This window comes from Dendropsophus ebraccatus, chromosome 7 (genome assembly GCF_027789765.1).
Source record: "Dendropsophus ebraccatus isolate aDenEbr1 chromosome 7, aDenEbr1.pat, whole genome shotgun sequence".
Lineage (NCBI taxonomy): Eukaryota > Metazoa > Chordata > Amphibia > Anura > Hylidae > Dendropsophus > Dendropsophus ebraccatus.
The window spans coordinates 42,360,082-42,504,260 of record NC_091460.1 but is presented as its reverse complement, the minus strand read 5'-3'; the positions used below and the strand labels follow the sequence as shown (position 1 = coordinate 42,504,260).

Genomic DNA, 144,179 nt, shown 5'->3' with positions numbered 1-144,179 from the left:
CTGAAGAGAACTTGGCTTCAATATGAAACGCAACCTATGTACAAGCATGACACTGTTCATGGAAGAAACAGAACCTATTTTCCTAATCCTTAACAACCTCTTTAGGGTGCATTCTTATGTACAGGATGCACAGCAGATTTGATCTAAATAACTGAACACAGCCTCAAATCTGCACCATCAAATCTGCTGCGGATCCTGTATGTGTGAATGCACTTGTGGTGTCCCACCACAGATGTTTTGTGTTGCACACCTGTCCCAAAAGCCTCTCACTCAAAGCTAAGTGGTGATGAAGGTAGTTTGTAAGTTTCACTACTAGATGTCAGTGTTTGTTTTATGTGCTCTTATGGATTGCATAGCTGAAGCTAACAAAGGGTTACTGTTTCTTATGTATTATGTACTTTTATTGTTCAATAGAGGTGCTTCTTTTCTTCTCTCCTTCTTTCTCTTTGCACACCTTCCTTTCCACCACTCACAGGGGCTCTTACACATCCCTGTAGGAAGTAGTCACTTGGTGGGAGAAAGTGTAGCGTCAGTGCTACCCAGATTCTTGTGGGAAGAGGACACACAGAGTAGACACTCCTGCTGTAGCCAAGCCAGGGCCTGGCTCTGCCAGGACCCTTGTCCGTGACGAAGTCTAGTCTAGACAGTGTGTTTAGTCAAGACACGTATATGAAGCAGCCAGAGACACTCAGTCCTTTAGGCTACCTCTTACGTCTACTATGCAGTGCTAGACACTAAAAGAGGGAGAAAGTCGGAGATAAACCCAGCCCACGCTGAAAACCACTCTACAAAGTGCAGGGCAGTATCCTGTTACACAGAGGAACTAGCTTGTATAGAACAAAGATACCAAAAGGTCTTTGTATTCTATCTCGCAGTGCAGATGACACCGGGACACCCTTGGACACTTAGCTTCACCCAAGTAACTACGGCTGGGGCTTGTAGCACCCTATTAGGACGGGAAACTCGACACTATGGCACAGAAGGTGGTCATACATTGGTCTTAATACGGGTACAAGTAAACTTTACACTCTCAAGTCTCAAGCATTTATCTCAAGTCCCGGCAGAGCACAATACTACCTTGGGTTGGGACCCTCTTGACAAACTCCTCTCTTGTACCCTGCTCCACTCTGTTCTCTACTATACAAACACCACTACAACTACCTCTACCTCAGCACAAATCCAGTTAGGCACCAAAGTCTGTATCCAGATTATCTATTTGCTGCTAAAGTGTTTTATATTATTCAGAGACTGCACAGTAAAGCTGTTCTATTTTTATCATCTTTCCATCTGCACCAGCACCTATACATATGTGCCACACACCTTGGATAATTTTTCCCCTTTCTGTGGGTGATGGTACCGACAGTCTAGGTGGGTCAATTGCCACTACCGTGACAAGAGCCCAAGGGACCCATCACAACCCGGCAGGTCACCGACCTTTTTGGGGAACAGTACAAACCGGCCATATCTAAAGCAGGTACCAATATCACACCTGTGTGCTGCACTAGCACTGGCGTCACCAGCCGTGACAATTACCATCACCAGCCGTGTATGGTAGCATAAAAGCCACACACCCTTTAATGATTCTATATGGAACTCTTCTTTTTATGTTGCCCTGATAATAGATATAGTGTTATAGCATTCTTGTTGAATACCTTTTGCCCTTCATTGGTCCTACTATGTGTTGACTCTATACTGGTAGAGTAACGTGATGCTCAAAGTTATGATTCTATCTTAAATTAAATTACATTCTTCTAAACTAATCACGTCGTACTATGTATACTTGTCGTGCTCTGAATAGCATTCAATTTTGGCTAACCTTCAATCCCATTATCTGCAAATCGCATTTCCTTCATCAAGCTATGATTAATTTAACAGACCCATAAAAAATGCATCAGATGCGCAAAGCAGCTTACAAAAGATAATCTTGAGTCTTCGGTGAATATATCCTTCTGTGTACTTAATAAAAATGAGATAATTCACTAATAACCCATCTCTTCTTCCTTTAGAGCATACGACAAGGGTCAGAAGGCAGTAAGCAAATGCATGATGTTAACGAACAAACAGATTATCTTCTCATCAAGAATTAAATTAGGAAATTAAAGGGGTACTCTTGAGAGTAAAGTTTTTTTTTGTTTTTTTGTTTTTTGCATTTTTTTTATTAACACGTTCTTTTAATAAAATTATATTACTTTACCCCTCTCTGCCTAATGCCCCTATTACACGAGTCGTTTAGAGGAGCAAACGAGCGCTATTAGCGCTCGTTTGCTCCTCGTTCCCCGCTCGCTGCCGCCGCTATTCAACGCGGCGTCAGCGAGCGGGTGAGTGCGGGAGGGGCGGCGGGGAGCTGCTGGGGGGGCTGCCCGGGGGATCGCTGATCGTCCGGGCAGCCCATAGGATACAGCAGCGCCTGCTGCCGATGCTCCTATTCAACGGAGCGACGGCAGCAGATCGCTGCTATATCAGTCGCTTGTTTTTCAACATGTTGAAAAACAAGCGACTGCAACGATCAGCCGACATGAACGATGTTGGCTGATCGTTGCACTCTATTCCACGGGACGAATATCGTTCGTAGCGGCCGATATCGGCCGAATACGAACGATATTGCTCCTCTAAACGACCCGTGGAATAGGGCCTTTAGTATCTGCCACTAATCTTTCACAGTTAGGTGCCGTTGGAAACATTTTTGATACTCTTAAAGGGAAGCTGTCAGCTAGAAAAGACATCCCAAACTGCTACGGCTAGGTTCACATGAAGATTTTGCAATGCGTCTCACTGTATCTGTTTTGAATAACGTACAGAAAAACATGGTCAACCACTTTTTTGTGTACGTTTCCAAATGTAAAAAAAAAAATCAGTTTCTGTTCTGATCCATTTTTTTATAAATGGAAAAATATAGTGGAAAACTGATCAAAACGGATGGCATACATAAGCATCTGTTTTTACCATTCGTTTTGCATCCGTTTTCATTCATAGAAAGGATACGTTAAACAGATAGTAAACTCGTGATGTGAACCTAGCCTTACATGTTTCCATAGTTATTGGAGTAGTGAGACTATCCATACCGTTACTGTAATGGCCCTATTACACGGGACGATTTTTGTGCAAAAAATCATTATATCGTCCGAATTTAAACTATAATCGTCCTGTGTAATTGCAGGCAAAAATCGTTTGTGTGTCATTGATCATTAATTTAGGGTCCATTTACACAGAAAGATTATCTGACAGATTATTTGCCAAAGATTCGAAGCCAAAGCCAGAAACAGACTATAAACAGGGATCATGTCATAAAGGAAAGCCTGAGATTTCTCCTCTTTTCAAATCCATTCCTGGCTTTGGATTCAAATCTTTGGCAGATAATCTGTCAGATAATCTTTCTGTGTAAATGGACCCTTAGATCTGACCCTAAAATTATCATGAATCGCTCAGTGTTATTGCATATTGTTCATTCATTTGCTTGGATTAGATGGAGTAAGCGATCGTTGTAACAATTGGAACTAACGACTATCGCTCTGTGTAATATGGTGAACAATTTGAGGTTACTGATAAACAATGTCGTTTGCGATCATTTATCGTTAGTCGTTAATTGTTAAAAATCTTTGTCTAATAGGACAATAGGGGCAGTCACCAAAAAATGCCTTTAAAGGGAATCAATCAGCAACCACTAACGGGTCTCTTTGCCTGTCAATCACCCCTGCAGAGTGTGCTAACAGGCAGAGAGCCGTGACTAGTCACAGCCCGGGCATCTCCCAGATGGCTAATTAACGACTCTCCCCGTCTTGTGCACCAAAATAAAACATCTTTTTCGGCTAACTACACTTACGGATGAATACACCACACATACAGCAGGGCAGCTATGTAGGAGCGCTGTTTGCTGCATCCGAGAGCTATATCAGCACAATCATGCTGATTGGTTCCCTTTAATTGCTGCTCTGAAGTGTCATTGAGGCGTGGCCAGAGAACTTCACACCACTTCTCTGCCTCAGCTACACCTCTATGACCCTTTAGAAGCTTTTTCTCTTTAGGTAATTGCAGCCTTTGAAAACTATTTTAAAGGGATGGATAGACTCACTGGTTACATAGCTCTATAGATAAAAAAGTAATTTGGAAAAACAGTTTCCCTTTCAGCCTTATTATAATAATAGAGCAATCATGTACTAGAGTAGGCTATTGTTCTATATATTACATTTAAAGTGTACCTGTCGTTATAACTTTCAAAATCTAAACCAAAAGTAGATGTGATATAAAGCAAGTTTGCAATTTACATTCATTATTATTTTTTTAGTTATCATGAAGAATACAGCACTTCCTGTCTTCTGGCTCTTTTTTTCTTTAAGAGTCAGAAAACAGGAAGTCCTGTGTATCCCAGGCCATCTGAGCGCTCACAGAGAGAAGGCAATCATGTGATTGATGGACACATTGAGCTGTGACTCTCTGTACTGGCCGGAATTCCTGGGTTTACCCTGTCTGCCTTTAGGAGACTGGACCTGGATTTCTGGTAAGTTCAGCTTTCTTATACAGCATAATAACAACAACAAAAATAATGGGTGTATATTGCAAACTTGCTTTATTTCACATCTACTATTGATTTAGATTTTAAAAGTTATAATGACAGGTACACTTTAAACTAGGTATATTTGCTATTACAATGATGTATTTATTTCTGCTGTATATTGCGGTTGTATATCCTATATCAATAAATAAATAAATTCTATTAGTCGTATAAACCTCGTATTGTATCTAACTCTATTCTAACCTCAAAAACAACCAAATAGTAAAGGGAAGGTGTTTTCCTCTACATGATCATACATGTGTTCACCTGTAATAAGAGCGCAACTCGTCGGGATTTAGAAGGGATAAAAGATACAGATAAGATTTAGTAACAACTTAACCAGCTCAGAGGAAATGTTCCCTGCTACAATGTCACAGGACCCGCAGAAGTTTAGAATGTCGTATAAGGTGAACTTCCATGTAAGCACTAATGGGAAACACTATACTCTCTTCTTGACTGGCAGAGCAGAAAAAAGAACTTAAGGGGACTTATTCTTGTAATTTCTTGAATGCTTAATTGGGAGAAGCAAGGGAGAAATGTTGAATATATTGATTGTGAGATCTGGTAACCTGCAGGTAGCGCTCAATGTATGGAACAATATGCCTTCTTTGCTTATCTTGCACTAAGTTTAATATTTGATCTCTAATTTCCTTTGTAGGGGAAGAGTGTTTCAGCTCAACAAGAGTCTGAATGAAATGATGCATTGCCGCTCTCCATTCACTGGTCATGGGATCCCGTCCCCCAGACATGTTGGGGTTTAAACTCATTGTCCTGATGCTATGGGACTACAACTCCAGGTTACAGGATCATTTTCCTCGCAAGACAAAGAGTTAGAGTGTGACATCGTTTTCACAGAGTTCTCAGAAGTAAAATAAATTCAGGAACAAGAAATTGTTGTATGAGACTGAGTTTGAGGGGGGAGAGTGCGGCCGGGAGAAGGAAGAAGAAGGAGAAGAAGAAGAGAGCTACGGAAAGAAGGCGACAGAAGGAATGAAAGGATATCAGAGAAAACCTTTATGCTGGCCAGTTAAACCCTGTGAGGCTGCGACCTATCACAAGCATGGCATAAACAAAGAAAGGCTAACAGGTCCCCCAAAGGAGGGACATAACATCAACTTGTACATTCTACATAATCAGGTAGTTTTGCAGTGGTAATTCAAAAACAATAATAAAGGTATATTCCAGGATTTCTTTTTTCCGTTTAACATCTGTGTAATTAAGTTATATAACTTTTTATGTATATATTTCTTTACATTAAAGGGAATCTGTCACTAGGTTTATGCCGCCTTAAATGAGGACAACCTTAACTAGTGACAGAAACGCTAAACAGATCGGTATATTACTTACATCATTCTGTTCAGCCGTTCTCCTAATATGTGGGAGATTCTTGCCACACCCTTCCCCGCCCTCCAGCTGCTGAATGACAGTTCACTACCTATACACAGCATGGATGGATAACTGCCAATCAGCAGCTGGTGGGCGGAGTTTGAATAATGAGGACTACTTATTTTCCATGTTGTTCAGGAGGATCTCTCTGGATCAGCTGCACAGAACAATGTAAGTGATACTTTATTCTGTTCAGTATTTCTGTCACTAGTTTATGCTACCTTAAAGGTGTTGTTTAGCGAAAAAATGTTTTCTTTCAAATCAACTGATGTCAGAAAGTTAGATTTGTAATTTACTTCTATTTCAAAATCTTAAGTCTTCCCATACTTATCAGCTGATGTATGTCCAGAAGTGTTGTTTTATTTACATTCAGAAACAGTGCTCTCTGCTGCCACCTCTGTCTGAGACAGGAAATGTCCAGAGCAGCAGAAAATCCCCATAGAAAACCTCTCCTGCTCTGGACAGTTCCTGTCTTGGCCATAGATGTCAGCAGAGAGCACTGTGTCTGAACGTAAATAAAAACACTTCCTGCATGACATATAGTAGCTTAACCCTTTGAGGACCAGGCCCCAAATGACCCAGTGGACCGCGCAAATTTTGATCTTAGTGTTTTCGTTTTTCCCTCCTCCCCTTCTAAGAGCTCCAGCACTCTCAGTTTTCTATCTACAAGCCATGTAAGGGCTTGTTTGTTACAGGAATAGTTGTACTTTGTAATGGCGTCATTCATTTTACCATAACATGTATGACGAAATCCCAAATATATTATTTATGAAGATATAAATAGGTGAAATCGTAAAAAAGAATGCAATATGGTAACGTTTGGGGGGTTCCTGTGTCTACGTAATGCACTATATGGTAACAGCGACATGACACTATTATTCTATAGGTCAGTCCGAACACAACCATATGCAGGTTTACACAGATTCTCTAATGTTATATATATATTTTTTTATTAAATCCTTTTTTTTGGCAATTAAATATTAATAAAATGGCCCTATTGTGACACTTATAACGGTTTTATTTTTTCACCTACGGGGCTGTATGGGGTGTAATTTTTTCCGCCATGATCTCTAGTTTTTATTAATACCATATTTGTGAAGATCAAACGTTTTGATCACTTTTTATTGATTTTTTTAAAATATATAATGTAACATAAAATCGGTAATCCGCGCACTTTTTCCCCTCTTTTCGTGTACGCTGTTCACCGATCACAATAACGCTTGTTATATTTTAATAGATCGGACAATTACGCACGCTACGGTATATTATGTTTATCTATTTATTTATTTTTATATGTTTTATTTATATAATGGGATGGGGGGGTTATTTCAACTTTTATTGGGGGAGGGGTTTTGGGGTAGTGTAATAGTGTTTTGAACTTTCTTTTATTTACACATTTGAAGTCCCTTTGGGGGACTTGTACATACACTAGTTTGATTTCTACACTGATGATTGCTATGCCATAGGCATAGCATTGATCAGTGTTATCGGCGATCTGCTCATTGAGCCTGCCTGTGCAGGCTTAGTGCAGCAGATCGCCGATCAGACCGCACGGAGGCAGGTGAGAGACCTCCAGCGGTCCGTTTCAACGATCGGGACCCCCGCAGTCACACTGCACGGGTCCCGATCGGTGACAGGGGACTCCCCCTGTCATTTACACTTAAACGCTGCGGATCGCGGCGTTTAAGGGGTTAATGGCACGCGGCAGCGCGATCGCTGCAGCGTGTTATTACCGGTGAGGTCCCGGCTGCTCACTGCAGCTGGCCCCCACCTCCTATGAAGCGCGCTACGCTCCGGAGCGCGCTTCATAGCGGGAGAACCACCCAGGACGTACAGTTACGCCCAGGGTCGTCTGGTGACAGACTTCCATGACGTAACTCTACGTCCTGGGTCGTCTAGGGGTTAAAAGGATGGGAAGACATGAGATTTTTAAATAGTAGTAAATAACAAATCTATATAACTTTCTGAAACAAATTGATTTGAAAGAATTTTTTTTCCTGCTGGATAACCCCCTTATTGGTGTGTTTACACAGAAAGATTTATCTGACAGAGTCTTGAAGCCAAAGCCAGAAACAGACTATAAACAGGGAACAGATCATAAAGGAAAGACTTAGATTTCTCCTCCTCTCAAATCCATTCCTGGCTTTGACTTCAAACATCTGTCAGATAATCTCTCCATTAGATAGGAAAGAGTCTCTGTAAGAGGCAGTAGTAAGGGGTGGCATGGTTGTTTCAGGAACTGCAGGGCTGCTCAAGCCCTTGGCCCTGTACAATTACATATTACTAGTGTCCGTTTTAATGCATGTTAGCATTAGAATAGACATCAAAGTTGCTGTAAGTGCGGCAGCCAGTATAGACAGTTATCCTTGTTCCCTCTGCTAAAAAATAAAATGCATAAAAATTGACATTAGGGAAGGTTTAGTATCACTAGTTGTATATGCAGCAGCGCTAGTGATAAGTAGCTATGCCAGGACCAAGGCTTTTGCAGCCCTGCAGTTCCCGACACAGTCATTGGTGGCAGCAGAGGGGACTGTGTCGCCCCTTACTGCTGCATTTCATTGTAAAAATATTAAATAAATATATATATTTTTTTTTTTAATAACGTTATACTATGTCTATATATATATCTGTTTAAAGAAATATATATATATATATATATATATATATATATATATATATATATATATATATAGAAACAGATGGAAGAAAAAAACAACTGTATTTTGCAAAAGCCCAATGAGTTCAATGGAGCACATTATTATTTTATGGTGTGTGATGGTGTTAAATAAATGTTTAAAAAAACACAAAATTATGTGAAACGGGAAGAAACAAACAAGACCTCACACAGGAGTCACGGATCATGGAATCCACTCCATATGTTTTATGTTAACGGCTACAACTCCCGATTGTTTCCTTCCACTTGTATGGAATAATATCTGTTGAAATCTCTTTTTTTCTTTGGGTCATTCTGTAGTTGTTACCATTGTCTTTGTGAAGGATATCGCAAGTAGAATGACATCATTCTCCCACAGTGATCATGGGAATAGGTGGAGGTCATTTCCTCAAAAAACGCTGGTCAATGGTGAAATCCTATGCCTAATCTCACTTTATTGTCCAGAGCTGAGGCCGACACACAGGTGCATCTATACACTATGTCCATTCCCATCCCAATCAGCTACCCATATTCACAATATATTGGACAGATCTATTACTATGCCATTTATGCTGCTTCTTACAGCTTTTAAAGGGGTTTTCCAATTGTAAGTACACCATTTCTACGGCTGCCATTGAGAATAAATAGAGCGCTGGAGCCCATGCGTGACCTACCACTCCATACTAATAGGAGTCATGAGTCCCTGTTATCCAGATAAGGGGGTGCCCAGCGGTTGGACCCCCTGCAATCAGATACCTATCCCCTACCCTGTGTATAACATGGCACTCTATCAATAAAGGAATTATTATGCTTTTTATTATTCACAGTCACCCCACCCTCAGTGTCCTCACACCGGTACACATAATCCTAGTTATAGTCATCATTAGCAAATTCAGCCTGAGAATAATAGGTTCAGCCTGATGGATTATATATTGCTTATTTTATTGCGCACTTCCTTTCGTACCACTTTCACGGTGACAGCCGTACCTAAAAGATACAGGAACTAAAAGGATTAGCGTGTAATCCACCTGTAACCTATTGGCGGATTAAGTGATAGACAACTATTTACAGAGCGGCAATGTAATAATGCAGTATAACCGCCTACAGGTGCTCAATTATGATGATTATATATATATACTGTGTATAAAGGGCTGTGTAACAATACACATGGTAATGTGTTTATACCGGAGTTTTGGTAATACTCTGTTGACAAACATCCCACTTATGGTTAGACATCATATTGACTTTACTAGTCTTAATTTGATTGTATCTGATATCACATCTTATTACCTGGCATGCTGAGTTATTATAATGTAGCAGAGCTGGATTGATCTTATTTGACTTGTGATAATTTATTGTGAGTTATGATGGTACAGAAAACTTTACCAAATGCCTCCTGTTATAAGACAACAAACCCGCCAATACCCCCCATCCTCCCCGGACACAATCTTTTGGTCCCGGCTGTGCTTCCCTCCTGCTGCCAAGTACAGAGCTGACCAGGGGTAGTAAAGGGGAACTCCAGGTAGAGGTTAAAAAAATATGAAACTTCTGCAGAAGCATAACATATTACTTACCTATATATCCCAGTTTTGAAACGACAAAAATCGATTTGTTTGGGGGGGATTTTGTTCTGTATTGTTTCTGTACTTCCTGGTTGAGCAGTTCCAAGAATGCAATGCTTTCCCTCAGCTGTTTATCACAGTCCTTGCAGCAGCTGCTTCTGGCCAGTCAGAGATGGTGAATCCCTCAGGGGATTAGGGGATCCCCCCAGCCCTCCTGTGACATCACGCCCTGCCCCCTGTCTGCATCCTCAGCCTATGCTCAGCAAACACACACAATGTGAGAAAGAAGCATGAAAGATTTGTCTCCTAAGGTGGGAGAGCAGTGGGAGCAGAAGACAATGTGAATTGGCCATTTTTCTTCACTTCCTGGATTTCTATCAGCTACCAGTGTAGTAGAACGGTAAGTGTACAGGTACGGTAATACATTGTATAAACACATCTATATAATTTTTAATGTACTTTTAATAGAAAACAAATTTTCTTTATGTGGAGTTCCCCTTTAAATTCAGGACCCTCTTATCTGTTAGGCATAGTCTACAAAGCGCGTCCTCTACTCTGGAGGACTTGACCTAACAGTACATTACATTGACAGCTCACTGATTTTAGATTACCTTGTGCATTGCTAAATTTCACCTGTGGTGGTGCTACAGAGAAACTGATTTTTTTTTTACTTTTCAATCTCTAACAATTTAGTATTAAAAAATAGACAACTCCCTTTACATAATATGCTTTTTTTTTTTTTTTTTTAAACTATGACTGTAGACAGATATTCCTTTCACTGATTATTCTTGGATTATTGTATGACTTCATCATTGCTAATCCTTTCTTAAGTGATACAGCCTGTTTATAATATTACATAGCTCAGAGATTATGAGCAATTTACAATGTTCCTGTATCAAATTTAATTTGAAGATTACCATATCTTAATAATAAAATCCTCCAGACAATGGCCCTCCTTAGGTTGAAATCACATTCACTACCCAGGTTGTATGGTAGAGCTATTATATTAGCATTCTAAAGAACTGTACCTGCCAACTAGCAAGCTGGGGGATTACTATATGTATAACAGGGCACAACTATGTTAGCAAGAAATGTACAGCCACAGGTTGGCGAACACTGTCATATGCAATCTGTATCATGCTTCCCACAGCTGTTGGGCTGTATGTGGAAAAAGGATCTATAGAGCGAACATAACTTAGCTGGTCCTACTGATACTCAATTGGATTCAAGTCTTGGGAATTACTGGGCAGGTAAAGGCCCTATTCCACAGAACGATTATTGGCCGTATTCAGAATAGAAGGCAACGATCAGCCGATATGGTTCATGTCGGCTGATCGTTGCAGTTGTTTGTCTTTCAACCATGTTGAAAAACAAATGACTGTGATAGCAGCGATCTGCTGCTTCATCAGGGATAGGTGTCCGTGTACACTGAAGTGCATAGGATAACTTCTGACTTGCACTAGGATCCATACCTAAGCTAAGCGACGTCACTTAGAATTACACTTTTGCCACGGAATTGGACTGTGTGAACTTGTGTGTAGTGCTCCCGGCCGGAGCATCTGCCTAGTTCAGAAGATTTCTCCCTGTTGATCAACTTCTCTAAACTGCATAAAAGCTGGATGTGGACTTCGGCTGAACTCCATTGATATCGGCATCCATACAAGTGTTATATTCACCTCTCCAGCTGGACTTCTATACAGGTATTTGTCACCTATACAATCTTGACCCTGCTTATTATGACTGACCCACTAATAGTCTGCGCTGGGTGTATCTATAGGTGTATGAATGTATTCATAGCCAAAGGGGGGGGGGGGGGAAGCACTTTCCATATGGATGATGGCCCAAAGAATGTCATGAAAACATGTACCAAACGATAACTAATTATTCTAATAAACTCCCCCTTTTATCCATGACAGCAATGAGGGATGTGTGCAGACATTCTACCACCTTATACACCCACATCACATGACTTCCTCCATGAACTACATGTGGCTGATGTGAAAAGTAGAAAGTGGTTATAATAATGCGACTTGACTGTGTACTTTCCTAAGTGCAAATGCCTTAGAACCTGGGCTGAGCTGCAGCGTGCATGCCCTCTTCCTCCCCACTCTGCATGATTGATCTACTGGATTTGGCTTGCAGCACTGATGCCTGTGCATTAGTCATTCAGGGTAGAGGGGTGGAGTAGTGAGGAAGCATGCACGCTGCAGCTCAGCATGGCCTCGACAAGTCATGATTTTATAACTTTGCAATATATTTTTTCTCTGTATCGGCTGTCTAGAGTCTAGATCTATGTCTAGAGCCCTGGGCATTAAAGATATAGCTGACAGATTGCAGCTATATGTCTTGGAAGATGCCAGAATGAGTCAGCACAGTGGTGCTAACCACCACCTGTATAGTGCAGCCCACACATGGTGTGTTTATGTGCTATTAGAGGTTGACAGAAAACTTAAACGTGAGAAACCTGGAAATGTTTCTGGTATCAGATATCCAAAGCAATGTTTTTATGATGTTACCTGGCATGATCTACTGCCATTATATATGGCAACCTTTTTGGAACTGGCTCCTGTAAATTGTATGCTTGGGCACTTGTGTTGGGGTGCTCTGTAATAGAAGCATTTCTTACTTTAGAATGAGGCTTTTCTATTAGGTTGCCTTTACAAAGAGAGATTTATCTGACAGATCTTTGAAGCCGAAGCCAGGAACAGACTATAAACAGGGAACAGGTCATAAAGGAAAAATTGTTTTCAAATCCATTCCTGGCTTTGGCTTAAAAAATCTGTCAGATAAATCTCTGTGTAAATGCACCATTAGGTAACCTGAAAAACAAAAACCTTGGGAGTTTTGTAGATGCATGCTGAAACCAACACATCTGATACTGACCATCAAGTCTCATATAAAGTCAGTCAAATGAAGTGGCTTAAATATCTTCCCTATGGATGCATAATTTACATGGCCTGTGTATATAGATTTATAATTAACTTTTATTTTAAAAATCTCCAGTCGTCCGGTACTTATCAGCTGCTGTATGTCCTGCAAGAAGTAGTGTATTTTTTCCACTCTGACACAGTGCACTCTGCTGCCACCTCTGTCAAGGTCAGGAAATGCCAAGAGCAGGAGCAAATCCCCAGGGAAATACCTTTAACCTTCTTTTCTGGACAGTTCCCAACATGGGCAGCGGTGGTATCAGCGAGCTCTGTGTCACATTGGAAGCAACTATATGACTATATGATGATAGGACACTAAGTAAACCAGCCTCCATGGTTTCACACATCTTACTTACTACTACTGTAGTAAAGTGACCAGTGAGTGTACATAGTAATGCAATCCAATATACACAATAAATGTGAAGGAAAGTGATTTTCTCACCAAGTAGCTGCAATCTTCGGGTAATGAAACCCACTGTACTCCAACACTATGGAGCACTATACTCACAGAGTCGACTTGACTTCAGAATTCTTTTTTATTATGTTGTATAGATAGATGCAGCATACAAAATGTAACATGCTCACAGCCCTCGCGGATGTTTCAGAGGATAAGGAAGGAGGAGTCTGTATCCTCCGAAACGTCCGCGAGGAGGACGTACTTGGGCGTCCGGATGTGAGAGTCACATTAGCTGTGAGCATGTTATGTTTTGTATGCTGCATCTATCTATACAACATAATAAAAAAGAATTCAGAAGTCAGGTCGACTCTGTGAGTATAGTGCTCCATAGTGTTGGAGTACAGTGGGTTTCATTACCCGAAGATTGCGGCTACTTGGTGAGAAAATCACTTTCCTTCACATTTATTGTGTATATTGGATTGCTTTACCGGACTGGTGGAGTTCGGGAGTGTGGAGGGTGCTCATAAGTATTGCAGTGCGTGGCTACCTGGTTGAACTACATAGTAATGCAAAGCATAACAATATACTAAAACAAAATCATTTAACTTTTTTTTATTTAAAAAACAGTTTGGTACACATGTACAACCATGTAAACCTTGAGAGGTTTACCAATTCTTTAAAACTGATGGCCTATTGGTAATCTCAGAACTGAGGTGGTCTGAACTCTTGCCACCCCCCACTGATCAGTTATTAAAAGGTTTATTCAAGCATATAAAAAATATGGCCGCTTTCCTCAAGAAACAGCACCACTCTTTTTTTTAGTTCGGGTGTGGTTTCTGCCTCTCAGTTTTATTAAAGTGAATGAAGTTAAATTGTCATACTACACACAACCTGGGGCAGGGGTGGTGCTGTTTTTGCTAGAAAGCAGCTGTGTTATTTGTAATTCTTGATAACCCCCTTTAAGTGTTGTATCCCTCTTTATTGTTTAGATGTATTTCTTAAGGTATGTTCACACTGAGTAAATGTGGCGAAATTGAATCCCGCCTGTCTCAGTGTGCCATAGTCTGTCTATGGGAGGGCCTCTGCTCCAGCCGCACTCCACACAAGGAATTGACAAGTCAATTCTTTGTGCGGAGAGCAGCGGGAGAGGAGGCGCACTAGCCCTCTAATAGACAGGCTATGGCACACTGAGACAGGCGGGATTCAATTTCGCCACATTTACTCAGTGTGAACATACCCTTATAGTGGCTAGGCCATGTACCACAATACAGCTGACTTTTATAAACAATAACTCACTAGACTGCCAGTCTGACCTATTCCAATCTACTATTAGGATAATCCAAAACATAAGCCATCAATTTTAAAGAACTGGACAAACCTTTTAATCCTGAATGATCACATTTGAAAGTGTGCAAACATCATTGCAAAGAATGTAAAGCTTCAATAAAACTTTAAGTTAGGATCACACACAGTAAAAAAAATATATATATCAAAACATTATCAGAATTTGAAGTGAAAATGAAACAATGTGTGATCAGATGAAGAAAAAAAACTGCCGTATTTTGGAAAAGCAGGTAGTAAATAATGAGCATGTTCTTTAGGACAGTTGTATTTGATTCCAGCCATTATTCCATACGGTGTGTGCACTGCCGGTCAAATTTCCCTTGACTTCAATGGAGCACATTGGAAAATTAAAAATACGGCTGTTCATCTTTTAATCTTTAAAGGGGTAGTGTGGCATTTAAATTATTCACTAAATAACACACATTACAAAGTTATACAACTTTGTAATGTGTGGTATGTAAGTGAATGGCCCCCTTCCCCGTGTCCCCCCCCCCCCCCCACCCCGGAAGTGTGATGCATTATACTTACGTATTCGCTGTTGATGTAATCTTCGGGAGTTATGCTCAACCAATCGCGGCTGAGCAGCTGAAGACGCGGCAGAGGGGGCCGCCATGAGGGACGTCTGGAGCGGTTTGGCCGGCCTCCCGAAGATGACATCGTTTGACCCAAGATGGCGGCTGGGGTAGACAGTAATCTGGTGAGTATACTGCACCACACTTCCAGAGTGGGGGGACACGGGGAAGGGGGCCATTCACTTACATAACACACATTACAAAGTTGTATAACTTTGTAATGTGTGTTATTTAGTGAATAATTTTTAAACGCCGCACTACCCCTTTAATTTACTAGCGTATTTTTATCTTATCTTATGGTGTATGAACATAGCATTAAAGTAACCCAACAAACAAACTATAAACTCTCAAGGGTTAAACAATACACTGGATCAGAACATTACCTTAGTAGTACAAAACACCATAAAACTGTTCATGTCTTTGAGATACAGTGGCTGCCAGCAGATACAGGTGCATCTCAAATTAGAATATCATCAAAAAAATGTATAATTCAAAAAGTGAAACACCTATAATATATAGAGCAGGGATGGGGAACCTTCGGCCCTCCAGCTGTTGCAAAACTACATTTCCCAACATGCCTGGACAGTCATTACAAACAGGGTGAACTTTTTTTAGTCTTTATTTTTGATGATGTTGATGATTATGGATTACAGCTAAGGAAAACCCAAAATTCATGATCTCAGAAAATTAGAATAATTAACCCAAACCACCTGCAAAGGCTACCTAAGCGATTAAAAAGGTCCCTAAGTCTGGTTTGGTAGGCAACCCAATCATGGTGAAGACTGCTGACCTGACAGATGTGCAGAAGGCAGTCATTCACACACTCCACAAGGAGAGGACTGCTGCGCAGTCAGTGCAACACACAGACATATCCAGGACAGGGGCTACAAGTGTCACATCCCATGTGTCAGGCCACTCATGACCAATAGACAATGGCGTCAATGAGAAAAAGATCTGGACTGTTCCTCAGTGGTCACAGGTGATTTCAGATTAGTTATTTTTGCAATTCATTTGGAAACAAGGTCCCAGAGTCTGAAGGAAGAGTAGACAGGCACAATCCAAGCTGCTTGAGGTCTAGTGTGATGTTTGGGGAGCCATGTCCTCTGCTGGGGTAGCTTCACTGTGTTATATCAAGACCAAAGTTAGTACAGCCGTCTACCAGGAAATATTAGAGCTCTTCACGCTTCTCTCTGCTCACAAGCTTTTTGGAGATGGAATTTTCCCGCAGGACCTGGCACCTGTTCGCACTGCCAATAGTACCAATACCTGGTTTACTTACAACAGTATGACGGTGCTTGACTGGCCAGCAAACTCACCAGACCTTAACCCCATAGAGAACCTATAAAGAAAGATGAGACACCAGACCCAACAATGGTGAAGGCTGATATCAAAGCAACCTGGGCCTCCATAACACCTCTGCAGTGCCACTGGGTGATCACCTCTATGCCCGCCGCATTGATGCCGTCATTCATGGAAAAGTAACCCGACCAAGTATTGACTGCATTTACTGTACATACTTTTCATTCGGCCAACATTTCTGTGTTAAAATGTTATATTTTACAGTTGGTTTTATAGAATATTCTAATTTTCTGAGATAATGAACTTTGGGTTTTCCTTGGCTATATAAGCCATTATCATCAACATTAACAGAAACACTAAAAATTCCCTCTGCCTTTAATGACTTTATATAGGGGTTTCACTTTTTGAATTGAATTATTGAAAAAAAACCTTTTTAATGATATTCTTATTTATTGAGATGCACTTGTATGCCCTGCTACCAAAATGTAGATAGGCAAAGAGATTGTTTTTTATTCTTAAGGCAGATTTAACAGTATAGTAGATTTCTCTCTCTCTCTCTCTATATATATATATATATATATATATATATATATATATATATATATATATATATATATTATATTATATATATATATATATATATATATATATATATATACACACACATATATATTTCTCCCTTCTTTTAAATTAAGGGAGGGGGCAATGTAAAAACGGAAACTTGGCTAACTTTTTTTTTGAGCTCACTTAGCATAGTATACGATAAGATTAGGATAAACAAGTTTTAATGGACAAATACTTTTGTACTCATTTGACTAGTTTTACTTTTTCTTTTAATACTCTAAATTTTGGATTGTTCTTTATTTTCTTGTTGAAGGTGGCAAGGAGCTCCTCCTCAGACTTGTGCTGCTCAGAGGACACCGCGTAATACTGGGAAATGACCTGAAAGACAATGGCCAGAAGAGGAGAATGTTACAATAAACCCTTACTATGTATGACAGATAAAGCAGCCAAGGAATATCAGTGTTGTAAAATGGTAATTGCCTTTTGTAGTAATAAGCCACAATTATTAAATTTAAATTATTAAACTTCCACTCATATAATACATACATAATACAATATAATAACATACTACTGTAAAACTGTGTATAATACTCATTGGTATCAGGCTAACAGGCAATCAACTGCTGTAGAACTGTGTATAATAATTAGGCAATCAATTCAGCTATGTATTTCTACACACACCCCAGCTGCCACAGAAACCCATTGGGACTCAGGAATTGTGTCATTAGGGTCACTAATACAGTGACAGATCCCCAGAAACCCAGAAAGTGCCAGAGATTTGTAATTTACTTTTATTAAAAAATCTCCAGTCTTCCGTACTTATCAGCTGCTGTATGTCCTGCAGGAAGTGTTGTATTCTTTCCCCTCTGACACAGTGCTCTCTGCTGCCACCTCTTTCCATGTCAGGAACTGTCCAGAGCAGCAGCAAATTCTCATAGAAATGGACAGAGGTGGCAGTATAGAACACTGTCATACTGGAAAGAATACACCAATTCCTGCAGAACATAAAGCAGCTAATAAGTACTGGAAGACTTGAGATTTTTTAAAAGAAGTTACAAAAGTTATATAACTTTTTAAAACCAGTTGATTTCAAAGAATTTTTTTTGTGAACTACCCCTTTAAGCAAAAGAGCTTCCTTCTGAACTCAAAAAGCTGTTTTGCAGCCTACCCACACTTCAGAAGAAGCAGGTTTTCTGTGTCCACTATGGTCTATGGAGAGGGGGGGCAAGGGGGATGAGTGAGCACAGTGGAATAAGATTGCAGAATGTAGTATTTTGCAGGGCTGCCTTTTTGCCTTTCCAAGTTCCCAGATCAGCAACTGAGTTTTTTGGCCTGTGAATCCATTGTTTTATGTGCCCAGTCTCCAAACTGCAGGGTTGCTTGCCTCCTTTTCCTGCTCACTCATCCCCCTCTGCCCCTGCCCCCTCCATAGGTTATAATGGATTCAGCAAACCTGTCTTCACTTTGCTCCTCTGTATTGTAGATGACTTTGCCTGATGACAAAGAGGTAAGTAGTGAGAGGGGGAGGCTGCACAAACAGCTTTTCGAGTACAGAAAGAGGCTTTTTTGCCTAATAAAACCTATTACACAATGTCTTAAATTGTCACTGTTTTATAACTTTCAAAATTTAAATCAACAGTAGATGTGATATAAAGCAAGTTTGCAATTTACATTAATTATTTATTTGTTTTTTAGTTATCATGGAAAACACAGCACTTCCTGTGTTGTTGTTTTTGTTCTTCTTCAAAGAGTCAGAAAACAGGAAGTCCTGTGTACCCTAGTCCATCTGAGTGCTCACAGAGAAGGCAGTCATGTGATGGACACATTGAGCCGTGACACTGTACTGGTCAGACTTGTGTTTAGTCTATTTTTTTTTTTTAACCAGCATAAGTCAGAAAATCTGCCTTCAGGAGACTGGACCTGGATTTCTGGTAAGTTCAGCTTTGTTTTACAGCAGGATAACAACAAAAAATAATAAATGTATATAGCAAACACTATAAAATTGTTTGTACCATTGATTTCTGCAAAAATATTTTAAATGACCGCTATAAGAAGGCACAGAAGATTATCTGGAGGTTTACATTAAACGGAATAAATAAAAATACAAGTCTAGAGAGCACAGGTTACCTTCTTCCTGAGCTTCTTGATGGGCAGCTCATTGTCAGGAGCCTGTCTCAGCAACGCCTTGATTGTTCCCTTCCAATTAAATTTACCTGTAAACATAAGGAGAGAAAACAGATGCAGGTAAAAATATTACACTGTTCCCTAAAAGACAAAAAAAAAAAAAAAATTGACAGTAAAGCAGTTCTGAATGTTCTATTCAGCTGTTTCTTAGGGCGTAGAAGAGCCATTGATCAGTCTTTTGTTCGGGCAATAAAATCATCATTAAAAAATCTCAAGTCTTCCAGTAATTATCAGCTGCTGTATGTCCTGCAGGAAGTGGTATCTTTTTTTCCAGTCTGACACAGTGCTCTCTGCTGCCACCTCTGTCCATGACAGGAACTGTGCAGAGCAGCAGTGAATCCCTACAGAAAATCTCTCCTGCTCTCTGGAAAAAATACACTACTTTTTGCAGGACGTACAGCAGCTGATAAGTACTGGAAGACTTGAGATCTTATAATAGAAGTAAATTACATACCTCTGACCCCAACTGATTTGAAAAAAACATTTTTGGGTGACCATCATAAAGTAAATAGAGCACACAAACTATCTTGCAACCTGGCCGCACAAGTTATTGAGCAATGTACGGGTTCCAGCAATCGCACTGGAGCACTCTCATTTGGTTAAATAGTCAGGTCATAGTTCAGCTGGCAAAGTTGGGCCCCTGGCTGTATATATGTTTTTCCAGACTCCCTAGGGCTGCATACAACTTGAGCAGCCACAGCTACCCGACTTCTGCACGTTCGGATTTGGAGAATCCCAAGTGCGATTCAAGTTTGCTCAACTCTAGTGATGACCAATGTTGCTGCAATTACAGCTCCCATTGCGATTGTTCCCCCGAAACTTCTACAGTACTGAATAGCATAGCTTAGTTCTATGCTGATGCAGCACTGGGAGGATGCAGCACTGGGAGGATGCATTATGTCACAACTACCCATACTGTCAAGAGTCAAGAAAAGCTGAATGACAATGGCAGCCATACTGGTGGTCAGACAGGCTTTCAAAAACAGAATCGGAGTGATGCAAGAGAAACGCTCTGCTAGTTGCTGTCCTACCAGAACAACACAGTGACCACACACTATAGATAGCTATTGACCAAACACTCTTTCACAGTCATTCTTCCTGACACCCTATCCCCCCTGTACACATGACCACTCAGCTCAGCTGAACATAGCTGCACATGTTTTCAATAAGGAAAGGGAAGTAAAGGCCCTATTACACGGAACAATAATCGTTCTGTGTAATAGGAGGCAACGATTAGCCGACATGAACGATGGCAAACGACTCATATAGCAGCGATCTGTGGACGTTGCTCCGTGGAATAGGAAATGCGGCAGCAGACCTCTGCTATCTGCTATGGGCTGTCCGGATGATCTAGCGATCACCTGGGCAGCTCCCACGCACCTCCCCGTGGCCCCCCCTGTACTCACCAGCTCACCACCACTGCATGTAAGAGCGGCAGCAAGTGGGGAACGAGGAGCAACGAGCGCTAACAGCGCTCGTTGCTCCTCATAGTCGCCCCATGTAATAGGGGCTTAAGCTTTCTTTGGGGGCAGCTTATCTATTGCCAGTAGAAAGATAGGATATCCCCTTTTATGCAGATACAGCCAAAACTCTCCCCAAATGTGGACGGCCACCCTTATACCAGAGATGGTGGTTCAGAGTTAGAGCTAACTTACCCTTTTTATCGCTTTCTTCTTCACCATTTTCATCTTCCTCTATCTCTCCTTGAAATAAAATAAATATGGATTTTTAATACTGGAAACAGAAACTGCATTGGTGCTTCCTAAGTTTTAATATAAGGTTCTTTAAAGGGGTACTCTGGCAAAAATCTTTTTCTTTCAAATAAAGTGGTTTTAGAAAGTTATATAGATTTGTAATTTACTTCTATTTAAAAATCTCAAGTCTTCCCAGACTTATCAGCTGCTGTCTGTCCTGCATAAGATGTTGTTTTCTTTCCAGTCTGACAGTACTCTCTGCTGACATCTTTGTCCGTGTCAGGAACTGTCCAGAGCAGTAGCAAATACCCATGGGAAACCTCTCCTGCTCTGGACAGTTCCTGACATGGACAGAGGTGGTACAGCACTGTGTCAGACTGGAAAGAATACACAACTTCCCGCAGGACATACAGCAGCTGATAAGGACTGGAGGACTAGAGATTTTAAAATTGAAGTAAATGACAAATCTATGTCCCTTTCTGAAACCACTTGATTTAAAAGAAAAAGATTTTTGCTGGAGTACCCCTTTAAATATATGAGGTTTCAAATTTAAACTTATGCCGTTTCCAGCACTTGCTCCAATGAAGCCAAGAGCGTGCCCACTCAGAGGGAATAGAGGAGTTGACCAATATGTAAAGTGAAGACATATTGCTAGGATGCTGGGATCAAAGGGGCAGTAGCATTCAGTGCTGCATACTCTTTAAAGTGTTCCTTCTAGAGCAGCGCTCATGGTCACTGTTTGTAAAGGGAAAACTGTAAAAAGTACAGTGGCCCTTCAGTCTCAGGATTACTGGTGAACGGACCTTTTGATAATAAAGTGATGGCACATCCTACTATGTCATGACTCTAATAGATGGGAATAACCCATCATCAAACTCTACAGCTTACAGCCAAGAAGAAGGAGACGCAGCTGCAGACTGACGTCCTGTCATGCAGCGGTGGACAATATCATCCATCAGGGATAATATGGGGCTCTTGTGAGGCAGGAACTTGTGATCTCCATCTTGTGCTGTAATTATAGGATTACTGTAACCAGCAAGCAGAGAAGAACAGAGCACACAGCTGTAGGGAGAGGCAGTGGGACTGTAAAAGCTGGTCGTATTTCCAATTTTAGCCAATGACTAAGGGCCCTATTCCACCGGACGATTATCGTTTGTATAATTGTTAACGATTAACTATCTCAAACGACCGCTATTGCGAAAGACCTGAAACCGTTCACTCATTTCCATGGAACGATAATTGTTACTTATGATGGTAATTGCGATAGTTTTTTCTTCGCTATTGCGTTCGTATCTATTGCAAACGACCGAACGATGTCTTATTCAATGCAAAAGATTTGCGAGCGTTTTGCGAACGAGCAACGATAAAAATAGGTCCAGGTCTTATAAAGCGATCAACGATTTCTCGTTCGATCGTTAATCGTTAACGGCATTTCAACCGAACGATTATCGTTTAGATTGGATCGATTTAACGATAATCTGAACGATAATCGTCCGGTGGAATGGGGCCCTTAAAGTGTATGGAGCCCTGTGACTGTTCACTAGCAAAACATCTGCTGTTTTAGGAAAAGAAAGATCAGGCAGGTCTGATTTTAGCATGGGATATAATATCACAATCCCCACTGAAAATCTATGGCGCTCATCTCCTGCAGTGAGATGGAGGTCACAGTCAGCCAGGTTCAGACACCCTGGTCTCCCAGAGGATTCTAATCATCAATGAGGGTCTGAACACCCAAACCCTGTCCAATCTTATTGACACGTTTATAGGTTTTGTAAATGTCAGGGACACGGACGCAAAAGGAAACCAGACAATATTATTAGTTTAAAAGAAATAAAATCAAGACAACCCTTGTTTAAAAGGGAGTTTGCCAGGAGTAAAACACAGCTGATGTTTAAAAAAAGGCCATCATTGTCCTACACCCAGAAAACTCTCACATCCCAGTGCATGTACCTTCCGAACCATTCTGCCTCTTCTGTGGAGCGTCTTCCTCACAATTATTGGATTCATCTTCCTCCAGTTCTTGCTGTTTCTTTTTTTTCTTCTTCCTCTTCCCTGTGGCCTCCTCATCATTGGCTCCATCATCACCGCTCTCAGGAATCTCATCCTCTTCCATTTTCCGCTTCTTTCCCTTCTTTTTTGTACCGTTCTGTGGCTGCTCCTCTGAATTTAGATCTTTTTTCTCTTTCTTATTCTTTTTCTGCCTTTCCTCCTTCCGTTCACGCTTACTCTTCTTCTTCTCACTTTCCTCTGCGGCTGCAGACGGCTCAGATTTGCTCTCGGGTGCAGGAGTGTTAGACGGCTTTGGTTCATTGTTATTAGTGTTGTCTTTTTGCTGCAAGAAAAAGTCACAAAGGATTAGAATGAGTAGGTATAGTAAGAGCATGTTCACGTGCGTCTTCAACAAAATTCACATGCAAATTGCTTTTATTGATTTCAATGGCAATCTGCACTGTAGTTAATGCTGCTGCTTTGCATCTGACACCCTTATGAAAAAGTATGACTTCTTGATGCAGAATCTGTGAAGGGTAACTATACGAAATTAGCCCAAATCTCAAAGCAGTGAATGTAGTCATAGTCAGGTACATGCACTGCTGCTCCGAACACAAGTGGCAAAGAGGTTAGCTCTTACACTATAGGGACAAATGTACTGGAACACCTACACAGTGAAAGTACAGGAGGTGTTCAGACATGCAAGCCATAGGCACTAATATGGAGTTGGTCTAAGAGATTCCAATCTTCTGTGAAGACTTTCAATGAGATTTTTGGAGATATCGGATATATTTTGCCCATTTATCTAGAAGATTATTAGTGAGGTCAGACACTGATGTTGGATAAGGAGTCCTGGTTCACAAGTCCAATTCTTGGACATCCCAAGAGTGTTTGGATGGGTTTCTTTTAAACTCCCCCTTCCATACCTTATGACCCTTGCTTTGTGCTAAGGGGTACAATAACGCAGGAACAGAAAAGGGCTGAACCCAAACTGTTTCCACAAAATTGGAAGCAACAAATGTCCAAAATCTTTTGATATGCTGAAGAAGATTTCCCTTTATTAGACCTTCAGAGACTAGGTCAACTCCTGGAAAACCCCCCACAGCATTATCTCTCCTCCACCAAACCTTACAGCCGGAACAATGCAGTCAGGCAGGTGACATTCTCCTGGTATTTACCAAACCTGGACTCGTCTATTAGATGACAGTTAGAGAAGTTTGGTTTGTCACCCCACAGAAAATCCAGGCATTGTGCTTGGCGCTATAAGACTTGCATGCAGCTGCTCAGATATGGAAACTCATGCCATGAAGTTCCTAGTGAGGTGCATTTTTGTGCCGATTTTAATGCCAGATGAGTTTTGGCCTCTGGGTCAGCAGAAGGTTGGAGACCCTGCTCCCTGAGTTATTGTGGTTGTTTTTTTTTTTTCACTCACAGCTGATGGTGGAAGAAGATTCCGGATGTGACTCATATTACAGTGGTCTTCTGTTACAGGACCACACTGAAGATCAGGAAGCTCTTTACAATGACCCATTCTTTTATAAATGTCCGTAACTGCAGACTGCATTGGTAGGGAGCAGATACTATACTCTTGTGGTAATGGGACTGAACGACACACCAGAACTCAGGGATTACAGTCCAGGAACCAATACAAAGGTCTATATAGTGCATGTCGGCTGTCTGAAGACCTAGTGCCGACACTTTTCATACGTTAACCCTTTATGCAGGGGAAACAAAAAAAAATCCTGATATTACACACGGCCCTGACATCAGTCCTGATACTACTTACATTACTTGTGGCTTCTGCGAAAATCTCCCACACTTTATCCTGCACGGCTTGATTATAGATTTTGAGACTGTTCTTTATCCAGTTCTAGATGTAAAAAAAAGAAAAAACACATTACAGAAATGAAAATGAAGAAATCTCCATTAGATTAAGATTTATTTGATGGAGGCTAGCTGCTATATCGTCGCTTATATACTATGCGCACACAAAAAAAAGAGAGCATTCTCCTCCCCAATATCTCTTATAGCACACTTAAGAAGCAGCAGTGTGGAGGACATTATAGAGAGGTACTAAGAAGTGCAAGCTGTAAATCCAGCACTAAGGTGTTCCATAACACTTAGCAGCCTCTCTGTAATCTCATTCTACAGCTCTATACCTTCACCTTTCCATAGACTTTTATTGGCAACATGTAACCCGATCCTCCAGTGATCTGACACTGTTCTATGACATGACTGGTATGACAGAATGACAACATACCTGGAATTTCGCCTTCTTTCTAGGAACATTATCATATGTACTAATTTGCTTTAGTACGTTCCTTATATTGTCGCTAATGTCCGGCTTCTTCATTAGTTCTTGAATCCTCTGTGAAAGAACCAAAGTTAGTAAGGTATTAGGAAGACAAAGCTAAAACAATGTGGGTTCTATATAAAAGAGAGACACCTCCCCCCTCCTCAATTCCCCTGCAGCAGGGAGCAGTACACACTCCATGCACTGTTTATGGAAGCGCTGGATATACACAAGTACAGGCGCTCCCATCGACAATGTCTGCACCACTCCATGCAGTGGGGAATGTTGGAGACCCAGTTTATAGGGGCTGTTAATATACATGTCCAGATTTACCATCAGACCAAAAGCCTGACCACTCACCTGAATCCACTGCTGCTGCTTCACATCCCCTTTAAACCCTTTTGCTTCAAAGGCTTTGCCGCCATATTTCTCATCCTCCGTTATACATTTCAGATGGGTTTTATAATTGTCCCCCCTGCAACAGTCACGAAGAAAGAAATGACCACAATGGTTAGCACATCTATTCTCAAGAAGTTAGGATACCTACCTGCCAACTAAATAACAGCATTTCTAAAGTGACAGGGTAACATAAAAGACTGTCAGCAGCCTGCCGCCCTGTCATGGTTGGAATGGATGGGAATAGGACCCGGAGTGCAGCATAAAATAAAGTGAAATTAACCTAACTCATCTACTGCTCTTTCAGTTAAATATATTCTAACAATGCTTCTGATTCCCCCTCCCCCCAAAAAAACCTTCTATTTTGTCCCCCTTGTTCTTAACACCTTCTTAGCAAAGCATAATTCAGAGAGCTCTCAGTATGTACCCGAAGCAATAGTGCCAACCAAGGGATCGGCTAATAAAACATCCGACTACTGGATGTTCCCATATGTCCAACGACAACAAAATAATCATCCACAAAACATGAACACTTCTCTATGGACGTACCAGAAGTCTTTACCGCAATCAATACAAGAAAGACATTGACAGTTCCGGCACATGGAGACATGTTTCTCTACTTGTGCTTTCTTCAGGGATTCCCCACAGGCGTTGCAGGTGAAAAATACCATGATGACCCTTACACACGTAGCACAGCCCCTCACCTAGAGAGAACATTGTTAGTCATTGAGAAAACGTGTTTACCGCAGGTAAATTTACACTTTATGTAGAGATATAGTAATAATATATATGTAAACAGTGTCCCTGGACGGCTGTTTCTGCTCTCTGTGAGGCTTAACCACTGTGAGGTCACAAGTCGCTTGACCTTCGTTTAACACTCCCGCTTAAAGCGAATGGATCATCAAGTACATTCGCTTTAACATGGCCCTTGGATAGATCGGCGCCGATGTCCATTTTTTAAACTGCGGCCCAGTTCCCGTGTACGGCGAAGTTCTATTCACGGGTACCGGGCCGGGCCACCACCAGTGGGAGGGAATTCCCCCCACTGGGGGTGGCCCGCCTCCAGTGCTTCGGCCCCGGCCAGGTATCCGTGGATAGAACTGCGCCGTATACTGGAACCGGGCCGCGGTTCAAAAAAATGGACCGCGGCACCGGCTTTCCTGCGTCAGCGCCCATCTATCCATGGGTCATGTTAAAGTGAATGTACCTAGTAGTAGATATCTGGAACAAACTTCCAGCAGAGGTGGTTGGTAAATCCACAATAACAGAATTTAAACACGCCTGGGATAAACATACATCTATCCTAAGATAATAAGAAAGAAAATACTAAGGGCAGACTAGATGAACCCAGTGGTCTTTTTCTGCCGACAATCTTCTAGGTTTCTACCTGATGGTACATTCGCTTTAAAGGGAACCAATCACTGGAAAAAAGCATATAGAGCTTTTGAAATGTGGTGTTAGAGCACACAGCACACTTGCCACACATGTTTTCATAGCCTCCGTGCCTTCCCGGTGTAAGCCGCAAAGTAACTTTATAAAACTGGCGCCCTGTATGCTAATTACCTGAGGTAGTCAGTCTGGGCGGTGTGTGGCTAGCAGGTAGTCACGGTCCCCTGGGCGTTATTCCGCTGTAATCACGCCCCTCTGGGCGTGATTCAAATGGTAGAGTAGCTGTGGCGTCACTCAGGAGCGCACCATGCCCGAGGTCGGCACGCTCACGTACTTATGGCGGACGCCGCCGCGCATGCGCAGTGCAGCCGCTTCCATTCCGGCTGGACTGCGCCTGTGCAGAATAGCCTCGAAATCCGGCTCACACTGAGTTCAAGGCTATTCTGCACAGGCGCAGTACAGCCGGAATGGAAGCGGCTGTACTGTGCATGCGCGGCGGCAGCAGGCATCAGAATGTCACAGCTACTCGGCCATTTGAATCACGCCCAGATGGCCGTGATTACAGCAGAAGACCGCCCAGGGGACCGTGACTACCTGCTAGCCGCACACCGCCAAGATGACTACCTCAGGTAATTAGCATACGGGGCACCAGTTTTATAAAGTTACTTTGCGGCTTACACCAGGAAGGCTCGGAGGCTATGAAAACATGTGTGGCAAGTGTGCTGTGTGCTCTAACAGCACATTTCAAAAGCTCTTCATGCGTTTTTCCGTTGATTGGTTCCCTTTAAGTGTATCTTCACACTGAGGAATAGACGAGTATTCAGTGAGGAATTGAAGAGGAAAGTTTTCTGCTTGAAATTCCTCTTCTATTCTGCTTTGGCAGAATAGGAGCAGAATTCAAGCCCCCATTGACTTCTATAAGATTCCTCTAGCAGAATCCGCCCAAAGAATTGACATGTTACTTCTTTGAGAGGAAAGCAGATCTGCGGCAGAAAATTCTGCTTGAAAATTCTGCAGTGTGAACAACAAAGCAGAAATTCTATTAAACACAATGGGACATTGCTCTGTTCATATTTTACGGGAGGAATTTAAAGCGGAAATTAGGAGCGAATGGCGCTTCAATTCCTTGCCTATTTCTCAGTGTGAACATACCCTTACAGAGTGCAGAAACAGCAGGCCAGGGACACTGTTTACATCAGCTGTCTTGGAGTCAACACAGATTTTACTTAAAGTGACACTGTCACCCCCTTTTTGCATTCTGACTTCTCTACACAGGTGTAAAGGGTAAATTTAGCAGATTTCATACCTTATATTATATCATACAGCATGGTGCTTGTGTCAGTAAAAAGTGATCTTTTATCATCTGCGTTTTGGGATACCTGGGTGGGGCTTCACGCTGAAGCGGCACTTAGCTCCGCCTCTCTGTGAAGTCATCTGCACATAGGCCCCGCCCCTTAGCGGCCATTGAAAGAGCCACCCTTAAGGTCTAGGCCCTACCCCACACCAATGGCTGCTGAGGGGATGGGGCCTTTGCGGTGATGACGTCACAGAGAGGGCTAGTTGGCGCTCGGGGCGGGGCTAAGTGGCACTTCGGGCATGAAGCCCCACCCAGGTATCCCAATCCGCAGATGATAAAAGATCACTTTTTACTGGAACAAGCACCATGACGTATGATATAATATAAAGGTATGAAAACTACTAAATTTACCCATTACACCTGTGTACAGATGTCAGAATGCAAAAAGGGGGTGACAGGGTCACTTTAAAGTGAATTTAACATTAGGTACATCACTTTTTTTTTTTTTTTTTTTTTTTTTACAGCAGATTGCCCCCAGTGTGACAATATACCCTCTCCTCTCCAATGCGGCTTCATTGATTCTAATAGAGCCAGTTAAAATAAAAAAATAAATAAAAAAGGGCGAGCAGATATCATCAAACTGGGGGTGTGCATAGAACGTTTCAAAGAGAGGACTGTGCTACCAGGATCCCCATGCCAGCACCGATCTGCTACTGTCTAATGTACTGGTACATTTGGTTTAACTGGAGTTATATAAAAAGCATAGTGTGAGGTGCTATGAGGTTTATACAGCTTTTATTAAAGGGAACCTGTCACCCCCCGTGCCGGGGTGACAGGCTCCCGACCCCCCGTTAGAGCCCCCTATACTCACCTAATCCCGCCGGGTCCCGCTTCTGGAGGTGGTCGGGTGATGAAGATCTCAGCCGCTGCAGCCCGGCGCCCGCGCTGAGAGATGAGTCCAACACTCATAGAGAATGACGGAGCGCTGGACTCTCCTGTCATTCTCTATGGGTGTTGGACTCATCTCTCAGCGCGCGCGCCGGGCTGCAGCGGCTGATATCTCCGTGACCCGACCACCTCCAGAAGCGGGACCCGGCGGGATTAGGTGAGTATAGGGGGCTCTAACGGGGGGTCGGGAGCCTGTCACCCCGGCACGGGGGGGTGACAGGTTCCCTTTAATGTTACTGGTAGTAATATACACTATATAAAACTCCTGCTCAGTTGTATTCAGAATCCCAGTCATCTCCGGCAAATGCAGCTGGGGTGGGAGTATAGGGACATAGATGCAGGTCCCACCTCTAGGACGTGCACACATCAGACAGTTATAACGTCCTGTGAATTAGCTGTAAACGGGTGAGAGTGAGGTGAATACATGGAACCAGTGTGGCCATTACTCAATGTACAGAGCCGCCTGCTTCTAGGTGTATGTGGGCACCTCTGCTCAGGCAGGGGGCTGGCACTTGACCATTCTGATATATTGAGAGTGGACAACCCCTTTAAGGCAGTCACACATTTCCCGAGTAGGGGCCGTATTACACGGGACAGTTATTGTTCAAAAAATTGTTAGAGCATTCGGATTTAAAGGATAATCGTGTAATAGCAGACAACTATTAAACGACCAACAAGAAATCGTTGGTCGTTTGATAGAATTCAGACCTATTTTTATCGATCGCTGTAATAAGAAGTCATAGCTGTATGTACACAATGGCGACGACGAAACGAGCGCAACAACAATCATAAGTAACCATCATCGTTCCGTGTAATTGGGCGAACCATTTCGGGTCGTTTGCCATTGCGGTCGCTTGAGATCGTTTATCGTTAGTCATCAAAATAATCGCTTGGTGTAAAAGAGCTACGACCACATACCCGCCCTAGTGCAGTGCTGCAGGGCATGCAGCAGATGCAGCATGCAATGTCATATAATATACTTTCTAGATACTATCCTTATGTGTGCACAGGAAGCATGCAGCGATGTAATACAGAGCAGGTAGAGGCGCCCATCATTATACTGGCACTGTAGGAAGCTGCGCCCATCACACACGGGTCACCCCTGTACCCACACTCTGTATGCCCCCCTCTACAGCCCCGGTCTCCACACTCACCTCCAGCAAACCACGTGCTCCCCCTCTACACCGGCCACTGTTTACTGAATGGCGTCACTTCCGGTAAGCATAAGCAGAATCGAAACCGGCTTCGCGCTGGGGGCGGAAGTGACGTTGCCGTCGCTCTGCATTGACGTCATCATGGGCAGAATTTGGTGACAGAAGACAGAGAGTAGCTGGTAAGCCGGCGGTGCTGACCTGGTCAGTAGTGCTGTGTATTGTAGTGTCACCCACTCCCTTTAGTGATGTATACTAATGTGTATTGTTAGGATGTAGGAAGCTTCCCTTTAACTACTGCAGCCATTGTAGTATGCCAGGCTGGATGTGTTATACCTATACCTGGATATATGCTGGAACAAATAAAACTATATCCACATCCCACAGACACAGGGAACAACATTAGAGCCAATGGCAGGGCGGTCACATGACAGCAACCTGACTGTGACACGGGGGATAACCAGTGCTAGTTATAGGGGATATCCAGGATAAGGCTAACACAGCGCCTCACCTGTCCTCAGGGGGTATGTGGTATTACATCGAGGCTCCATTCACGTCAATAGAACTTATCTGCAGTACCGCACACAGACAGAGGACAGGAGTGGCGCTGTTTCTGGAGCAGCTTTTTTCCCCCTAATCCTGGGTGTCTGCTTTTTCTAATCTTGGATAACCCCTTTAAATACTCTGGGGGAGATTTATTATACAGTTTTAAAATAAAAATGATACAGCTCAGCTCCATAGAGAATGAGTGACGATTGTGTTTTTGGGATGGTGGGGGGTCTGGACAGTCTGATGGATACGGAATACCGAGCTTAGATGGGAATACCACCTTTAATATTTAAAAGCTTGGCAATGATTGGTTGCTATGGGCATGAAAGAACACTTACTGTAAGATGGCACAATAAATCTCCCCCTATATATATATATATATATATATATATATATATATATATATATATATATGGTGTCCACTGGACATTCATGGAAGTACTGTATTACTGTCACATGACATCACGCTCAGCAGCCATGTGATTGCATTCTGCAATGGCTCTTGTCACCAACTCAAGGAATTCCCCTTGAAAGGCTTGTGCAGACTTACAAAAACATGGCTGCGTTCTCCTAGAGACAGCACAAACTGAGCACATTTGTCCTCAGTTTGGGTGCGGTATTGCAGCTTAGTTACATTGAAGTGAATAGAGCTTAAAGTGTCCCTGTTGTTTAATTTTTTTTTTTTTTTTTTTTGCAGAAATCAATAGTCCAGGCAATTTTAAGAAACTTTATAATTGGATTTATTAGCCAAAAAATGAATTTTTAGCATGAAAAAGCAGTTTAAAGCTCTCAACCCGGGCTTCATGGTTTTCTGTGGAGAGGGGAGGAGGGGAGGGGGATGAGGCACCAAAACAGGACAACAAAGAGTGAATTTACAACTATATCACTGGGCTATCTTCTCTGACAGTCAACACGGACTTCTCTGACCTCTGAATAGCGGCTTTCACGCCGTTCCAGCTGTGTCATCCTTTGTTCTCTGCTGCCGACTAATTCCCTCCTCCCCCCTCTCCTCTCCATAGAACAGACAGGGCCCGACTGATGTAAAAGAGTCGTGATTTCCTGATAATGAGCAGTGAATGAGAGAGAGAGGAGGGGGGCACCTGGGGAAAGGCTTTTTGAATGCAGATAATGGCATATTTGCCTATTAAACCAAATTACAAAGTTTCTTAAAATCGCCGGTACTATTGATTTCTGCAAAAAAAAAACAAAAAAAAAAACACATTGACACTTTAACTGTAATACCATGCACAACCTGAGATCATGGGTGGTGCTGTTTTTGTAAGAAAGTAGCCGTGTTTTTTCAAATCCTGTGTAACCCCTTTAAAATATGCAAAGGGGCACATTGTATGTTTAGTGAACTACCTGTTTAATTTTTTTGCTCTGAGCTGGGGTGTGTTTCACCGTGTGCGCACACAAAGAGGCTCCACTGCTCAGAAGATTTATGTAGAGGAATTGCGGCATATCCAGCAAGCCTCTGCTGGACTTAATAGATGTTCCCCTATGTCTTATAGAGGGCCCCCTCTAATAGGGTGTGTGTCCTAAAGTGACCCTTTTTTGAGCCGTAAAACAACAGTTTTATGGCCCTAAAATAGGCAAAGAGCTTGTGTGAACACTGCCATATACCTGTGACTGAATTTCTTGCTGATCTAGAACCATAGGAGCTGAACTGCAGTTCCAGACACAACCTATAGACAGCTGGAGCAATTGTGGTGTTCTAATTTATGGAAGAAATCAATTGGGTTGGTCAAATTTAAAGGGATACTCCGGCAAAAAAATATTTATATATATTTTTTTAAATTAACAGGTAACAGAAATTACTTCTGTCTAAAAATCTCAGGTCTTCCAGTATTTATAAGCTACTGTATGGACAGTTCCTGACATGGACAGAGATGGCAGCAGAGAGCACGGTGTCAGACTGGATAGAATACACCACTTCCTGCAGGACATACAGCAGCTGATAAGTACTGCAAGACTTGAGATTTTTAAATTGAAGTAATTTACAAATCTATATAACTTTTTGGTACCAATTGCTTTATAAAAAAAATTGCTGGAGTACTCCTTTAACTTTGAAGTGGAGAAAAGAGATGACTCCTTTGGGAATAGAAGCTGATGCCAGTTCAGCTTCTCTTGTATCCCAGCATCATTCTGGATCTTTCTGCAGCTTGAAGATGAAGCATTGCTGTGCATGGCAATTGCAGGATTATAGATGTGGTGAATCTGTTCCTGGGTCCTGCCTGCTGACTGTATCCTCCATACTGGTGCTGTTACCTGCAGATGGGTGGGTATCGTCCATATCCCGTGATGGCTTGGGTCTGTTATTTCCTATGTGGAGATCAGCTGACTCTCTAGTACCTGAAGCCATTCATTACAGGCCGGATTATGGTGATTTCTGTCTATGTAATTGCAGCAGTCGTTCCCTTCTCCTGCAGCACAGTCGCTCCTATTCTTCCAGTCCAGCTCCGTCACACCACACAGCCGCTCTCTGTATTCTGGGTGTGAGGTGTCTTTACCCTTCGTAGTAGCTGGCTCAGATTTACGTCAATGTGTATACTGTATTATTATATTTATCACAACGTACCTCTGTGTTCTTCAGTCACACCACCTGTGATGGTTGTCATAGTACAATAATAAGTCATGGACATCTTCTGTATATGTCTAGTCGATCATAGGGGATGTTCTTGATCAGAAATCATGGGTGCTTAGATGAGGTGCACTATAGGATAAGAAGGGGCACCATTCCACATTGTATCTCAGGCAGCCCTATGGCGGGTAGGATTACACCTAAGAAATTCTCTGGTTGTATGTTATCATACTGATCCTACTGAGTTTGAAGGGGTTGTCCAGCAAAAATGTTTTTCTTACAAATCGACTGGTTTCACAAAGTTGTATAGATTTGTAATTTACTTCTATTTGAAAATCTCAAGTCTTCCAATACTTAACAGCTGCTGTATGTCCTGCAGGCAGAAGTGTTTTCTTTTCAGTCTGACACAGTGCTCTCTGCCGCCACCTCTGTCCATGACAGGAACTGTCCAGAGCAGGAGAAGTTTTCTATGGGGATTTGCTCTGGACAGTTCCTGTCATGAACAGAGGTGGCAGCAGAGAGCACTGTGTCAGACTTAAAAGAATACAACATACATACAGCAGCTGATAAGTATGGGAAGACTTGAGATTTTTAAAGAGGACCTGTCACCCCCCCCCCCCCCCCCCCCGTGCCAGGGTGACAGGCTCCTGACCCCCAGCTAGATCCCCTTATACAGATCTCATCTGGCCGAGTCCCGGAGCCAGTCCCTGGATGGAGATATCCCGGTAAGAAGCCGGCGCGCGCGCTGTGGGGAGAGGTCTGGCAGCCATTGAGAATGAATGGAGGCGGACTCATCTCTGCAATGCGCCAACGGCTCCATTTATTCTCTATGGACGTCGGACCTCTCCCCACAGCGCGCACGCCGGCTTCTGGCCAGGATAGTCTCCGGGAGCGGGACTCGGCCAGATGAGGTCTGCACAAGGGGATCTAGCTGGGGGTCGGGTGCCTGTCACCCCGGCACGGGGGGTGACAGGTCTCCTTTATATAGTAGTAAATTACAAATCTATATAACTTTCTGACACTAGTTGATTTGAAAGTAAAAAATTTCACTGGACAACCCCTTTAATTCATTGGCGTCTAACCTGCAGCCTTCCAGTTGTAACAAAACTACAATTCTCAGCATGCCTGGATAGCCAAAGCTTTAGCTGTCAAGGCATAATGGGAATTGTAGTTTTGCAACAGCTGGGAGAGGTACAGGTTGGACACCATGGTGGTAGTCATGTCTAAATTGATGATTGACGTGATTATGTTATTTCCTATTCTACAGGTAAGGGTTACACTAGTGATGACCTGGAAATAATGACATTTTCTTTTCTGATTTCTAGGTCACTGAGATGGTAGTACAGAATGGACCCGGCTGCCAGTCACAGTTGTCACCTTCTCCAGCAGCTTCATGAGCAGCGTATCCAAGGACTGCTGTGTGACTGCATGCTGGTGGTGAAAGGCGTCTGCTTCAAAGCTCACAAGAATGTGCTTGCTGCCTTCAGTCAGTATTTTCGGTAAGATATATTATAGAAAAGGGGTTTTGCTGCAGCAAGAATGGTTGTAGTACTATGTCTGTGCATGTACTCTATTTTTTGCTTTATAAAGCTATGTTCACATATAGTATTTCCGTCAGTCTTTTTTCAACAAAAACCAGGAGTGGAAATGACAGGGCAAAGTTATAATTGAAAGATTTGCCCAGTTTCTGTCTTTTCAACTTATTATCTGTTTTGGTTGAAGAAAGACTGGCGGAAATACTATGTGTGAACATAGCCTAAGATGCACCTGACTGTAAATTGCACCTCTGGTTTAGAGAACAGACAACAGGAAAAAAAAGTTTCCTGCTAATTAAACTTCCCCAGTGTTCTAAGGCAGTGAAGGGGTCAAATACTACTGAAATGGCAGTACATCATACCCCCACATACACAGCTCTGCTGCCTGCACAATACATAGTCAGCTTTGCTGCATCATACACTTATCTCTACTGCATCAAAATACCTACACACAGCTCTGCTACATAAACATACCCACAGACTCACACAGTGTTACTATATCAATATACAGACACAGACTTCTGCTACATCACCAGATCCAAACAGCTCTGCTACATACAGAGACACACACACAGCTCTGCTTCATAAACATACCCACAGACACACATAATACATCACCATACCCAAACAGCTTTGCTACATAGAGAGAGACACACACAGCTCTGCTTCATAAACATACCCACAGACACACATAATACATCACCATACCCAAAAAGCTTTGCTACATAGAGACACTAACACAGCTCTGCTTCATAAACATACCCACAGACACACATAGTACATAACCATACCCTAACAGCTCTGCTACATACAGAGACACACACAGCTCTGCTTCAGAAACAGACACACATAATACATCACCATACCCAAACAGCTTTTCTACATACATACAGACACACACACACACACACACACACACACACACACACACAGCTCTGCTTCATAAACAGACACACATAATACATCACCATACCAAAAAAAACAGCTTTTCTACATACATACAGACACACACACACACACACACAGCTCTGCTTCATAAACAGACACACATAGTACATCACCATACCCAAACAGCTTTTCTACATACATACATACAGACACACACACACACACAGCTCTGCTTCATAAACAGACACACATAGTACATCACCATACCCAAACAGCTTTGCTGCATAGAGACACTAACACAGTTCTGCTTCATAAACATACCCACGGACACTTACACTCACACAGTCATCGACCTGATTATCTTGTGAGATTTATTGATACCCTTCATATGTTTCCATGATATCTGTTGATCTTACTTCAGACCTTGGCTTCTCACTCTCCTTCTCTTCTCTCCTCTGACAGATCCCTCTTTCAGAACGCTTCAAACCAGAAAAATGACGTCTTTCATTTGGACATTAAGAACATTGGTGGCATAGGTCAGATATTGGACTTCATGTATACCTCTCACCTGGACCTGAACAATGATAACATACAGGTTATGTTGGACATTGCACAATGTCTTCAGGTCCAAAACGTCCTAAACATGTGTTACAGCTTCTTAAAGCTGACTACCAACATGGATCCGGTCACTTCCATGCCATGCAACAGTTCTCTACCTCTCCAGGGCACTTATACCACGTTTAATAATCCGATATCTAGTGAGCACCTCCCCACGCCGCTCCTAGAGGAGCCGATATCCGATGAGAGACAACCCCAGGCCGATAAGGGGAACGCCCCTTCTGGTGATGTATCCAAGAGCACACCTGCCTCCTTGAACCCCAATAACAAGGAGAGTCACTTGAAGCAGTTCGGACAACCTTATAAATTACGGGATTTTTACAGTAAACTGTTTTATAAGGAGACGGCGGACAAGGCGGCCGAGCAGCTGACATCATCCAGTGTCTGTACAGAGCCCAGCATTGAACCGCAGCCATGGACCTTGAATAACTCGGAGTCCATCTTGGCTCCTTCTGACTCCTTACCCCTTGAACCCTTACCAGCTTTCTCACAAACCTTTGTTACCTCCCAGGATCCAGAGACGTCTCCATTACAATTCCCTCAAGAGATGCGTCTTAAGAAAGCTATTCACTTAAAGAAGTTAAACTTTCTCAGGTCTCAGAAGGCGGCAGAAGAGTCTTCTGAGCCCATAGGAGTCTTGCAAAAAGCTGTAGAGGAGACCAACTTTCCCACAGTGGAGCTGGAGAGCCCGGAGAAGAACTTTCTGGAAAAAGAAGTGGACGGGCAAATGCTGGAGACCGCAGAAATGCTGGAGACCACAGAACAAATTATTGAGGGTGAAAGAGATGAGAATCCTAACCTGGAAGATCCCAGCCCCCTTATCCCCAAGCATTGCTCATGTGATGTGTGCGGAAAGAGGTTCAAGCACCCCAGTAATCTCGAGCTGCACAAACGTTCTCATACAGGTATAGTGAGGTAATGGTTGCTTAGATCACTCCCTTATTGAGTGTTACTCATGAAGTGTCCTGGATCTTTCATATATATGCAATTTACAGGGTATTTAATCCATAAAGCCATCATTGTATGACAGGACCACTGCAGCGGCAATGCCTGGGTGACTGCAGCTTGTCTTGTAAAATCAGCTGTTTGGTGCCAAGAATGGGACCCGCAGTAATCGGCTGTTTCCTATGGCACCTGCATTGTCTGCATTGTCTCTGATTTGACAATATGATATGATACATAGGATAGGTCATCAGTTTTATAAAGATGAATAACCCCTTTAATTGCTAAAGGCCCTATTCCACGGAACGATTATCGGCCGATATCGGCCGCTACGGACGATAATCGTCCCGTGGAATAGAGTGCAACGATCAGCCGACATCGTTCATGTCGGCTGGTCGTTGCAGTCGCTTGTTTTTCAACATGTTGAAAAACAAGCGACTGATATAGCAGCGATCTGCTGCCGTCGCTCCATTGAATAGGAGCATCGGCAGCAGACGCTGCTATATCCTATGGGCTGCCCAGGCGATCAGCGATTCCCCGGGCAGCCCCCCCCGCAGCTCCCCGATGCCCCTCCCGCACTCACCCGCTCGCTGCAGCCGCGATGAATAGCAGTGGCAGCGAGTGGGGAACGAGGAGCAAACGAGCGCTGAGAGCGCTCGTTTGCTCCTCTTTAAAGACCCGTGGAATAGGCCCTTAAGACTTAAAGGGAATGTACCATCAGGCCTGGGCTGAAGCACTGGAGGCGGGCTGACCCACTTTATTCTAATGGAGCCATGTCATAGAGGGGCGGGGGTCTCCTCCCACTGGGGGTTGGTCGGCCCGCCTCCAGGGCTTCAGCCCAGGCCTAATGGTACATTCCTTTTAACATATACTTATGTGGGTCAAAGGGGTAATGACTCTCCTTAAGGATATAAGTGTTTATAAGTGTTTTTTCAAACAACACCACACCTGTCCATGGGTCGTGTCTGGTATTGCAGCTCAGTTTGAACTGAATGAGGCTGGACTGCAATGCCACCTACAACCTGTGGATAGGTGTGGTGCTGTTAATAGGAAAAAATAAGCATCTAACCTGCTGATATTTCCCAATAGCATACAGGGCACTGAAGATGAAGGTAGGTTTCTTACTTTCATTTTCTGCACCTTTTCCATGATATTAGGAGTTTATTCTTCATGCTAATGAGGTGTTTTGGCGCACTGGACCGGGACTACCCCCCAGTGCACCCATCTGCCTTGTCTGCTGCCCTGCTGACTCTCCATTCCCCCGAAGCAGGTTATCAAGGAACAGATGCTCAAGTGGAGGTCCACAGGTAGAATACCTTCGGCTCTGCAGGTGCTGGCACAGCAGTGTTGTACTGGTGCAGTACAAATTATGGGAGAAGTAGTGCGATTAAAAAATCCACATTTATTCAGCACAACACGTTTCTAGGTATTACCTCTTTATCAAGTCCAACTTGCATGCAGCCCGAACTTATTCTACCCGTGGACCTCCACTCATTCTGTTCCACTGTGGTCTTATTGAAACTTGACGCTGATCCGGCAGCGGCCAGCCTGATAGGTAAACTTTCAGACCTGTTATTAGGAGATACTTTGTATGAGTTGTCAAGCACATTTTCCTTACATTATTTTTTGTTCTCAGAAACAGTAACTTATCAATACTGCCCCCTATGGACAAGAATATAGATCTGCACGAAGAGAGAACTCTAGCTGCAGTTCTTTACTTAGTATACCAACAATGGGGGAGATTTATCAAACATGGTGTAAAGTGAAACTGGCTCAGTTGCCCCTCGCAACCAATCAGATTCCATCTTTCATTTTCCAAAGAGTCTGTGAGGAATGAAAGGTGGAATCTGATTGGTTGCTAGGGGCAACTGAGCCAGTTTCACTTTACACCATGTTTGATAAATCTCCCCCAATGAGTTATAGGGCACATAAAAGCTTCTTCCTCTCCATCCCAGACATTAGAGAAGACAGCCATGCCTTATATCTAATAATGCACCTCTTACTTTATAGGTGAGAAGCCCTTTGAATGTAGTGTTTGTGGGAAGCACTTCTCGCAGGTGAGACATTCACATGTGTTTATCCAGAAAATCAGAATAATAGGTTCAGGCTGTGACTAACAATGTCCATCTTTAGCCCTTGTGTGTGGCAAAGGGGACATATGAGACATGTAAGGCCTCCTAAAATAAGGCTATGTTCACACACAGTAAAATAAAAGCCAAATACCTTTGGGACGAACTAGAATAGACTGGAGATTGCTTTATATACGTACTTAAAATAGATTGCGTTTAAGTACATACGTGCTTAAAAGAAATGTATATTATGTTTTGTATGTATAGCTGGTGGATCTGTTTAATGGCATTGTATCAGGTTTAATATATGTATGTATAAAAAATGTGTGTATAAATAATGTGTATCAACCTATGTCCAGTCCGGTTGTACCGTCCTATGCAATTTGATGAGCATGATGTCATTCTGCTGATGCACTCTGTGTCCACCAGGGGGAGGGCTTCATCCACTTATAATGTCACTTCTCAGGAATATGACTTCTTACACTGTCTTCCCTCTTAGGCTGGCAACCTTCAGACTCACCTGCGACGACACTCTGGTGAAAAGCCTTATATATGTGAGATTTGTGGTAAGAGGTATGTTATCATTATATGTATACAAACAAAAAAACAGAAGTTGCAACAGCAACCCACAGGTGCAAGGGCTTACCGTATATACTCCTCCCAGCGTACACACGGTAAACACCTGCTCTGTAGATATTAAAAAGTGAGCATCTTAGCAAACTATTTGATCAAACAGAGTGTACCATGCCACCATGTTAAGGTGTCCTCAGAGACATGGTCCTACTCTAGCATTCCCACACTAGCAATGGCCTCTCCTGGGCTGAATAAGCATACAACTGGGCTCAGCAAAATTATCTCTTTTTATAGCAGCCTTGGGACATGGGTGGAGTGCAGGCCAACAGGAGGCAACCATACTCCCCCACATTTAGGTGTTTATCATGTGCACACTGGGAGAAGTATATATGGTAAGCCCTTGCACCTGTAGGATGCTGTTGCACCTTCTGTTTTTTTCCTGTACTTTAGCCACAAGCAGCGTGCAACCTGCAGTGTGAACAGTCATAGATGTGCTGCCAATTTTTCCTTTTTTTCTATTATATGTTTATATATATTTTTTCCCTCTTTGAATTTTTAGTATGGACAGCGATAAAATACACATTCAGCAAATGTAATGTTTGCAAAGACTTTAGAAATAATCTGCAATATTATTACTTAAAGAGGGAATTTTTTTTAAAAAAAGAATTCTTTAATAAAATAATATAACTAGAGATGAGCAAACCTGGAGCATGCTCGAGTCGATCTGAACCCGATCTTTCGGCATTTGATTAGCGGTGGCTGCTGAACTTGGATAAAGCCCTAAGACTATGTGGAAAACATGGATATAGTCATTGGCTGTATCCATGTTTTCCAGACAACGTTAGGGCTTTATCCAAGTTCAGCAGCCCCTGCTAATCAAATGCCGATTGTTTGGGTTCGGATCAACTCAAACCCGGTTCGCTTATCTCTAAATATAAGAAAATTAAATTTTTTTCCTTTTTTTTTTCTTTACGTATTTACTGGCAGCAGTAAGCGGTGACACAGCCCCTCCGCTGCGACCAGTGGCTGTGTCAGGAACTGCAGGCCTTGGTCCCAGCACAGTTTGGTATCACTTACACAGCATTGCCTACTGTAATGCACTACTATTGTGTATTCTAGATTTGCCGTTTCTGGTGACGTCCAGCGTCACATTGTCATTCACACAGGAGAGAAGCCTCACTTGTGCGACATCTGTGGTCGAGGTAAAAAAAATTATTTTCTTTTAAAAGACTCAGTTGTGTATCAAACAAGTTCTGCATTGTGTATTATGTTCCAACCAGGGTTTAGTAACATCAGCAACTTGAAGGAACACGAGAAGACGCACGCAGCTGACAAATTCTACACCTGCGATGACTGCGGGAAATCCTTCAACATGCCGCGGAAGCTGATAAAGCACAGGAACCGGCACACTGGAGAGAGACCATACAGCTGCCTGACTTGTGGTAAATTTTTTTATTTTTTTTGATGGTGGAAAAAAGCCAGTGACCTTCCGCTAGTGGCCAAAGTAGAGATTGTGTGACGGAAAGAGGAGGATGTCTCACTGTACTCCTGTCTCTGTTGATAAGGAGGACACTGCTGGGAAATGATCTGTACAAAACTGGAAGTCTTAGTTTTAAAGGAGAAGTCCGACATGGGGGCAAAAAAATAATTATGGGCAGGGGGTGGGGGGGAATTAAAAAAGACAAATGCTCACCTGTCCCCGTGCCTGCTCTGCATCACCTGGCTCCTGTACTCTGCCAGGTGTCCTTTTCTTCCGGTTTCTGGGTACGTCACAAGCGGGTGGGATTTAGCGCACTCAGTCAATCACGGACTGCAGAGGTGTCCTGCCCCAGTCACCGGGTATCTGTCAACCGGGTCCTGATGTAGCCAGAGGGGAGCTAAGAAGACAGTTGGCTGGGGTCCAGGAGTGGGATGCTGCACGGGCATCGGGAAAGGTGAATATAACTTCTTTTTTTATGTTTCCCCACCCCGTAATAATTTTTTGACCTAGTGCAAGACATCCCCTTTAAGCCTAGTGGTGAGAATGAAAACTGCAAGATTTTAGGATTATTTGAAAAAATAACCAAAACAATACCAACAATTATAAAAAAAAATAAGTAAATAATAAAAACTTGATTTCGTCTGCTTTCACATACTCTGTAGGTCTGTCCTCAATTACAGACAGACTTCGAATTGCCCTGTTCATGCATCCATGTGGAATGGCACCTTTCTTCTGTGAATTGGTCCCTGCATTGCGGACTACTACAGAATGTGTGAATGTAGCCTTAAACAGTAGATCCTTTTCTGATAACACATTCCCTTTAAGCTATCAGTATGTTTTAGTGTGTGGGAACAAACTGGAGAACCTGGAGGAAACCCACACAAACACAAGTAGAACATACAAGCTCTGTGTAGAGGTTATCTTTGAAGGGGTTCTGAACCCACCATACTGCAGGTGTGAACCCAGCTATAGATTTGGTTCCCTATTGTGACCATGTTTGTTCCGCATTGTTATAAGTTGCCCTTTTTTAATTAAAAAATGTACACCAAAAAGAACAGAAAGGCTGGGTTCACACTATGTTTTTGCAATCTGTTTTTTGCAAAAAAAAAAAAAAACAAAACTGATGAAACAAACGGATGCAACTGTGTGCATGCGTTTTGATCTGTTTTTCCATTGACTTCCATTATAAAAAAAATGGAACGGACACAAAAACGAGGTCAACCACGGCACACAGTTGCATCTGTTTTTTTTAATCAGTTTTTCATCCATTTTTTGCAAAAAACGGATTGCAAAAATGTAGTGTGAACCCAGCCTAACATGCATTTATAGAACACAGAAATTGGTGTGTTAACATGTACAGTTATAAAGCACAATAAGTATAGTTACAAAAAGCAGACTAAGAAAACTTTCATCCATCATTTGCAAACTGCACAGGGCACTATATGGAAGTTCTTGGCAAACCAGGAAACCTGTGACTGATTTTGATAACAGGAGGGACTCACACCCTTTGTCATCCAGACCAGGAATCGGCATCTTCCAGTGGTCTAATGGTGCGTTTACACAAAATAATTTATCTGACAGATTTTTGAAGCCAAAGCCAGGAATAGACTATAAACAGAGAACAGGTCATAAAGGAAGGAAAGATTGAGAGTTTTCCTCTTATTTAATCCATTCCTGGCTTTGGCTTCAATAATCTGTCAGATAAATCTCTCTGTGTAAACCCACCATAAGACAGGCAATGGTTTCTTAGCTTTTAAGGCTCTAATTAGATGAGAATACAAAATGGACACAAGTCTACCTGGGCTTTGGGATCTGGTAACCCCTCTAAGAGGAAAGAGGAAATTAGAATAGATGGATTGGGGAACTGTGATAAGAAAGCATGCCGCAGCTGCAAGAATCTATAGAAATATGTCCTGGGAACCGCAAAAGAGTCTCTAAGTATAGAAAACTCCACCACACTATCCTCCACATATATCAGAAATATAATGGACCCCCTGCTGATGCCGATAACTTGTGTCTTCTACCCCATTAAGATGAGGAAGGGTCTGATTGAACCAGATGGGTGATTCCAGTTGGATTTGGCTGTAGTCCAGTATCTGTTAAGACACCACTCAGGGTACAAACACACATGGCATAAACGCTGCGTATTTACTGCTGCGATACGCAGCAGATACGCAGCAGATTAGATCTAAATAACTGAACACAGTATCAAATCTGCTGCGTATCTGCTGCATATCTGCTGTGTGTGTTTGTACCCTCAGACTTTCCGAGCAACTTTATGGGCTGGGAGCACAGGAATTTGTGGCTGGGTAGGGGATTCAAGAAATGACCATAAGGACAATGGTTCAATATAATCAGCCAAGTGTATATCAGGGGAACAAGGAGATTGAGCCATAGTCCATGGACCCAAATAGATATCAGGCAGGGCCATCACAGCACTATCCTTTGTAGTTTAGCAAGTTGTAGCTTCCCTAACCCTACCCCCCCTCAATAAATCTAATTGTTTAAGAATCCAGAAAAATTGTGTGGGAATGGGTACAAACACACGTTGAAGAACATACAATCACCTCTTCTGTACCACCATCTTTATATATGAGATTTATACAGCCAGCTACTGATACCGGTAATGAGGACCACAGTCTCGTTGTCTATTTTTTAACTGTATTTGATCAGTTTTTTGTTATCTATATTTTGTTGTTTTTATGATATGGATGAAATACAGAAGTAAAAAATAGAATAAAACTAAAATGTGAGAAAATGTATTTTGAAAAAGTGCCACTGTCATTTAAAAAACAACTTTGGACATGTCACATTTTGATAGGTGGGGGTCTGGGTGCTGAGGCCCATCCTAGGCTGAGCTGAGCACATCTCTCCCAATCTGTCACATCAATTTTATAGAAAATGTATGGAGCCCATCTTCTGTAGTGAGGAGAGAGAGACGCCTCAGTTGTTTGGAAGGAACCAGCACAAGGCAGTAAGCTATTCCACTGACGCTTCATGCACATGCACAGCTTTTACTGTCAGTAAGTCTTTCAGGAGCAAAAAATAAAAGAACATAGTCATGTGCTGCACAGCTGCCACGCTGCTCTCCTCCAGCGGCTCTTCTCCTTACCTGCTCTGTTGAGTTCCGGAGCGCTGGGGGAGAGAGTAGCCTCTTGTGGTCAGAGACTTAAAGCTGCCTCCGGCCACAAGAATGATTGACAAGGGGGAGAGAGAATGGTTCCACGCCTTGTCGAACACATCGCTGCACCATGGACAACACATTGAACACCTCAAATAGCTGTGCATTACATGGAACATCCTGATTATTGTTGCAGCTTTCTGTGTTGATAACTTTTAAACCACAAGATTAGAGATGAGTGAACCTGGAGCATGCTTGAGTCCATCCGAACCCGAACGTTCGGCATTTGATTAGCGGTGGCTGCTGAAGTTGGATAAAGCCCTAAGGCTATGTGGAAAACATGGATATAGTCATTGGCTGTATCCATGTTTTCCAGACAACCTTAGAGCTTTATACAACTTGAGCAGCCCCAGCTAATTAAATGCCGAATGATTGGGTTCAGTTGGACTCGAACCCCAACCCGGTTCGCTCATCTCTACACAAGATACATTGCGCATTTGATTGCAGAAATTGATTTCTGCTACAATTCTGGTCTTTGATATACTACATGACCATCTTCCTTTTGAAAAAACTAACCCTTGATCCAATATGGCATCTTTCAAGAAGGTGGCCATGTTCCAGACATAGCCTAAAAGGCTCCACAGCTATTTCTTGCTGGGGTATTCAGATATGTCTAATTTTTGAAATAAAAGGGTGTCCTGAGACTTTTGATGCACCCTGTGTATATAGCTACTTGTATAGAAATGATGGTCACCCAGTAGGTAAGTGGTTACTATGCAGCCGTAATGGATCTATATGGGTTTATATAAAACACCACCACACCTATCCTCAGATTGTGTTTGGTTTTGTAGCTTATCCATTCTATGAGTGTTGAAAATGTATGGTACATTTTGAATATGATATATTTGCTTCTCTACACATTTTGTCACGTAGCAGCTGATGTACTGTTCACTCTATGATTAAGTCCTATCCATTCTTTACCAGGGAAAAAGTTTGCTGGCTCGGGAGATCTGCGCAGGCATGTGAGATCCCATACGGGGGAGAAGCCGTACACCTGCGATGTGTGTAACAAAAGTTTCTCTCGCTCTGCCGTCCTGAGACGGCATAAGAATATGCACTGCAAGCCTACAGAGGACGGACAGATCACTCCGGAGGAGTTCCCAAACACTGTGGAATCAGCGGGAAAAGCACAGAATTCTGATCCATTAACTCCTAACATCCCAGCTGCCTTTATGCAAGAACAAGGACATTCAGTGGAAAACGCACAGAGCGACTATGAAGGAAATGATGATAACTCCTACTGCAAACTGCAGACTGTGATTCAGCAGGATGACCTTACAGCCCAGGAGAAGAGAACAGCCGAGTGCACGAAAGTGCCTAAACCTCACTTAGCGGAATCGGCCAGCGCTTATACGTTTACAGAGGTGGAAGTGGCGGTCACAGAAGAGAGTTTACACTCGGATATATCGATGATTCGCTCCTCTTTAGTCACGTTGGAGAATACCTGTAATGAACCTTTGAATAACAGAGTACCTTCTAATGGATACAGAGGCTCCGATGGCCCGTTCTTCTCTAGTATGAGCCTTTGGGGACTCGCCATGAAGACTCTTCAAAATGAAAATGACATGGATCAGTGATTTCTACCATTTATTTCTGTTACAGACTACTTCACCTTATATGACTTTTTAAGTTATTAAATAATAATACAGATATTAAGGACTGAGATGGATACACACCCCCAGCTCCCCACTATGTCCTTAACATTGTTTTAGACTAGTTATTCAGTTGTCATTGCCCCTCCCAAGCAACCTTCTCACGAATGTGCTACAAGCATTACATTGGTCACGTGTGCCCATATAATATGCAGATAGGTCTCACTTCAAGTGGGAATCCCAGTGGTCAGATGTACAGTATATCCAGCACAAATTGATATATCATCCTTCTCTAATTTAGGAGGCTTATGGGAATAGAAATTGTTCCATATTTGACTGAGCACTTTCAACATAAAAAATAAGTCATACTCACCCCGATGCCTCCCAGACGCCATTTCAATGTTTCCTGGTCCTATTCCTCACTGCTGCTTCCTTTGACCTATGGAATCTACAGGAACTGTTCACTGTCTAATTACTGTCTAAGGTAGCTCAGATTAGCTGAGTGGGCTGTCCTGGTGAGGTCAACCTGCCACAAGACAAAAGACAGTGTAATAACAGTTGTGAGGGATTGGGGTAGGTGAGTATGAAGTTTTTTTAAGGGAATATCCAGACTAAAAAAAATTGCTGCTTTCCTCCATAAACAGCACCACTTTAGTCCTCAGTGTGAATTTGGCATTGCAGCTCATTTCCATTGAAGTGAATTGAGCTAAATTGCAATACCACACAGAATCTGAGGACAGGGGGTGGTGCTGTTTTTGCGAGAATGTAACTGGTTTTTCTAATCCTGGATAATCCCTTTAGCATGCCCACAGCCAAGTATGGAAATTTTTCTGTACCTTGGCAACTCCTTTAAGACTGTTTTAAGATACTCGTAGATCTAGCAAGCAGTACATCAATGCACTTTTATATTCACACACTGATCTCTGTTTACAAGTTGTAGTTATTGTAAACCCAAAATATAACAGTTTAATGACGGCAATATTTTTCTATTTTTAATAAATGTACAATATGTTTTTTTTTTTAGTTATTTGTTTGTAGGATAATTCCAACAAACATATATATATTATTGTGGAGAGTCTTCCTGTTGTTGCTGCGGATCTTCTTGTGCTGCTGAGGTGTTGTGTGGAACCCCACTAAGTAGTAAGGTCTGAGAAGCACCTGCTCTTAAAGTGACACGGTCACCCCCTTTTGTGCATTCTGACATCTCTACACAGGTGTAAAGGGTAAATTTAGCAGTTTTCACACCTTATATCATACGTCATGGTGCTTGTTCAAGTAAAAAGTGATCTTTTATGAACTGCAGATTGTGTTAAGTGGGCGGGGCCTCGCTGCATTAGCGCCGCCCACAATGTTACCGTTGGCCCCACCTCCTTGGCGGCCTTTGGTGGACCGACCTAGAGGGGGTGGGGCCTAGACCTTTAGGCCAGCTTGTTCCAATGGCTGGTGAGGGGGCTGGGCCAATGGTGGTGTTGTGGGCGGGGCTAAGTGGCATTAATGCTGCAAGGCCCCGCCCACTTAACATAATCTGCAATTGATAAGATGACTTTTTACTTGAACAAGCACCGTGACGTATGATATAAAATAAGGTATAAAAACCGCTAAATTTACCCTTTGTAGAGATGTCAGAATGCACAAAGGGGGTGACAGTGTCACTTTAAGTAATTCTATGGAGAGAAAAAAGACAAGGTAGCACATCCATAAATTTATGACTGACCATCTGCTTCTCAGCACTATATACTACTAACATCCAGAGTTACTTACAGTTTGATCAAAGTGTATAAGCCCACAGACCACTTCAAGGTTTTTGATTTGTGTAGGCCCCTAACTTAAAAATGGCACAGCCCCATGCAGCGACCACCACCCCAGCAACAATAATGCAACAGGATAGAGTGACTCAGATGTCCAGCAATCCCAATGCTGTCAGACGTAGCGCCCCCCCTGGGTTCTGGGCCATACCACTTGCAGACACAGTGCCGCCACAGCACTGTCCACTGCATGGATCCAACACCACACAAGCAAAAGCAGATGGAAAAAGAATCCTTACCCTGTGGTATCAGTCACAAAAGTGAGGAAAGTCGGACTCTGTACACTTACTAATTAAACTATGTGGATGAGGGAGGAGTGCTAAACCAAGACAAAAAACAAACATTTACCTCTACAAGAGGACAAGGTAAGTATGTCACATGGCAGGTAAGTATATCATACATGACCAAAACCTGCATTCTCTACATAGCACATGACCAAACATCAAAATATGGAAAATAATATTTATTAAAGGGCTGTCCAGCTTAACATGTTGTAAATAAAATGTTGTCCTACTTATTGCTCCAGTTTAGATGCTTCCTGGTTCCCCCGCCAGTCTCTACTTTCTGTTTCCGCTACCGCTGTTGATTGGCTGTAGTGATCACATGTCCTATGTGGAAAAGGACTTGGGACGTGTTGGCATGGGAGTGGTGGAGTTTGATTTTTTTATTACGCTGTTCTAATCTGCTTATCATTTTAGATTATATACACAGAAACATTTTTGCTTCTTTAATAGTTTTCTACCATTTTGTAGCTGTAGAGGTTGTGTAACTCCTTCATATAGCTGACTGTCCTGTTACTTCTGACACAGATTCTGAACAGTACATTGCTCATGGCTCTTTGCTTCTCCCTGTTAAGCATTCCTTGAGATCTAGAGAGCTGCTAGGAAGTGGGTGGAGGTCACAGAGCAGATCAACGTGTAAAGGTCACCATAGGTGTATGGGGCTCTCCCGACAGCCCACCAACAAAGGATGTCAGTGGCGATAGGGGTCGTGTGTGTTGGAAAATTACTGCCTTACTTCCTTGTTTTAAGAGAGATATTTTTAATGTTGCTAGGTTCTCTGGCGGGAGAAGAGGAAGCCATCAACATTGAAAGCACCCTTTGAAGGCACAACTTCTGTCCAGGTTAGGAAATGTCCAGAGAAGGAAATAGAACATTCTGGCACCAGTTGAAGGGGTTATCCAGTGCTACAAAACATGGCCACTTTCTTTCAGAGACAACATGACTCTTGTCTCCAGTTCAGGTGCGTTTTGCAATTAAGCTCCATTCACTTAAATGGAACTGAGCAGCAAAAACCCGCCCAAGCTGGAGACAAGAGTGGGGCTGTCTCTGGAAGAAAGTGGCCATGTTTTTGTAGCGCTGGATAACCCCTTTAATGTTTTACCTCCCCTTTAACAATTGATCCACCATCAGTTTCTAAGATGTTCTAAAATGCAACTATGCCAAGAGGGAAATTATTAAGGTGGCCACATTAGTTTGGCCAGTGGCTAGCTCTTCTGATCTCTCCGCACACATGAATGTTTGGCACAGCCAAACATTCAGGTATTGCCTACGATGAGTATTTAGTGAACTCAGTTTTGTAATTTCTTTACCCTTGTATGAAATATTCAGTGATTCTTTGGTGTCTGGTATTGTGCCGGAGGACTGGCATAAAGCAAATGAAGTGCCAGTCTTCAAGAAGAGCTCCAGGACTCCAGGTAACTATAGACCGGTAAGCTTAACATCTATAGTGTGAAAAGTATTTGAGGGGCTTATAAGTGACTACATACAGGAATATGCAGGGGGGTAATAGTATCGTAAGTGATAACCAGGACAGTTTTACTTAGAACAGAAGTTGTAAAACCAATCTAATATGTTTTTATGAAGAGGTGAATAGAAGCCTGGATAAGAAGGTGGTTGTGGATATAGTGTACCTGGATTTTGCAAAAGTGTTTGATACAGTCCTTCATGGGTGTCTGATGGGTAAATTAAGGTCTATGGGGGAGATTTATTAAAGGGTGTAAAATTTAGACTGGTGCAAACTGCCCACAGCAACCAATCACAGCTCAGCTTTCCTTTCACCAGAGCTGGAAACTGAGTTGTGATTGGTTGCTGTGGGCAGTTTGCACCAGTCTAAATTTTACACCCTTTGATAAATCTCCCCCTATTGGTTTAGAAAGTTTAGTCTGTAACTGGATTGAAAACTCATATGTCCAAGGGGGAGTTACACTAGGAGAGTCGCTGGTAGAAAAGGATCTGGGTGTACTAGATAATAGACTACAGAACAGCACACAATGTCAGTCAGCTGCTTCTAAAGCCAGCAGGATATTGTCATGCATTATAACATGCATGGACTCTCGGGACAGGGATATAATATTACCGCTTTATAAAGCTTTGGTGCGGCCTCATCTGGAGTATGCTGCTCAGTTTTGTAACCCGATTCATAGACAAGATGTCCTAGAGCTTTAAAAGGTACAAAGGTGGGCAACTAAACTAATAAGAATCATCGCTTCCCAGACCCATCCTTAGGTGACCAGCAATATTCCGCATGACCCATAGACAGGTGTGGTGCCATCACCATGTTTCTGTAATTTCGTACAACCCCTTTAAATGCTTTCAGATGTGTAGGCTGAACATGTATAATAAACACTGCTAAGCATCCGGCACTACACAGGGACGAGGGATTCAGTATAAAGGCCTCCATTGTAATTACTGCAGACATTTTAGATAACGTATTAGTTAATTAATGCAACCAGGTGTTCTCGATAAAATGAGCTACCCATCGCTTCACATAGCGAATTTCTCCTTGAGCCGTTTGACATGGACATTCATTAAACATTCCCATCAGGCGCAGCCAGAAATTAAGCATATATCATTGCCTCATTTACAAGCAATTTAGATACTGAGGATTTTGTGCTTTTTTTTCCTACGTGTACCTGAAGGAAGAAAAATGATTGATAAGTTTAGTGCCGAAAGTGGAAAGCTTTGTCTAGCGGCGCTCTTCTGTGTGTAGAACAGCTTTTTGGCTCATCATCTAAAGCGTTCACTTTCCAATAGCCTCCCAGCTTGTATCACATCCATGAATGTCACCCGTTTATGCTTGTATCACATCCATGAATGTCACCAATGATGTCACATGTTCTTTGTCTTCCCTGCGCCGTTCCAAAAAGCTCTGAAAATTAATGCCATGTATCAGAATCAGTTCCCGTAAGGCAATTGTGGTGTTTTTTTGTAATATAATGGAATACAAATGATATATACAAAACTATATTAATGGGGAGGGAGGTAAATTAACGTAGGGGACTTAATGTAGCAGACTGCTCATTGGCTAAACTCAGAGATGTGATGTTAAAGTGAATGTACCAGTGGTACATCGCTATTTTGTTTTTACCATGAATAGACTGGTGACGCGTTCCTTTTTTTGAACCGCGCCCTGTTTCCCGCCCATGGTGCCCGTCTATTGATTCTAATAAAGCCGTGTCATAAAGTGGAGGGGGCTTCTTCCCACTGGGCCCGTCTCCAGTGCTTCAGGCTTGGCCGATGCCCGTCAATAAACCAGCGCCGCGCGCAGGAAGTGGACCATGGTTCAAAGAAAGGACCACAACACCAGCATGTGCCGGCGCTAGGCTATTCATGGTAAAAACAAAATCGATGTACCGCTGGTACATTCACTTTAATTGCAAGTTAATTTTTGCAAAATCAATTTCAATATGGCTGGCAATTAATTTTAGATCTTTGAGTGTCTGATTCCTAGCTCCGCTACTGGACGACCATGCTTGTGAGGTTGCTTCAGCCTCCTCATCTCAAGACAGCGCTGTACATTTATAGTGGCGGTAAATTTTTATGAAGTTAAGTCATCGGCAGGTAGGGAAAGCAGTGCACTGGGACCATCTCCAGTGAATGGAGCAAGCTAATTTCCATGTATCCAGAAGATGGTGAGCAGACCTTATAGCTGGGTAAAGACCCTACTATCATTATTCTCCCACCTATACTCCACTTTACTTCAAACTTGGCTCGCTTCCCATTTTAATTTTTGGCTATAGACCCACGGATATGTAGTGATGGTCTGGATCAATCTAACTGATCAATCTTAATAACACTTTTACCTCCATAAATTCCTATCTTTTTCTGCTGCAAAGAAGGGCCATTGCGTTACTCACTGTGGTCTCTTAAGCTTTGCAGAGGGTGCACATACTTCTTTGGGGAGCAGGCCTACTAGCACAGAGAAGCTGTGACCCATCTCTAAGGAAGGAGGATGAACTGATGGCTGAGTAGCTGGGAGCTGAGGTGGAAGCACAATACAAGCCAAAGCAATTAGCAGGGAATCACATGCCAGCCATGCCTTCAGCTGGCACAAGGGCTTTGTTTTCACACTCTGTTGTCCATGATTGGTGTGGCGTGCCCGCTTGTAATTTACTCCTGTGTCTGGTAGCTTAGCACTGTCTATGTACACATCCATCACACTGTCCAGAAATACAATACTGTAAAATGAATGAGTGTATTATCATAGCACAACTATATTTTTGATTGTAAGTATCCACTACATACCTATAGTGGGGACAGGTCCTTATTCACCGCTTGTGACTATCAGTGTGTCTTTTTATGCCACCAAGCCGTGATCACATCAAGCCACACTATTTGTAATAGAGACTGTACATGGTGAAGCATGGTTGTAACACACGTATCACTGAGTAAACAGGTCAAAAAATAAAATTACATGTACATGAACAATTCACTGCAGCAGGTAAATAAAAAAATGGAGATACTTTATTAGGTATGCATTAAAATTATATAGTCCAGCAAAAATTCTCAGGATATGGATACAAGTGTGAGATCACTTCTTACAGTGCACCAGAGCAATAAGCTTGTGCAGTAACAGGAGGCAACAAAGTTGACCCACCAATGTAATTAATTGTTAAATGCTAAATAACCATACTGGCGGCAGCCAGCATTCCGCCGTGGAATTCCACCAGTTTTGCACTGTGTGAACAGAGCCCTAGGGTAGGTTTACACTACGGAACCCGAGTGGAGAATTTCCACCAGACACCGTAGCTCGTACCCGTTCACGACCGTGCGCCTTTCCACCGGCTCTATAGACACCATTCTATGGGCGGCCCGATTTCGATATCCACCGAAAGAATTGACATGTCAATTCAATTGGTTTTCTGCTCTCTTGTTCACACTGCAGATTTTCCGAGCGGAATTTTCTGCCGCTGATCCGCTTTCTGCCCAAAGAATTGACATGTTAATTCTTTGGGCGGATTCTGCTAGAGGAATCCTATAGAAGTCAATGGGGGCTTAAATTCTGCTTGCATTCTGCTTGAATTGTGCTCAAATTCTGCCCCTATTCTGCCAGAGCTGAATAGACGAGGAATTTCAAGCAGAAAACTTTCCTCTACAATTCCTCGAGAATTCATCAGTGTGAACCTACCCTAAGTGTAGGTTCATACTACAGAACCCACGCTGAGAATTTCCGATGGATTCCGTAGCTCGTACCCGTTCGTAGCCACGCGCCTCTCTGCCCGTGCCATAGACACTATTCCATGCATGGGTGGATTCCGCCCAAAGAATTGACATGTCAATTCTTTTGGTGGATAGCGAAATCGGGCCGCCCATAGAATGGTGTCTATGGAGCCAGGTGAAAGGCATGCGGCCGTGAACGGGTCAGGCTAAAGAATCCGTCGGAAATTCTCTGCGCGGATTCCATAGTGTGAACCTACTGTTAAAACAGAGAGATTTATCAGACAGATTTTTTAAGCCAAAGCCAGGAACAGACTCTAAACAGAGATCAGGTCATAAAGGAAAGATTGAAATTACTCCTCTTCTCAAATCCATTCCTGGCTTTGGTTTAAAAAATCTGTCAGATAAATCTCTCTGTGTAAAGGCACCCTAAGTTATGTCCAATTTTTGCCCCCGGTGAGCTAATAGGTCGTGTATATATGTTTTGGTTTTCTGATAAACCTGGATTGGGGGAAAATGCAACAAGACCCCAATGACAGATTTGTGTCGGTCACCTGTAGCGTTCTTTAACATTTAAAGCGAATGTACCATCAAGTACTTCACTTTTTTTTTTACATTACCCATTTGTCGCGGGGATCCCATTGGCGTGGTCCTTTCTTCAAAACGCCACCATTCTCTTCCCATCCATAATGCCTCCATTCTCTTCCCGTGCACCGGCCCGCCAGCCCCCAGTGTGGCGATATCCCCCCCCCCCTTGGTGACGTGCCTCCATTGGATTGAACAGGGCTGCGTCACAGAGCAGATATCGTCACACTGGGGGACGCCGGGCCTGCCTCCAGTACATAGAGATGGGCAGGTGCGTTTAGGCACTTCCCAATTTTTTTTTATTTTTTTTTTAATATATCGGGCCGGTGCATGAAAAGAGAACAGTGCAAAGGACCATACCACCGGGAACCCTGTGCTGGCGCCAACCGGGTGATGTAAAAAAAAAAAAAAAAAAAAAAAATATATATATATATATATATATATATATATATATATATATACCTAGAGGTTCATTCGCTTTAACAGTTGATTATATTGGTGGATCAATTTTGTTGCCTCACAAGTATTTGGCTCTGGTGCATTGTAATATGTGATATCACACTTGTATCCATATACTGATTTTTTTTTCTGGACTATATATTTTTAATGCATACCTAATAAAGGACCTTCATTTTTTTTAATTTACATGCCGCAGTGGAGCATGGTCTAAGATAGCCATTGGAGGGCATCTGGGTGGACTGCAGACAGTATGTCAGTCTTTACAGTAGTTCTGACATTCTATTCATGACGCCATAGGCTATTACTATATAGGTCAGTGGTTGCAACTGTGCGGCAGAACATAGACTTGTGGGACGACAGATACATAGGGGATTTCACGATAAACTGGCTATATTCCTTTAATACACTGAAGCTAGAGGGAAATAAAGTGCTTTAAATCACAGAATTGAACTTTTCAGCTAGATCAGAATGACATTTCTAAAGACAAGTTAAAGCACAGAAGATATGGAGTCTCCACAAGTCTATTAGAAAGTGGCGCGGGTTGTTTTCGTGTTTGGTACGGATCACTGGGAAGATCAGCCTTTGCAGCGTACACTCATTGTAAGACTCTGATGAAATGTATCACTACAGACATTGGCGCTACCACTGGAGGTGTCAAAGCAGAAAGAAGCCGCAATTACCATTTGTCACCGCAGACTCATGAGTTTTTCACTTCTGCTTTATTTTTCTCGGCCTGTTCAGCCGTCTCTAGATAAAACAGAATCCAGGATGCAGACTAGTAACAAGCTAATGGTGCAGAGCTTTATGCAACATGAAATACTTGGAGATATTCTCGGCGTTCTCAGCTTTAATCACAAAGGAATTTTGTCATGGGGACCAAAGCACACGGATCTCTCTGGGGGAGGAAATGCAAATAGCTGCTGCTTCAGTGCTGCATCCCCAGCAGCCAATGGCGTATATATCACCTACATTGTAAGCTGCAGAACGCAGAAGGTCCTACTCACATTGTAGCTAAAAGCGAATGAGATAAAATAAAACCAAAGCTTTTAAAACCAAGCATCATATACAGGCTATTGTTAAAGGGGCCCAATTTAATTTAATAGGAGCATAGGTCAGAATGGAAAGAGAGAGCGAGAATCCCGTGAGGGATATAAAGACCACCTTTGACTGTCTGACCGATTTTGGCAGATGCTCAGGATTTAGCGTTAACACTACTAAGAGCACCTTGTTGGATCTGTCATTGGGCCTAATTCAGCGATCCTCTGACTCTCTGGGGGCTCTGGTTGTGATCTCGTGCTCTACCATTCAGGACCCGGGGGTCAGTCTCCAGGTTTATTATACAGGCTTAAATATACCTTCCTCATCCAGTCTATACTGAAGGACATTGACTGATGGCGCTTCCTTCCCCTCTCAATCATGGTTAGATGCCACCTTCTTAAAATTCTATCCTTTTCAAGCTTATTATATCCTCTGCAAACTATACTAATTTTAAAGAAACACTCGACCATTGTGAAATTAAATACAGCCTTTCTTAAATTCATATGAGGGAGCAGACGGCCTTGCATCGCAATGACAAAGCTGGTGCTGTTTTGCAATCAGGTGGGGGTGGGGCCCTTATTCTAACATCCGGATAGATACGGTCTCTGCAGGCTATTTCATATTCAAAATTCCCAGCCATTCCATCATATGTAAAACAGAGCTTGCTTCTCAGGAATACTATTATGGCCTGGAAGACATGCTTGAAGGAGGTGGGTCTACCCTTTTTGATAGGGAAATATTTGCCACTATGGACACACCCTGAATTAAAACCAGGGAATTTGGACAGATTACACCTAACTTGGAAGGAGAAGAGGATTATGCCTGTACAACATGTTCTCACCTATCAAAAGGAAAGACAGCCTTCACTTACAGAAGTAAAAGATAGATTTGACCTAGAGGCAGGTCACTTCCTGTTGTATTGAAGCATTCTTAAAGCTACGCTAGAGGGATTTAAAATCCTTTCACCAATCCATCTTATTAAATATATATATATATATATATATATATATTGGCCACTTTGTAGACAAGCTTGAAAGTCTTCGGCCCTAAGTTTTTACATACTGGGAGGCAAAGCTAGATCTCACTAAACCCATTCTAGATGGGTGGTCCTCACTCCATAAAGCTGTGGTAAGAGCGATCCAGTTTAAAATAATCCATCATGACACTGATGGTTTTACACTTCCCAAAACCTCCTGAACTCCCAGATCGTATCGAGCCATGCCCTAACTGTAACCACATAGGAGCTGATCTGCTGCATAAGCTGGTGCATAAGCTGCCCTTTAACAAGGCACTTTTGGGTCAAACTAAGGGACCTTTTGGCCGACAAATTGCATATCCACATTTAGCCCAAACCATTTTATTCCGCAGTCTGATGAGTAAAGTAATCAGTAGTAGTCTGATGACTTTACTCATTCATGTTTTCATTTTGGTGGCCAAGAAGTGCCATTTGGCAAATTGGTTAGTGCCCCACATGCCCACACCCGAAGGTGACCAATTCTCTTGGAAGTCTGAGGTGGTAGTATTAACCACCATGTTGTTTTTTTAAATTGAGAAGAAGCAGCTTCTGCTCTGTGGGACCCAGCCTTTTTATGTTTTACATTTCACGTGAATAGACAGCATGTAATACTATATTTAGCCCAAATGGAAAATGTATGGCTGAATACAATCCCTCCTGGTCAGATCAGCTGATCTCTGGGGTGTCTGTCTTAAGAGAAGGGTTTGACCTCAAAGTATGACCCTTTTAAGGATTGTAGACACCTACCATGCAGAAATGTTTCAATGGGAGGGAAAGGCCTTGAAGCATAAAATTAAATACATTTTTGTTTTTCACTAAGATGGAAGGGGATGTTACTATATAGCATCAGTCCTGGAGCGTGACACTGCATCAAGCTGCAGCTGAGGGGTTTCTGATTTATGGCAGAAAGCTGTATTCTCTCGCCCCTCAGGAGCCTTATATGGCAACTGTGTGGTTTACCATAGCAGTCCTGAGTAATAACCATATTGGCTGACATTATTGGAGACATATTCTAACCATAGAACAATGGCAATATTGATGGTATAATACTCATGTTTAGGGATGGTCCGAACCGAGTTTGGTTCGGGTTCATACGAACCCAAACTCTCGGTAATGATTCCCGCTGTCTGCCCGCTCCGTGCAGCGGGCGGATCCAGTGGGAAGACCGCCTGGAAAACTGGGATACAGCCATAGCCATAGGCTGTATCCCAGTTTTCCAGGCGGTCCTCCCTGCCACGGAGCAGGCAGACAGCAGGAATCTGATGCCGAGCGTTCGGGTTCATATGAACCCGAACTTCGGAGGGTTCGGACCATCCCTACTCATGTTATCAATGAAAAATTTGTCAACATGCAATTTTTTTATACCATATCATAGCCTCAGGTGCTGTTTTGTTTCTATGTCCCCCTGTTGCTTAGATTTTTATTTTTTTAGGCATTTCACTCTTTGGTTGACTATCTGCCGTTTCTCCAAAAATAGTCAGGTGGATGTGAATCTTATTTTTTAAAAAGGGAGTGAATATGAGGCTGCGGGGTTAATAAATCAGGCTCAGGGGTGTGTAAATATAAGACAGAGGGATGTGAATATGAGGCTGAGGGTTAGTGGATCAGGCTCAGAGGGGTGTTGAATTAGGCTCAAAGGCAATGAATAGGTGGCTGAAGGGGAGTAAGGGTGGTATTACATGGGCCGAGCAGGGCCCGATAATACCTGTAAACGAGCGCCGATCTGCTAGATCGTCGCTCGTTTACTGGGCCTATTACACAGCCCGATAATCGTTTAGCAAGAGCTGCAAGGACATTGTTACCGATGTCCTTGCAGCCCTTGCTAAACTGGCATACATTACCCATCCACGTTCCAGGGCTGCTCCTGCCGTCCGTTTCTCCCGTGGTCCCGCGCGCGCTCTAGCTTCACATCAGCCTGTCAGCTGATAGGCCGCTCAGCCAATCACAGGCCGGGACCGCCGCGGCCTGTGATTGGCTGAGCGGCCTATCAGCTGACAGGCCGATGTGAAGTTAGAGCGCGCGCGGGACCCCGGGAGAAGCGGACGGCAGGAGCAGCCCTGGAACGTGGATGGGTAATGTATATCATTAGTCGCCGCTCGTGCACCGCCATTACACGCAGCGGTGCGCGGTTGGCGCCCGACAAAAATAGGTTCTAACCTATATCAAAGATCAGCCGATGATCGTTGTCATCGGCTGATCGTTGCATTTATTACACGGAGCGAAATTTGGCAGATTATCGTTCCGTGTAATAGGGCCCTAAATCAGGCTCAGTGGGTGTAAATATGAGGCATGGGGGTGTGTATCAGACAGATTGTGTGAGTATGAGGTGTGTTAATATAGTGCTAAGCGTGAATGTGAGTCTGAGAGGATGTGAATCAGACATGAGGTAAATATAATTTAAACCGAAAAACGTTTGCTTAATCGCCGCCAAGGAGTTAAAAACACTCTCTATGCTCAAGGATATATAATACATACAGCACCCCAAAAAAAACTCCTCACACAGAAAAGTCATCCGAGCCAAACCACAAATTTTAGAAATGATTAATAAAGTTTATTTTGTCTAGTCATTTTGAAAACATGATTTTCACACAAAAATCCATAAAATATTCTTTATTTTATTTATTTATTTTTTTAACAGGATATTTATTTATTTTTTTATTTTTTTTATAACATGGGAAAAAGGGGGTGATTTGGACTTTTATTAGGGGAGGGGTTATTTATTTAACTTTTTTTTTTATTATAAATTTTTCTTTATTTTCCATACCATCTTAAAAACAAAATATGACTCATAATCAGCCATACAGAAGAAAGCGACAGGCACAGAGGGGCGAACCAGGCAGCAGCCTTAACTCATCAAATAACATTATAAACCTTTCCATAGACATCTCCCGAGACAGGATTCAAGGGACAACACGGGTTCCAATCAGTTAGTGTTTTAATTCCCAAGGGCCCAACCCCCGGGCACCCGAATTCCACTATCTATGGCGATTGTATCCGTTCTATCATTGCCCTTTTCTCATCCCCACCCCTAGGAATAAATCTACAGCATTGGCTCCACGACAGCCCGGTCGCACTCCGAAGGGCGGGGCACAGCTTTCCCACAACTTAGTCTTTATTTCCTAATTCATGATCTTTTCCATCAACTATAGTTATTGGGACATCGACTGGAAGCCAGCACTATCAAAACATCCAGACTAGCAAAACTTTTGGCCTTCATACACCTTATCCGGGAGCCTCAACACTTTAAAGTCTGCTATTCATTCCACTTCATTCCTGGTGCCCGCGACACAGCTCTAGCCGGGCCACTCACACCACCCCGATCCTCCCCCGGCGAACTCCCCCAGCCATCTATAATGACCAGACGGACCGCCCGGAGAGGTCAGGTCATAACACACACTTCTCTGGCTCCAAAACTGGAACAAAATGTCCCATTTCCAGACTCTGTATACGTATATATATTAAACAAATTTCCCTGTTTCACTCTCTACGATTTCAATCCTTATATACTATCTAGTGTAGTGCCCCCTCCCCCCATTGCGCCACAAAGGAGGACAACATAAGACCGACAACACAACACAAGGAAAGGGATGAGGTAAATATAAGCCTGGAATATGAGACTTAGAGGGTAAAGATCAGGCCAGAGGGTGAGGCTATAAGGCTGATGGCGAGTGGATCAAGCTTGGTGGGGTGAAGGGCATGAATCAGACATTTACACCCCTTTTGGTAAAAAAGTTCACACCGACTTGACTATTCAGGAAAAAATGCAGATGGTCAACAAAATGGTAAAATTCCTATACTATAGGAATGGGGGATGTAGCAAGAAAATTAATTGAAAAAAAGCTATGGAATCAGGGCTACAACATTTTTGAGTTTAATGAGGCTCCCAACCATTATTTAATGTTGAATGTGGCTGACAAGGTTGGGGACCACTCCTCTAGATGCTGAATCAACCCCCACACCCTATGGTTGGAGAGCACTGCAAGCTAAAGTGTATGCATACTTTTAACTTCTAACCTGCTGGTATGTCCCTTTAGTGCACGGTCGCTGAGGATGAAGGTAAGTTTCTTACCTTCATCCTAAGCACCATTTTCCCATTTTCGTGGTATCAGCAGTTTATTCTCTATGCTTAGGGATTAGCCATTTTGGTGCCCTGGGGGCAGGACTACACCCGGCCGGCCCACTCTGCTGATATTCATTAACAAGGGCAAACAGGGCAGGGAGAGTCCCGTCCCCAGTGAACCAAATGTAAAGTAACTGTACCACCAGGCCCAGGAAGAAGCACTGGAGGCGGGCCGACCCACCCTTAGTGTGAAGAAACCCCAGCCCCTCCTTGACGTGACTCCATTAGAATCAATGGAACTCTATCATAGAGGGGCTAGGGTTTCCTCCCACTAAGGGTGGGTCGGCCGCCTCCAGTGCTTCAGTCTGGGCCTAGTGGTATAGTCACTTTAAACACAATTACATTATTTCTTATAGAAAAACACTGCTCGATTCTCAAACTGACTTCCAGAACAGATTAAGTTGGACAACAGAGGTGGCACTGTCTATACAGTAAATCCTCTGATGAGCCGAGGGTTAATCACATACCAATATAGCTGGCCAGATTCTGCTCTCAGTTACCACCCGTGGTGCATAGATGGTAGAATCTTCTTTATGGTAGAAAACATGTAAACATGACACCAACAAGGATATAAGCTTTAGAAGTCATGGAGAGAAGCTTCAGAAGTCGACGTCTGAAGCTTTTATCTATGTCCATGTCATGTTTGCATGTTTTCTACAATGAAGGAGATCAATACCCAATGTAACCCTGAAGGGTTGTACTTTACTTTGCTGCTTTGCATCATGTACTATATCGTTTGGTCTGTTCTTAGTGTGAGAAGTATATGGCCTTGGCTATATTTTGGCCTGAGGCCCAGGTTATTATAAGATATTCACTGCAGGAGTATCCCTGCATTATTATATCTCATAGAGGTTAAAAAGGGGCAAAAGAGCCCACCATGAAGTGGATTAAACTGATTACAATACATGACACACTTACATGGTAAAATATAAATATATGAACTTCCTAACAAGCGCCTTATATGTTGTAATATTTGTTATACATGTATTCATTAGTTCTTCTTTTTACCAAAATAATTTGTACAAGGTCATATTATATTGCATTGTAATCACCTAATGACCCATAGGCATGTGCACTACACGCTAGGACATTAAAGCGACTCTGTACCAACAATCTGACTCCCCCAAACCCCTTGTACCTTTGGATAGCTGCTTTTAATCCAAGATCTGTCCTGCAGTCCATTCGGCAGGTGATGCAGTTATTGTCCTAAAAAAAATACTTTTAAACTTGAAGCCCTGTGCCAAACGGGAGTATCTGTGCCCTAACTTTGCACACCCTCTCTGTCCCTCCTCCCCACCCTCTTCATCATTAGGAATGCTCCAGGCAGATTGCCTCCTATTCCCCACCTGTGTCAGCCCGGAACATGGACTGGATCGTTAAAGACCTGTGCAATGTTCAGCATGGAGAAAATGTTTCAGTGACATTACTAGTGATGAAGAGGCCGGGGAGGAGGGACGGAGGGGTGGTGCAAAGTTAGGGAACAGATACTCCTGTTTGGCTCGGGCTTCAAGTTTAAAAGTAGTTTTTAGGACAATAACTGCATCACCTGCCGAACGGACTACAGGACAGATCTTGGATTAAAAGCAGCTATCTAAAGGTAAAAGTGGTTTGGGCGGGGGGGTCAGATTGTGGGTACAGAGTCGCTTTAAGCTTTGTGTCTTGCTGTTCCATAGAGATAAATAAAACTTCGGAAATATAAAAATTTACCCCTAAGCTACTCTGTTTAAGGGTTAAGGGTATTGCTTGTTGCTTTATTTCTGTTTACTTCTCTGTATCCTGTTGCTTTATTATGTTTCATATATGTTATTTCTCTTAAAGGGGTTAAAGGAATATTCTTGAAATCAAAAGCCCTATACTTACCCTCCTCACTCCCCCCATCGGTTTCATGGAACCCCAGGCCCCACTGTGTAGCACTTTCATGTTTGGGGTCAGCACACGGTACTGGCCATTGAGCCAATCAGTAGCTGAGATGGGACACCACTACAGACATTGATCAGCTGAGCAACCAATACCACATGCCAACTACAAACCTAGTAGTATGTGCAGCAGGGACCAGAGCTCTGTGATACCGGTGGTTAGAGATGAGCAAACTTGCCAAAAGTTAGGGATCGCACAAGCCCAAACGATTGGCATTTGAATCCTGCTACCTGGAGCAGGTGGGTGCAAATGCTGATCGTTCGTGCCATCCCGAACTTCTGGCAAGTTTACTTATCTCTAATGCTGGTTTTACACATGGCAATTTTTTGGAAAACTGCCACTGCGGTTTTTGAGCAAAATTCAGCTGTGGATTTAAAGTAATGGGAAAAATAAGGAAGCCCTTCTATGTTTCCTGCCTACCGGATACATTTCTGGCTTTAGCTCAAAAACTGCAGTGACAGTTTTCCCCCAAAAAACTGCCATGTGTGAAATTGATCACAAGTACGCACTTACCTTTCCCCGTGCCCGCCCGTGGTAAGCGGCCGGATCAGCCACGGGACACGTCCCCCCCCCCCCCCGGAAGTCATTTCCCCCCGAATTGTGATGACGTCACGACTCGTGGGGAAAATATCTGTCCCGGCTGATGGACTCTTCTCTGCGAATCAGTGACTGGAGTGATGTCCCGCTCCAGTCACTGACTGTCTGAGCGGCCGGTCCATCAGCCGGGTCATGATGTGGACACCCCAGAGCCTGGGGGGGGGTCCTGCGGCCGCTCCCGCCTCTCACTGTGGGCGCGGAGAAAGGTAAGTGCGTACTTGTCATCAATGTAATCATTCAACTACCGTCCAGCCGTCCTTCATTGTATTCTCATAATCTGTAAACCACTGGTTAGAGGACATATTTTTCGCCACTTGTCATGTTTTGAATGCCTGGAACAAAACATTTTAACTGTGATCCATCATGGTCATCATCCTCATCCTCCTCATCAGATAAAAATGAGTAATCACTACTGATGGCACAATGAGCATCACTCGCGTCAGATCAGTAATAGCTTCCAGATGACCGTATTGTTTGTATGGCCATTTACTAAAAGCATTACCAGCCTTGACTCATCCAGTGATTCAGTATCATAGCTTTATAGACTGAATGGTTGTATATCACCCAATGCTGTTTGCCTAGCCCCCAATATTCTGCTCACCCTTGTTTGCCGGTGTGGAGGGCTATTTGGTGGTATAGGCCATTTTTATCAGGGCTCTATTTAGTATAGGCCATTTTTATCAGAGGGCTATTTAGTATAGGCCATTTTTATCAGAGGGCTATTTAGTATAGGCCATTTTTGAGAGGGGCACGGGGGGGGGGGGGAGCTGTTTGGTGGTATAGGCCATTACTGTATTTTTCTATTTTTTTTCTTTTCTTTTTTTTTGGGGGGGGGGGAGGGCAACTAATACAAGCCAATCAATTTAATTTTGGACAACTGGTTCTAGAGGGGGCACTATTGCCATATCATGAGACACTAGTCTTATTAATATAGAATGGGGAATAAATGGTCGTGTGAAAAGTCACGTGAAGGGTTTTGCATTGTGGTCTGGATATATAATCTTGCCCATTTTGTTCTGCCTAGCTAGTCTTAAAGCAAATGTACCATCAGGCTTTTTTTTTACCTTAATCGATCGGCGCCATAGTGGTGGCAAGGACGCACAGCGTCGGTCTACCGGTACGCCCTGGAGCACTGGGGGGGAAGACTCGCTGGCCCAAAGTGTTATGACGCAGCTCCATTGACTCTAATGGAGCCATGTCATAGAGGAAAGGGGAGATTGTCACACTGGAGGCTGGCGGGTCTGCAATCAATGCTCTGGGGCGTGACGGTGCTCGGAAATAGACTGGTGCCATGCAGATGAACTGGGTATTGGTTCAAAAAAAGGACCTCGTCACCCGCATCCCCACGCAGCCCCAGTCTGTTAAGGTAAAAAAACCAAAGTGTTGTACCTCATGGTAAATTTGCTTTAACTGGAAATTACACTAACAGAGAGAAAGCTATGACTATGAAATCAGATATTTTTCAAAATTGCTAAATATTAGGATAAGTCCCTTGTCATCTACTATCCCATTTTGTGGGTATTTAGTGTGTACTGTGTGGATATATCCAGGCTCGGACTGGCCCCCAGGGGAACAGGGGAATCCCCCAGTGGGCCCTACCCCTTGGTGGGCCCCTGAGCAGGAGGTGGGCCCCCCTGTCTAGCAGTTCCAGGATGACATATCCAGCACATGCCTTTCACCCAGTCACTCATTGCCTCTATGAAGTAATCTGGGGTTACATCATATTATATAGGGGAGTAACTAGGGTGTGACTAGGGAGTGAATATGGTGACACTCAGCAGCATGTAGCGTGCAGATTTAGCGCAGCCCCTCTCTTCTCCCTTGGGACCCTTCACCACCTCCTCCTCTCAGGCTGCCCCATCTGCTCTATATGCTGCTGCTGGTAGTTGGGACACGGGAGGAGAGGAGGGAGAGGGACTGCAGCCTGCACAGTGGAGCTGCAAATCTGACAGCATGTGAGCTGTATATGTGTGTGTGTGGACATGAAGTATGTATATTATGTAAGTCTGTGTGTATGCATATATGTAATGTGCATTTGTTTAGATGTGCGTATAGTGCGCATACTATGTATGCATATAGGTAATGTGCATTTCTTTCTCTGTGTATGAGGTGTGTATGTATTGTGCATATTTGTATGTAATATGTATGTACACGTTATGTGCATGCACCTATAACTCCCCCTCCCGTACCTAAACCAGCAGGTGTCAATTAAGCAGGGAGGGAGGAGAGGGGAGACTTTCTAGCTTTTTGCTATTAAGGAGCTTGGAGAAGCCTCTTTGTACCAGAGAATAAAAACATTTTCTATACTATAGAAGCACAGACAAATATTTTTAAGGTACAATGTGTCTTCTTGACCTAACAGCAATTAACAGTGTCAGCAGATTCCTTTAAAGGGGTTATCCAGCGCTACAAAAACATGGCCACTTTTCCCCCACTCTTGTCTTCAGATTAGGTGGGGTTTCAAACTCAGTTCCATTGAAGTAAATGGAGCTTAATTGCAAACCGCACCTGAACTGGAGACAAAAGAGAGGGGAAAAGTGTCCATGTTTTTGTAGCACTGGATAACCCCTTTAAAGGAAAAGTCTCCTGAAACTAACAAATGACAGGCAGGCAGGGGGGTGCGGGAATATAATAAAGAAACTATACTCACCAGTCCCCGTGCCCCTGCACCACTCTCTCGCACAGCCGCTGGAAGTCATTCTCAATCATTTCCGCCCGGGTTCCGTGTATGTCACTGCCCTAGCTCCTTTAGCTGCAATGTCACATATTTGGCTGATGGATTGCCTGCTTAGTGATTGGGCGATCCATATGGGTGAGGATGTGATGTTGCAGATGGAGTAGTTGCAGGAGGTCGGTGGCTCTAATTATCAGAATATTAAGTCAAAACTACTGGGGCACAGGGATAGGTAAGTATACTTTCTTTATTATGTTCCTGCACCCCCCTGCCGACCTGAGATCTGTTATTTTCATGGGACAACTTCTTTCAAGAAACTTAAAGGGGTACTCTGGGCTTTTTGTATTTTCCCTGTATGGCTAGGGAGGGGGTGGATATAGAGGCCGCCGGTTACTTACCTCCCCGGTTCCAGCTCCTGGTCCTGGATGGCGCCGTGCCGTTCTCCCGTCCTGCAGCCGCTTTCTGGTCTGAGCTGTGGCTTGAGACGTGGCGTCTCAAGGCCGCTCAGCGATTTAGCGGCCAAGGAGGGACTCCGCTATGACCACTGATTGGCTGAGCTGCCTTGAGACGTGGCACTTTATGCTGTTTGCATAGAGTGACTGACAAGTTACTAGCAGTGAGCTAGCATCGTCGGTCACATACACAGCTCTGTGCAGAGTTACTATAGTAATGTGAAAGGTTTAGTGCTTGTTATATCTGTAAGTAGAGTGAGACCAAGAGTCAAATTCCCAGGTGGGTCAATGGTACCCCAGTCTGACACTGGCTCGGCCTGTGCTCCCCCTAAAAATTATTTCAAATCAACTGGTGCCAGAAAATTATATATATTTGTAATTTATTTCTATTTAAAACCCTCAAGCCGTCCAGTACTTATGAGCTGCTGCATGTCCTGCACAGTGCTCTATGCTGCTACCTCTGTCCATGTCAGGAACTTATAGAAGTAAATTACAAATTATTGAAACATTATTTTTGCTGGAGTACCCCTTTAATACTATTAACTACTACTATACTTTAAAACTATTTTACTTTTAAACAACCCCTTTTGTACAGTCAGTGCAGTTTCTCCAGTGATCAACTAATCGGGTGATCACCAATATCCTATGACAGCCTGGGAAATGTAGTGTTACATGCCCCCCATACTGCTTGTCTATACTCTGGAGGATTTCCAGGTAGGGATCCCCTCCTTCCCTATTCATCTCAACAGCTTTATTTATAATACTCTTTGGCCGCCATTTAAACATCTAATTACATCAGATTGTCAGCAGTCTCCTTTATGTTAACAAATATGCTGTAATATGCTGTACTGGTAGATTCAAAACTAAGTGACCGGAAATGCTGGGAATTGTAGTGTATAGAAATGTCTGTGAACCACAAGTGTCCCTCCAAAAAGTTGGGAGTAGGGACGGTCCGAACCTGGTTCGGTTTGGGTTCGTACAAACCCGAACTCTTGGAAATGATTCCCGCTGCCTGCCCGCTCCGTGGAGAGGATGGATACAGCGGGAGGACCGCCTGGAAAACTGGGATACAGCCTATGGCTATGGCTGTATCCCAGTTTTCCAGGCGGTCCTCCTGCTGTATCCACCCGCTGCACGGAGCGGTCAGACAGCGGGAATCTGATGCCGAGCGTTCGACAGGTTCGGACCATCCCTAGTTGGGAGGTATGGAGAAGGGCTGACTGCAAAGCATTATGGGGAAGCTTGATGTCATGTGTTTTCAGTCATCACCACCATAAGCTTTACAGCAATGGAGCAGCTTTACCAACCTGACAGAGACAAAACATGGTCTGATTTGCCCATAGCAGCCAATCACAGCTCACCTTTCATATCTTAACAAGCTCTTATAAAATTATAGCTGAAATTTGATTGGTTGCTATGGGCAAGTTAGATTGTCTAAGATGCACATGGCAACCAATCACAGATCAGCTTTTATTTTACCAGAGTAATTTGAGAAACGAAAGCTGAGCTGTGATTGGTTGCTATGGGCCACATCAAACCATATTATTTAGTGTTGTTAGTGTGGCCTAACCATAAGCTGTTTGCTTGGTAACAAGTGTGTTTAGTGACCTCTGCAGTAAAGCACATCGCCAGTCATTAATGGGTTAATGCTTCAGAGGTGTTTACATGCAGTAACCATGGCAACCGTGCTTTGTGATGACAAGCGCTTATGTCATAAAGGAGGTTTCATAAAGCAATGCACCGCGCCCTGATCAGTGCCATCTTGGATGTGCCAGAGGACCTTGAGCTTGACTACTGTACTGCCCCTACCCTTGATGAAATTTGGAGGTTCTAGCACGGGAAAAGGGGTGGTCTGCTTTAGACTACCCCTTCATCGAGTGGACCTGGATCTGTGAGGGAGAAGATCTACAGCCGCCTAGCCATCAATGAGGTGACATTGCAGCCAGATTTCTCTCCCATCCAGTTCATTATATTTATAGTATGGTATAACCCTCTAAGCCCAGGGGAGGGGCAACTCTCCAGCCATGGCTCCCTCAAGGTTTCCCCCACAGGGGGTTTTTCCTCGCCTGAGTGCTGGAGGGTGACTCTTTGTGAGTCGGGGGTCTGCCATTTTCAGTGTCATGTAATTTTAAATAAAATTGGGCCCCTTTGACACCTGATTTCAATGTGTTGTGTATTTATTTTGCGTTCTTTGGTGTAACTTATTATGCTTTGGAGTTGGGGATCCATCACATATGCAGAGTCATAAAGCTGGATATCTGCCTGGTACACAGATCTATCAATTGCACAATGAGAGCAAGTAGGATGGAGCGGTGGCTGGTAGAACTCAAGCTGATTGGTAGGGGTACGAGTGGTCACGAGAATGTGGGAAAGTGTCCCCCTTAAATAAACAGTGGGGACGGTGCTCCAATAATTCTCTATGGGTCTTGTTATCCCTTATCCTGTGAATAACTTTGGGAGAGGGGTATGTTCTCATGTACTATATGGCAGGACTCAGACTAGGCATTTTTCAGAAGATGAAAGTGGAACCAGCCAAAAATATCAAATAAAAACGCACGTATGCCGCTGAATGGGATTAGGACATAAACATGCACGGCATTAAAATGTATTTAATAAAAAACAATTGCAAGCGCTATGGCCTTTTAATAATATCTTTGTGAAGAGGATTAAAGATGAGGCACTCACCCCTCCATAAGCAGATGGTTACTTTATTGACGACTCTTCATAAGCACATAGGACGCGCTATAGCCTTTTAAACATGAGTAGTAAAAAAACTAAGCACAAAAATTGGCTCAGTCTTTAAGGGGTTAAGAAAGCGCTAGGAGGGCACGGGGTCCGTTATTATATGCCCAAACACCCCTGCCTGCCTGAGATTTGTTACTTTCATGGGACTTCTCCTGTTCGCGGAGTGACTGACAAGTTACTAGCAGTGAGCTAGCATTAATGGTCATATACACAATGCCGTGCAAACTCGCTATAGTAAAGTCAAAGTTTGGCACTGGGTATATCTGGTATATGAAGGGTGGGCTCCTAGAATTAAATTCCCTGGTGGGCCCAAGGTACCCCAGTCCGACGCTGGATATACCATCATGATTATTAAACAACACTGATAGTAATTTTACAACTATTTGCTATTCCGAGATACCAAACCAAATGTGCGATCAATAAAAGTAGTTTCCTAAACCTCCAATTAAAAGTTACGCAGGAATGAAACATATCCACAAATTATAACCCCACCAATCCAGCAGGTGCCAGGCGCACCTGCTGGGGGTACTAGTCACCTGCCTCTGTGATTGTATAATATACATTGATTATTGTCCCTCATCCCACTATAAATGGTGATGACACCTTCCCCCGTATAAAGCTACGGTACATGACTAAAACAATGATCTCATCAATCTATAACTTTTTACGGGTCAGGGCTGAATTTTTTACATATAAAATAAACCCCAGGACCAGTAATTTCTGCTAATTGTGTATACGTCTATTGAACTCAATTGAAGAAAAAAATGTAAAATATGTTGTCCACATCCGAGGGCATACACTTTTTATATGGGTTTTTACTAATCCTTTTTGTGTAGCGTATTTCAGGCCTCCAAAAAAATGCCAGAAAAACTGCAAGTGCATTTTTTTGTGTGTTTTTTTTAAAGTGTCACTGTCGTGAAATTTTTTTTTGCAGAAATCAATAGTCCGGGCGATTTTAAGAAACTTTGTAATTAGGTTTATTAGCTCTCCCCCCGTCTTCATTGTTCTCATATGGAGAGAGCTAAATAAAAGACCAAAACAGGACAACAAAGAGTTAATCTACAAATACCTCACCCTTTATCTCTTCTGACAGTCACCACTGACCTCTCTGAGCTCTAATTACAGCTGTCACCCAGCTCTGTACCTGTAATCCTCTGTTCTCTGCTTTCTGCTGTCGGCTAACTCCCTCCTTCCCCCTCCCCCCTCCCCTCTCCCTAGAACAGACTGGGTATGTCACAATTTCCTGATTTTTTGCAGTGGATGGAAAAGAGGAGGGGGGGGGACCTGGGAAAAGGCTTTTTAAATGCAGATAATGGCATATTTGGCTAATAAACCCAATTACAAAGTTTCTTAAAATCGCCTGGACTACTGATATCTGCAAAAAAAAATATATATATATACGACAGTGACTCTAAGCATTTTTGACTTTATGTGTGAAGGATCTTTTTTGTGGTTGAGGCATTTTTGTGTGCTGAACTTTTTTTTCCCCTTTGCCATCACATGACCTAGATGCTGGACCAAAAAAGGTGACAAAAACGCCAGGAAAAAAAACGCCATACGGACAGCAATGGCGTTTTTGAGACGACCAGAGTAATCTCATTGAAGTCTATGGGAGAAAAAACGCCACAGTTTGCCGAAAAAAAGCCTCACCCTCAGCATGCTGCCAAAGAGCCCAAAAAACGACAAAGAGGAGAGAAAAACGCCACCCAAAATGCCACGTGTGTAAGGCACATCATAAGCTTCCATTGAGCTCCACCTAACATCTGGTTGCGTTTTTGCAATAAAAAAAATTCATGGCGCTTTTATTGGCTTTTTTTCAAGATTTTAAGGCAGTGTAAAGCCAGCCTTCAGGTGATGCCGTGGGGGCAGGGCAGTGCTCCTAAGGGTGCTCCCGAATGAAGATTACCCTGATTAACAGCATGGGACCGGCGCCAAGAAGGAAGTTAAGACACATACCTTCCTTCTCAGCGTCCTTTAGGGGGCTATCAGTAGGTTAGATTCTGCATTGTAAACCAACATGTTAACTGTAGCTGAAATCTGTAGAGCACTGCAGAAAAAAACATCTTGGGAAGCACATAAGGGCTGGGATGGTTCCATAGCAGTAGCAGGGTCCATCTTTGTGGTTTTTAGTATATGTAAATATAGTCATTTACTCTGGCAATACAGTGTTATCATAGGGACCTTGGGCCTCATAGCGATCATTAGGACCTCTCTGCACATTTACATCTTTAGTAGTAAAACAAAAGCACGGCGGCGCAGCAGTAGCGCTAGTCTAATTTTGAACCTGTATTCACACCTATATATTACCTCTGGATGACAACCTAAACAGCCAGAAAGGTGATAATTAGTGCTGAGCGGACCTGCCAAAATGTTCAGGTTCGGTGTGTCGCCCTAGTACTGCCAGGAAAACCTGGATACAGCAAACTGCTGTATCTCTATGGGCATCATCCGATTTTTCCGGCCGCCGGGAGTGAAATGGCGAGGGTTCGGATAACGTTTCCCAACCTGAACATTCTGACACTAGTCATAACACAACCACAGGCATGGGACACTGCAATCTTTGGCCAGGTCATGTGTCGTGCTCAATGTCTCCATGTAGCCCTAACCCAGGGATGGGGAACCTTTGGCCCTCCAGCTGTTGCAAAACTACAATTCTCATCATGCTAAAGCTTTGGCTGTCCAGGCATGATGGGAATTGTAGTTTTGCAACAGCCGGGGGCCTTTCCCCATCCCTGCCCTAACCTAAAGGCATTGTCTGGATTCTGAATATTCTGGCTATATTGCACATACAATATCATACAAAAGCTAAACCTCAGAAATAACCTGGCACAACCCGTCTTGAGTATGTTATGTTATTTTCCCCCCCGGCTGCCCGCATGATTGCCTTACACTGAATGACTGGGTAAGCCAGTCTACTTATATTGTTAGTTGCTTTCTGCTGCCATCAATATAGTATGTTGTGAGTGGTGGATGATGGGGGGAGGGTGCATACAAATGCATTTGACGTCTCCACAATGCCAGCTGAATGCACAAGTAGCTTACAGGTCTCCAATGCCGCACACTGCTGGTGTTATGTGGATTTAACACCTGACGTGCTGGGGGCCTCCGAGGCATCTCCCCCTCCTCCTGTTCCTCAACACTGGCTGATCTGCTTCAGTTCAGAAATTACATGGTGTATGTGAGAAAATGTTTTTTTTTTTCCAGCACGTTACAGAATGGAAGTGACATGTTCAGTGTGGTAACATGACAGCACCATATGAATACAGCATATGTGCTGTTTAGTGTTATAGAAGCTGCCCTGCTAAGACAGTCATGGATGCACAATACTCTCACAGTGCAGACACTCAGTATGAGATGTGCACCATCTATGGCAGGGATATGAAACCTTCGTCTCTCCAGCGGTTGCAAAACTACAATTCCCATCATGCCTGGACAGTCCATCCTATGCAATTAAAATGTGGTCTTTCGAGAGAGGACACTCAGTTCTGGTGGGTCCCATCACTTTTGCAGTGGAGAATCTCTGCTATAGGAAAAACAACATTGAATGCAACCAAGAAAGTTGGTAACTGGATCGAATAGTGATGGAGATGGTGTTAGCACTATAATTGGGCTTTTGTATGAGGTGTATTACTTGCACCACTGGACACAAGCACTTAATATTGTGTATTTAATATGCAGTGTGCTGCTGTGAGTTTGCAGGTGTTACGCCAAGGGCCAGATGGGATCTGTAGGGTCACAGAAGCTAGAATAGAGTCTCTGACCATGGGACAACCCTCTGGCACATGCAGCAGGTAACAGTGGGGCTGTACAGGTGTTGCGGTTAATGCTCCTCTTTTGGTATTCCCTCTCAAAATCAGTGCCCAAACAATGGTACCTTGTGATGCCCTTGATGTTAAACTGGTGCAGATGAATCACCAGGGACAGGAAAACGTGACCAGAGAGAAGTACTAGACACCAATTTTACTAGAAAGCCTCTCTTGACTTTAATAAGGTCCATTGGGGATTTTGCCATGGTGTCCTGCACAAGATAGCCTACCTCAAGCACTCATGAACAAAGAAAAAAACTCAGCTCACCATAGGTGGTTTGTTGTGTGATGGTGCACATACAGGCAGGAGCAAGTGGAGTAGTAGCCGGCCGCACACGGTAGTCTGCCATGATCAAGGGGGTGTGCTTCCCCGAAACATGTAGGCCTACGTTTTTATCTTTTGTAACTTTTTATATGCCTCATAATAAGGACAACAAACCTTTTTTTGGACGCTGTGGATCTTCTCCTCCTTTTCACCTCAAGCACTACCAATGTAACAAAAAAAATCCTTGTAATAGGTAGTGACATCTAGTCGACAAAATTTACCACCATCCCAGTCTTTGGCAAAATTGTCTATTTAGGATATTATAAAGGCAACAGGACCTTTGTTAGATTCCAAATCCGCAGATATTACACAATCAGGCTTCACTATGTTATAACCCTTCTGATCAAATGGGGCTGATTGCAGTTACCTCCACCACCATTTGCCCAGGAGAGTCATCAAATATTGAAAGATCAGACCCCCTACTGATCAGAAATTGATGTCATATCCTAAAGATAGGATCCATCACTTTAATAGGTTAGACTACCCCTTATCACAAGCTTGTCCTATGCATTAATGCTGATCCATGTCCTTAATAGAGATGAATAGTTTACATACGTTGAGTAGACGCTTGGGAGAGCTACCTGTTCAGCCTGTACACAGCGGGTTATAAATTGGGGTGTGTGCCTATACATCAATATCCATCTATATCCTTGCTAATAGATATGGACTGTCACTATCTAATTCAGATTCAAAGGTTGCGTCCCCCAGTTCAATCAGCAATTGGGTGTCGGTAGCGCAAATAGAGAAGGGAGTATAGTTAACAGTGGGAACAAACCAGGAATAGGCTGACCATTTAAAGGGGTTATCCAGCCAATGAGGACGGGAGCAAAGTATCTGAATGCCAGACATAGCCTATGACTCTTGCATAGAGACTTCATGTTGATCCAGATTTGCTTATGGAGTCCCTATTACTATAATTGTGCTAAAATTGATTCACAAGTGCTGATATAAAACTTGGTGGTTATTCCCCAATGGCAAAAAATTGAGCAAAACAATACAGACAAAAATTTTTCTCTCTCCCTTGAAGCTTTTATTGCATTAACAGCTTTGACAGCCAGACAGAAAATGTATGAGGATTTTAGACTGACAGATTGGTATCAAACAACAATTGGCAGGAACGTGTACTCTGAGTGCTGACAATGTGGAATAGATTTGTGTGTCCGTCACAGCGGAAGGACAAAGGATTACACTTGTTTTATTTATTTCTTTTTATTATTTTCATTTTATATTTTATTCTATTATATTTGTTTTCTATGTCTGAAAAGGTTATACACGAAGTTAAAGTGAATCTGTCAGAGTCGGAGACTGTTAGATAGCTGTTAGGTCAAGGAGAAATGTTGTACCTTTTATATGTATGGCTGTGCTTCCAAAATTGTGCAAAGTATTGCCTCCTTGCTCCCCCTCCAATCCCTATCCATGCTTGACAGTCAGGAAGCTGAGTCTCCTTAATCTAACAGCCATCAAACAGTGTCAGCAGTCTGCCCGGGAGAAGGGTGTAAACCCAAAATGACTGTCCCAGGACCTGTATCATCTTCACCCCTCCCTGTGCTTTGATTCCAAATAACCTGCAAAGACTCAAGAACCATTGAGTGCGAGACTTTTTGTATCTGAACGCAATATGGAATTTGAATTGCAGCTGACAGATTCCCCTTAAAGGGATTATCCAAGATTAGAAAATGCGTATCTACTAAGAAAGCGGACATGTTTTTCTAAGCTTTGATAACCCCTTTAATAATTTTTATATTAGAATTTGGTATTTTAAGATATTTGTGATTACATATAGGCATCCTATGTCAATGGCTTTGCTCTAGGTGTATATAATCTTAGAATACTTCTGTACTGCTTTGTGGCAGTGGTATACAATATGATATCATTACCAGCCTTTATTTTTTGGGGTTAATGTTAATGCAGCATATCGGCCCGCATTGCACTGGACCTGGATATGAAACAATACCTTCCCATGGGCTACAGCATGGTGCACACTCAGACATTGCACAGCATTGCATGACACATAGCCATTACTGTTCATGTTTATAGAGACACATAGGATCACTTTATTGGTACATCTGGGAATGGTTGCTGCGCATTGCTGCTACAACAATAGTCACCCCTGTGAGCTCAGCGTTGTGGAGGATGGGACGCTGTGCTGTCATCTCAGAACCATTGGTAAAACATTTTTCTACATAACGTCATGAAATCATTCATCTTTGTTCCTTACATCTACATCAGGGATGGGAGAGCAAATGCGCCCCCCCCCCCCCCAGCTGTTGCAAAACTACAATTTCCATCATGCCTGGACAGCCAAAGCTTTAGCTTTGGCTGTCCAGGCATGATGGGAGTTGTAGTTTTGCAACAGCTGGAGGGCCACAGGCTCCTCCATCCCTGATCTAGATACACAGGGGGAGATTTATCAAACATGGTGTAAAGTGAAACTGGCTTAGTTGCCCCTAGCAACTAATCAGATTCCACTTTTCATTCCTCACAGACTCTTTGGAAAATGAAAGGTGGAATTTGATTGGTTGCTAGGGGCAACTGAGCCAGTTTCACTTTATACCATGCTTGATAAATCTCCCACACAATGTATATTTATACAAGCACTAGCTACACTAATTTTGAGGAAAATAAGACTGTTCACACTTCCTCAGAGCCATGACAGATCCCATTACCTTCTAATAGACCCACCGGGTTTCTGTGATTTTAATGGATGGAGTAGTGCTGCATTACTTTGCTATTCCAGGCCATCAAAGAGCAACAGAATCCAGATGGGAAAGAACTAAGGCTCTGTTCACACTGTCGTCAATGCTTTCATTCACAGTGGAGCCATGACAGCTACGACAGGTGCATTTTCATATTCCGACAGATCTCGTTCGCTTATAATGGAGCCTGTCAGGTTTCCATTCGGCTTCTGGTATTTTTGACGCTGTGAATTACACAGCAGACTACACTATTCTTGTGATCAAAAATTCCAAAACCCCTGATGGAAGGCGAATTACGTCAACGTGAGTAGAGACAGACCCTGAGGTCAGAAGTACTAGAGATAAAGAAACACTTTTTTAGGGGTATACGAAGCCCCAAATCCACCTCATCAGTGCTTCATATTTGCGTGCAAAGACGCACTCCACTGTTAGTGTAAGTGCACACTTCGGAAAAGCGAAGTAAAGTCTATAGCGGAATCCGCCGCTCTCTGAGTATATGCACACTGAGCAATTCTTGCGGAATTTCAAGCGGATTTTCCGGCCGTAAAAAAACAAGCAGTCTTACCTCCCATAGGTTTCTATTGGCTTTCCACGTGTTAGTGCGCACGGTGGAATTCTGTTGCTGATTTGCATTTCGCCAGAAGAATTGAGGGTATGTGCACACTAAGAAATAGGAGAGGAATAGGCGAGGAATTGAAGAGGAAAGTTTTCTGCTTGAAATTCATCGCCTATTCAGCTTTGGCAGAATTGGAACAGAATTTGGCTATGTGCACACTGAGGAAAAGGCGAGGAATTCAGCTTGAACTTCAGCTTGAAATTCTTCCTGTAAAATATGTACAGAGCAAAGTCCCATTGTGTTCAATGGGTTTTCTGCTCTGTTGTTCACACTGCAGAATTTTCGAGCAGAATTTTCTGCTGTAGATCTGCTAGAGGAATCCTATAGAAGTCAATGGAGGGCTTAAAATCTGCTTGAATTCTGCCTGAAAACTTTCAGCTACAATTCCTCGAGAATTGCTCAGTGTGCACATACCCTTTGAGTGGAATGCAAGCAGAATTGAAGCCCCATTGACTTCTGTAGGAGTCCTCTAGTGGAATCCGCCCAAAGAATCGACATGCCTGAACGGAAAATTTTGCCGTGTGCACTAATGCGCGGAAAGGCAGCTTATGGGAGCCAAGACTGCTCATTTTTTTTACAGACGTAATTTCTAGTTAATTCTGCCCTCATTTTGACGTGGAATCCGCTTGAAATTCTGCAAGAATTGCTCAGTGTGCATATACCCTGACATGTTAATTCTTTGGACGGATTCCGTGAGAGGAATCCTATAGAAGTCAATGTGGCTTGAATTCTGCTTCAATTCTACTCAAATTCCGCTTAAATTCTGCTCAAATTCTGCTCCAATTCTGCCAGAGCTGAATTCAGCCGTCAATTGTCAATTAACATGTTAATTCTTTCGATGGACGATGGAATCCGCCCGACCATAGAATGGAGTCTATGGTACAGGCAGAGATGCACAGGCGCGAGCAACGTAATTCGTGCCGGATTATCCTCCCCTATTTCCCTCAGACTTCAAGCAGATTCTGCCGGGTGGCCTCCGCTTGAAGTTCTGCCTGTTCTATAGACTCAATATTTGCCTGTGAATTTCGATGTCCACCCAAAGAATTGACATGAATTGACAATCTCTCTGCAAATACTGTATCATTGATTCTATGGAACGGGCAGAACTTCAAGCGGAGGTCGCCCGTCGGAATCCACTTAAAGTCTCTGCGGAAATTCTGTAGTGTGCACATACCCTAAAGGCCTTTTTAGACAGGCTAACAGGTATCAGTCCTGATCTGGGCGATTGAGTCTTCACAAGGCTTGACCAATCCTGGAGCCCTGTAAATTCATTATAATGAGAACTTAATGATGGCACAAAAGAGGTGATCAGCAAACAAACAAATGATTACATTCTTGTTGGCTGATCACCAACTCATTTACACCAGCTGATTGTTGGCAATGAGCGTTCCTATTGCTACGTTTACACGGAACGATAATTCGCCTGATCGTACGATTAACAATGTCAGAGTAACGTTTTTTTTTTCCATAACGATCAGCGTTTAGACTGTACGATATATCGTACAGAAATTCGTTTTGCGATTGTTTTGCGATCGCTTAAAGCCTATCTCACACATTGTTTAAATCGGCAAACGACTGTTCACACGGAACGATCTGCGATTTTTTTGCGAACGATCAACGACGATTTAAGAACTTGTTGAAAGATCAAAATAAACGATTTCTCGCTCGTCGTTTGATCGCTTGCTGCGTTTACACGTACAATTATCGTGCGAATTCGATCGTTATCGTGCCAATTCGCCCGATAATCGTTCCGTGTAAACGCAACATATGAACACTCAATCAGCTGATAATGAAACCATCTAAAAGAGCCATGTCATGTACTGGTGGTCCTGGTCCATTACAAAACGGATCTGACACTCCATCACGGTTTTCATATACTGTATACCAGAAAACACAAAGCATATGACTTTTAGCCTATTAAAACATAACAATCTATCATTGTTTTTCCATGGGATAAAATCTCTTAAAGCTAAGGTCCGTGAATGTATATTTTTAATAATTACAGTGAAATCTCTTTAAGAGCCATACAGTCCACTAATAAACCATCACATGAAATCTGGTCTGGATAAGAGGGTGGTCTTCTCAGAGAGGTGGTCTTTTGGAAAGACTCCCATGTGCATCACAACATTTTGCCTCGTCACATAAACCTTAAAGCGAATGTACCAATAGGAGTAGTGGATTTTTTTCCCCATTACCTGGTCGGTGCCAACACGGGAATCCCGGCGGCATGGTCTCCTGCAATTGGACCATTTTCCACCTGTGCACTGGCCCACTCTATGCACTGGAGGCGGGCTCAGGAGCCCCAGTATAAGGATCTCTCCTCAGTGATGCGGCCATGCTTGATTCTAATGGAGGTGCTGACAAGGTACTGGAAAAAAGTTCACTACTTCTAATGGTACATTCACTTTAAGGCCTTGTCCACACAGACCGTAATGTGCAGTCCATGATTGCGGGTGGCCCATGGATGTGGCGTCCTTGATCACAGGCTGTGCACTTCTTAAGGGGGAATTCACACACTCTGTAATTATAGATTGTGTGCGGGCAATGTGCTACGGACCGGAATTCGGAACTCCCGGCATCATCATTGATTATGGTGCTGGGAGCTTTGAAACTGTTTAAATCTTGCCGCTACTGTACTGACATGCTGTATCAGTACGGTGGACAAAAGATTTAAACTGTTTCAGAGTTTCATATTGAATGATGATGCCAGGGGCTCCAAATTCTCTAGCACATTGTCTGCGCACAGACCATAATTACGGAACGCGTGAATGCCCCTAGGAGGATAAAAGTCTATAGAGCCTTGACTGCAAAATGGTCGGTATAAGTGCAAGTCTTACTTTTTTGCGGTCCAGGCTCCTGTCCATCAGGTTTTTATATACGATGCCATACATGTCATACACATATTATTTATATAGCACCAACATACTCCAACGCACTGTACAAATTTTGTCATCCCTCACTGTCCAGAATCTGAATTATTCTAGCAGTATGTTTTTGGCAACCAGATTAGCCATAGAAACCCCACACAGCTTTTTTCCTGGTTGGATTTGAACCAAAGTGCAAGGCAACAATGCTAACCACTGAGCCACCATGCCGCCCTATGAATGTGTATTGTATGATGTCTAATATTTCCCCATTTTGTAGCTCTAATTTTACCCAGTAGCAGATGGAGGATAAATTGCTGTGTGTATGGCCATAGGAATAAGTCATGTAATAATCAATCAATAAATTATTTACATTAAAATCTATCCACCGATTCTTTATTAGTTTGCAAAATAAATGATCAGACCTATGGCTGATCATCATCAGGCAATGCAAAAATCTGCTTTTCATTACTTCCATTTACTCTAAACCTCATCATGACCTATCGATTCCACCATCATCTCATCCAGTTCCAGCAGGCAGCACCCGCAGCAGCACAGGAAGGGTTAATTGATGCTTCCACAATATACACAATGTAAAAAGCCCCCAGCTCAGGCACAACCTGGGTAGAAGGTGCTGCTGCTGCTGGTGGGGATGGGATGATGGTTTGCACCAGTTACAAGGGAGGGACAGGAGGAGGAGGGGAGGAGGAGTTGATGGTGGCCTCCAGGGGGCTTCTTTGTGTTGGATTCAGCAGCAGCCTCTAAGCTGCAAACCCATGGGTCCATGCAAATCTAGCTATCAGTAAGTGTCAAACCCAGCAGCACCCTGTCTCCAGCTCCTGCTCACATCTGCAGTTGTCCACACAGAGACCCTCCATAAGCAAGGAGTACCCCCCACAACTAGTGACCACCCTACAGAAGGCGAAGGTGACCAGCAGGTATCGCTTCTCATCCTTCCCCTGGTGAGTACACAATCTTGTTATTCGGCTAATCAATAGGAAATGTCTTGTGTCATGCAGGAGGCCATCACTTGCAATCTGTCCTGATGATAAAAAGGCTTTGCATTATTAAACAGGAGCAATCTGCATTATTTCCTGATGGGGATGATGGTCAGGGAGGGATTGCTTCTTGCGCAGCAGCCAAGTGGGGTAGCATTATCCTCCTAGAAGATGTGTAAGCAGCCCCCACCTCCTCCTCCCCTCACCTCCTTCTTCTTTTGAGTTACTGCTTTTGTTCATCATCTGGGGGCTCCTCATTACTGTAATTCATTGTCCCCATCCCTGGTGGCAGCACAAGGTGGAGTTGCCTTTGCTGAGACTTTCTGCTTTGATTTTGCTTTGCAGGGGCGCCGAGTAGTTCTACAGAATGGTGAAGCTGGGCAATAATTTTAGCGAGAAGGGGACAAAGCCTCCTATCTGCGAAGATGGATTTGACACCATCCCATTGATGACCCCTCTGGATGTCAATCAACTGCAGTTCCCACCCCCAGACAAGGTACGTATAGAGGGGGGGCATTAGACAAAGGTGGGCACCAACCCATCCGTCCTTGTTATACATAGGCTGGTAGACAATGGGCACCTCTTTGGGCTGATTCATGGTATAGAGTGTTTTTAGCCTCCTCCCATGTTGTATTATACTATTAGATACAAATGTATCCTCTAATATGTAAAATCAGATCTCCAGATATCAGTATATTATCCTCAGTATATATGATTATGACTTTGCTAGTAAATCCGTGAATGACAGTAATCTGCATTGATTTGGAACATTACGTTCCCTATTTCTTTCATCTCTGCTAATGTGTCATTGATCACTGTAGTTCTGGCATTCTATTCCTGCTTGGATGCCATTGATAAACATTGCCATACAGTATAGCTCCCTGGATTGAAGGGATGATGCGGTGTAGGTAATTGTATGAGAACATAGGTTATATTGCTCTATTGTTAATGCTATGTCATATTATTATTATTATTATTATTATTTTGTATTATATTATTATATACTAACATGCTAATATATATATATATATATATATATATATATAAATGTAATTATCTTAATGCTGGAAGGACACAAAACTTTAAAGGGATTATCCATAATTAGAAAAAAAAACATGGCTGCTTTTTTCATAAACAGTGCCACCCCTGTCCTCAGGTTGTGTGTGGTATTACAACTTGACTCCATTTACTTCAATTGCAGTTAACTGAGTTGCAATACCACATACAACCTGAAGGCATGAGTGGTGCTATTTCTAAAAGAACACAGCTGTTTGTTTGCTTTTTAACCTCTTTAACGTTTTCTCATCTCTATTTACTGTGTAGGTGAATATAATCTATTGTTCCCTGTTATCAGCCATTTTACGCAATAGAGTTCCTCAATGAGATCAGTGACAGGAAGTCCGGAATAATCCCTGCCCCTACCCGTGATCACTTCTTAATCCCACATGAAGACCGTGTGGTGATATTAGCATTTTGTGTTATAGCGCTGCATTTGTATAAGCGGCTTTTGGATTAGATGCTCTTTAATATCGTGTATGGTGTCGGTGGTGATTTTTATGTCAGTCCGCTGCTCCATGATGATAGAATTAATTATATAGTCATTGGGATCATGCAGTTGGATTGCAGTGGTGACCAGCAAACGTCCTTATGGGTAAACCTGGTGATGTCACTATGTGATCTCATTGCCGATCATATACTTAAAGCAGGGATGGGGAACCTTCGACCCTCCAGCTGTTGCAAAACTACAATTCCCATCATGCAAGAACAGTCAAGGTTATCCTTGCATGATGGGAATTGTAATTTTTCAGGCCTATGTAAAGGGGAAGTGTAGTTTTGCAGGCCTATGTAAAACCTGCTCTGCTGTAATGACAAACTGAGCTCTGCTACATCTGCTGAATAGAGTGAGTCACTGTTAGAAGGAAATGATGATGTTAGTGATGATGATGATGATGATGACATTTATGTATTTTGCCCTAAGATTATAAAGATACAAGCATTTAGTATCATGTGATGAGATGATGGTGTGGCCAACATGCTTCCAGTCACTGTAGACATAGGTTGCTATAATTGGCTAGTAATTCTTAAAGAGGCTGTCTCTTAAAGGCGGCCTAGAGATCAGATAATCGCTGCAGGTCTGTATACCTGAATATACCCATCGATAGGCCACTGCTGCATAAGGAAATATATTTTTTCATAGTAGCCACTAAAGTAAATGGCCAGTCGTGTAATACATGAATGGACCTGTTATAACAAATTTAGAGATACTGGGGAAGATTTATCAAACATGGTGTAAAGTGAAACTGGCTCAGTTGCCCCTAGCAACCAATCAGATTTCATTTTTTATGCCACACCAGACTCTTTGGAAAATTAAAGGTGGAATCTGATTGGTTGCTAGGGGCAACTGAGCCAGTTTCACTTTATACCAGTGTAATAAATCTCCTCCACTGTCTTTGTTTGGCTCTTATAGATGATAGTCTCTGTCTATGACGTCTATATGTCCTCCATAGAGATCTTCTGTAGTTACCAATAACTGTAAATCACATGATGTGTAGGCCCGGGTCCTATAAATAGCTCTCCGTTAGCCTATGACCATGTGATATTTTCCACTTTGAATCCATAGCAGAATCTTCCTGGTTTATGTGCAAATTGTGCTGTGAATTCTCTGTGTATTTTACCCCTTCTACACCTAAAAGGGGGTAACTTCAGCAGAGAAAATCCACAGGAAAATGTATGCAGAACGTGTTTATATTCAGCCACTTGCCTGTTATTGTAATCCGCAGGGGATTATACGGCAATAATAGCGACGGTCTGCTGGCCGTTGCACTGTGTAATAGCCGCTGTCTTCTATTGGCCACCCGGACCCCTTCCGGACCCCCCCCCCCACTCCTACCCACTGTAATAGCACAGACAGCGAGTGGAAAAAGAGGAGCAAGTGAGCGCTGACCTGACAGGTCTGTGCTCACTTGCTCCTAACTATCGTGCCATCTAATAAGGCCCTTAGGGTGAAAAGAAATTTAAAGGGAATCTGTCACATTGAAAATGCAGTTAGGTCTGCCAGCATCCCGTTATAGAGCAAGAGGAGCTGAGCAGATTTGATGGAAAAAAGTTTCTGGATAATTTGTATTTATTGCTGTAACCCTCCGCTCATTCTGGGCCAAATAGTCAAGTGGGAGGTCCTACGCAGTGATTGACAGCTAGATGTGTATAAATGAGATGGTATATCTATATAGTAAATGATCAGCCATTTATTGGAATATGCCCTCTTTTCTGAATGAGGCAGGAAAGGAACGTGTAGGCTTGGGTTTGCAATGCAAAGTGTGAAATCCATAGCAAGTCCATAGCAAATCCCTATCAAATTCACATGTAAAACATGCAGATTATGTGCTGGTTTTGTCTGTGGTATAAAATGATGCCATGTGTGAATGCGCCCTAAGGGTTGTGGTTTGTCACACTTTTGTCACGGTTTTCCCTTTGAAGTCTATAAGGAGAGTTGCAAAGAATCACATATAAAACCCTTGGTAGTTTAACATGTCTTTTAGGTGCTGTATTTGCAGCTTTTAGTCTTAGGAGAATTTACTTATTCAGTGTAATTTTTAGAAAGCATTACCTTTTACCGTCAATTATCTACTGAAGAGACCCTGTGTAATAGGGTCAGCGATCAGCCCACAAACAAGTAGGTGCTCATTCATCAGCCCATCGCTTTACTGTACCTGCTGAAAAATAAGCAGGTGGTGAGCATCGCCGAGCCTTGTAAATGAATACAGATCTACTGGATGCACATGTAATAGGGCCCTAAGGACACTTAAGATTTATCACATGCATCTATAGATTGGTTGGCTTACTTTGTACTAATATTCTATGCCAATGAATTTAATTTGCTTTTCCAATTAAAGCCTTGCCCCTTTCTCCTTAAGTATTACCCCCTTTCCCTTTAACCATTGCCCCCTTTCCCTCTAATTCTTTCCCCCTTTTCCCTTTAATCCATGCCCTTTCCTACAGGCCTTGTCCCCTTTCCCCCTAAGCCTTTCCCTTTTCCCTCTAATCCATGCCCTTTCCCACAGGCCTTGCCCCCCTTTCCCCCTAAGCCTTGCCCCTTTCCCTCTAAGCCTTACCCTTTCCCCACAGGCCTTGCCCCTTTTCCCCCTAAGCCTTGCCCCTTTCCCTCTAAGCCATGCCCTTTCCCACAGGCCTTGCCCCATTTCCCCCCTACACCTTGCCCCCTTTCCTTCTAAGCCTTGTGCTTTTTCCCTCTAAGCCATACCCCTTCCCACAAAGTCTTCTTTCCCTTTCCTCTAAGCCCTGCCCTCTTTGGCCCTTAACCATACTCCTTCCAAGAAAGCTTTGCCCCCTTTCCCACAAAGCCTTGCTACCTTTCCCTCTAACCCTTGAAGCTTTGCCCCTTCCCTCGAAGCTTTGCCCCTTTACCTCAAAGCCACACCTACACCCTATCAACCACACCTCAAAAGTGACAAAAACACAATAAAAATGTGTTTACAATGAGATGCGTTTTATAGTTATAGAGATAGTTTTGCCCCCATGTGATGATCTTGTCAGGCACTCGCTCCCTCTCGGTACTTCCTATACAAGCACAGGGAGCATATATTGGGGCCTCAATACTGTACCTCGATAGCACAGAGTGAATATAGGCTTTCAGGATGTGTTCTTATTTAAAAAATGGACATTGTAGCGGTAAATAAATATATACATTCCCATTCATGCCCTAGTAGAAAAAAGGCTAAAAACCATCCATTGTGTAGAGCTGCCCTGTAGTCAATGGTCCATGTGCTGTTATTAATGGTCCTACTGTTGCCTGAAGTCTAATTTACCTGAACCGAGCTGAGGGAAATGAACACCATCAGTCACTCATCCAGCTCCTTATAGACAGTGGACCCTGATGACAAATCAATAGCTACTCCCGAATACACTTCACTTCTGTCATATGACCGATAGCGCCACACCTGAATGGCATTGATCAGAAGTGTATGCCAGCTGTAGCCAGTAGATTTACAGCTCCAGTGCCCTATGACGATTAAGGAATTAGAGACAAGGAATGTATACCATACAGGTTTCATTCTTCTTAAATGTACTTAAAGGGATTTTCCTATTGAATGCAGCTCATGTATCTTCGTGGCAACTGTGGTGTATATGAGTGACCTGCAGCTCCATTCAGCAGGGAGTTTAGGTGGCCATTCTTGCAGTGCTGAGGTACTGTAACACCTCCTTACTCCTCCTCTGATCTCTGCCAAATTGACACCTCAAATCTGTGCAATGGAATGGTTCAACACATAGATGTTGTGACATACTGTCACACAAAAACATGATGCTACATGCAATTAACATGTAAATGTAATCTACTTATAGAATAGATGATCCTATATATACAAAGTGCATAAATAAAGCTGCAAAATAAACTACTTTTCAGCTTACCTCTCCATCATTTATTATGAGAAACAGTGCTAAAAATCTATTTGGGGACAGATCACTGAGGGGTTAGGTTACAGTTGCCCATAGAAGTCTATGGAGAGGAGAGTGAGGAGTTCCTGCCCACTCGTTTCAGGGACAACTGAAAATAGGAGATGAAACCGACAGGGTTATATAGTTATATAATGGCCAGAAATTGTGGTCTTCCTCATGTACACATAGGATAGCTTATCCTCGAAGGTTACCAAAAACACTTTAACTAATGCCAATTATACACGCTTAAAAAAGGGCTGAACAGAACCGTTATTAGTCTATTGAAATCAATGGATCCAGCATTGGTACTCTGTGGCATATGTCGGCATACCATACTGCTAGTTTGCTGGCATAAATAAAAAAAAGAGTGCCAGAATAGATGTGAACATATCCTTAAAGCAACTCTGTACCCACAATCTGACCCCCCAAACCACTTGTACCTTCGGATAGCTGCTTTTACTCCGTTTGGCAGGTGATGCAGTTATTGTCCTAAAAAAATACTTTTAAATTCGAAGCCCATGCCAAACGGGAGTATCTGTGCCCTAACTTTGCACCACCCCTCTGTCCCTCCTCCCCACCCTCCTCATCATTAGGAATGCCACTGAAACATTTTCTCCATGCTGAACATTGCACAGGTCCTTAACAATCCAGCCCATGTGCCGGGCTGCTACAGTTGGGGAATAGGAGGCAATCTGTCTGGAGCATTCCTAATGATAAAGAGGGTGGGAAGGAGGGACAGAGAGGGTGTGCAAAGTTAGGGCACAGATACTCCCGTTTGGCACAGGGCTTCAAGTTTAAAAGTATTTTTTTAGGACAATAACTGCATCACCTGACGAACGGACCGCAGGACAGATCTTGGATTAAAAGCAGCTATCTGATGGTACAAGTGGTTTGGGGGGGTCATATTGTGGGTACAGAATCACTTTAAGGGGGCATTCACACAATCTCCACAATCCTGCAGTCCTGCAGACTGGAGCTCCTTGCATCTTGATTTATGATGTCTAGAGCTCCTATACTGTTTCAATGTTTGCGCTAGTGTACTGACACAGACGCAGGGCTGTGTCAGTACACCAGTGCAAACTTTTATATTGTATGGGAGCTCCAGACATCATAATTAATCATGATGTGTGGAGCTCCGAGATCCAGCCCACAGGACACTGTCCGTACTACGGACAGATTGCGGAGATCGTGTGAATTACCCCTGACTATAGAGTTTTCTGTATCATAGTTATTGTGTGTTTCACTCATGCACACAAAGCCAAAGTGGAAACATTAGACATATTTAGAATAAAATTAGATGTAGTCCCAACTATAACGTCACCCCTTTTTACGCCTCCAAAAAAAAAAACGCTTCCAGATCTAGTTATACCAGTGCTTGCACCCCTGATTTGACCCAAATGGCAGCACTCACAGTAGTCTTTTCATACTAGCACTACACACCACAATAATCCAGCCTCCCTTCTACCCATCAGTACCTCTTCTGCTCCCTACTTCTCCAACAGGAACATATATTTAGCCACTCAAATGTAGTTATCTCTTCCTGCGCCAATGCCCACAGCCAGAGATCAGCTCTGGAGGATCCCATCTGGCAGAAATAGAGTATGATTGATCTCCGCTATCAGAGCAGGTGTGTGGTGTTATGGGGCAGAGCCAGAAATCCAGGGCTTGCTCACTGACTCCTAGATGCTTGTTTGCAATGAGCGTTCAGTAGCGGATTATAATAGGTCTGTTTTGGGCTGTACTTGGGGCCCATATCCACTTAAAAAGACTTGTACTCATGGCTACAGTTCTCCCATGATTTGCAAAAAATCACAGCTTTTTTTTTTTCTTACCGTGGTTTTGCACAAATAAGGGAAAAACTGCAGCCAGGAGACAATTCAGTAACATTAGAGAACATACTGAGGGACCTTATCTGCAGCCCCACGGAAGAGGCTGAGTCATGTGTGGCAATATATTAAAGGGGCTCCCTATCGGTAAAATTAGATGGCATGCTGTGATCAATATGTAACCAATGTGGGTCCAGTTGCTGCCAATCAAACACATGATGGTGTCTCTGGAACGCAATGCCCACTGGATAGCAGAGAGCTGCTTCTATTTAGTGCTTTGCTAAATAGACTTGGATAGTGAAAGCAGAGTCATCTCAGTCCTTATAAAGCAAGTGACATATGTAAATAAGCATTGTGGCTTCAAGGTTTTGACTAGTGAGTGTCTGGGTTTATAGTATGAGCTGGGAGAATTGCATGCTAAGAACATTCTCTCTCATCTATGTGCATGTGACTGATACAGACTTAGGCCATGTTCACACTACGTAAATTCCGTAGTAATCACGGCTGTTGTAGCAACGGACATGATTTCTACGGTACTTATGTAGTGCTGCCTTCTGAGGAATCCCGGTCTGATTGTGGACACATAGTATACACTCCGGCAGGGATACCTAGCGGCGCTGCGAGAAACTGACATGTCAGTTTTCTGCGGCCGCTATTCATTGAATAGTGGCCGCAGAAAACCCTGTCAGTGCACACTATCGAGCATGCAGTGGGGAATTCGGATGCGGGCGTGCAGGGATTAGCCCGCATCCGAATTCAGCTGCGCTAAAGATCATCCAGACACTACTGCAGTCCCCGCCGGGATAATCTTTTCTGAGACCGGCCGGGTCACAGAACGGTCAGTCTCTTACAAAGTCTGAACATAGCCTTATAGTGAGTCTGGATAACATCCTGTTTACTGCTTTGCTTTATAGGCTGGGACACTCCCATCTGAGTCATTTCATTGTCCTTATAAGGCAATTATGATTTGAAAAGGTTGAGATATGTCAAAGGTTTCCACCAGTGAGGTCTAGGTTGCTAGAAGAGTTGGGAGAAATGCGGGCCTAGTGTGTTTTCTCTGAGTAACTGAGACAGATTCCTATTGTAAGTTTGTGGGCCTGTCTCTTGTGCAGAGAGAACAGGAAGAAGCAGCGTGGTCTGAACGTCCAGACCCCCATGTATTAATGTGACACCGTCTGCTTCCATCCTCGCCAGACACAGATGGGCCTGCTTTTTTATACCATAGCACACGACAATCAAGGTTTATTATGGAAGTGACGTTTAGTCAAGTGACTACATAGCTTCACCCTGGAGCTTTACATTATTATATGGAGAAGATAAGGAGAGAGCCAAATTAGCTACAGAAAAAGATATTGTATGGATTTCCGGTAATGATTCAGTTCCCCTATGTTAATACCACACTTAGCGGCATTAATCCCCTTACAGTATAGGGCGTACAGCACATTATTGGGAAGTATGGCTTTGTAAGGGATTATGTATTCATATCACCCTCCCCCTGCTGAGCTAAAAATCAATTACATGATAATTCTGCCGCGCCATATGATATTCTTTTTTTTATTTTTTTATTTAAACAAATTAAAATGTGATAGATAGGAAGTGATTTCTAGACGGCGGAGAGGGAGGCAGAAGTGCAGCTTTCCCTGATAATTCTTATCTACGTGACATGCATCCCTGGCAGCGCCGAAATGAAAGATTGTGCATGGAGGAGGAGGAGGGTTTGGGAGTTTGCAATAAATTGAGCTCAATGAAGGAACGTCAGGTCTGGATTGATTGGTTTCACTTTAATATGATTGCTGGGTAATAGACAAACTTGAATTTCTGCACAGAAAACCTCTTCCTGGCGATTGAGTTTAAACAGGTGTTGAATGCATTTTCACTGGTGCCAACCACTAACTTGGCATCAGTTCATCAAATCCTCTGGCTTTATAAAAGGTGGTCTTATTACTGGAGTTATATTGGCCATGTCCATCTAGAGCAAGCGTGTCATTTGGCCTGCAGGGGAAATCAACTGACAGCTAATTACCGCCTAGACCACCCATATTTTAGTCTTCTGCAGGATGCACCTCAATAGTCCCCCATATAGTAATCAGTCCCCCCAATAGTGCCCCATATAGTAATCAGGCCCTCCTCAATAGTGCCCCATATAGTAATTAGTCCTCCCCAATAGTGCCCCATATAGTAATTAGCCCATCTCTAATAGTGCCCCATATAGTAATCAATCCCCCAATAATGCTTTATATAGTAATCAGCCCCCCAATAGTGCCCCAAATAGTAATCCATTCCCCCAATAGTGCCCCATATAGTAATCAGTCCCCCCAGTAGTTCCCCATATATTAATCAGCCCCCCAATAGTGGTCCATATAGTAATCAGCCCCCCAATAGTGCCCCATATAGTAATCAGCCCCCAATAATGGCCCATATAGTAACCAGTCCCCCCCAATAGTGCCCCATACAGTTGTTAATAACCCCTGCAGCTCCTCCATCTGCAGGATGCACCTGGCACAGGAAGCATGTCATGATGGCGCCACCTTCTACTACAACTCACTTCTAAACTGCAGGCCTAACACTGCTGCTCAAGCCCTGATCCCAGCACAGTTACTGAGCGTCCCTTCATGTGTTGCAGTGTAGCAGAGCGAGCGAGGATTGTCAATCCTGGCTGCCTCTGATACATTGTGCTGCACCTGCAGCGCTAGTGACAAAGCTTTCCCAAGTCTAATGTCAATTCTGATGCTAATATGCATCAAGGGACTCAATGCAGTGGCAATAGTCGTATATAACTGTGACGGGACCAGGGCTTGAGCAGTCCGGCAGTTCCCAACACAGCCATTGGTGGCAGCAGAGGGGACTATGTTGCCCCTTACTGTGGCTACTCAATAGGCTATGTTCACACAATGTCTGTTTTGGCCATTTTGTGGACGTCATTTTGGTGCCCAAATACAGCAGTAATATCAAAATTATACCTGTTATTACCATAACACTGCTGTGTTTCCTTTCTAAAAAGGTGGCTGTAAGACGGGCAAAAAAAGACATTGTGGGAACATAGCCTAAAAATGTAAAGGAAAAAAGTGTAAGCATTTTGTTTAATAAAGTTATATTACAAAGTTGTTTGTAGAAATGTAAAAAAAAATCTGCAAGAATACCCCTGATTCAAGATATTTGCTTGCTGTCAAACAGAAACAGGCCTAAAGGGGTACTCCAGTGAAAACTTTTTGGATTTACGATTTACAGCTTATGCAAAAAAAAAAAAAAAAAAAAAAATATATATATATATATATATATATATATATATATATATATATATATATATATAAAAAAAAATTGACAACAGAGAAAGATAACCCAGTGTTTATTTTAGGTTCAAAATACTCTATAAAGTTCATCAGTTCATATAAAGTTAATTTTGTAGCATTGAAACTAGTATAAGGGAGGAAGTGTAAGCTCAAACAGTGGGGTGATAAGTCACAATTAATAAATTCCCCCGTAGAGTTCCCAAGCGTCCACAGTTGGCTTTCTAATGGTTAACATCCAGATATTAACGGATTTTTACTTTATTTGTTTAAGGTTGTGGTGAAAACAAAAACTGAGTATGAACGTGATCACAAGAAAGGGAAGTTTCGTCCTCCGAAAATTGCCGAATTCACAATCAGCATCAGTGAAGGAGTGTCTGAAAGATTCAAGGTAAGTCTAATGTATGAGGTTACTGGAAATGATCACATGTTTTAGGCTCTGGTAAAGGAGTGTGATATATTGAGTATACTGTATGTTGGCCATGTGCAACTTTTATTAAAAATGTGGTTCCACCATTAGAGCCCCTATTTCTATTTCCTCTTTAGTGAATATGGACATGGTCCATTATGCAGTGGCGTAGCTACCATAGAGGCAGGGAAGGCGGTTGCTATGGGGCCCATGGAGGGAGGGGGCCCAGGGAAGATAAGAGCCTCCTGTGTCCTTTTGCTTAACCCCTTATGTACTGCAGTGTGTAAGTGACCCAGTGTTGTCTTACATGCTGCAACACAAAAAAAAGAGTTAATAAGCTCAAGACAATGAGCTCTCTGATAACCTCTGACCTCTGTTCTCTGAGCTTCTGCAGAGGTCAGGGGTTATCAGTGCAGGAGTAGTGAAGGAGAAAGCTAATTGTGTTCTGTATTAACCCTTTTTTTGTGTTGCAGCATGTAAGAGAACACTGGGTCACTTACACACTGCAGTAAATAAAGAGGTAAGCAAAAGGTAGTCTGCTCCTGCACCTATGTATATAACCATGAGGCTCCTATTAGGCTGTTATAGTTACATACAGTGGATGGACAGAACAAGCAGACATCGGCTTTCTGCTCTGCCAGTCACTGTTGTGGCTGCACGCAGGATTTTAGTTTATTTTTTTGCAACATCACAGAGTACACAGTATATATATATATATATATATATTTATATTTATACATACACAGTGGCGTAGCTATAGGGGTCGCCACGGTCGCCATGGCGACCGGGCCCCTAGCTACAGGGGGCCCGCTGGGCTCCCTTGCCACTTCCTGCCTCTCTGCCTCCTGTGATTCTGCAGGCAGCCTAACGCTGCAGTGTGGGGTCCTGAATCCTCCCCATCACCTGTTTCCTGCTCCTCTCTGCTGTCCATGTGGAGGAGGGGGAGGGGCGGGAGAGCATGGTCCGGCACCAGGAGGGAGGAGGAGGGAGGCCAGGAGCCTGTGCTGTGTGTGTGAGTCTATGCTCTGTGTGTGTGTGTGTGTGAGAGAGCCTGTGCTCTGTGTGTGTGTGTGTGTGTGTGTGTGTGTGTGTGAGTCTGTGCTCTGTGTGTGTGTGTGTAAGAGCCTGTGCTCTGTGTGTGTGTGTGTGTGTGTGTGTGTGTGAGTCTGTGCTCTGTGTGTGTGTGTGAGTCTGTGCTCTTAGTGTGTGTGTGTGTGTGTGTGTGTGAGCCTGTGCTCTGTGTGTGTGTGCGTCTGTGCTCTTAGTGTGTGTGTGAGCCTGCGCTCTGTGTATGTGTGTGTGCGTGTGAGCCTGTGCTCTGTGTTTGTGTGAGTCTGTGCTCTGTGTGTCTGTGCGCTGTGTGTGTGGGGTGGGGGGGCCCAAGCTAAAATTTTGCACCAGGGACCATCAGCCTGTAGCTACGCCCATATATATATATATATATATATATATATATATATATATATATATATATTAGTGTGTTGGGGAGGGGGGCCCCATACAGTTTTTTGCTATGGGGTCCATGAATCCTAGCTACGCCCCTGACATTATGTTACTTAGTTTATATTTTATAGCCTGTTCTCTGCATGCAAAATTGTGTCAAAAAGTGGACAGGATTACAGTATTTCTAAGGGTATTGACATAAATGATCACAAGAATTAACATGGTATCTGGGTGTATACATTGTTTAATATATTGGTGTGGCGTCTATGCCTCTATAAAAATAAAAAAACATACTCACCTACCTTGGTCCCCCGCACCTCTTGGTGTGACATTATGCTAGTCGTTCTACCTCCTACTGCCATACTCCTCTCTCCAATGACAATAATCTGATCAGGACAGCACTACGACTAGTAGAAGCAGGACATAGTGGAACAAGCAAAGGACCAGATAACGTCACATTGGGAGCTGCAGGGGACTAAGGTAGGTGAGTATTACTTCTTTTTTATATTTATGGAAGTCAAACCAGTATATTATAAAAAATAAATACCCGGACAACCATTTAATTACAAAACAACAATTCTAGCAAGACTTTGGTTCCTCTGTTATACCGCCTGGAAATATATGAATAATAATAATACTGACAATAAATTGATAGTAAGGTGTTATCATTTAACTTGTCCAAAGGGTGTATTCTTGCACAATCTGGCACTGTCTCCCCTGACTGCACTCAGTTGTAGGGACACACCCATTTGACAAGGGTAATAGCATTCTCAGTTGTCAATTCAGTCATAACTTTCTTAGGCTGGGTTTACAAATATCAGTTTAATTCATTTAACTTTTTTTTGTTTTGTCAGAAACTGACCTCAACAGATGCAAAAAAAGGCATTACTTGTCATCAGGTTTTCTATCCTTTAAAAAAAAAAAACATCATAAGTTTATTCCATCCATTTTTTTCTTCTATTCTAAATTAATTTGAATAATCTTCTATACATAAAGCAAAGCACAAAGAGGCACTACTATAGGGACAACACACAGGGGCAGCATTACAGGGGGCCATCTATTATAGGGGGCAGCAGCACAGGGGCCAATCTACTAAAGGGGTACAACTAACAGGGGGGCAGCCACTATAATGTCAGCTACTATAGGAGGCAGCACCAGAGAGTGCCATCTACGATAGGGGGACAACAGGGAGCCCTCTACTGGATAGATGGATAGTGCTCAGTTGCCTCCTCTTCTCTTCTTCTCGGAGCGCCAGAGGACACATAATGCATGCCTGTGCACACAGCAATGCCTCCGGCTCTCCATAGACGTTAATAGATGTGATAAATGGTTGTCTGGGTATTACATTTTTTATAATATACTGGTGTGGCGTCTATAAATATAAAAAGAAGTAATACTCACCTACCTCAGTCCCCTGCAGCTCCTGATGTGATCTGGCCCCTGGCTTGTTTCACTACTTTCTGCTTCTGCAACCATCAGGAAAAGATGTTCTAGTATTGTCTTTTTATGTAGATTGAAAGTATTTACTTATACAAACAGGTCAGGAGAGGTGATAGGCTTCAAAGGGGTAGTGCGGTGTTTAACTTTTATTCACTAAATAACACACATTACAAAGTTATACAACTTTGGAATGTGTGTTATTTAAGTGAATGGCCCCTTCCCCCTGTCCCCCCCCCCCCCACCCTGGAAGTGTGGTGCATTATACTTACTTAATTGCTGTCGACCCAGGCTTGGGTCGACAACATCATCTTCGGGAAGCCGCTCCAGCCGTCCCTCATGCCGGCCCCCCTCTGCCGCGTCATCAGCTGCTCAGCCGCGATTGGCTGAGCACAGTTGGGTAGGTGAGTATAATGCACCACACTTCCGGGGTGGGTGGAACACAGGGAAGGGGGGCCATTGTATAACTTTGCAATGTGTGTTATTTAGTGAATAAATGTTAAACGCTGCACTACCCCTTTATAGTGGACATAGACGTAAAATTTTTAGCTCCCAAAAGATGTTTCGGAAAATGAGTATAAATGCTCTCAGAACCTCAAATCCTATAGTGAACATATATAGTGCCTTCATTGGGCAGATGTGGCTATAAATTTACACCTGTGTAATTTATGGTGGCCACTGTTCCCCATCCTCCAACATATATATATATATATATATATATATATATATATATATATATCAGTGAAATGATAGAATTCAGTGATTTGATCAAATCCCGGGAAATGATGAAGTTTCATCATTTCCCTAAAGAAAGTCAGTGATTTGATCAAATCACTGACCCCTTTCAGGGAAATGATGCAATGAATGAGTCAAGAGTTGCCTGGCTCTATATTTATTAAGTAATACTACAATCGGAGGCGGACAGGGGAGCAGGAGGCAGCATCACACAGCACAAGGGCCCGGCTGCAGCGGCAGATGGGAAGTGTTGGGCTCTCTAAGGGAGGCTCCCGCCACCCAGCTTGCAGCATCAGCAGCAGCACACGGGATCGGAGGTGGACAGAGGAGCAGAGAGGGGAGCAGAGCGGGGAGCAGGAGGCAGCATCACACAGCACACGGGCCCAGATGGGATGAGGTGGACAGGAGAGCAGAGCGGTGAGCAGAAGGCATGTTGCAGGGGAAATAATAAAATTCCATTCTATCATTTCCCTGAAAGGGGTCAGTGATTTGATCAAATCCCTGACTTTCTTCAGGAAAATGATGGAACAGCTTGGTAATTTCATCATTTCCTGGGATTTGATCAAATCCCTGATTCTGTCATTTCATTGCAACACACAGCGGTGCCTTGGATTATGAGCATAATTCGTTCCGGAATTGCGCTTGTAATCCAAATCCACTCTTAAAGCAAATTTTCCCATAAGAAATCATAGAAATGCAGACAATTGGTTCCACACTCCAAAAATAATGATTTATTATTCTGAATAACATGTAAAACAAATGAAACAAAAATTCAGAAACAGCAGTATATGTGATATTATAAGTTACTGTACAGTAATGGAGAGGATGGGAAACACAAGGGCGGACAGAGACTGCAGTGAGCAGGAAGGAATGAGCAGGACAGATGTGGGAACATAATGCAGCGCTCTCTGTCTGGGGAGAGAGGGGTTACAACTATGGAGAGATTACCTCCACAGTCCTGTCCCCTGATGTAAGCCCCAGCCTGAAGTGGATCTGCCATGATTTGGAAGGTGAGGGAGACTTCCTGGGCCAGAGTACAGTGCTGTAGACCCTGCTATGCAGACCATGCCCCTCCTCCACTCCCCCTCCCACCCAGTACAGGGAGCTCTTAAACCAAAGCAATGCTCTTAAACCAAGTCTTAAAACGCTCTTAAATAGAGATGAGCGAACCTGGAGCATGCTCGAGTCGATCCGAACCTGAACTTTCGGCATTTGATTAGCGGTGGCTGCTGAAGTTGGATAAAGCCCTAAGGCTATGTGGAAAACATGGATATAGTCATTGGCTGCATCCATGTATTCCAGACAACCTTAGAGCTTTATCCAAGTTCAGCAGCCCCAGCTAATCAAATGCCAAACGTTTGGGTTAGGATGGACTCATCTCTACTCTTAAACCAAGTTACTCTTAAACCAAGGTACCACTGTATATTTTTTAAGTGATATATACTGTGCTCTTTGGGAATGTTACTTCCATCAGTATCCAGGTCAGCCGCATAGTACAACAACACATACGTCCACCCCATAAATAAGACTATTTGTAGCATTACTTAATAGACCATTCCAGGAAAATGACACTTTTGATCTGAGGCCTCTGGACATCGGTGTCATTGGATTTCAGTTCATACATTTGTCAGAATTGTACAAGTCACCGCACAAAGGATTCATGCTATTGATTTACCGGAGAGTGAAAGAAATCACTAAGGACTGGCGCTTGTTGTGTCAGCTGGGTAATGACTAGCTATACAGATTCTTTTATTTAAAGGTGCCCTTAATCTATAGCTTATTCAGCCTTTCTTTCTTTTCAAGACATTGGCTAATCCTTGTCAACTATTTAAAGTTTTTTTGTTTGTTTTGAAAAATTATATTGTAATGGTTTACATGTGTAAGATGAGTCCCTTACTAATGGGGTGTCTGTAGCTGAGCTGCCTCTGTAAGCCAATCTCACATAACCATGCACCTGGTGTTTATCCATTGATTGTGTGGGGTCCCATACTCTGAATAGGTGGTTATCTCCCGATTCTCCGCCTTCCTGATGTACAGGAGGTCACATATCACATGCTTCTTATCTTCAATGCTCCTTGACTCTTTCTGTCTCTAAAAAGATTGTGTTTCACATGCTGGGCAGCAGATAATTCTGCCATTCAGTGAGAAATTTTATAGTAAGGCATCTTTTAGGGTGTGGTGTTCTATCTATTGCTCTACTCTCTGGAATCATTTGAGACTTTTTCTTTCATATATGGCTTTTTAGGCCAGTAATCCTATATGAGTACTGCACTACTGGCCGGATGATCTTTAGCGCCGCTGAATTCGGATGCGGGTGCATCCCTGCGCTCCTGCAGCCAAACTCACCGCTGCTCACAATAGAGCGTGCGGCCAGAGCCGCATGCTCCATTGTGTGCACTGACAGGGTTTTCTGTGGCCGCTATTCAATGAATAGTGGCCGCAGAAAACTGACATGTCAGTTTCAAGCGGCGCTGCTAGGGATCCCGGCCGGAGTGTATACTATGTGTATACACTCCAGCCAGGATTCCATTGAAGGCAGCACTACGTAAGCTACGTAGTAATCATGGTCATTGTTGCGAATCGGCAAACGGGAGGTAGGCTGAGTAGTAGGTGGTTGCGTTGCGGCACTATGGGGGGTTGTTGTTGCCTTTACATTTTTTTCCACAGCCAGTAACATGCTGTATTCCTATATATGTGAAAGTTACATACACAGGCATATGGTAAAGAAGAACGATTCTTGATATCCTGTGACTTGGTTTTCCCTGAAATAAACGTACATGTTATCAGTTGAATTAGGGATGATAGCATTGGGCTGAATGACATCTGGTCACGCTAAACTTTAAAAGGATTCTCCAGAGGGAACAAAAATTTTCTCTATGATCTAGAGTGGTGTAAAAATAATACGCAAGCTATACTCACCTCTTCTGGTCCCCTGCAGCTGCTGCATCATTTCTAGCCTCCAACTTTTCTTAATCCCTTTGATGTTGCGACCCCACAGAACTGTCCTCCCTAGCCTAACAGTGGCCGCAGCAGTGTCTTTGCTCAGTCAGTGATTGGCTGAGTGAGCAGTTTTTGTCAGCACATCACAGGAAGCAGGGAGTAGCCAAGACCAGCAGTGGGCTGGGAGCACAACCTCAGCAGCTGCAGAGGATCGGTAGAGGTGAGTATAGCTTGTTTATTTTTTGCAACACCCCCAATCATGGAAAAAATTTCATTTTCATCAGACAACCCCTAAAAGCTCCAAAGATTATATAAGGAGCACTTTATGAAATCCCAGACTTTACTGCAGACACAGAGCGCCTGTCGTATGACATTTATTATACTGGTGTCTTATGTGGCAAAGGGGTCTCCAAACCAGGAGCGGGGTACACCTGCCATCCCTACAGCTACACCTCTGAGGTAGGTACCATTAATTTCCTATCCTTACTCCTCCATTTGCATAACATGCGTAATACAGACAATAATTGCTGTATTATAATGATAATAAAGGGAAATAATACAATGTACCAAATAGCGTATCTGTTGGGATTTGTCAGATCACCGTTTGGCTCTAATGATGTTCTTAGTTTGAACATTTGCCCATTGTTGTCTCTTTGGGATTATTCAGCATCCTGTGTTGCTACGATGGGCTGCTAGGTAACCGCAGCATCACACCGAGGTATTGTAAGATTTTATTCCTCCGGAGCCGACAAGCTCAGTCCTGTGCTGATTCCTATCGCGCTCATAAATAGAGATGGATGAACTTATTTGCAAGGGTTTCAATGATTTGCAAATTAATTCCCTATCTGTCTGTCATTTGGAATCATTGTTGAACTGTGGTTGTTGAGCTAAATTGAATTGACTCTCCCCTTGTATGCAATAGACCTGTAGAAAGGCGAGCCAGTGTGTTAAGGTGGAAAGAGATGCCCGTCTCTACTCATAGATCTGTGTTATTCTCACATGTTGAAGTGTCACTGTTATCATAACGTTCAAACTCTAAATCAACAGTAGATGTGATATAAAGCAAGTTTATACATTCATTATTTTTGTTGTGGTTATCATGCTGTAAAACAAAGCTGTACTTACCAGAAATCCAGGTCCAGTCTCCTGAAGGCAGATTTTCTGACACTCAGAGGGCCTGGGACACACAGGACTTTCTGTTTTCTGACTGTTTCCTGTTTATTGGGAAAAAAATGAGTCAGAAAACAGGAAGTGCCATTTTTTCCATGATAACTAAAAAAAAAAAAAGAATGTAAATTTTAAACTTGCTTTATATCACATCTACTGTTGACTTAGATTTTGAAAGCTATAACGACAGTGACACTTTAAGAGTTTTGATCGGTTGAGTTATCAATGCATGCCATTGTGCACTTCACTCCCCATCTCATGGCAGTATATGTGTTTCATTGTAAGTCTATAGAACCCATCTCCTGCAGTGAGTGTATGTGTGACATGTCAAAAGTGACAGGACCCAGTGTACACCCTGTGACCAGCAACCCTGCCATATGACTATGATTGACCTGTCCACAAATAACTACTCCATGTGTTTATAGTGTCCCAATGCCACCTCACCACAAATCCTATATAAAGTAGGGATTGGAGGGTCAGAGCATCTTCATCTTGTAAGAGAAAGATCCACAGATGTTGAGAAACATTGTGCAGTTCCTAAACCTACAGTATATGAATTGATTCTTCCATTGAATTTGGGCTGTCATACAGTGCAAACCATTAAAACGGGTAGATAGAGTTGTCCATCTCTACTCATATCTATAAGCAGGAGAGTCCATAGTCCTCTAAAAATCCAGTGACTGCAGTACTGGGAAAAATAAAGAGTCAATATGGAACAGTCCGCTGCTATTGCCGACTCTATCCATTGTCATAATCCCTTCTCCCAGCTGAGGAGAGCATGAATAATAGATGGAGCTTCATAAATATGGTAATTAAAAGGGGTGTCGTCTGGCGCTACCTCCTGGGTCCTCCGTAATTGAGAATCATCATGCTTGCTGCTGTTGATGTTGATTTCAAGAGACCTGAAGGATGTTTTTGTTACAAAGGCAAATATTTAGTGTAATTAAATGATGCGTTCGGCATTAACTACATGTCTGAATTGTTAGAGTAGGGGCCCGTGCTAACCCAACCGGGCCTGGCTGTCTGTCACTGAAATGTCACCTGGATAACAGGACGTGCGGCATCCGTAATGCCTAATACTCTCTGAGCTACGATTCAGTCAGTCCTTGGGAACTGATCACAGGATTGAGTTACACTTGTCTGTAGATGCATGGTAAGGATCTATATACCATCTTTCCCTGAAAATAAGACATCCCCTGAAAAAAAAAGATGCCGTCCGAAAAAAACACCAGGGCATGCAACTTTGATTCTGTTTAGCCCGCCGCCATTGTCCCCTACATTCATTGTCCATTGCAGAGCAGCTGCATGCAGGACAAGAAGACCTTCACCAGCTGCCACTGTTCCCTTCAGCAGTTGTCACTTGTAAATTTGCAGGCAAGGCATCAAGAGGCCTGTCACCTGCCGCCATCCGCGTTGTCCCCTACCGCTAGATGTACAGCTGCACACAGTCTGCACACCTTCCGCCATACTGTACGCTGTCCCTGCGATGCTGTACGCTATGATGCTTGTCAAGCTAATGTCAGTTGAGATGGATTTTTGGGTTTAGGAACAGACCAAGGGCTAAACAAAGTAGGCAGTTGTCTAGGGCTCCCTTCAGAAGGGGGGGCACAATTTATGGATTTATACATTTTTAACTTTGGGGTGTGAGGAGGGCATTTTGTTACCAGTTCTTGTCCATCTATTGTTGCCCTGGCAATATCTAACGCTTGTCCTGAGAATGCAACATTGGCCCACCAGTAATTATTTTAGTTAATTGTTTTGGGGGCAGCCATGCATATTGTTATAAGAAGGTCCATTCTATGGTCATGTGTGACATATTACATTATGAGGGGAACCTAAAAAAGATGTTATGGGGGCATGAGTTTCAGACACTATTGTGAGACGAAGAATCCATTGTCTATGTAAAACAGTGGAAGGAAGGACATAGGTGGGAGACTCTTACGAAGGGCACCAGTAAAAGACCATATCAGACAATGCTAATAGGTTTATGTATGATATCAAGGGGAAGGTTTACTAAGCGTAATCCTCTAGAATGCTCAGTTTGTGCACTGGACTATTTTTATTCCTCACAGTTTGGGAACATGTCTAGAAAAGTGGATGTAGCTAAACTGCACCAGATTTATTAACAGAAGGGGCCATTAATTTTGCAAAAATATTATTGGAAAGTATTAGGGAGCCAAGAGATGGCTAGTGTGAAAGTGGAAGAGTGTGTAACGTGTCTGGGAAGATGCGCCAAATTTATCACATAGAGTACACCTAAGTTATACATTTGGTCCAGGTTCTGCTTGTCTTGTTTAAATTTAGATGACTATAAATAAATCTGATCCACCGTGTGATAAAGAGTATCTGGTACTGACACTGTTAGGAGTGGTGAGGTATGGTGGATTGATATGAAGGGTATGCTGCAATTACCATACTTGGTTCCAGCTAAAAGGACAAGAGTTCAGGGTGTATAATGGCCGGGTCATCTGTGGCAGAATCCATAGCTGTTTATCAATCTGCCAATTGGATCAGTGCAACAATCAATTCACCTATCCTCTAGTGCAAGTTAATCTATACAACCATTAATCCATACAGCCATTAATCCATACAGCCTGGCATTTTGCACAATTCCCATGTGTAATTTACTGTGGATTTGACGCCCATTTACTGCTAGTCCTGTGGGTAGCCATTGTCAATCTTAAACTGATGACCTTTACTCATGAATATGTTGCCCACAACTGTACTGGATTAGGTAGGCCACAGTCTATTCCCTATCATCTATATCCATTCCATTTCGCCATCTCTTGTTTGACTTAAATGTTGAGCTAATAGTGGGTTGTGGGTCAGATTGTCTTTGCTTAAGAGTTGAGGATTTTTACTGTCTAAGTGTATGCTCTGAGAGCTAAGGCCCTATTACACCAAACGATTATTGTCCGTACCTGATGAAATAGTGCATGTTAAATAACCACAATCAGCCGACATGCACAATGCTGACTGATCGAGGTCTTTTAATATTCCTATTATGTCAGTGACTTCAGTGGGCAGCCCGAACAATCTAAGGATCATTCAGGCAGCCCCTCCCGCTGCGCCCTGGTTGCTGTCTGTGCATGTAATAGCACAGCCAGCAAGCGGGAAACGAAGGGAAGCGAGTGCCGACCTGGCAGGTTGGCACTTGCTTCTCCCTCAGTATTGTGCCGTGTAATACGGCCTTCAGGGTCCTTTTACACATACAGATAAATCGCTTAAGCGTTTGTTTAGGGAACGACAAACAATTATTTTTTCTTTTAAACGATAGACGTTTATACAAGAAGATAAATTGCTATGAAGAGTTGTTAACTCGATCCGTAATTGTGGTCGCATATACACTCACCGGCCACTTCATTAGGTATACCTGTCCAACTGCACGTTACCACTTAATTTCTAATCAGCCAATCACATGGCGGCAACTCAGTGCATTTAGGCATGTAGACATGGTCAAGACAATCTCCTGCAGTTCAAACCGAGCATCAGTATGGGGAAGAAAGGTGATTTGAGTGCCTTTGAACGTGGCATGGTTGTTGGTGCCAGAAGGGCTGGTCTGAGTATTTCAGAAACTGCTGATCTACTGGGATTTTCACGCACAACCATCTCTAGGGTTTACAGAGAATGGTCCGAAAAAGAAAAAACATCCAGTGAGCGGCAGTTCTGTGGGCGGAAATGCCTTGTTGATGCCAGAGGTCAGAGGAGAATGGGCAGACTGGTTCGAGCTGATAGAAAGGCAACAGTGACTCAAATAGCCAACTGTTACAACCAAGGTATGCAGAAGAGCATCTCTGAACGCACAGTACGTCGAACTTTGAGGCAGATGGGCTACAGCAGCAGAAGACCACACCGGGTGCCACTCCTTTCAGCTAAGAACAGGAAACTGAGGCTACAATTTGCACAAGCTCATCGATATTGGACGTTGCCTGGTCTGATGAGTCTCGATTTCTGCTTGAACATGACAATGAGTTCACTGTACTCAAATGGCCTCCACAGTCACCAGATCTCAATCCAATAGAGCATCTTTGGGATGTGATGGAACGGGAGATTCGCATCATGGATGTGCAGCCGACAAATCTGCGGCAACTGTGTGATGCCATCATGTCAATATGGACCAAAATCTCTGAGGAATGCTTCCAGCACCTTGTTCAATCTATGCCACGAAGAATTGAGGCAGTTCTGAAGGCAAAAGGGGGTCCAACCCATTACTAGCATGGTGTACCTAATAAAGTGGCCGTTAACGATGATTTTGAGGTCAGCTCAAAAGATGCGATCAACAACATGCAAACCATTCATCATTCGATCGCTGCTGCGATTACACCAGAAGATTATCGCTTACATTCGAAAAATTATTTTTTTTGCACAATATTTGGCCTCTGTAAAAGGCCCTTTACCCATCCAGATTCACAAGTTTTTGGCTGTTTGTCACTGTCATTAAAAATGTCATTATGCTGTAGAACTAAAAAAAAGAAACAAAACAAAGGGCGCCTTCTGGTGTAGTATATCCAAGTCAGGAGGATAACCAAAGCATAGAATAGTGTGTTCCATCACTTGTGCTAGGTGATAGACACAACTCTATTGTACGCTTATAACAACAAAAACACCGCAGCTTTCACCGGGGACACCACAATCTAATCAGATCAGGACTAGGCTTGATGGAAAAAGCTAGGTTTGATCGAACTTGAACCTAGACGGACCTTCCGCATTTAATTTCTGAAGCCTTCACAGTCCGTGTGAAAGGAAGAAGCATCCCGGGGACCGCCTGGAAATTGGGGATACAGCCTATTACCTAAGCTGAATCCCGGAATTCCAGGTGGTACCCGGGCACGCTCCTCCTTCCGCACGGACCATGAAGACATCAGCAATCAAATGTGGAAGGTCCAGCTAGGTTCGAGTTCGATCGAACCTAGCTTTTTCCAATGTTCGATCAAGCCTAATCAGGATGTGTAACATAGAGACAGCAAATATCCGATACGGACCAACAGAAACAGTTCCCCCTCCAAAGGGATAGTGCAGGTGTCAAACAGAGTAATAGCCAAAACAAAAAGACGCATGGGAATCGCTGTGATTGTGCGCAACAGTCACACACATGAGTTTTTAGAGCTTGAAAGAGGCCCGTCTTTGACATACAGGCCGAAACGTGTTGCTGCAAATAAAACTTTTTAGTTTTTTTGTCTCTGACTAAGCACTTGTGCGTGTGATTGTTGCACACAATCGCATAGGTTCCCATGCGTCTTTTTGGCTATTACTCTGTTTTACACCTGTGCTATGCTTGTGGAGGGGGAACTGTTCCTGTTGGACCGTATCGAGTATTTGCTATCCCTATGTTACACGTCCTGATTAATCTTGATCGAACTTCAGAGAAACCTAGGTTCGATCGAACTCGAACCTAGCTGGACCTTCCACATTTAATTGCTGATGTCTTTATGGTCCGTGCGGAAGGAGGAGCGTGCCCAGGTACTGCCTGGCTTAGGTAATAGCCTGTATCCCAAAATTCCAGGCGGTCCCCGGGATGTCTCTTCCTTCTGTTCCTTCTTCCTCTGTGAACTGTTCCCGTTGGTCCGTAGCGGGTATTTGCTGTCATTATGCCATAGAGACATGGGTAAAGTCTTGATTGGTCAGGGGCTGGGTGCTGAGACCCCCACTGATTTCCAGAACAAGTATAAAGAAGTGCCTGGCCATTCCCTTCTCTCCTTGTCTCTCTCCTCACTGCAGGAGATGGATTCTATAGAAAGTCTTAGAGCATGTCTCCTGCAGCGAGGAGAAAGTTGGGGAGAATGCAGAATTAGACTAGACCCATAGATCACTTTCTGATGATACATTGCCAACCACCGATGTTATTGTATAGGTTGAGTGAATGTTCTCATGTGATCATCTGTAAATGAAGGGGGGTGGGTGTAACGCCTGGAGTAGTGGATTCACTGGACCGACATCAGCGATGGCACTAACCTCACCAGGGAGCGGAGTCTAAGGGGCCGCTGGTTTTCACCAGAGCCCGACGCAAGGCAGGATGGACTTGCTGCGGCAGGCGACCCCCAGGTCGCTACCCCTGGCTTGGTTGCTAGTGACGGCAGGCGAGGCGTGGCAGGAGCAGTAGGCAGGAGATGGTGCTGGCAGAGGTCTGTAGGCGTAACCGCAGGAGACAGGCTGAACACAGGAGCAATGGTGTAACAGGGAAGCAGGAACCAGGAACAAGGACTAGGGACCAGGTAGCGGATAGGAATCAGGAACAACGGGAAGGCAGCGGGCAAGGACTAGGGACAAGGACTGAAGACAGGAACAAGGAACAGGGACTAAGGTCAGGAACAACAGGGGGCTGGGCCAAACGCTATGGGAAGCATGTAGAGGCTCCAACACCTGTAGTGGGGCAGGGCTGGAATATATAGGGAGTGATTGGTGCAACTAACCAATTAGGGGCGGACTGGCCCTTTAAATCTGAGACAGCCGGCGCGCGCGCGCCCTAGGAGGCGGGGACGTGCGCCAGCCGGCACAGACTGAGACAGGAGCGGAGGAGAGGTGAGGCGCCCCCAGGGGCCGAACTAGCAGCAGCGCCGAGTCCCTGCACAAGGACCCTGGCGGCTGCATGGGGCAGGAGGAGGTCGCGGCGGCGGCCCGGAACACGGGACGCCGCCGCGGCCGTGACAGTACCCCCCCCCTTTGGCCTCCCCCTCTTTCTTGCCTGCAGATGGAGGCATCAGGCAAGTCTTGGTATTCCGCTGGTAGGCCGGACAAAGGCTTGGCGGGCTCGGGTGACAACATAGAGTACTTAGGCTGAGGTGACCTCAGACACTGGTTGGAACAGTCCTGACCCCAACTAAGAATCTTCCCGGTTCTCCAGTCCAGCTTAGGGGCATGTAATTGCAGCCAAGGGAGTCCCAGGAGGATGGTGGAAGAAGAATGGGGCAGGACGTAGAAGGAGATCTTTTCCAGATGTGAAGTGCCCAACTGGAGGACTAGAGGTGCGGTCTGGTAGTGCACATGGTCGGTAAGAATCTCGCCCGTGACCGAGGAGATAGTCAGGGGTCTGGCTAGTGGGGTCATGGGTAGCCGCCATCTCTGGACCAATGTAGCTGCAATAAAATTGCCTGCTGACCCAGAATCGAGAAAGGCAGTAGTCTGGAGAGTTTGTCCTGAGGGTGTCTGGATGGAGATTGGCACAGACAACTTTGGAGAGGTGACATTCACACTCACGGGGACCTCTCCCACCGGACCTAGGTGCTGGCGTTTCCCGGACGCTTGGGGACGTTGGGGACATCTCAGCCGAAAGTGATCCGAACCACCGCAGTAGAGGCAGAGATTCAGCTCCAGACGACGAATTCTTTCATCAGGCGTCAGGTGAGCCCGTTCCACCTGCATAGGAATCTCAGGAGTCGGCTGGGACAACGGAACGTCAGGATTCTGGAAGACCGGCGCCAGCTGGTGATGGCGACGGGACAGGCTTAGTCGCCGTTCATGCCAGACCTCCTCCTCTCTCTCAGAAAAACGAGTATCGACCCTGGTGGCCAGTAGGATGAGTTCATTCAGGGAGATAGGTAGGTCTCGTGCGGAAAGCACGTCTCTCACCCGACTGGACAGGCCCCTCTTGAAGGTGGCTATTAGAGCGGCCTCATTCCAGTCTAATTCTGCCGCCAGGGTGCGGAACTGGATGGCGTAGTCACCAACAGAGGAGCTCCCTTGAGAGAGGTTGAGGAGAGCAGTTTCAGCTGAAGAGGCACGGGCAGGTTCCTCAAAGACGGAGCGAAACTCGACTAGGAAGGTTCGGAGATTGGCAGCAACAGGATCATCTCGGTCCCACAGCGGCGTGGCCCAGGCCAGAGCTCTACCCTCCAATAGGCTGATGATGAAAGCCACTTTAGAGCGCTCGGTGGGAAACTGACTACTTAAAAGTTCAATATGCATGGTGCACTGAGTCAGGAATCCTCTGCACAACTTGGAGTCACCAGAGTATTTGCTTGGGAGAGCCAGTCAAAGTGTAGAAAAAGTAGCAGGAGGTGGTGTGCACTGGGCTGTAGTATGCTGCTGTAAGGCGGCAGTGAGTTGCTGGATCTGCTGCGACTGTTGCTGGATTTGTTGAGCCTGTTGGGCGACCACTCGGGCTATGTCGCGGATATCAGGCACCTCGCCGGGATCCATGGTTGGAGCCTACTGTAACGCCTGGAGTAGTGGATCCACTGGACCGACACCAGCGATTGCACTAAACTCACCAAGGAGCGGAGTCTAAGGGGCCGCTGGTTTTCACCAGAGCCCGCCCCCCCAGGTCGCTACCCCTGGCTTGGTTGCTAGTGACGGCAGGCGAGGCGTGGCAGGAGCAGTAGGCAGGAGATGGTGCTGGCAGAGGTCTGTAGGCGTAACCGCAGGTGACAGGCTGAACACAGGAGCAAAGGAGTGACAGGGGAGCAGGAACCAGGAACAAGGACTAGGGACCAGGTAGCGGATAGGAATCAGGAACAACGGGAAGGCAGCGGGCAAGGACTAGGGACAAGGACTGAAGACAGGAACAAGGAACAGGGACTAAGGTCAGGAACAACAGGGGGCTGGGCCAAACGCTATGGGAAGCATGTAGAGGCTCCAACACCTGTAGTGGGGCAGGGCTGGAATATATAGGGAGTGATTGGTGCAACTAACCAATTAGGGGCGGACTGGCCCTTTAAATCTGAGACAGCCGGCGCGCGCGCGCCCTAGGAGGCGGGGACGCGCGCCAGCCGGCACAGACTGAGACAGGAGCGGAGGAGAGGTGAGGCGCCCCCAGGGGCCGAACTAGCAGCAGCGCCGGGTCCCTGCACAAGGACCCCGGTGGCTGCATGGGGCAGGAGGAGGTCGCGGCGGCGGCCCGGAACACGGAACGCCGCCGCGGCCGTGACAGTGGGCTTGTTTTTCTGGGTCATTACCTCATGGACAACTCTCATCCCAGCCATTAAAAGTCTGTGGTACTACAATGAATAGTGTTTGCAGCATCCCAAGGATGAGGGATTCCTGGATAGAAATCTTAAATATGCCTGGACAGTCTTGTAGATTTTACATGTACTCACAGTAATGCATTAATAATGCATGCAATCTAAAAATAATAAAAAATTCACATCGCTCTCGGACCCACTGCACAGCACTTCTGGGATCAGGGTTGGCACATGCAGCGACTGAGGCAGGACACTGATTGGCCGAGCAGGCAAGACAAAATGGAAAGATTTCAAACAAATTGTGACTACTCCCTATTAGTTGCCATCAACACTGAGAGGGTAGCCTACCTCAGGGGTAGACTGAAACTCTCCAAATACCATCAAAATTCACCCATGTCCCTTTAAGGGTCCATTCACACGCACAGGTTCTGCAACATCAAAACTGTGCAAGTGAATGGACCCTAAAAGTAAATCAGATCTTCCATGTTCATCTCTGATGGCAGTCTTCAATCTAACAGTCCAAGAATTGTTGGGTTAATGGGTTAATTATGTGCATCTTTAGAGGAACACAATACCAATGGCATACCGCCCTATAGCCCACTTCCTGCAGCTTATTACTGGCAGTTCATCTATGGGAAATACAGCATATACCCTGTCGCTGAGCTGACGTCAACCATGATTGCAATTCTTGTTCCTATGTTCTAAGAAAAGAAGAATCAATATTAGAAGTAATCAATAGTCTATAAATAAAAGGAAGGGAGTGGTCAAAATGTTTTCTTTTGTCCCTTAGACTATTTTTTCTCTTGTTACCATTGTCTAGAATGACACAATGCCATCTTTTCTATAAGCTGAACTCTAGTTAACCAAATAGAGGATCCCCAGAAAAGAAGTCCTCCAGAAATCCCGGCCCTTCTTCATTTCCTAAAAATAGGATCTACGGGAGACTCCAAAGCTAGGAACATGGGAAATGTTGTTAACCTTTAATTGTAGTAAAGGTTTCTAAAAAAAAAAAAAATATATATATATATATATATATATATATATAATTTGTCTGGATTGTCTGGAATAAGTAAAGTCCCCAGGAGAGCATATTAATCTTTACTGCTGCATGCTGTCCAAACCAATCTCTGAAAGTCTCTTTTCAGCGGAGCCAATAACATTGGAAAATTGTTGAAGTGTAAGATTACTGGATTCACTGTCAGATTGGTGTGCATATGTTTCAAGATTTAAGCTGGCTCATTGGAAAAGAAATCGGGAAAAAAGTAGGGTTGGGCCTTAGAGTTTGCTATATACATCTTATATGCCAAAATTGAAAAGAAAACCTTCTGAATTCAGATTCAGCAAAGTCACAAACAACAGTTTAGTAACAAAAACGATAAATCATCCACCTATGCAGCTACGTCAGGATTATCCCTGTATATTTGAATACCCAAGATACCCTGGTTGGATTTATTTTTTCTCCAAAAGGATTGATAGGTTAGTATAAATATTGTTGGAGACAGGGGACACCTTTAGTCACATTATAGATCTGAAGGGGAGAAGACAGATTATTACTAACAAGGACCAGACCCATAGAAATGAGCTTAACTCCAGCATGCGTGAGTCCAATCGGCTGTATCCCTGTTTTTCTGACCCCCTAGGGCTGCATCCAACCTTTTCATCCAGCAGTAATCAGATGCTGAATGATCAGACTCAAGCATGCTCAAGTTGCGCTTATCTCTACACCTAAACCCACATGTTGCCAAGTTGCCTCAAAATGGGGCCATTGTGACCCAACAGATGCCTTTTTGGTATACAATACAAATTCCTTTATTTGTATAGTGCATCCTATTCCATAGTACCTTACATAGCTTGTCATTAGAGATGAGTGAACTTTGAGCATGTTCGAGTCGATCCGAATCCGAACTTTCGGCATTTGATTAGCGGTGGCTGCTGAAGTTGGATAAAGCCCTAAGGCTATGTGGAAAACATGGATATAGTCATTGGCTATATCCATGTTTTCCAGACAACCTTAGAGCTTTATCCAAGTTCAGCAGCCCCAGCTAATTAAATACCGAACGTTCGGGTTTGGATCGACTCGAACCCGAACCTGGTTCGCTCATCTCTACTTGTCATCAATCAAATTAGTCCATTGTCTTTTTTTGAGATTGACCAAAGTATTCCAGTCCTCATGGCCCACCAACAGGTCATGTTTGAGGCTATCCTATACAAAGAACACCTGATGCACTCAGTATAATTATATCACCTGTGAAATTCTAAGGAAATCCTTAAAACATGACCTGTTGGTGGGCCATGAGGACTGGAATTGAGAAGGACTGTCCTAGAGTGTTTTATAGTATATCAAGAAAAAAAAACATTAGGATCCAGTGTTTCATACTTACAGGTCTCTCTAGTTGCACCATCTCGGAAATAGTTTTCTATATGAGAGTATTTGGCAATTATTTGCCCAGTTTGTTTCGAAGCTTATGGAAAGACCACCTACAGTAAACCACTGTAGAACTGGTATTTTCTAGCTCAATATATAATATATAATATAATTGCTGTAAGACGACTTGTCTGAACAGATTTCTGAAAAAAAGCTGAATTTTGCATGATACCGATATGGTGCCAGTTTTTGTCAGCTCTCATTTCTCATTCCTTAACAGAATATATAGACAAGGTGAAAACTTGTGACAAAGTCAGATGAAGCAGGAGCTGTATAATGAAACTACAATCTGTACTGCCTGGCACGTATACCGACTCAGAGGCTAAGCCCTACACAGTAGAATATCTGTACCCATAGCCAAAGGAGAGAAATGATATTAATATAATTCCCCATCCACCTCGGGGGAAGTAGCTTATTGCAATAACAATAGGCAATTCCATACACCCCGCTCACCAGACACCGGATCACCCAGCTGTATGAGATCCATCACCTTCTTGAGCACCCTTATTGGAAAGCATCGTTCCTCATGTACTGCCACCCGTAATCAGCCAGCTCCCTAAGGAACCATAAAAAGTTAAGGTCTGAGCTTATACTATTTCGACCGTTAACAAGTGCTAATGTATGTATGTATGTATGTACCTACCCTGTTTCTTCAAAAAATAAGCCCTACCCTGAAAAAAGCCCTAACTTGATTTTGCAGGGTTCTTGGAGTTGGCTTGAAATGCAACCACTTCTTCAAAAATAAACTCAAGTTAAAGTCAGTGCCTCTAGTGCCGGGTTATGTCACTTGATTTCTTAAAGATGGAGAATAGGCATACAGTAGCTTCTAACTGGACAAGTCCCCCGCTACCACCGGTGTCAGAATGGCCCACCAGAGTACCAGAGGATCCTCGGGTGGGCCCCTTAGCTTAAGAACATGCATAAACACTGACTGACATGTTGTTTCTCACTGGTTCTTCACTGGTGGGCCCCCAGGATCATTTTCTCTGGTGAGCCCCAGATACCCCAGTCCGACACTGCCTGCCACAGCAGGGCAAAATCTGCTCACCCTCACCAGAGTTCACCTCCTGAGTTCTCAAATGTGGACTGAATTTTCAAATAGATTCGCTCATTCACTAGTATACTGTGTAGGTATCAGTACATTTTTACCCCAAGACAACATACATTTGAAAAAAAAAAAGCTACTCCAAGGGTTACAGGAAAGGAATCGAGCATAATGTGTGATTGTTGTTCATGAAAAAAATAAGACCTACCCCAAAAATAAGCCCTAGCCCTTTTTACTGAGTAAAAATATTATATAAGACCCTTTCTTATTTTCAGAGAAAAACGGCATGTACGTAGAAGTCGCTGGAGGTTCTCAGAACTAGCAATATCTCTGATATAGTGGAGTCATGAGGGCAACAAGGATTTTTCTGGTCTTCTAGTACTGTTTCTTTTTTTTTTTCTTCTAGTACTAGTTTTTCTGGTCTTTAAGGGTCTGATAATCTGTCTGCATATAGTAAAAAATTGCCTTTGATATCGGATTGATCATTGTTGATGGATGGCCATTTGTTAGTATTCTCCCCAGTACCTGGTTGTATTGGCTTGAAGATCTCATGAGATCAGAAACCGAGGTAATTCCAAAGGCTTCACTTACTTTTTCTTGCAGCTGTACTTTTTTCTTCTGTTTAGCAGCTTTATCAGAAGGAAAAAAAATTCCACTTCCATTGACCGCCCGATTATATGTATTTAATGCTCATGCACATCTTCACACGTCCCATTATACAATAATAAATGTTAATAGGAAAATAGAAATAAAGACGAGTAATTACTTGTCGTAAATACATTCAGTTTATGGGCAGCACAAGTTTACATAATTATAACTCGCTTTTCCTATTAACGGCAATATGTAATATCTTCCGCTATTTACAAGCGTAATGGGAAATTTTAATGGCCAGAAGAACAAATGTGTTTAACAGCGTGGACCGTCAGAGTGATAAATTGTAAGGGGCTATTCACATTATGTTGTCACTGTTAGTCTGGTGTATGCAAATGCTTATTGCCTATTTGCCAGATTTGTCCATTCGATTCCTATGTCATGTGTAAATATTTGGATTATTCTACAGGGTGGACTAGATGGACCTGTGGTATTTTTTCTGTGGACTAGCTTCTATTTTTTTGCTACACCTTTTAATACAGGAAAATTCTTTAAGAAAATCTATACAGTGTGGTATACTGGATTTTACTGTCACTGGCAAACATGCAAATTTATATCATAGAATTTGATAAGTTTGGCTTTACATTCTGCATACACATCGGGTAATTGATGTTTTATGTGCATGTGAGTTGAGTGTAACTCACACCTTTTTATGAACGTGATAATTTGTTGACATGCCTATACATAGAGGCAACTGTGTAGGATATAAGCATAGATTTTTATGGAAAGAGTCTGAATATTTTATGAATAAAGACCACCTATATGAAGCCATATCCTCTGGGGAGTGCACCTGCGGGATGGATTTATTATGGGAGTAATACTGTAGGTTGCTCCTGTTATATGGTTACTAATTGGTACAGTGATGTAAGCTACTTACCTCTCTCTGTGGCTCCTCAGTGCCGTGTCACAGGGTCCAGGAACCCTGCCAGAAGGCATTTTCCTCCAAGTTCTGATGTTGTCACGACTGGACTGCCCCATCAGCCAATCGGTAACTGCAGTGGTGTCCCACCTTAGTCACTGACTGGCTGAGCAGGCAGTCCATCAGTCGGGTCAGCCCTAGGAGATCCAGGAGTGGTAAGCAGAGGGATGGGAAGAGGTAAGTGGTAAATGTTTATTATGTTCCCCACTGCCCCTGCTGGCTGACAAATTGTAAAAATTACCAGACTTCTCCTTTAAAGTAAGCTGGGATTGAAATCCACTGCTTAGGGCCCCCTATTATTCGGGTTGATTATTACATTGCCTTGTGTAATAGGACCAAAGACTGGCCAACAAATGAGCAAACGCCTGTTTGATCTTTTTGAACCGCTAAAAAATCTTTGGCCCTCTGTCCATGTAATAGTGGATGTGCGGCAGGGAGAGGGTGACGCAAACAATCTATTGAGTATGTGGCCTGGATGCAAGATAGAGCCTTGTGAAGGCTTTGTAAATGAGCGTGGATCTGCAAGAGCACAGATGGATGAAGACAATGAAATCAGTCCCTAATAGTTGTATACAAAATCACAAATCCTTGGTCCAGGTACTTGGTTGACATCTGTATACAGAGAAATATGGGTCTAGACCAGGGATGGGGAACCTTCAGCCCTCAAACTGTTGTAAACCTACACTTCTCATCATGCCAGGGACAGTCAAAGCTTCACTTTGGCTGTCTAGGCATGATGGGAAGTGTAGTTTTGCAACAGCTGGTAGGCCGAAGGTTTCCCATCCCTGGTCTAGATGATCTTACAGCATTTTCTCCCACGTCTGCCTAAAAGGTTTGTACAGCACATGAAGTCACACTCATATGCATCCACGTTACTAGAGGTCACCCATGAGGGAAGTGTAAAATGTACCCAAATGGGAGGGCACAGGACTTCTCATCGAGCGGCACACCATGGAAGATGAAAGAGTTAATAATTACTTTCTATTTTCCCAAAGCTGTTGTAGGCTACGAAATGACAAATCTGCCATTAGTTATGCAGCTATAAAGGACATATCACTGACTAACTAGTCAGATCTGCTATTAAGGTGTCTGGGGAGGCGATAACTCCTACAGATATTGTTATATCATCCAAATCATCCACAGGGAAAAGTCATTTTATGCTTGTAATTCACTCATCTATACAGTACAGTATGTGCTAGTCCTATAGAATTGCCAATCAGTTATTGTACGCTGCATAGATATGACATGTATACCGTGATCCAAGCAGATGGGACACAGTAGAATTGTTTTACCAACCTTTTTTTTACTATTATTTCTAGGTCACGGTCCTTGTCCTCTTTGCCTTGGCGTTTCTGGCCTGCGTGGTATTCCTAGTAGTCTACAAGGTGTACAAGTACGATCACGCCTGTCCTGAGGGATTTGTGCTCAAGGTAAGATGAGAAAAAACAAACTCTTCTTATATTAACATCAAGCACAACTTACGTGGGAAACAAAAGCAAAATATCAAAGAGTAGGAGTAGGAGAACTACCTGCCCCGGATTAGATACATCTGAGGATTTCTGTCTCCTCAGGACCACTGGCACTTAGGCCTATGTGTATACACAGCAGAAGGGAAATTACCCAATACTCGAGGGATGGACGTATTATGGAGGTTTTGACTATAAAGAATCCTGAGCTAATGAATGACATGGTTTATTATTACTAGTGAATTGCAATCCATCAGAGAATTGTCTTCTTTACGAGGAATCCACTAGAGACACATGAAGGAGCCGCTTTATGACAAGCAGGGGCCCATATATTGTTCTCTGTTTTATTAGAGTTTGGGGCCTGTTGGGTAGGGTTCATTTTGTTGGCTTTTTTTGTGAGACTCAAAAACACATCCGGCTGCATTTTTGAGTGCCACAGAAATACTGTATACGCTCAGAAACAGACCAAATGTCCTCTTCTATTAAGAAAAAAAATCTCACTGCGCCCCATCTATGACACTGCTAACCAGTCAGAAACTAGCCCTCTATACTATACTGTGACTTCATTGTACATTGTCATTGACATCGTAGGGATGGTCCGAACCCGCCGAGGTTCAGGTTCGGCTGAACCCGAACGCTCGGCATCGGATTACCGCTGTCTGCCCGCTCCGTGCAGCGGGCGGATACAGCGGGAGGACCGCCTGGAAAACTGGGATACAGCCTATGGCTATGGCTGTATCCCAGTTTTCCAGGCGTTCCTCCCGCTGGATCCGCCCGCTGCACAGAGCGGGCAGACAGCGGTAATCATTGCGGATGGTTCAGGTTCGTACGAACTCCGTATGAACTCGGTTCGGACCATCCCTAATCACCAGAGATCAGAAACTAATCTTTTACAGACATTGGTGTGACCTCATAATGTTCACTCTATGACATCACTAGCAGTCATAACACATTAACCTGCGACATAGTATGTGCGACTCCACGGTGCTCCCTCTATGGCACCACTAGCAGTCATAACTTAAAGTGACTCTGTACCCACAATCTGACCCCCCCCCCCAAAAAAAAAAAAAAAAACACTTCTACCTTGGGATAGCTGCTTTTAATCCAAGATCTGTCCTGGGGTCCTTTCGGCAGGTGACGCCGTTTTTTTCCTTAAAAACAACTTTTAAACTGGCAGCCCCGTGCCCAACGGCCGTGGCCTAGATTGTGTATGCATTAGGCTGGCACAACCTCTCTGTCCCTCCTCCCCGCCCTCCTCATCATTAGGAATGCTCCATGCAGATTGTCTGCTATTCCCCACCTGTGTCAGCCCGCCACATGGGCTGGATCGTTAAGGCACCTGTGCAATGTTCAGACAGGAGAAAATGTTCCATTGGTATTCCTAATGATGAAGAGGGTGGGGAGGAGGGACGGAGGGGTGGTGCAAATTTAGGGCACAGATACTCTAAGCCCCGGACGTTGGGCACAGGGCTGCAAGTTTAAAAGTTCTTTTTTAAGGACAATAACTGCATCACTTGCCGAACAGACCCCAGGACAGATCTTAAATTAAAAGCAGCTATCTGAAGGTACAAGTGGTTTGGGGGGGGGGGCAGATTGTGGGTACAGAGTCACTTTAACCTGCCACATAGTATGTGTAACTTCACAGAGCTCCCTCTATGACACCACTAGCAGTCATAACTTAACCTGCTGCATAGTATGTGTGACCTCACAGTGCTCCCTCTATGACATCACTAGCAGTTATGACATATTAACCTGCCACATAGTATGTGTGACCTCACAGTGCTTCCTCTGTGACATCAGCATCAGAAACAAATCTGCTACATACAATGGTCGCTATGGCTTTGTCTATATTATAACAGACCAATGGCAAATTAAACAGCTATACAGACAGTGGGACTTCGCTACATTTCATCAATGACATCACCAAAAACTGAGAAACTACCTTCTACACAGCCTGGCTGACCTCATTGTACTCCCCCTGTGATATCACCAATCAGAAAGCAAACTCCTACACAGCAAATAGCTACAATTTTGCATTTATGAATAATTTATAATGTTTAGAAGAAGAAAGCGGGAATGGAGCTGTTCACGATCATCTTGGCAAAAACATGAAACGGGGAAATTCTATGCTCTAAAAGAGAACATGTTCCATTTGAACTTGTTCTTTCGGGATTACATGAAGATGGATTTTAAAAATACTTTACAGCGAGAAACAAAATTGGTGTCACTAAAATGGGACATACATGGAGTGTAGAGGCAGATCCTGGTGAGGGGCATCACTTAGGTTTTGAAGGTCTATGATTTTACATTAGTTTTGTTTAAGATTGCGTGGTTCAGATGCTTTCGACCCCTGCAAGTTGACCCCTTCTATACTGTGTCACACATCATCCCTCCAAACTGCTTGTAATTCTTCACCCTTGGACTATTTCGCATACAAGGCATGAACAGCCCTTGGGAAGATAGTAGATTCGACTTGTGGATGGATATAAGAGAGCGGCATATGAGTCAGATCCAGTGACCTGTACATGTAATATAGCCTTTCAGTAGTGACCTTTGCATTTCCTTCTGGTATGTCAACCCCAATAATAAACTGCAGTAGCAGATTTGCATTGACTGATCTGACAAAGGGTCCATTGGTAATACCATTGGCCTAAGTTCAAGTGTGATGAAACCTTGACGCATCAATCATATGTCATGCAACATAAATAGGTCTATTCTGGTGGTACTGATGGATTCATCATGAACATTCATAGACATGAAGCAAAGGATGCTGTTATTATTATTATTATTTCAACACCTAAGGGTCCTATTACACGGAGCAATAATCGTCCAAATCGGCCTGATTTGGCCGATTATCACTCTGTGTAAAAGAAATAATGATCAGCTCCAGAGCTGAGGCTGCAGCTTAAGAGCGGCCAGTCTGAGCTGACAGACAGCTCAGCCAATCACTGTCCGGGACTGTCGCGGCCAGTGATTGGCTGAGCGGCCTGTCAGCTTAGGCAGGCTGCTCTGAAGCTGCCGCCACGGGACGGAAAGGCATGTAGAGCGCAGGAGAAGATTTGGAGTGTGGACAGATAATATATTAGCTGTTTGGGCAAGGGCTGCACGGACATCGCTAACAATGTCTGTGGAGCCCTTGTTAAATGATAATCAGGCCGTGTATCAGGCCCAGTAAACGAGCGCCAATTTAGCAGATCGTTTACAGTGTTGATCGGCCTGTGTAATAGCATCCTAGCCGCTGCAAGGGACACCTTGTCACGGTTGTCTCAACAGGCAACAGTATATGGGCGCTAGGGGTCACCCACAGGTGTGCTATGTCCATGTAGTGGTGTGTAGTAGGTCTGCTATGGTGTGCAGCAAAGTAGGACTACTAGGATGTAGAGATAGAGGCAGCTGCAACAATAATGGCAACAACAATTTCTCCTTTACTTTTAACTTCTTCCAGTTCAGTAATGCAGATCTTACCACAATAGTAGAATCCCAATCTTGAATACACAGTGCCTAGAAATACTTGGTTAGAGCAAGGTACAAGATGCTTGGACGTTGTGCTGGTGACAGGGTGACCCAATGTGAAGAAATTCCGGCACTTACAAAAGTTCTTTCTGCAGTTCTATTTACATCCCAATAGTATAAATTACAGTAAGATGCGGTTTGGCGCAACGGCCTTCATGATGACACATTTGAATAAATCAGAGCATGTTGGTCATTTTGGAATATATTGGAAGTAACATGGCCGAATTTCTTGAACTATATTCATTCAAACTATATACCATTTAAACTTATGAATGTGACCCCATAACAGTGCCAGCCAATGTAGCCTCTTCATAGTGCTAGCTACAATGCCCAGGGTGAGCTATAGTGCCCTTTCTCTTATCTAGGAAACTTGTGACACCATTACTATTTGCCTTGGAAACGAATATAAACTTAAATATTGCCCTTTTTCCCTTTTTTCATATACAACAGGAAATCCCTCTGGTTGTTTAAAATTTTAGAAACGTGTCGACTTTCATTGAGAAACAGTGCCACACCTGTCCCTATAGATAGTGTCTGGTATTGCAGCTTAACTCTACTTACAAGAATAAAGCTGCAATACCAAACACTACCTATGGGGCTGTTTTTGGAAGAAAGCAGCCATGTTGTTCTTATCTTGGACAACTCCCTTTAAGAAGGAGCACAGGAGGTAGAAGAGGCCAACATAAAGTAAATGTTCCATCTGTTACGTCAGTGAAAGCCGTAACCGGGCATTGAGGTGTAGGTGGAGGCCTAGATGCCGACTTGGCAGCAGAGTTAGGGAAATGTCATTATTGCATTAGTCTTGTCTTTGAAGTGGTTGGCGATATCTTAAGCCGTGATGGGGTTAGCGGGTGAGGAGCTTTCTGACTGAAGTCCTATCGATCTCCTGCCTGTTTTAATGCACTCAGTAATTGCCCTTTCTTGACTCCGCGTCCCAGACTGTGTGCACTTAACATTAGAAAACATTGATGTCACTTGGTATTTGTTGACCTGTAAAGCTTCGCCTGAAAGTGTATTCTTCAAGTTTCAAAAAGTACTTTGTGTTCTGCGGCGAAGACTAATATGACTACCCCGGGCGGGATTGTATTGTGAGTCACTCGGTCGGGAAGAAAAGAAACCTCAAGAGCACATTTTATTATGTGAAGAATAACACAGCATGTTCTAGAAATTAGCTCAAAGCGATGTCTAAATTACACCTGGATATGAAAACGATATCACGATGTGCCGGACTCACTGCTAATAAAGAAATCTGCCTTCATTCCAGTAATTAAATCAAATGGATTCTGGAAGAAAGGAAACATTTTCTATTTAGGGAAATGGAAAAACATGACAATTACCAAACAGCAGAGTCCGTGCCGAACATTCACGAGGAGGCTGCGGCGGCTCTAGGAAGCCTACATCCATATAAGAACTGCCAAGTCATGAGTACTCAATGATGGCAGCAATTTTATATATATATTGCTTATTATACTCTGGATGAGAATAAGGATGAAACAGCTGGCTCCAAATGCATACATAAAGGCATGATCCACCATCTTACTCCGCTGTCATAAGGTATATGTCTATGAGTACTTATCCCCATGTAGGCGAACATATCAAATTGCTGCTAGGTTGGTCCCATCTAAGCTTTCTTTAGATGTAAAGGTATTAAAGGGGTTGTTCAGCATTAGAACTCAGTTTCATTGAAGTGAATGGAGCTTGAAAGGGTTATCCAGTGCTACAAAACATGGCCACTCTTCCCCCTCTCTTGTCTCCAGCTTGGGTGGGGTTTCAAACTCAGTTCCATTGAAGTAAATGGAGCTTAATTGCAAACCGCACCTGAACTGGAGACAAGAGAGGGGGAAAAGTGGCCATGTTTTTGTAGCGCTGGATAACCCCTTTAACTGCAAACCACACCTGAACTGAATTGTGTTGTCTCTGGAATAAAGTTATCCAGTACCTTTCTAACAAACCCCATGTGGGAAATTTATCAAACTGGTGTAAAGTAGAATTGTCTTAGTTGCCCCTAGCAACCAATCAGATTCCACTTTTCATTCCTCACATATTCTTTAAAAAATTAAAGGTGGAATCTTGTTGCTAGGGGCAACTAAGACAATTCTACTTTACACCAGTTTAATAAATCTCCTCCCCTTGTGTTTTGGCAGGACCAACTGATTATCTAATGCAGGGGTGTCTAACTTGCGTCCCTTTAGCTGTTGTAAAGCTACAATTCCCAGCATGCCTGGACAGCCAAAGCTTTAGCTGTCTAGGCATGATGGGAATTGTAGTTTTGCAACAGCCACCGGTATTTAAATGCCGACTGATTGGGCTCATCTCTATTTGACACCTGTGATCTAACGTGTATGGGGATTTCCCGCAAATCCTCGACTGAATGGGCTAAAGAAGAATCCTGTGCAATGAAGCTTCCCAATGTGAACTTTGCCTATTCTCTAGAAGTTTTATTTTAATTGTGCACTGGTTGTATATACATTAACATAGCATTGCTTAGGACGGGCAGCATGAAAGAGGCCCTAAACAAGATGAAGAGGGTATAGCTCCAAAAAGGCAGCTCCACTCAGCTCATAAAAACAAGAACAATGCTGAGCCCCGAAAAAGCATGTCTTCCATTACAGTATCTGCAGCATGGATGCGATCTGCATTGCAGTCCTTTATCTGCAGTGTGAACTTTCCTTCACCTTTACATGATCCACCCCCGTCCATCATCCCCTTGATCAGGAATAGGAATGAGCTATCCTAACCTCAGAGACAGAAATTAGAATTTGTTGCATGGCTTCTTAGATTGGGCTCCATGGGGCTGTATCCATCATACATACATGGGTATAGATGGCCCATTGAATTGAAGTTACTTATGAATTTACATACTCTATGAGTCATATACTGGAATTCCTGAGGGCAAAGTTCAAGTTAAATACAGTAATTGACTCTCATTTAATATATCACATAGACGGATTCAATAAAAAAAATCCATAGTAATAAGAAGCTCCTGGCAAGTGTTAATGTGCAGGTCACAGCGCGGAGTGCTAAGCCTGTTAATGATACTGTATGTACAGTTATGTAGTATGGCTGCACGTCCAACACACAGTTATAGATGTCATTGCAGAGCTAAGCCTCAGGTATCTGCAGGAATCATTATGGGATAGAATATATTGTGCACAATGTCACCGTCATACTTGGGAACTAAACACGAAGGCTACTATTACACTGTGGTTAAAGTGGATGTCTGCCGGGAGAGCTTGTGGTGCATATATCAAAGGTATCTATAGGGCCCCATTCATCCAAAGGAGGCCAAAACAGTATCCTTCTACCTATAGGCCAGCATACTTTATATATACATAGTGCACATAGACACTAGTGTTGAGAGAGCATGCTCTGCTGATCATAGTGGTTAAAGGGGTATTCCAGGAAAATTTTCTTTTTCCCTATCCACAGGATACCCCCCGCCGATCTCCATATCGGGTCCCAACTTCTGTATTATAATAAGAGCCACGAATATGGCATGTGACCCGTGCGCCATTCATTCTTATTAGAGATGAGCGAACTTGCCGAATTTCTGGTTCGTATGAACCAGAAATCTCGGCGTCTTATTCCCACTGTCTGCTCGCTCCGTGCAGTGGGTGGATACAGAATAAGGAACGCCTGGAAAACTGGGATACAGCCATTGGCATTGGCTATATCCCAGTTTTCTAGGCGTTCCTAATTCTTATGGGGTGACGTAAAGAGTTGAGTATGCCGACCGAGTTTTTCCGTCAGCCCTATAGCCGTACCCACGGCTGTATTCATTACACAGAGGCCGAAGATTGGTGTGTGTGTGTGGGGGGGGGGGGGGGGGGGTACAGAGATCAGAACACCAGCCTCCCCGTGATCTCCTGTGGATGGGGGAAAGTAATTTTTTTGTGGAATACCTCTTAAATCGAGTATCAAGGTAATCGATCAAGCTCAATCCTCAACTGGGCGCCTTGTGGTGCTCTAGTAAAGGAACATATTGCATTTTGTCATTCTAATTTTTGTACATTTCTTTTACACATACCTTGAAGGGGGCCCTGGCACCCGCCGCTCTGCCTAGCAGGGGACACCTGTTTTAATGCTTGCGTCTCCCAATGATTTTGATGGGGTTCATTACTTGAGTCAAGCACTCAAGCATTAAAAAATACTCGAAAAATGAGAATTTTAGTGTTCGCTCAACACTAATAGGCAGCAAAAAAAATAAAAAATACTGCTAGATTTTTAAACAATGGGAGAATATGGGCGATGGGTGTCTCTGTACAGTGGTATCGATTAGAAGAGTATGTAAGAATAATACACCAAAAAGATTTCTTAGATGAACATAGCCTTAACAGGATTTTACAGGCATTTCAGGTTTATGGCCTATCTACAGGCAACCCTACGATCAGCAGTTTGACAGAGTCGGTATATACGCAATGAAGGGGCCAGTGGTGGACACCTCCATGTAGTGGTGGTGCCTTGTTACTGCAGCTTAGCACCCATTGATTCATTGAGTTGAATACACAAAATGCAATGTGAGTTTATTTGCAAAATTGATTGTGATATATTATGAAAATACAAGAATTTAGGTTAAAGTGGACATGACCTTTATTGTAAATGATTGGCTATGAATGTTTATTAAGAAACTGCCATCTGTTGACAGCGTCGAATGGCCATATCTGTGGGCGGTGTTACAGAGGATGGGATTTGGACCGGTTTTCTTGTCAGCTATACAATTACTGTACTCGGCCCCAACGGGGCGCTTGCGGATAAATGGAGGGCTGTCGCCGGCTTTCCCGCTCTACCGGGGGACACGGCAGGGCTGCCCGATCTCCCCACTACTGTTTGCGCTGGCTATAGAACCCCTGGCCTCCCTATTGCGCTCGCACCCGGGGGTGACTGGCTTTAGAAGGGGATCAAGGGAGGATACACTGGCGTTATACGCTGATGATTTATTGCTGTACCTTAGTGATTCTTCCTCCTCCCTTTCTAATGTGATGTCCACGATAAACGAATTTGGGACTTATTCCGGCCTTACTGTAAATTGGGACAAGTCAGTTATTATGCCCATAGACTCAGAGGATAGTTTGCAGCTGGGTCCTGCCATCCCACTGAGGTGTGTTCACACCTTCAAATACCTGGGAATTATTATTTCTAGGGACGTTAGGGCCTATGAAAAACTGAATATGACGCCCCTGATATGTAAATTTCAGCAAAAGCTAGCTGTCTGGCGCAAATTGCCTTTGTCAGTGGTGGGTAGGGCGAATTTGGTGAAGATGATTTGGATGCCGCAATTGCTATACACTTTACATAACTCTCCTGTGTGGCTTCCATCTCGTCTTTTCCATAAGATACATGCTCTTTTTCGCGCACTAATATGGGGATCCCAGCATCCACGCATCAAATTGGACACGCTACAGCGGTCCAAAACTGACGGGGGGTTGGCAATCCCGAATGCTGCCATGTACTTCCTGGCAGCTCAATTGCAACACCTGAGGGGATGGGAGCTAGATGACGGAGGGGACCAAAATAAAGTTCTGATTAGGCACCACTTACGATCTGACTACCTGTTTGAAACCCTGGAGGCCAAAAGGATACTACTGCTCTCCCCACAAATACCTACATTATTGCTAATTCATAAGACGTGGTGGAAACTTAGAGATTTATATGGTATCACGGGGTATACACCGTACACCTCCATCTGGGACACTCCGTGGTTAGGGGAGTTACATTTCCTAGAGGGGTTTGTCACCTGGAGAGATGCCGGGATTCGGAAAATAATGCATTTATATGACGGAGGGCAGTTGAAGCGTTTTGACCAACTACAGAGCCAATTTGTTTTGCCCCGTACTCAATTCTATAAATACCTACAATTACGCCATGCATGTGAGGCGGAGGGGGAGGTTCTTGTGTCGGGGGTACAATATCTGCCACCTGTGAATATTGTTGGGGACTCAGATTCCACTAAGGGACTCATCTCCTGTTTATACCGCCACATTATTTCCAAGTATTTAGATAGGTATCCACTTACATTGAGGGAAAAGTGGGAGGCGGATGTTGGCCCAATAGAAGAAGGGCAGTGGAAAGAAATACTAGAAATGACACCCAAGCTGTCCCTGGGGGAGCACCATCGACTCTCCCACCTATACCTCTTACACCGTGTGTATCGCACACCACAATTTCTTTTCCGGATTAATGTCCGAGATACGCCCATGTGTCCCAGGTGTCATATCCATGAAGGGGGTCTTTTACACATGTTTTGGCGATGCCCCAAACTATTCCGATACTGGAGAGGGGTGGCGTCAGCCATACATAAAGCCTATTCAGTTGACTTACAGCAGTCTCCGCTGGTGTATATATTGGGCTACGTGGAGGATCTGGCGTTGAATACGGGGGAACAGACTGCAGTGGCTCGCATCCTGTTTATGGCACGTAAGCTTATTGCCCAACACTGGCTTGATGAAGCCCCTCCCTCAGTGTCGGAATTTGTGAGAAAGGTTAATTGGATAATTGGTATAGAAAAGTACGCATATGAGAAGCGAAAAGCTAGCAAAAAGTTTGATAAGCTTTGGGGCAGGTGGATGGCTGTGCCTGAGCTCGCACCCCCAGGGTCCCGCACGTAGGTTGCATTGAACCGCACGTAGAAGAGAGGCATGGTATATATCGCTGTCCTGTGTTCACCACCTGTCAGTGGGCAATCTGTACATTTGAGTTCAGAGAACTCTCTAACTATTTTCTTTTTGAACTATAGCTCAAGAACATTCATGGTGCACATATGGTTCTCAGAAAGTTGCACTTGATTTCTGTTTAATTGTTATGTGGAGTTGGATGGTTTCAGGGATGGGAGGGAGGCACGAGGGTGGGGGGGAGGGGGGCGGCGTGGAGGGCATACCCTCCAGGGTTCTTACGATTGTACGGGGAGAAAATCTGTTTTATGAAAAAAGTTTTTTGTTTTTTTTTTTTCAATAAAAATTATTCTGATTTAAAAAAAAAAAGAAACTGCCATCTGTTTTAACTTACATACATGCTGATGGCAAGGGTGTACTACTGAACAACACACACTTCAAATGATCAAAGCCCTCTCAAAACTAGCCATACAGCTTTACCCCATAGACTTGTGTAGAGAGAGACCCACCCTTAAGCTGGCAGTACATCTTACATAGTTGTCGGCTTAATATTTGTGGCTCATTTTCCTCTTCCCATCCACGATATAAACGCACTCTTGGTTTGGCCACGTGTGGATGTGTGCCAAATCTTTGGCTGTCCAGGCATGATGGGAATTGTAGTTTTTTAGCTGGAGGGCAGGCGGTTTCCCATCCCTGTATTAAATGGTCAGTGGGTTGTGCTGACCTTGAGTGACTTGAATTTGTATGGCCAGCCAGAGACTTGTTCGCATTAAAAATTTCCAGGAAAAAGAAGTAACAAGGACACCAAGAATGTGAAACGTAATTTCACTGAATCCTCCCGAGAGAATATATGTTAACATTTCTTTTAGTCAAGAAATGCTTTTTAATTATGGAAATAAAATCATTGACCGTGACCTTTCACATCTGGTCGCTGTTTTTTTTCTTGAAGCGACAGATGGACAATTGCGATACTACATGATTACTCTCTTCAGGGCAGGATCACACAGGTCAACATATTTCCAATGCAGATAATAGTTCTTGAGAGGACAACCATTTATTATGCCAGTGATGGAGCAGATAACGTTTGTGTCTTCTCTCTACTTCTGTGGCTCCAACCCCCGAATGGACAAATGACTGCAGAAATGATAAGCCAATAAGACTTATCAAGGAGCTAATAAGACTTTCTCCAATAAGAATGCTCCAGCATTTCCAGGGGCAGCATGATGCAGGCCGCCTTTGGCTGAGCACCCTCCCAGGTGTCCTAGCACATCCTGGGCTTTGGCTACATGCTTGTGGCCACTAGCATCTCTTCCTCCAGGCAGCAATGGGGAGCTGGGAAAAGAAGGTAAGTATAATTTTGGTTTTTAATGTTGGCAATGGGGTCCTATCTACGGGGGGGGGGGGGGGGGGGGGGTTACATAAAGGGGAAAAACTACCTTCAGGGGCATCTACAGAGGGCAAGCTACTTAGGATACCTAATAGAGGTACCTGCATACTCCTACCCAAACAACCTGCCCCTATAACAGCAGAATAATTACTGTTTGGGACTGTAGGGGATAGGGAAGGAGGGCAAGGAAAACTGTGAAGTCTAAAATGTCTAACTCAGTCACTAGATGCTAGAAATATACCGATTTCCCAGTGGCTAAAATCTAACTTTTATTGAAGATCCTCAAGTCCTTAAGTCTAAAATGTCTGGCAGGCTCTGCAGAGATGAGTTGTCCCTGGAAAAAAATTGTCAAGGCGCTCTGGGCCAGATGGAGAAGAGAAAGTGATTGCCTCCAATTAGAGAAGTCACCTGTATGTCACTAGATATAACAGCACTGTAATGTACATACTCTAGCAAATAGAGATACGGTATATAGTCATCCTTGTGTCATTGCGTCTTTTGAGCTGTTTTTGTAATAGACAATTATTTGGTTGGGGTGTCCTAAGGTAAAAAAAAAAAATTCCAAGGAGTGTCCCAAAGTGGAAAAGTTTGGGATACACTGGTCTAGGGTGTATGGATTTTCAACAGCTGATCCTATTTTCCTGGGAGAGATAAGTCCCCACCAGAGCTGTCTGGCTGCGACTTACCCCTCTCTGTAGAGCAAACCTGAACATTTGGCTGTGTTGAACATTAAAGTCTATGGGGAGGTTGGGAGTTAAAGGAGAAGTCTGGCCAAGTACTTTTTTTTTAAAGGCAAGGACAGGGGGGAAACATAAAAAACAGTCTTTACTTACCTCTCCCTGTGCCTGTCATCCGCCGAATGACCGGCCGCAGGACCCCTGCCGGAAGGCCACTCAGCCAGTCCATCAGAACTTGGGGGAAAATGCCTTCTGGTGAGTGTCCTGGGGCCGGTCACGTGGCGGGTGGCAGTCAATCAACCGGGTCGTGACGCGGCTCTGGTTGAAATCCACGAGCCGTCGGAGGTCCTGGAGCGGCAATACGGCACTAAAGAGGCACAGGGAGAAGTAAGTTGGGATGTTGAGAAGTTTTTTATGTTCACCCATGCTCCTACCTACAAAAAAAAAAAAAAGTACTTGGCCAGACATCCCCTTTAATTGTATGGCTACTTTTAGCAGTGAGAAAACCTTCTAAATAGGTGGTATAAAGCTAGAAAACAATTCTTAGTGTGTTTGTGTCATTTGGCTACTTTTCGCGATAAAGAGAGTGGACTTTCTTATGATGTTTGTATCATTAGAAAAAACTTTTGGCATGTCAGACAAGTCAAAATGTTTGTTTGACCATAATCTGGGTGTGCAAACCCCCAATGATTGTTAGATAAATCTGGAAGTAGCATGAGGGTGAGCACTACTTTCCTCGGCCTACTTCTGCCCTCTTCTCATCACAGGAGATAGGCTCCATCAACTTACTACAGCCCTATCTCCTGCAATGAGAAGGGGAGTTCAGCAAGTTGGGGGAGAAGTGTCTGGCTTGTTCTAACAACTGGTGGAGGCCTGAACATTGAGACCAAAACCGCTGTCTCTTTGACATGTCAAAAGTTTTTTTTTAAATGACAGGGACCTAAAACTGCCGACGTGTTTCAGGATGTGATTGTTAGCTCTTCCTCATGGCTTACAGAATAAGGCTACAACACTCCGATATGTATAGGATGTACATAAAACCACCCTAAAGTTTATTAGAAAGCTGCAGATCATTCGCTTACAACCATTAAGCTTTAGTACATAAGACGGGAAAGCCCTTTTGATGCATGAAAGACAGTGAACTGTGTACAGAGCAACACGGCTGTTGTCCCTCATTGTGTTACTTGAGAGCAAGCATTGCAGACATTGCATCAAGATTCAGCTGGCGCGCCGCTCGGTTTAATCAGCAGTATGGCATTGCAGGCAGCTCGGCTCTGTTGAATTGCCCTTAGAGCACACGATAATCCCATTGGTCTTCAATGAAGGAAAGAAACGTATACATCTAGGATAAAGCAGACGTTTAATCATACACATTCAGACAAAGCCTCATGGCCGTTCGTCGTTTCTCCATCAGTCGGCGGCTGATTAACTGCAGCAACATCTCTTCATTTTGCCAAAAATATTTATGACTTCTCGTCGCTCAAATAAAAAGAAAAAAAAAAAAGAGAAAGAAAAAAATTCTGTGAAGTAGAAAGCGTTTGAATCCAGAAATCTGAAGAAGTCGACTGGTGAATATTCTGCTCACGGGCTGACAATTGTTGGCTCTTCAGTAATTAGATCCCAGGAGTTTATATGCGCGGCTACAGCAGACTAAGGTTTACGGCATTGAGTGACGGGGCGTGAGATCATAGCTGCAGAGCGATGATGAAAGTGCAGAGATCACAGGCTGTCCTTCACAGGGTGGACGCCATCGCATTAGCTAAATAGAGATATAATTATTAATAACTGTAGCCCTAAACATGGAGGCGGTGTGGTGGAAGTGTTTCTTGTCTACAAGGCAGACACGTAAACTAAGGCTGAAGAACAATATCACCACCTATTCTTCCTATTATATTCAGATCAAAATGCTGGTTAGATACCAGGCAAATCTGTATGAAGCTCTTTTTGATTGATTTTACCTAGTAGCTGCTGCAGTCTATAGGATTTATGAAATTTATTATATTTTTATAGACAGTAGCGATAGTTAAATAATTAGGCCTCAATTACAGCGCCTTTTTGGGGAGTATGTCAGGCTATACATCGCCATGCGTTAACTTCCCTTACCACGTTCCCTAGTGTCCTTGGGCCTTCTCTGGTCTCTGCAGCTTTGCCTTCTGTTTCACACTGACAGACCACCAGCCACTCAGCCAATCTCTGGCCACAGGCAGGGCTGCATTTACCACTAGGCACAAGTGGTCCGGTTCCTAGGGCAGCACCAGGGACAGGGGGAAAGAAACAACTTTTTTTTTAAATTATTAATTTCTTTAGTCTCCCACCTCCCATCAGACTTGCCAGTAAATCTGTTTTCTTTTGGAGAAGGCGGGTGGTGGAATATGGTGGTATTTGTCAGGTCTGGTATGGTGATGTTATACAGTCACAGGATGGTGGTATTGGTCAGGCCTGGTGTGGCGGGGTTATGCAGTCACAGTATGGGGGTATTGTTCAGCTTTGGTGTGGCGGTGTTATGCAGTCACAGTATGGTGGTATCAGGCCTGGTGTGGTGGTGTTATCCAGTCACAGTATGGTGGTATTGGTCAGGCCTGGTGTGGCGGTGTTATGCAGTCACAGTATGGCGGTATTGGTCAGGTCTGGTGTGGCGGTGTTATGCAGTCACAGTATGGTGGTATCAGGCCTGGTGTGGTGGTGTTATCCAGTCACAGTATGGCGGTATTGGTCAGGTCTGGTGTGGCGGTGTTATATCTGACACCTGGAGCTATTACCTACCAATCTACCAATTCTGTGGTAAGAATTCCTTCAGACTCCTCTTATCATTGATTCAATGTGGACATTTGTTTGTTTTTTAAGTAGTTAAATGTTGTTAGTTTAATGTTAGTTTAATGTTAGTTAAATGTTGCCCTTAGACAACATTGGTCCAAATCAGTAGGCTTACCAGGAGCATATAGGGCTATATATCAGAATCCTTTCTGACCCATTGCGAACATAGAGAATAACATATAACTGAAAATGTGATGTGAATGAATTTAGGAACCCCAAATCACTAGGCACTAGCTACCATTTAGTGTGCAGGACAGTAAGGACTATAGATTTGTCTTCAGCAGTCATCAACCTCGATCAGCCAATGGTTGGCTGAGCTCATAGTTCTTGTAATAATGGAAAGTCATAGGAAACATCAGGGGACTGAGCTCAAGACTCGTCAAGAGTAAGGGTCCTATTACACAGAGCCATTTTTAACGATTAACGACTTACGATAAACTAACGCAAATGAGAATGTTTTATCGTTAACCTGAAATCGTTCACCATATTACACAGAGCGATAGTCGTTAGATACGATCGTTACCACGATCGTTACTATGATCGCTTATTCCTTCTGATCCCAGCAAAACAATGAACAATGTGCAATTACAGTGAACGATTAGTGAAAAAAATCCGAAACTTGAGTGAACGAATGTGGAATTACAGAGAACGATTAACGATAATTTTAGGTTAAGATCTAAATCAACGATCAACGACATACAAACGATTTTTCGATCGTAGCCTGCAATTACACTGAACGATTATCGTTTAAATTTGAACGATATAGCGATTTTTCGCACGATAATCGTCCTGTGTAATAGGGCCCTTACAGTAAATGAACAAAGCATTGGCCGTGCACACCTAATTTAATTTATTAGAACATATATAAACTAACAAAAGTTAAAAGTGTGCTTTTCTACGTTTTACTGGAGCAGTGGATTCAACATTCGTCTTTTTGATTTATTACACTGGGTAACGACCCGAGTACTTCCCACTTGCTCGATCCTGGGATTCTAATGGTATGTACAGGACAAGCACTGAGGGTGAGCTGACTGACATGTTTTTTATGTATACACTCAATGTACTACATTCAATTTTGTCCTTGGATCAATGAGGGTCTTAGCTGTCGGACCTCCATCACATCCATCAGCTTGTTATGCTTTACTCTGTGGATAGAGATGGGATTGCACCTTTAAATAGAAGGTCATTTCTTTAAGGACCAATTAAAATGATGATTGATGATTACATAAGGACCCACCTGTTCTACACATGCCCAAATTATTTATACATTATACTTTATAGTGTAACACTAGTTATATGTTATTTTTTTATTATATGTAATGTAATTGTACTGAATGGCTGCAGGACAGGCCACACACCTTAGTCCAGTCTACATAGGTTCCTGGATTTTTTGGCGTAAGGGCAGCTGTTGTACAGTATGACAGATGAAGTGACTGTCATGCAGAGTATCTGGCAGGGGCGTCTGGCAGCATCTGATATTTCCAGCATGTATCCACCTTTAAATGCTTCTTAACACTCCAATCAATCATTGTCAGTAGAGACGTCTTCACAGTGGGCAGCCCGATTAATCACATTTCTCCAGGTAATGAAGCATATGTGTGCGGCCTGTTATCCAGGACTTAAGATACCGATAGTGGTTGGTTTTACAGGATATGTCAAAAAAATAGACACCGTTGCTTATCAGCCTCGCGGACAAGGAGATGAGAACAGACGTCTAGAAATATTAAAGTGGTTGTCACCTACCGGGACCTGTTAACAGGAAAATAGTATATATTCCTGCCACATAGGCTGGTGCTTCTCTGGGGGTCCTAGCAGTTCCTCTGTGTATGTATTTGGCTAGTTCTATCATATATCATCTAAGGTAAGTAACAATGACCTGCAAGTATGCCATACATTGTCTAGTGGCCATTCTAGGTTATAGCAGCTGAGTTGTCATTGACTTTAGTGGGGGCTGAGCTGCAGTAACCAAGCATGGCCACTACACAACGTACGGCGCTGTCTACTTCCTGCTCTGTGTCACCATGTATACCGGCACCACAGCTCTGATTTGCAGGGGGCAGCTGTCAGGACACTATCTTACCCATAGTGTTCCCATTAAGGCTATATTCACACACCAGTAATGCAGCCGACACTACGAATATGCATCTGTAGTGCTCCGTGCTTCACGGAGCATTACATTCCAACTTTATTACCATAGCGATCTGGGCTGCAAAATGCACTCCGCATTACAGCATGTCCTTTTTTTTTTGCAGCACGGATCGCTGCCCCGTACATTCGTATCAACATGTGATCGGGGCCATTGAATACCATTGGTTCTATTTCTGTTTGCAATTGCTGACAGAACAGCGGATGTGTGAATGTAGCCTAACAGTGTCGTCTGTGCCCAAACTAGTAGGGTCATAGTTGGAAGTCAGGTAGTGTAGTGATGTACTGATGTGTCTCGTGTCTTAGTACAGAGATCAGAGGTTGAAGGCAAGAGCAGGAAAACCAGAAGCAGTATAGTTTGCACATATCAGAGCCCACAGTGCTAGTAGATGTGAGGTTGTCGGTCGATAGGGGTGGTGTAGCCATGTCAGCCTAGTGAGAAAAAAGTGGGAGCAGGGGTGAGGGGATTATGTAGAAGACCAGAACCAAGAGGAAGAGGCAAAGGAAAACCCCTGAGCTGTGCTTGGACCTCATACCTGGAACCAGCCACATTCAAATAACAGGCACACATGAAATGGAGACCACTGCTTGTATACTTATTTTAAAAGTAATCTGTCACTAAGTTTGTATTGCCTTAAATGAGGGCATAAACTAGTGACAGAAATGCTGAACAGATCGATGTATTACGATTATCATTCTGTCCAGTTGTTCTCCTAATATGCAGGAGAATGGACTGTATGCCACACCACTCCCCAGCTGTCTTCCTATATACACAGTATAGATAGATAACAGCCAATCAGCAGCCAGTGGGCACAGGGAGCTGGTGCTCATGAATATAGAGGACTACTGGGCTCACGCACATAAAGGAGAGGACTACTTATTGTCCATGTTATTCAGGAGGATATCTCTGAATCAGTTGCACAGAACAATGTAAGTGATACATCATTCTGTTCAGCTTCTCTGCCACTAGTTTATGCTACCCTTCGATAGAACCTACTGACAGAGTCTCTTTAACATGTTTTGTAGACCATATATTGTATACATAATATAAAGTGTGACTGTAATAGCTATTGGCAGGAGTGCGGTTTCTGATCACTGTAATAGCCCTCTAAAGGGTATAGCTGCTTGGCAGCGACTCATTTCTGTACAGTTAAAAAAGAGAAATAGATACGGTTTCTGTTGAATTGGAGCTGCATTAATCCAGTCTTGTTTGCTGGAAAGAAATGTCTCAACGGCCTTTGAAATGACAGAGTAGCTTGGTACTGTTACAACTTAGTATTGGGCTTTAATCTAATTTTGTTGCCCTTGAAGGGATATAGCAGATTAGCATTAATAGGTCTGTTGTTCAGTGCTCGGACCCTATTACATGGAATCAGGCCGGTTGTCATCGGCTGATCATGTCTTTTGGTCTTGCCTAAAAATCATCAGCCGCCTACTGTACATTGCTGCGTGTAATAGTGATGTACAGCTGACGGCCAAGGAGCGTGTACAGAAAATAAAGATCAAGCAGATCGGCACTCGTTTACATTGGTGATCAGGCCGTGTAATACGGTCCTTATTCTCCACTAGTTCACATATAACATGCAAAAACACAAATACCCCTGTATGAGGAACAGAAAAACTTCAGAGAACAACCTGGGCAAAAAAGTGATCAGAAAATAGATCAAGGAGATCAATTCTCAAAAAAATGTGGCTAAAAAATCTCATCCACAAGAGGCCATGCTGCAAGGCCCAGGTGACCACTGCTCTATACTGATGTGAATTAGAGTAATGAAGGCCCGGCTTATATTGTAGAAGATGACAGAGACATTTTATCATATTTCAAGGGAAACGATCAGTTAGAAGAACCTAACCTGCTGATATGTCCTTATAGCATACAGAACACTGAGGATGAAGGTAAATCTCTTACTTTAACCACCTCCCGCCGCTGCACAGTAAATTAACGTCGCTGCAGCGACATTAATTTACAATTGAGGATGACACAGGCACAGAAGCTGCGCCTGTGTCATCCGTGGTGGGTCCCGACTATCAGTGATAAGCGGGGACCCACCGCAACTCTCAGCACCGGAGTGAACCCTTTGGGTCTGCACGACCGCAGCATCTATAGGGCTCCTGACAGAGAATGCTCCCTCTGCAGAGGAAGAATTCTCTGTACGTGTCCATCGGCCTTTGTGAAGTGAACGCAGAGCCCCGATGGTAGCCATGGGCTTTTGGTTTCTTGGCTACGGAGGCTGGCGGGGGGAGGGAGGGAAGCAGTGCGTGCGCCAGGCGTGCGGCCGTATGCTCTGCCCCCTCCCTCTCTCCCCTGCAGCTGTCACACAATTGTTCCTATCTGAGATGGCTCTGGAAGGCCAAATCTATGTAAATCCAACCTTAAAGAGAACCTATCTTCTAAATCTGACTGTCCCTATTATTATCTTTCCCTAAGTCTATTTATAAAAATACAGACTGCAAAAGCAGTCTATGTTTTACTTTACCTAATCCTATGTGCAGGTGCAGTAAGTCGGACGCCATCTTGCTGACGTCACTTGCATCCCAGCATTGGAACGCACTTCTGGAAGGCAAGTGATGTTATTAAAATGACGACGCCTGGCCTTACTGCACCGAAACAGACTATAAGGTAATGTATAAGATACAGACTGCAAAGGCAATCTGTATCTTCATGAATAGATGAGAAGAACATGGACACTAGATAATACACAGCGATCTCACGCTGTATAGTGCAAGATCACTGTGTACTGACAAAGCTGCGGGCAAAGGATTATGGGAACATCCAGCTCGAGACAGGGAAGGAAAGGTGAATAAATTAAAAAGCGGCCACAGAATTAATTATATTTGTAAATATTAATAAAAATATTTAAATTAAATGAAGAAATAAAAAGAAATCATCCGTGATTGGTTCTCTTTAAGAGCTGTACAGAATAGAAATGGAAAACAGTGTTAGAAATGAGAAAGTCTTGTGGCCTTTGAGTCACTCAACTCAAGGAGATCAGTGACAAAAAATCCAAATCGAGTACTCAGTCAAAAGTCTCTACTGATGCATTGCTCCCTATAAATTTAAATATGCAAAAAATGAGTCCGTGGAGCCTTAGTTACGAGTCCTTCTGGGAAGGATATCCCTCCTGGGAATGAAAGCCTTTTGCCAAGGGGTACCTCCCAGTGGGGAGATCACTAAACCACCCTGGGACATAGCCCCCTTAAGTCCTACTCGGTTGCGAGTGTTGGAACATAAATAAATAGGGAACTACCAGGGTGGCCCCTTTTGCGTCAAAGTTTAACTCTGTGGCGAGTATTGCGACATGACAAGGGTTACCAAGGCAGGCATCCATCCACAGACAGCTGTTTCGGGGTATTTGTCCCTCATCAGTGTGGAGCAGGATTCCGGCTACCAGGGGCAATGACAAATAGACCAACAAAACACAGTAATCACTGAGTTCAAGGAGATCAGTGACAAAAAAACAAAACAATGGAGTACTCACTCAAGAGTCTCAATTGATCATGTGCCATCCGGACCCCCAGTACGGGGAGCAGATCAGGCCCCATTATTACCAGGTTGTATTGTTATAAAGACAAGGCAACAATAATATAAAAAAAAAATAAAAACAACAAAAAGAAGAAGAGAGATTTCAAGAGGAAGAGCACAGAGAGGAGCCAACATTAAATATTTTGATTCATCCTGCAAAGCTACGGATCACTGATCAATAGCAAATGGCTTTTTCTTTTTTTAATCACCAAGGGCAGAGTATAACCAGGCGTATTCCAGTTTTATTTCTTCTTGCTTTCTTACTTTTTTCCCCCTAAAACTGGCTGGCATTTATTAGATCTCTTTCCGGGATGAAGATCAGGCTAAGAATAGTGGGATTTACGCATTTGAGGTATTGACCTGAATTGTATGAGCGGTCATTTCCTTTTCTAATTTTCTGTGACTTCAACTATGTGGTCAATAAAGAAATAGATTGATGAAGGGGAAAATGAAATGTGGTCATAAAAAAAATGGAATCAGTTAAGTGAGCTTGGATCCAGTATATATATAACTCAGGGCATGGATGAAACATGGAGGAAGTACGTTTGGCACAATTATTATTGATTTACAAAGGATCAATTATCCTATAGTGTTTTCAGCTCACATGTTTCTACAGATGTTGGAGCCAACATTGTGAGCATGGTGGCACACCAACATGCTGTAGTCTTCTTACCCTTAGAGGTATGTTGGAAAGTTATACAAATTTGTCAATTACTTTTATTAAAACAATCTCCAGTCTTCCAGTACTTATCAGCTGCTGTAACTCTTGCTGAAATTGTAGTATTCTTTCCAGCCTGACACAGTGCTCTCTCCTGCCACCTCTGTCCATGACAGGAACTGTCCAGAGCAGGAGAGGTTTTCTATGAGGATTTTCTATTGCTGTAGACAGTTCCTGAAATGGACAGAGGTGGCAGCAGAGCACCATGTCAGGCTGGAAATAACACATCACTTCCTGCAGGACATACAGCAGCTAATAAGTACTGAAAGACTTGAAATTTTTCAATAGAAGTAATTTACTAATCTGTATAACTTTATGACAACAGTTGATTTTAAAAACATTTTTTTTCCCTTTTTTTACCCTTTAGGCCCTAGGCAAGTGCGATCCAGACAAAACGTGATACTAATTCATTATATACTCATTATATACTATATCACTTAGTGATTGCAGTGTTGGTTTCTGATCACCTTTGGAGTGCTCTTAGCTCACACAACAGCATAAACTTGTGAGGACTATAATTTTTCTCATTACTGGTATATAACTTTAGCACTCTCTCTTTAACACACAAAGTCCGTATCACCCAGTCGATTGCCTGCACATCAGACTATAAGGAACCTCATGAGCAGACACGGAGGCATCAGACCGCAGCCGCCCTATGTAGGAAACTAATTAGTTCAGATATTTTAGGTTCATGTCGGAACATTCTGTTCTAATTAAACTTATTTTTACAATAGAAAGTTAACAACGTGTGGAACGTCTAATACCCCGATCTCCAATATTTCACATTTTTCATCATTACACAAATCAATAACCAGGAAATTCAATTTAACGCTTCCTATCTTCTATAGCAGTTTTTTTTTCTTTGCTTGTTTTTTTAAAGCGAATGTCCACTGTTTAGTACCACTTAACTTTTATGGACTCGTGAGAGACAAACATAGCAGGGCCTGTATAATACAGCAAGGTGCACAGCCCTCCCTGAAAAACACTCAATGTTAGGATTCTTAACTGTTTGGGGTTGTTCTGAAATAAACTATAAGTGCCAGGTAGTAAAGTGGGGAGAAAAATATACTAATGAAAAATTCCCCTACATGATAACACTAAGGTTTACAGAGGAGATAGGGCAGAGCTACACAGTAATTCTGGTCATGACACAAGCCACGTGACCACGATGATCACAGTGTTGCTCTGCTGCATCCTGGCTAATAAAAGTAAATAGGGTCATGTTGGGACATGTACACTGTACACTGTAGCTGGGAATTCACCCAACCCAGATTTAGGTAACTGATGCTTCACTGAATCATTTTCCAAAAATATGTATATGAATCTGCCCTGCTCCCCCTACTCTTTAATATGTTGTCCCTGCCCTGGTCTCAAAAAAACAAAAAAGTTCTGTTGGAAACATAACAATAGGGGTTAAAAAGCTAAGAAGGTAAAATAAGTGGCTGTTCCTGCTGCCAAAAAAGCCTCTGATCACTAATGTAATTCATTTGTGCTGTGTTCTATTTGGAAAATGTCCCAAATTCCAAGCATAGGAATTATTGGCTGTGTCCAGGTTACATAAGAAATTAGCATTCGGTGCTAAACCACAGACCTATCAACTGAATGAGTTAAGGTATTGCGGTAGACCTTCGTAGACCGGAAGACCACTGATTAATTTTTTGTTATCTATTTGCAGAACAATCGATGCATCCCTGCAGCTCTTGACAACTACTACACTGAACAGGATACCAGCGCTCAAGGGAAGTTCTACACAGTCATAAATCACTACAACCTGGCCAAGCAAACCATCACACGCTCCGTATCCCCGTGGATGACTGTTCTGTCAGAAGAGAAGCTCTCCGAGCAAGAGACAGAAGCTTCCCAGAAGTCGGCTTAGTCGCATCCATACATTGTTTCTCAATGTCAAGAGAACTCGAAAGAAACTTTAAAATTAAAAAAACAAAACAAAAACATCTAAATTGACCGCTCCGCCTCTATGGCAATAAAGTGGTTAAGATTCATTTAGAAATTACTTGTATTTATGTTTAAGAAAAGCACGCTTCTGTATACTGGTATTGCTGTGCATACATAACTGTACAGATCATAAATGGAAATCCATCAACAACGAATCAGACATAGACAAACGAGTAACTTCACAACTGAGAAGCTTGCTCAACTTTTTCTTTTTATGGTTGTTTGAATTTATGTTGATGGTTTGGTTGGGACCAAGGTGTCCTTAGACGGAGTGTCAATGTGTAGGATAGTTAGTTGCAACTGAATAAAAAGCAAACTTTTTTTCCCCCACATAGGTTTAGATGAAAAATAAAAGCATGGTTACTGATAGGACTGTAGCAGTTTTGTCTAGGTCAAGGTTGGCTTAAAAACATAATCCCCAATTGTGATATGGTCATTGTGGATTTCTTAAGAACAACACAGTGATGTATAGGTTGAAGATTATGCCAACTGAGTCTAGGTCAGCGTTGACTAAAGTGAGACTTTACCAATTGTTTTGAGGTTAAGGTTGACTGTGTACGATTATACCAATTCTAGGTTGGTCATACAAGGTTTACTTCATATGACCATCCAATTTTGTCTAGGTAAACATTGGGTAGCTAAGACAATCTCAACTGTGTCTAAGTTGACTCCATATGACCATCTCAATTGTGTCCAGATTGACTAGATATGACCATCTCATATTGTGTCCAGGTTGACTACATATGACCATCCCAACTGTGTCTAGGTTAAGTAGATATGACATCTCAATGGTGTCTAGGTTGACTGGATACGACGATCGCAATTGTGTCCAGGTTAACTGGATACAACCATCTCAATTTTTTCTAAGTTAATTTAAAATAAGTCCACCTCAACAGTGTCTAGGTTGATTTCTAGGTTGACTAGATATGACCATTTCGATTGTGTCTAGATCCAGATTGACTACAATGCCAATTGGTCTATGTCACCAGATGGGATTATACCTAATGGGTTCGAGGTTTTAGTTGGTTAAATAAATACACGCTGATTGTATCTAGGTCATGGCTCACTATCTGTTCATTTGCTTAAAGTGGAATCTCCTTATGCGCCCTCCTCCCGACAAAGACTTATTTTTAGAAGCATAACCAGTGGATATTTTTCTATATCATATTTTCATTTTTTGGTGTAGAAATGATTTCTTTCTCAATAAGACTTATAACCTAGAAAATTAATCCGTCTTATCATTTTTGCCCTTAGGTCAGCTCACAGATCTGTTGGTGACTTGAAAGACTTTTTTTTTCCCGAAGCAATATCTGAAAAATTATTTTTGGAAAAATAAGTCTGTTCTGACATTGAACAAGAGGCTTGAACGCTCAGTTTACTGTTTTGGGCATTTTTTTTCCCTTTACATATCTTTCCACTTTATCAAATGACAGAGAGATGCCATAATGAAAGGCTACGAATGAATTGGTCTAAGCCTGTCAATGTCATCTTTCTTACAGGATAATAATTATGTTCTGCATTTGCAATAATAATACACAAATGCATACTTGGAATGTAAAATTCTGGATATTTTTGGATGTTTTTATACTTGAGTTCCGTGAAGTAGCAGGAAATCTTATGTCAGTGGTGGTTGTAATTCTAGATGATAAAAGCTGTGTTGCTGGTTATGGTTTCAGTAAATGATTTCAGTGATCACTAAGAGTTTCGAGACTTTATGTGTGGATGAAAGGCAAGAAATCAAGTGGAATTAAAAATGTAAAAAAATAAGCATAAAATCTACTGTAGTACTTGAACCTAGCCTTAAAGTGAGTGTTTATCTTTTAGCACCAGGTCACATTTAGGTCTATCATTCTGCGCAGACTCATTTCTTAATATATTTATGAGTAGGTTCAGCGCTCCATGTTCAGATACATTCTTGCTGTCTGCCGCCACGGCTTGGGGGCTTCAGCGCTTACAGTATGTGGTTTTATTTTTGAATCCAATGTATAAACAGTATACAGTAAGCTCTCCCATGTCATGGCCACAGACAGCAACAGGTCTATCGTTTAGTTTTATGGCAATGGATTTAAAAGAAGGAAAATAAAAATTTTGATCAATGAACAGATTAAGAAATAAAAGCAAATGTTCAGACACAGTTTGATTTAAAAAATTGAATGGTGTTCAGGGATGAGCAATTACTTTAGGCCTGATGTCACAAAAAAAAAAAAATACTCACCTTGCCTCAAACTCCCACTGCTAACTGTGCCTGGTCCCAGCAGAGTAGCATTGTTTGCTTTTTTTCTAGCAGTGACCTGCCTTGGTTAGTGATTGGTTGATCAGGCACTTCCAGTGTGTCCATAGGAAAGCAGGAAGCGCTGCTCAGCTGGGTCCCGACAAAATTGGGACAGATGTGGCATGGGGATTGGGGGCGAGTATTTTTTAAATTCCAGCCCTAGCTCCAACAATTGTATGGTGAACAGCCCCTTTAAAGCTTAATTATATCACATGTAATCTTGTAGCTCAGTGACATTTTTTTGCTTTTTTTTTTATTATTATTTAAAGGGGTTATCCAGTGCTACAAAAACATGGCCACTTACTTTCAGAGACAACACGACTCTTGTCTCCAGTTCAGGTGCAGTTTGCAATTATGCTCCAGTCACTTCAATGGAACTGAGCAGCAAAACCTGCACCCAAGTTGGAGACAAGAGTGGGGGTGTCTCTGGAAGAAAGTGGCCATGTTTTTGTAGCACAGGATAACCCCTTTTAAGTCCTTTACAAGTCCTGTTTATGCTAGAACATGCAGGTTTCCCCTAGACGAGTTATGCTGTGAACTTTTAACTACCTTACATACTATGTATATTGGACCAGGATTGTTCACTGCAAAAAAAGGCCTGATCTTGGAGAACTCCTTTGAAACCTTTATGAGGGATATTCACTAAAGTCTGGCATTTTAGACATTGGTCATTAGCTGAAGTAAGGCTGGGTTCACACTATGATTGTGCCATCCAAGGCACAGCTAGGTCATCATCCTGTCAAAATGGGATGCCAATATATCGAAGCACAGAAAGGTACAGGGCCCATAGACTTTAAGGGTACAAATTGAGTTAGCTATTGACTACCTCCAGGTCATTTTTCCAGACATACATTTTTGTACTTGTATATAGCAAACCATGTTTTAGGTTTCATTTACACACACATATGGCCAAAAGTAGTCCCTAGCTGACACCATTTGGCAATTTAAGACTATGGGGTGCCTTTACATGCTCTTTATGCAGACATCCCATTTTGACAGGACGCCGACAATCGAGAAGCTAGTGCACCCTAAGAAGTGAATTATTTATTAAAAGGCGCTAGAGTCACTTAAATAAATTGTTGGATCTGTGGCTGTCCATAAAACACAAATTGATTTCAATGGCGTAGCTCTCATCTAAAATTTACACCAATTTATAGTATACGCCCTGTACCGCTAAGCCACGCCCATGTTTTAGGAAAGTGCTGTGAGCGGTGTAAATGTTTGCACAAAAAGTTGACTTTTTGTACGTCAGAAAATGGGTGTACGTGCTGTGATAAATTCCCTTTTAGATGTTTTGGTCTAATTTGCTGTTGTAGCAATGGCAGTATATTGATTTTACAAAATACATAGCTACAGAACATACAATCTGTGGAAAATGGTCATTTGTAGAAGGTGGCAGAAGTAACAAAGGTCTCAAGCGTTATATTCTGTACATTTACTGAATGTCAGGACACTTTTCTCTTCTGCTTTGAGTGTTTGGAAATCGCACAAACTGGCAATTTATATGTTTGTATATGAGAACCTGAGGAGTCAGGATTTCTGCTTTATTTGTCCTTTATAGTGAATTACTGGTCATGATTGTTACCATTCTGCACATCTACACCAGATCATAGATTGATTCTCTGTATAACACCAATATGGTATATAAATTCTAAATATATGTAAATGGTAGACCGCTACAGGACACATACATTCTACACTACAACATATTAGATGTTAACATATCACACTACTGATTGCAGTAATATAACTGGACGGCGCATATAGGGCTCCAAAATCAAGTTGGCCACAAAGTGATGGCGGACTCATTGTCATAGGCAAGACCACCATTCCTTCCCCACACATTTTTATATATGGTTTGTGTAGGTCTTTGCCCTCAGGAGTCAAGCAAGTAAAGATGGCAGATGTGGGAGTGGGAAAGACTTATCCTGGATCTTCATGGTAGAACAAACTCATTATAATGTACCTGATAGAACCTTCACCCTATAGCTGCCATCTGTGCCCGTTTTCTGTTATAACAGGCCTGGATGTAAATCCCGGGGTCACATGGTGTAAACGTGGCCTGTTAGAACACTGAATGAGAATTTGATCTGTCATATCACTGGCAAGGAGTCTGCCAATGTAAATATGTAGAGGAGTGAGTTATTCTTTGTTAAAATTACCTATGCCAACATATTTCTGTGCCTATATGAGCTCTTTAGCTATTAGTGCATTGATAAACTGAATTGTAATCGTATGCATATTGCTTCAACTCACAAAATTCCTGCATCCATTCTGTGTGTAAAGTTTGTACTGTGGGCTACAGGTCATTTAATAGTGATTGGAGGCCTATGAGCTGTACAGTGATAATTGGAGACCAATGGGTCATGCAATAGTGATTGGAAGCCTATTGGTAAAACAATAGTAAATGGAAGCATTTGGGTCACACAGGGATAAGGGCGATACTTTGGTGATTAGAAGTCAATGGGCCATACAATAGTGACTGAAGGTCTATGGCATGAAATGGTGTTTAGGAACCTATGGGTACTAAACTGGTTATCGGAAGCCTATGGGTCATACAGTTGTGATTGAACACCTGTGGGTCATAGAATGATGATTGGCGGCTTAAGGATCATACATGCAGTAGTGAATGAAGGTCTATAGGTCAAACAATGGTATTAGGGGGCCAATGGATAATATAATGGTAATTTGAAGCCTATAGGTCATACAGCAGTGTAAAGGCCTGTGGGTCATACAATAATGATTAGAGGCCTATGGTTAATACAATGGTAATTTAATGTATATCAATCATTTATTTAATGGTGATTGAAGACTATGGGCCACACAATGGTAAATAAAAACATGTTAAAGAATGAGGATTTCTATACACAACCAAATAAATTAAAACTAAGTTAAACACTAACAAAAACATTCATTTCGGAATGGAAAACCAACATTTTTGGAAATAATGTTCATAAGGGAATAAGCTAGGATCCACCTTTCAACAAGAGATCACAGGGGCAATTGGGTAGAATGGTATACAGAAAATTCATGCAAAAACATTCATCTAAAAACATAACATCTCTTTCTGCATAATTATATAGACACACTAAGTGCGCACTCCTATAGTTGTTTTAGGTAGAACAGAACACTCACATCTCGCATGGTTACACTTCACTGGCACCACAACCAACACCATTCACATACAGCCCTTCACTCCCTCCTACACTAGTCTCCGACCTGTCTATTGATGACAAATAATACTTTAGGGACTTTAAATGTTTGCCATTATTTTATTCTCATGCTGACTGAATGTTTTATTTATTCTCTTTTGCCGGTGAACACTTTGATTGTTCCATTCTTTATTATTAAATAAAATGTGAAAAAATACCGTAGCTCTCATCTTTTTGTGAAGTACAGAATGTTACCGTATGAAGGTTTCTATTCATTGGGTATGAATCTTGCTCATATTCTTGTCACTGTAGAGCAAAAACGTAACAATGAACGATAAAATAAGGTACAATAAACATGAGCTCACTGAGTAACATACTGCTAGGGGTTAACAATCCACACGGGATAGACTTAGGAGCCTGGAGGAGACAGTCGATCCTGCTCATATGGCAGAGTAGTGGCCGAAAGGTTATTGTAAACTTTCAGAAGAGATGGGTTTACAGGTTTATATTCTTGTCTCAATAGAGCGACTAGCAACAAACGTGAGCAGACCTGAGTGATACACT

At 43.1% G+C, this 144,179-nt stretch overlaps 3 protein-coding genes across 5 annotated transcripts; 2 read left to right on the top strand and 1 right to left on the bottom strand.

The window, feature by feature from the left end:
- Window positions 1–17,353: 17,353 nt before the first annotated feature.
- LYAR (Ly1 antibody reactive) lies at window positions 17,354–30,671 on the bottom strand. Its single transcript, XM_069977405.1, has 9 exons — window positions 30,598–30,671; window positions 26,359–26,513; window positions 25,774–25,888; window positions 25,381–25,488; window positions 24,907–24,990; window positions 23,082–23,463; window positions 21,093–21,140; window positions 19,381–19,466; window positions 17,354–17,631 (listed from the first exon to the last, which is right to left on the bottom strand). Exons 2-9 carry the CDS (start codon window positions 26,478–26,480, stop codon window positions 17,497–17,499), a joined length of 1,080 nt encoding a protein of 359 aa, XP_069833506.1. The 5' UTR covers window positions 26,481–26,513; window positions 30,598–30,671; the 3' UTR covers window positions 17,354–17,496.
- A 29-nt stretch (window positions 30,672–30,700) lies between these two features.
- ZBTB49 (zinc finger and BTB domain containing 49) lies at window positions 30,701–47,598 on the top strand. Of its 3 annotated transcripts, none has more exons than XM_069977402.1 (8): window positions 30,701–30,776; window positions 35,050–35,223; window positions 36,610–37,670; window positions 39,718–39,764; window positions 40,276–40,349; window positions 41,469–41,551; window positions 41,630–41,791; window positions 45,935–47,598. In XM_069977402.1, exons 2-8 carry the CDS (start codon window positions 35,072–35,074, stop codon window positions 46,585–46,587), a joined length of 2,232 nt encoding a protein of 743 aa, XP_069833503.1. In that variant the 5' UTR covers window positions 30,701–30,776; window positions 35,050–35,071; the 3' UTR covers window positions 46,588–47,598. The 3 variants fall into 3 exon arrangements, with proteins under 3 accessions (XP_069833503.1, XP_069833504.1, XP_069833505.1); XM_069977403.1 differs by having other exon boundaries at window positions 30,732–30,798; XM_069977404.1 differs by lacking the exon at window positions 30,701–30,776 and adding an exon at window positions 33,227–33,421.
- A 32,893-nt stretch (window positions 47,599–80,491) lies between these two features.
- NSG1 (neuronal vesicle trafficking associated 1) lies at window positions 80,492–143,832 on the top strand. Its single transcript, XM_069977401.1, has 5 exons — window positions 80,492–80,716; window positions 81,098–81,248; window positions 91,594–91,710; window positions 114,707–114,817; window positions 137,914–143,832. Exons 2-5 carry the CDS (start codon window positions 81,120–81,122, stop codon window positions 138,112–138,114), a joined length of 558 nt encoding a protein of 185 aa, XP_069833502.1. The 5' UTR covers window positions 80,492–80,716; window positions 81,098–81,119; the 3' UTR covers window positions 138,115–143,832.
- Window positions 143,833–144,179: the final 347 nt, after the last annotated feature.

Coding starts and splice junctions, on each gene's coding strand:
- NSG1 (XM_069977401.1), top strand. CDS start 81,120: ATGGTGAAGCTGGGCAATAATTTTAGCGAGAAGGGGACAAAGCCTCCT. Junction 81,249..91,593: donor AGTTCCCACCCCCAGACAAG/GTACGTATAGAG, acceptor TATTTGTTTAAG/GTTGTGGTGAAAACAAAAAC. Junction 114,818..137,913: donor CTGAGGGATTTGTGCTCAAG/GTAAGATGAGAA, acceptor ATCTATTTGCAG/AACAATCGATGCATCCCTGC.
- LYAR (XM_069977405.1), bottom strand. CDS start 26,480: ATGGTATTTTTCACCTGCAACGCCTGTGGGGAATCCCTGAAGAAAGCA. Junction 25,489..25,773: donor AGCAGCAGCAGTGGATTCAG/GTGAGTGGTCAG, acceptor GTTCTTTCACAG/AGGATTCAAGAACTAATGAA. Junction 17,632..19,380: donor TCAAGAAGCTCAGGAAGAAG/GTAACCTGTGCT, acceptor ATTGTCTTTCAG/GTCATTTCCCAGTATTACGC.
- ZBTB49 (XM_069977402.1), top strand. CDS start 35,072: ATGGACCCGGCTGCCAGTCACAGTTGTCACCTTCTCCAGCAGCTTCAT. Junction 39,765..40,275: donor GTGGGAAGCACTTCTCGCAG/GTGAGACATTCA, acceptor CTTCCCTCTTAG/GCTGGCAACCTTCAGACTCA. Junction 41,792..45,934: donor ATACAGCTGCCTGACTTGTG/GTAAATTTTTTT, acceptor ATTCTTTACCAG/GGAAAAAGTTTGCTGGCTCG.